The sequence below is a fragment of the Emydura macquarii genome, unplaced genomic scaffold (genome assembly GCF_026122565.2).
Source record: "Emydura macquarii macquarii isolate MOO-44397 ecotype Brisbane River unplaced genomic scaffold, CSIRO-AGI_Emac_v2 contig_2372, whole genome shotgun sequence".
Lineage (NCBI taxonomy): Eukaryota > Metazoa > Chordata > Testudines > Chelidae > Emydura > Emydura macquarii.
In genome coordinates this window covers 4096287-4240465 of record NW_027132509.1, presented here as the reverse complement: position 1 = coordinate 4240465, position 144179 = coordinate 4096287, and the positions used below count along the sequence as shown (strand labels likewise).

At 40.6% G+C, this 144179-nt stretch overlaps 2 protein-coding genes across 7 annotated transcripts; both read right to left on the bottom strand.

Annotated features, from left to right (window-relative positions):
• Positions 1-3673: 3673 nt before the first annotated feature.
• On the bottom strand, positions 3674-45887 carry HTRA1 (HtrA serine peptidase 1). The gene is made up of 9 exons (XM_067561359.1): positions 45163-45887; positions 23540-23639; positions 22967-23171; positions 9679-9873; positions 8909-8941; positions 7398-7512; positions 7198-7255; positions 6656-6751; positions 3674-4348 (listed from the first exon to the last, which is right to left on the bottom strand). The coding sequence occupies exons 1-9, from the start codon at positions 45650-45652 to the stop codon at positions 4180-4182; spliced, it is 1461 nt and encodes a 486-aa protein (XP_067417460.1). The 5' UTR covers positions 45653-45887; the 3' UTR covers positions 3674-4179.
• Positions 45888-65757: 19870 nt separating this feature from the next.
• Positions 65758-138009, bottom strand: PLEKHA1 (pleckstrin homology domain containing A1). 6 transcript variants are annotated; one of them, XM_067561356.1, is made up of 13 exons: positions 137695-138009; positions 119429-119589; positions 110660-110716; positions 108727-108772; positions 107887-107984; positions 94996-95127; positions 93902-94045; positions 88795-88863; positions 84897-84961; positions 74234-74297; positions 71773-71862; positions 70504-70574; positions 65758-68317 (listed from the first exon to the last, which is right to left on the bottom strand). In XM_067561356.1, exons 2-13 carry the CDS (start codon positions 119567-119569, stop codon positions 68095-68097), a joined length of 1200 nt encoding a protein of 399 aa, XP_067417457.1. In that variant the 5' UTR covers positions 119570-119589; positions 137695-138009; the 3' UTR covers positions 65758-68094. The 6 variants fall into 6 exon arrangements, 4 of the variants coding, with proteins under 4 accessions (XP_067417457.1, XP_067417458.1, XP_067417456.1 ...); XM_067561357.1 differs by having other exon boundaries at positions 70534-70574; XM_067561355.1 differs by lacking the exon at positions 70504-70574.
• Positions 138010-144179: the final 6170 nt, after the last annotated feature.

The following is a 144179-nucleotide window of genomic DNA, read 5'->3' as shown; positions in this document are numbered from 1 at the left end:
AAATCCCTACCAGCTCTGTAAATTATGCAGCGATTTGAGTGGTTTCAGTTATGTTATATATGGAGCCCTCTGACCCGGATGGTTGCTAACTCTTTTGGTATTATTCAGGGTCTCGCCATTCTGGGGTTTTTTTTGTTTTGTTTTTTTTAATATTTACTAATGCTGTAACAATAGGCCTTTTTGTGGGAAAAGGGAGTTATCTCACTATTTTTCCTCATTGAGATTGAAACTACAGGCTACTCTCACAGTCAAAATGGCTACCTTTATAGATGGAAGTGAGCTTGTCTCTAGTAAAAATGGCCACCATCTCCCATTATTCTCAGTGGGATAGAAACGAGTCGGCCCCCACTTTAGATACTTAACCTCTTCATCATATATCAGTCAAGTGTGTGTGGAGGGCCAGAAAAGGAGTCTGAAGAGGGAAGTGGTAATAGGTATACATGGAGACATAAGCAGGAATATTGTAGGGACAGGGGTATGTATATATTTTGAAGGTTTGAGGGGGTTGAAGACTTGGGGATAAAAAAAAAGAACATGAAGAGCAGGAGACTATATGGGAACAGAGAAGGAGATAGGGCAAGATACTAAAGGGAGAAGCTGGATGATGGCAAGGGAGGCAGGAAAGTGATCGGATAGATGGAAATGAATTTAAGCTTCTCCACCCTAAACGCTAGGCAATGGTAAGTGAAATCCTCCTCTAAGCAGCCAGACGTTTTGAGGTAGCCTGCATTCTTGATTGTAACTTTTCAGCCTGAAATAATCACACAAATTGGGATCAGGAAAAAATGTCCTTAAAGGAAAAAATAAATATCAGGAGACAAACCAAAACCTATTCTTTTTTAATCTCCTGATTTTTCAAATCATCTCATGATTGTGTAGGTCTGAATCACGATTTTTTTTTTCCAAACTTTTCTTATATGGCAGTACTTCTTATAACAGACCTCGCCCACCACAACCAATTTATACCCAAGAGAGGAAGTGACAGTGGTTGGGGCAATTACACTCTACAAATGCTTAGTAGTTTCACGGTACACACATAAATCTCAGCGATTGCGCGGACTATTCAGCACTGCTTTGGAGGAATGGGCATTTTTGGGGTGAGGGAAGAAGGCAGGATTTGCTAAATAGCTTTCACCTTTGCTGGGTCCCCATCTGATCACACTTCACTCTTCACAGGACATATACTGCCTGCCTATCCCTCATGTACGACTTCAACAGGACTTCAGTGCATGGATCAATGTCAGTATCATCATCCATTATCAATACAAATAGACTTAGAGCAAAATGCAACCCAGCAGGGGTTACTGCCATTTGAAATTCCTTCCAGGCTGTTGCAAAGCTACAGCATGGACTTGGCATGGTTAATGATTAAGGCAGATTCCTACCAAATTAGTCATTTGTGATCCACCCCAGTGACTGACAAGCTGAAGAGGGATATAATTAGGTGTTGAGTCATGTTAAGGAGCAGGCTTTTGACACAGACAAAAACATGATCTCTGCACCTGTGTTATCATTATATCATGTAAGAAGATCCAAGGTAAAAAGTGCTGATGCCATTTTGGGATATAAGGATTCATGCAGCAATGGGATATTCCTTACAGTTGTTTTGTCATGTGCTGGCTGAAACGGAAAAGAAAGACACCCACTTAGAGAAGTAACACATCAGGATTGGGGGTTTCTGAGTTTCTCTTGTTACAGTTGCAAGGGGTGGAATTTTTCCATCTGTTTGAATATCGTAAGTTGCTGGACTATACAGATAAATCACCTTTTGATCATGGTCCCTCAAATACAGCTCTTTGAGTTCACTAAGGCAGAATACATCTAGGGGCACTGGTCATTGAATATCTATACGGTTAGACCATGAATTTAGTGTCCACATTTGACCACACCAAAAAAAAAAAAAAAAATCACAATCCACAGCTTGAATCCACTGTTTGCCTGTGAATAGCACATGGTCATCCATGGTTAGGACTAAGTAACACCTTGATCATCAACTGATTCCTAACCAATGTCCGTACACCTTGAATTGTAAGTGCACAATTACGTTTTTTACAGTGTTGTAAAGCCCAGACGCCCCAATTAGAATTGGGGCCTCCGTTGTGCTAGGCATTGTACTCAATGAAAAGATGGCTGGTCCCTGCCATAAAGAGCTTACAAACCATTTATATAACGAGAGACGGGAGCTGCATACAGGAACAGACGGAGGGAGCACCAGGTAAGAATTAGTGATATGACTATTATCTAACTGTCTATAAGTACCTACATGGTGAACAATTATTTAATAATGGGCTCCTCAATCTAGGAGAGACAAGCTTAACATAATCCAATGCCTAGAAGTTGAAGCTAGAAAAATTCAGACCGGAAATAAGGTGTAAGTTTTTCACAGCAAGAATAATTAACCATTGGAACAATTTTTAAGGAGTGTTGGTGAATTCTCCATCACTGACAATTTTTAAATCAAGAGTGGATGTTTTTCTAAAAGAGATGGTGTAGGAGTTATTTTGGGGGAAGTTCTATGCCCTGGGTTATAAAAAGGTCATACTAGATGGTCACAATGGTCCCTTCTGGCCTTGAAATCAATAATGTCTTTGGCCAGCCATGGAGCATTATGGTCAACAGGGATGGATGATTCATGATCAAAACCTATTGCCTAAACATGGGTGAACACAGACTAACCATATTTTGCACCTAGTCATGTGGCACAGAGAAGCTCTTTAAAGTGAGGATGGCAAATTACTGCAAGGGCAAAATGATCTCTCCATTGAATGTCGAGGAGAGAACAGTCTTCCACACTGTTCACACAAGCCAGTGGTTCCAACGTTTTCCTAGCTTTTTCAAGATCCATCTTCAGACTGTGATGAACTCCCACAGGAACTACAAACCAGCACAAACCTTGCCACCTTCCACTCCAAATGCAAGTGCATTTCTTTGATCTTTCTTTCTCTAACATACATACAACAACATGTGTGTATATATATAAAAAAAATCCAAAAAACAGTCCATTGCGCACACAGGAGAGAGGAGAAAGTAAAAATGTGACAGAGATCACAGTGATGCGCAAGGTATAAGAACTTGTATAGAATAGACCACAATTTAATAATGTCTCAAACCACCTCCCATTCACAATCACAAAAAGCAGAAATTGCATACCTGAAAGATCAACATTATGAAAGTTTTCAATGCATTATAGTGGCCTTTTCTTGTTCCGGGTGCTAAATTTGAATAAGAGATAGCAAAATGAGACCACATAGCTATACCTTGACCATCACTGGTCCATGAATCACTGTTTAGGAACTTCTGCTGGAGGTAAAATGTTTCAGCTACTGTTTGCATTATAATTTAATTTAAAGAGGAGAAAATGTGGTGAAAGAAAGAATTATAGATGGAAGACTGCCCTCCTAAGATAGCTGAAATACTACAGCTAAAGACTAAGGTAATAAACCATATCCACAGAGTGCAAACACCAGGCTTTGTTTCCTTCAAATGTTTACCTTAGACTCCTGTGATAGTATATAGGAAATGAAGAATACATTGAAAAGTAAAAAAGTGTTTTGGCCTACTGACAGATGAAGTAAGTACATTGAGAAATCGTTCCAGGTAGATACTTGGTACATTTCAAAAGTAAAACATCCAACAACTTACATGAGGCAAAATGAATGACACCAGAAAAAGATACTGTAGAATTATTTTAATAACACTAGGAAAAGATTGAAGTAGTAAAAACTCTGCATGGATTCTGAAAAGGTTATTTTGGGGGGGTTTTTGTTTATAAACCAACATTTTTCCAACCATGTTTTTTATCCCACAATCCTATGACAATGGTGTTTTCCAGTTAAAGGAACAGCTATCCTATTAATACCTGAATACCACAACACACATTGTGTGCATGAGTTTTGTTTAAGTCTTAGTTGAAATAGTGACAGAGAAAAAAAAATGTTGACTGTTTAAGCAGCAACAGTTGTGTTAGCTAGTGAAGAATACATTGCATACATAAAATACAGAAGGAAAAAATTATCATCTGGCGTATCTGTGACATTACATTGGTTTTGTTGGCCAGTACTATTCCTTTGAACAAGCAGAATGTTGGTCAAAAGTCTACTGTTTCCTGTACCAGCACAGAGATAATGTAAGCAGTCCACGGTTGCTAAGAGAAAACATGAAATCCAGCTCATGTTTCTGTTAAGGATCAATTTCTTCAGGAATCACTGTTATCATAATGTCTTCATTGCCCCTGCGTACAACCATATTCAGAATATTGTCCTTTTTAATAAGGTCACTGACATCACTGGCTGAGATTATTGCCTGTCCATTGATGCTTATAATCACATCATTTTCTTTCAGGCCACCACTAAAATACAAAAAAGGGATACATTATTGCAACAGCCATTTTATCCTCCTCATTATGCTCTCACAAAGAGAACTGAACGCTCACAATTCATTAGGAGTGACATTAAAAGGACCGGACTCTAATCTGAGATGCATAGAAACAACATGCACACAGCAGCAGGTTGGACAAGTTATGTGGTGGTGTGTATTAGACAGTTAAGACAAGGGAGTTTTATTTCAGCAGTGAAACCTTCAAACCTTTCACTCAACTATAGACTGTAAGAACAATTCCATCTGAGCAACACTGTGCACAGGGGCAGGTACACAGGCATTTCAATCCACATCTCAGTCCACTCCAGTAATGGATCTGGACCATTCAGTATATCTGTATATTTAGCATCCCACACTGTTCTCTTCACAGAGCTGTGTTGGCCCAATTACATCTCAGATGCAGTCCCATTACGATTCAAAACTAAAGTGGAAAAAACCGTAAACCTATAACACAGACTGAGAAGGATGCAGTTTTATTCCACCCATTATTATTATTATTTGTACTGCAATAATTCCCAGGTGCACCAATCATAGACCAGGAATCCAGAATCCTAGGTACTGTACAAATGCACAACAACAACAAAATGGTCCCTGCCCCAAAGAGCTTACAATGTAAAGAGAGAAAAGGTAGATACACATAGATGGGGATTAGATAAGTCAGACTGAGGCTCTTTCTATTTCAGATCCTCCACACTCTGTCCTAAGTCCCTTTCATACTTTATACGCAAGAGCTGGCTGAGACTGCAGCTGGGACTGAGGAACAGGAGTGGGGAAGGGAAATATTGTACATTCCAAATTGGCTTGCCCTGTCATGCACAAAACTCTGGCTCCAAATCAAGGAAATACTAACCCAAGTAACCAGATCAGACATGATTCAACCCCCGAGCATAATCTTTACACAACCACATAGTGTTCATATGCCTCTTCCAGTCACAGGGAAATGTCTTATCCAAGAGCTTCTCTCAAGCTACGTGTCTTGGTCAAGCTTTTCCAGTGATTAGTGATTTCTGGTGCCCTATTCAAGACACCTTATTTTCAGAGGCCAGGTGGCTCAGCACTTTCTGAAAACAGACTCCTTTATGGTGTCTCATGTTGGGCAACCAATATCTTGATCCTTATGTGTGGGTGGTGCAACAGGACCCTTCTCTCAATTAAAGACTAAATTTTGTTTGCAAGTTGAGTTGATATCACACACAATACAAAATATCGGTGAAAACCCAGCCCCAATCAAAGTATGTACAGATTTCTTCAGTTAATATCAATGTGATTCTCAACTCCTGAAGTGTTCAGATTCTGAGCAAGGCTTCATATATCTTAAGTACTGTATTACAATACTTGTCTTCTATCTCTCTTCTACCTTCAGTCTCTTTGCTAACTGTTGTCACTCCTACACCACAGAATATCTTTTTTTGCATGGTCTCAAGATGCAGGCTCGTATCAGTGCTTTGAATGAGCATGATCTTTCAAAAATGTTAGTTACAAAACAAAAAGTACCAACAACCGATGTTAGAAATCTAAGCATGATTGGTTACGATTACACCTCTGCTACAGAGCACTCAAACTGCCTTCACTCTGCTAACAAAGATGCCAGCCAGCTCTCTTCCCTTCTTTGAACAGAGTATTAAAAATGTGTGCCATGAAATGTTAATTTTCTAATCTGTTTCTTGTATATATGCCTCTGACCCTAAGTGTGCTGTGTTGCCACCACAAACTTTGCTCTCTTCCTATAAGATCTGTAATTTCATGTTCTGGATAAACTCTCCTCTCTCATCTGAATTACCAAGTAGTTTCTTATTTATGTATTTTAAATTAAGCAAGTGAATCATGAGAGTTAAATGCCCATGTAAGGTGCTAGATTGACAAATCCTGATGACCAAAGTCCTCTGATCACAAAATACATAATAGCACAGATAGCAGAAGCACAAGTTTCCCCAAAGCGTCCTACCACTGTGTCCCCCAATTGTGACCTGGTGCGACCATCCCTAGAAGTGAAAGGATGATTAAGCCATCATGTCCACTCAATGCTTAACCTCTCTTCTGGGATTTGTGACAAGGGTTCCATTGTGATAGTTCTTTTTGTGATATGGAGAGCTGCCCACAAAGGATTGGAATGAAACCAACAACTCCTTTCATGTAAACAGCCAAACTGTTGTCAGATGGCAATAGATTGGTTGATTTTAGCACAGTCAAACTTGTAGGGATGAAAACATCTCATTACTAATTCATTAAGCTGATTGTTGCTGTTAAAAAAAAAAAAAGAAAAAGTCCTTTCACTTACGCTTCAGCTGGGGTATCTGGAATTACTTCAATAATGTAGGCCCCAGAAACAACATCAGGAAAGTCTTTATGGTATTCCTTCAGCTCTTTAGCTTTGCTGAAAAAAGTGACACCAATTTAAAATTATTTTGACAGAAGATCATTTCACTTATAAGGAGATTAAACTGCAAGGATCAAAAAACCTCAGTCATTTTTACCTTTATTTGCTAGATGTGTTATACATACAGAAGCTCACACATGGTACAAATCAGTTCATATTCATAAAGACCTGACAATATTTTAAAACTTTGCACTTATTTTACAGCATACAGATTTCTTAAAACTGACAAGTACCTTCTACTGGCAGTGTTTTCTATAAATACAGGAAAACAGAAGTACCAAAAAAGAAAAAAAAAATCAGGCCATTATTTGTAGATCTTCAGGTGTAGCTCTTTGCAAAGCATATTACAATAATCCACTTTCAAGGTGACAGAAGCAAAATGTGTGGGAATGGCCACATCCAAGTAAAACTATAGGAAAAGGAAATAATTAATCTTTACTTACCTCGGAGTGAGTGACATCATTCGAATGCCAATGTATTTTTTTTTAGTTATTGCTTTGCCTGTTAGAAAGGAAAAAGAAAATCATGACATATTGCTCTTACCAGAAGTGTTCATGATCTTAAACATAGAGAGCACCAAACATTTTTATATTGATTCCCTACTGTGCGACCTGCACATTTTTAAAATAGCACAGTACAATACCTTTAGCTTGTCTGTCATATGATTCAGTTAAGAACTTTTTAATTTTATCGGATGGAATTGCAAATGAGATTCCAGCTGTAACTTTCAAAGTGTTAATTCCAATCACTTCACCATCCTGGTGGAATAAGAAAAAGCATGTTAGTAAACATGAAATGACATGATGAAGAAAATGCAAGGGAAGATTTTCTGCAAGAAATCACAAAGAAAATTAATAAGGGTCTGTAAAATATTTTTAAGCTAATTTTCTATATTAGTCACTAAACTTGGCTTAACCTTGTTTTTTCAAGGTTTTTTTAAAGTTAATTTTTTTTTAAGTTTAAACATAGATTTTTCCATAATTAGAAAAGTTAGTGGATGACATTCTGACACAAGTTTCACTGCTGTAAATTTAGAGCAACTACATTAAAATCCAATATAGCTACTCCGGGTTTACACCAGCATAGGCAAGATCAGAATCTGATCTCTTACTCACAACAAACAGCACATTACTGCACAACTGGTCCTGCTATTTTCCATTTGCTTATTTCAGTAGCACCACTTGCGGAGTAAGATACTATATTCAGCATGAGTAACTTTATCAGACACTGGGCCCTTAAATGGAAATTTTAAAATGCCATTCTATCATTGCTGGACTTGTACAGTGGGTTAGGCCAAGAGTAACTTAATATTCTGTCAGCGTTTTGGAGGAGTAAGGAGGGTTGTATATTTTTCGAGGCACAATTGTCCCTGATGCAGACTAAGTAGCTTCTCCAGAGTGAGGACCTCTGAGCGCACATTGTCTGGTTATGCTGGAAGGAAGACTGGAGACACTGAATGTGGTTGAATTAGACCACAACTTTATTCCTAAATGTCTGGAAGTACCTGGCAGACAAAATTGTACTTGAGTTTGCTGGCAGTTTTTGGGTTGGATCAGCTTCAGCATCTGCCATTAACCCCTTCCTGCCCTGATCCAGAGTGGCTATTTTCTGCCCAATCACAGTGACAAATGCACGATGAAAGGACAATACATGCTGATACCATTGAACTTAACTTCAGTTTGCAAAGAGTTTACATACTTTATGACAAGTGCAATTATTTCTTAAACTTTAAATATATATTTTTAATATTGCCTTTTGCATGACATGAGCAAACATACTGGGCATTACACTCGTTTTCAACTATGCAAATGGCAAACAGTTGGAATACTGAACTCCGAGTACATCATGTAACTGGCCAATATAAACACAAATGAGCGATTAGTAAGAGCCCTGTCATGTTTGTACAGTCAGCCAGTTATCAGAACTGAATCACTTTCCTGGGCAAATTTCTTTTTAAATTTCTTTCGGAACATTACATTTTGTTATTTATATACTATTTGCATCTTGTGCATGTATCTACATATGTTTTGTTTTGTTATGTGTTTATATTCTCTATAAAAGAAATAAAAATACAGTTAAATTTCTCTCTTTCTAAAAAAATGGTGAGGTTAATATTAAACACATAAAAAGTTTTGTTTTAAAAGAAACCCTTACCAGGTTTACTAAAGGTCCTCCGGAGTTTCCATACTGAAAATAAATTTACAGACAGATTATATTTTAATATCCATTTCCGCAAAGTTACTAGAAGCACAAATTTAAGTATTTAAAAAGATATGTTGACGTATTTCTAGAGTTATTTCCCAATTTCTATAAAATACCTGCACAATGGCCCCCCTTCAGAAATCAGAAAATGCTTCCCTGCTATCCTTTCCCCTTTATAGTTCAACTTTTCCAAACACTGATTTTTTTTAAATTCTTTTGCCAATGAAACTTAAAAAAAAAAGCATAGCTTTTAACAATACTACACTAGCAACGCAGAAGATGTTAACAAGCCTGATTCCTAGAGCCGTGATAATAGCTCTTAAGGCCAAACATCAGAGCACAGAAACCAACATATTGCTTTGCCTTGATCTTACATCAACACAAGTGTGGCTATTTTTAAAAAAGTTCTTGGTGACAGTGTGATGGATTTTTAAACGCTATTTAGCATCCAGAGAATGCTCACTATAGGTTATAACAATTCCAAGTTAGGTCAAATATTTTATGATTAATTGCTTGATATTGCCCCGTTAGGTACTTAAAAAAACCAAACCATACTGAAGCACGGCAGTTTGTCCATGTTGATAAAAATCCTTTTTAAAAATAAAATGGAGCAATACTGACATTTCTTTAGAAAAGCTGTTGACAAACTTCTAGCTGCAGCTAGAGTCAGAAGTCTAAATTCAATGGAACAAGGATTATTCAGCTGTGTAGAAATGACCTACGTTGATAATTGCATCCGTCTGAATGTAGTCCATATCAGAGTTCCGAAGTCCTAATTCTTTCCCTCCACGCTGGGTAGTACTAACAATCCCAGTAGTCACTGTGTTTTGGAGTGAAAATGGACTTCCAATTGCAACCACGAATTCTCCAGGTCTAAGGTCTGCAGATCGACCAAGGAGGAGGACTGGCAGTTTACCCTATGGAGAAATGATGGCCAAAAAATCACAGTTAAGACGTTCCTTTAAAATTAAATGAATACCATTGAAAACACACACAAACTGATTTAACAGAGAAAATCAGTCTGCTATTGCTAGAGATTTTGTGTGACTATGTAAACAATATTCTTATGAACTTTTAAATCTAAGGGGTATGCTCTTCAGATGATAACATTTATTTTTCCACAGAATATACACATTAAATCAAAAGCAACGGCAAAATAAGTGAATATTTGTGCTCTGCTCTTCAAGGCAAATATCTGAAGGCACCAGGTTTGGACTTGTGTCTGACAGCTTCTTGAAATAGTTAGCAAAACAGCTGCAGATGTAAAATATAAATAAACAAATGCATTGCTTAAAATACTGAAAAGTGAAATAATACAAAGTAGAGTTAAGGTACATAACCAAACTTACACATGGCTAAAAGCAATTTATATTCTATTCTGATGAGGCGATCAAGTAAGATGCAGCTACTTACTCTATCATATACATTTTTCTTTGGGAAATCTGGAGCATAATTAATCCTATGCCTTCCCTCACATGTGATCTCTTCTTCTGAGGGGACACTGGTAATAAAAGTTTTACCATAACGCAAATTATAATATTATATCATCTAGAAGTCTCGGTGATACACCAGCACCTCTTCGTGCTGGGTGCTATACAAACACAGAACAAAAATATGGTCTCTGTCCAAAGAGTTTACAATCTAAATTACTCCCAACATGCTTCCTAACTTCTAGGCTTGTAACCCTATGCTGATAAAGCTGCTATCGTTTTGGCACCTTCTCGCTAACCAAGATTAGGATATTTGCACTGAGCCAAGGAACACCCCTTTAACATTCATGAGATCTAGGCATTGCCATGATGATTCCACTTCTGAAGAGTTGATTTCATTCTTCAGAGCTTTCAGTGAACCAAAGCCAGGCCCAAGCAGTGTCCCTGGTAAACAATCAGCAGCAAATTGGCATGGCTGATCTTCTACAGTTTCCATATGGGAATCTTCAGCCTGACAGGGCCCATCTGTGTTCCTTCTATAGCAGAGGCAGCCAATTCAGTCTCTCCCCAGATGTTCCTCACCCTGGAAGGAACCTAGCCTTATCTCTCTATTCAATACATTAGCAAAGCACTGTATGTGCATTCATTCTCCACAGCCTACCTGCCATAGTTGTCAGATGAGTGGGTAGAGCCCTTGTCTCCACCTACCGGGAGGTGTATACCCACTCAACAGACACATATGGCAGGTAGGCTGTGGAGAATGAAGGCACCTGCAGCGCTTTTCCAATGTATTGGATAGAGAGATTAAAGCTGGGTTCCTTCCAGGCTGAGGAACATCTGGGGAGAGACTGAATTGGCTGGCTCTACTATGGAAGGAACACAGATGGGCCCTGTCAGGCTGAAGATTCCCATATGGCAACTGGAGAAAATTGGTCCCTTAACCACCCTCACATTTATTTATTTTTTAAAAAGGAAATATATAGGTCCCTTCTTGCTCCACCTCTTCTCTCCCTCCAACAGGAGCCATATTTGGGTGAGTGTTATTGCAATTCTAAGGCAGCAGTAACTTGCAAGAGACCCCTATACAAGAGCTCATTTTGACATGGTCTCTCAACTTCCATATTCTTTATTCTACAGCATCTGCCTATAAAGAACAATTGGTGGGTGGGATTTTTCCCCCCGAGTTATACCTATTATAAAAATACTTTTAATCAAACCAATATTAAGAAAGGGCTAGGCTCAGTAATTACTTTTATCTCAATTTTGTTGCTCTCTCGATAATATACTAGTTCTTTGTTTCTTGGAAGAGGTTTAACGGTTTGTAAGGATGGCCCTGATCCTGAGTATTTAATTTAATCATCCGATAGGTCCCATGAAAGTCAATAGACTTTAGGGTTGCCACCTATCCCGATTTTCCCAGGTTCATCCCTTTTTTTAAGGCGAGTGTCCCAGGAAATCTAGAGTGCTCCTGGGATATTAAGATTCTCAGGTTAGCCGCACCCCTGCTGGCTCGTAGCCCTGAGTGGCTGTAGAAGAGGGACCCACAAGGTAATGGTGCCTGCGCAGAGGGATTTCTGGATCCATAGTGTCTGGGAACCACAGGGACAGGATGGCTTGGAAGCAGCAAATGAACAGAGGGAGTGCGAGGCTGGCAGGCCCCAGGCCCCACTGCACAGTACCACCTATGGGGGTCACAGCCAGGCAGGAACAGGGTGAATCCAGCCAGTGCCACAGCCTGCTTGGTGAGATCAGTGCCTATGGAAGCGCTAGGAGCAAGAGTCCATGAGGGCTGCTGATGCCTTCTCCTGGGAGTAGGATGGGGAGACAGTGTCCAGGGTGGTGGGCAGGCAGTACCCAGGGCTTTATGTGAGGTCAGGCAGATGTCCTGGTTTTTTGCACCCCAGAAGTGGCAACCCTATGTCAAGCACATAAAGCTGAGCACATACATAAAACATTCACAGGCCAAGGGCCAAGGTTTCTGAAATCGAGTTTAAGCTGCACTGATTCTGTTACAAGAGTGTGATGCAGGAGTTATACTGTTGATTGGTAGGATGAGAAAAAGGAAAATCAGATTCCCTACTCCAAGTATAGGAAAAGTCTCACCTACCCAGACAGGCAGGGGCATACACAGGAATAAAAATCTGGCTGCTTTTGGAGGGGCATGTTCTCTCCCTCAGGCAGCTAGAGGAACTGTCATCTCCCTCCCCTGCCCCAGAAGGGTTCAGTGCCCCTTCCGTGCCCCTGCTTGCTCCTCTCACCCCCCTTGTGCACACCCTTGCAGACAAGAAGAGAAAAGTAACCTGCTTGCTAGGCATAAATTTAAAATAGGCTTCCTCCTGCCTCACTCCATTTTAAGAGTCACATCCTTGTTCTCAGGCAGCAGCCATGAAACACACAAGCCTAAATTTTCAAAACAAGCCAGTGATTCTGCACGTCCTAGTTTGGGAAGCCCCATTTGAGATACCTTAAAGAACCTGATTTTCAGGGCTCAGCACTTTCTGAAAAACAGCCCCCTGCAAGATATCTTTGCGTTGAGCACCCAGAAAACGAGGCACACAAAAATCACTAGTCACTTTTGGAAATTCGGCTCCAGCAAGTTTCTGGAGCCAGATCCTTAATAGTTTTCATTCCCCAATAATTTCATGGTTTGGGACTGAGAAAAAAATCCCTAGTGCAAGACAACAAAATATACAAAGCTCAAAAGAATATTTTGCTCAGAATATTTCAGTGAGGGTTTATTTCATCAAGTATATTCTGGAAAATATGAAGTATTTGTAACAAGAAAATAAAAACGGTTCCATTACTACAGCAATCAGGTCCATATATGCTACAATGAAAACAGAAGTCACAGCTTTCACGGCTTACTATATCCTTTTATCTAATCGCATTTCAGTTCCACCAAAAAAGTTTTACTGAGATGAGCATATTGTTTTAATAAAACAGCGTGGCAAACCCTTAAAACTGGATAAGATACTTCATGGAAAAGTCATCTGCAGTTTTAAGACAGCAAAAAAATAATTAACCAGCTGCTGACTGAACAGAAGCAACGCAACAGGCAACGCAACAAGAGAGAAAGTTTGCTTTCTAATCCTGTTTTGAGGAAGTACTTTCAGAAGTTACGATATAGTATAATTAAACAAGCACTATCTGTGGGATAAATAACGGCCATGAATACAGATTAATGTGATATTCACAGAGAACCTCACCAATACAATTCAACACACAGGGGGCAGACATAATATGACGGGCCACACTGAGAAGCACAAAGGGTGTGTAATGTCAGCTCTGCTAGCGGCCCCAGTGGGCTACTGTCTCCACCGAGGGTGATAGGATCATAGTCCTACCTCCTCTTTTTCTATTGGTGCTGGAAGTGCCACTGATGAGCACACTCCCCCAAATGCCTTATGGCCTTTACAGCATAAGTTCAAGACGCTGTTGCTCTCATAGTTTAACGCCTCCCTCTCTACATAATTCCTCCTTTGTAAAAGCACAAAACTTTCCTCTGTGTTTGTATTTCAACCTACTGTGGATTTAACCAATCATTAGAGCATGCACTTTTACTGGAATCTTGTAGGATACTTTTAGAGAAGAGGGGATATTTTAAAAACAGATAAATGAAAGAAACTTATACAAAAAAAGCTCAAGAGACAATAGTTTCTTCAGTTAATAATGTAAAAAAAAAAAAAAAAAAAAGATTTATCTGTTGATACTTCAGAGATTTATATAATGTTCCTGTATAAACATTTTTGTAGCCAAAGTTAAATTTGGCAGCAGAAAGAGAAAAGACAACATAAACAATCACTAACTAGTGCAATTATTTTTAATTGTGCTGACTTTTCAAGCCTGGACCTATACTGGTTAAACTTCAATTCAAAGTCTAACACTGTATGGATTGGCTGAGGATCATCTGTGTGATTCAACATTCCTTCTGGAAAGAGTTAGGCTAACGTTTCATTTGCTTAGAACAAAAAAATAAACTAAAAAAAATTGCTTCCCTCTGCACATATTATGAAACATGGTTTTGAAAAGCATGTGCTCCCTATACAGGATGTTTTTAGGAGAGACTATTGTGTTCTTTAAGAGAAAGCATTTTGAGCTAACCGTCTGTAAATTACAAATTTGATTCATTATTATTATTGGTTAAACTAATTGAAGTTGCCTCTGCTTCCACAGTTAATTTTTATACTTTATGAAGCTCTGTGGATGGAGGGGACCATGTATTCAGAAATCATTGCAAGATCAGGACCCAAGACTGTAAAGGATCCTAAGAAAATTCTCAAAAGCACTTAAGTACCAACTGAAAATCTGTGCCACTTTTCAGAATGTTACTCCCTACCTTTAATTTCTCAGTATAATAACAAGCACACCTACAGCATTATGCAAATATTAAATTTTTAAAAAATGAGATGGTCATTGTTAAAGGTACATGTAAATGCATGCATTATAGTCAATCGATTTTGTAAGCTGGCTATGGTACGCCATCTCTATGTTACTGTGCATTTTAAAAAAATCTTTAAAAAACAGCAGTCACGCTCACAACTAGCAGTATTTCACTTCTCAAAAACAAACAAGAATTTAATCAAAGTGGTAAAAATTATCAACTGAAACTAGGGGAAATTGTGATTAAAATTATTAGACTAGTTAGAAATGAATAAGATGCGGACAGTACACCTGGTCCAGATAAAGTATCTTGTTCCAGCCTGCAAGAGGAGTATTATAAAATATAAGGGATCTTATCATTCAGTAGTTGAAACAAAACTATAAAAAGGTGCCATCCACAAGCTCCAATTAACAAGCATTTTTCATGATGGCTGGAGTATGAAGACAGCACTTTGTAATTCAAGTTTACGTATTTGTGCCCAGGGGCCTCACGAAACAGTTAATTAGTAAATTGATTGATTTTTCTTTTTACTTAACACCAGCTAGCCATAGACAGCTTACTGTAACAAAACAATCTATTGGAGACAATCACTTCAAATTAACTACAGATATGCCATGAGGATTAATTAAAATCCTGGGCAAACTTATCTGCCTTGCAGCATAATGTAGTGAATAAAGGACATGGCTGAAAGCCAAACACTCCACTTCTAATCCCAGCAACTCACTGCATGGCCTTGGCCAACTCGTGTTCACACAATAACCTAAAGATGCAAGTACACAGTCTACAGACTAATGTATGACTAACCATCTAAACCCATAAGTAGCACATTATTCAGGATTACGCCTTGTCATTGGATAAGGCGTCAGTTAGCAATAATACCTTAGCACTTTTCATCCCAATACTTTGCACATTTTACAGGCTATAGGTTCAACCCTACAAACTCATGATGCACAGAACTCCCGCTGAGTACAATGTGAGTCTCGCACTAGATTTACAGGACTGGGTTTACATCCCGCTACTTTCACCCACCGATGAGTCTGTTCACCCACCCCTGAAATGCAACTCGCTCTTCAGTGGAATTCAGCAGCTGTTTAGCTATGCACAGTAACACTACACAATGGTAACTTTATGACAAGGATGACAAGCTCTGTACCCTACTGAGAGCCGGATCCTCAGCTAATGTAAATCGGCAATGGAGCTACACCAACTGAAGTCAATGGAGTTTTGCCAAATTATACCCGCGAAAGAACTCATCCTGAAACAAAAGAGAGGGAATCTAGACAAGCAGACTGCAATAACCATGGTCAGAATTTGTCTAATACATTGTGATTAAAAACATAAGAGATAACAGTCCAGCCAGAAACATACTAGGATATTTCAGTTAGAACTTCAACCATGAGACGTGTAAGTGCATCTGTGTGAGGAAAAGCGTGTTGACTTCTATCCTTTCTGGTCTATAATCTGCTAATTTTATGGAAGGAATGTGATGAATCTGAACACAATGGTCTTGGAGCTCCATAAATCAGTGAAGACGGAACAACATTCTGATTCATGCTGGCAAGTGACATATAGTCCCTTACTTAGTTTTTAAGTGGAAAAAAAACCAGATGTTCATATACTTGCATCTACAAATTCAGCTGTCACTTTAACTTTTACAAAGTATATAACTCTGATAGTCTTGGGAACTGCCTTTCTATTTTAAATATGGAATTCAATTAAGCTTTCAGAACAAACTACACCAAAAAACATACAGGTCTGACCATTTTAAGACAAAAAATGTCCTTTAAAATCTATGAATTCCTTGACAAAATGCCAAAGAAAACAAAAGTGATAATAGCAAAAACAACAAGAGTCCTGTAGCACTTTAAAGACTAACAAATTTAATTTCTGCAGGCATAAGCTTTCGTGGGTTGTACCCCACTTCGTCAGCTGTAAGGAATAGAAATCAGATAGCAGGCATATATATACATACCCAAGGGTAAGGAACAACAATGGGGAAGTAGTTGAGGCCTATTCATAACCATTGATTAGGAAGTGAGAATGTGTGAACAGTGACAATTACTTCTTGTAATTCCAAGTCCCTATTTAGACCCAGTTTGATTGTGTCAAGTTTGCAGATCAGTGATAATGATAATGATCAAAAATGATAATTCATGATGTCATTGGGATTCATGTCATCTAACAAAATATCAACATTAACCCTAAAACATAATAGAATCAATACTGTAACAGGAGCATAACTGCATCCAGTATACTAATCCACTATGCTACGATAACTGATGATGTTGATAGTAAAATGAGAAAAAGGTGAAAAGGAAAGATCAAGACTTGAGATCTGGAAGGAGAAAAAGGAGGTGGAAAAAGTTGGAAAGTAGTAAGCAAGGGGCAACTTGATAAAGCAAAAATTAAATAGGTAAAAAAGAGAAATCACTGTCGTTTGGCAAAATTTGCATTTATATTTCAGTTGTTTCCTTTTAAAGAAAGATGTTACAAGAGCTGTCAAACATAAAACCAGTCCACTGGAATTTATCATTGGTCTCTCAAAAGAGACAGCTTAATACACTTTATGTAATTATTTTGAACCTGTAATTGGAGGCATCTTGCTTAGCTATGTTTTATTAAATAGTTGTCCTTAGAAAGAGAGTAGCCCATGCTATATTGTTCTATTTTCATACACAATTTTTCACTTCTGTATTCAATATATTTTCAAAAAACCCTAACTTCTACTGATGCATGAATATGAGCAAAACATTTTCCCGTTTTTAGTTTATAGTAGAGGCTAAGAAATTAAAATGCACAGAGGGATTTTATTTATTTCATACAGTCTTATAATGAGAAACAATGAGCAGTGTCAACTCCCATTAAACTGAATGGGAACAGCATGTGCTCAATATATCTCAAGATCAGGGCCTTAATGACAAAGGAACTAACAAAAACAGATCCTCAGATCCATCCCCAGTGAGCATACTCCTGAATTTTCATACAAACATTGCAGGAAGACTGTCTTCCTCTGTTTGAAAAAACTTAGCACATGGTGGGATTACTGCACTCTAAAAACAATAAATCATCAACACCGCCATCTGAAAGTGCTTCATGTATTGCCTTTTGCCCCGCCCCCCACCTTTCATTTGTCTGCGTCATTTAAAATGTCCTGGAACTACCATGTGGGATTACTGGTGGACTTCTGCAAGGAAGATTTATAATATTCAGTTATGTACTTGAAAGTAAAATAGGGATTGATTCCACATGTGTTTTCAAAAGTCACTTATATCTGAAGCTCAACAAGTTTGTTTTCAAAGACGCTGGCTATTAAAATATTTATATATAAACTGAGAAGTATGCTTTTCTGCTTCCTCCAGTTTGTGTACACAGAGATGGCCAAATGCCCTCTGACCACAGACACAAATTGTGGTGCTCCAAGGAAAAAGTTCAACCTGATTGAAAGGCCAAGCAAAAAGGAAAGAGAAATGAGGGCAAGCGTTCTTATTTACTTTAAAATGCCACAATGAGTAGGAAGTTAATGAGAGAAAATACAGATAAAAGAGACCTTTAATGTAATCTACACATTTCCCATTGCCAAGGCAGCATTGCCTCCTGGGATTGTGGGCTAAATCTTGCCAATGAAGCAAGGCCTAACTGACTGAGATGATGCTGAGGAACAAGACCACTGAGCTCTCAACGAGCCATTTTTTTCCATGTAGCTGGATCATAGCTGCAATTACAGGGGATGGCATGAGGGACCCAGTACTGGGATCCTATGTGGGAGTTTTGGGTCTCAGAGCGTACACCCTATGGCCCACCCACATTGCTTTCTTTTGTAGTGAGCTTATAAACCTGCCACAGAATTCACTTCTATGGCATGCAGCCACTAGGAGCTTCCCTCAGTTTTCACACCCAGCAGCAAAAATGCTCTTTGCTTCCACTGCTTTTGGCTTTCATGTACCCACTGAGTGAGCACAGCATTAGTCCAACATTCACAAGTGTTTTGCCTAGTTTGGTTTTGCTGGGAAGACAATCTAACAAACCCCATCATTAGGAAGCATTTCTTGTTATGCAACCTTACTTTTCCTGTGCTCTGCTAGTCCTGGTTACCACCCACTAGACCACCCTAGAAGCTTTTCCTCCCTTGGCATTTACAACTTTCAAATATTTGAAGGCAGCTATATCCGACTTAGTTTTCATTTAACCAAACCATAAATATTTGTCTGAAAATGCTCCACGTAACTCAGCTCATCTAGTTCATAAATCATTTTGGTGCTGTTTTCGGAATAGCCTCCAATTTGGCAACATTTTCTCCAATTTTGCGGTGTTGCATTCTAGCTGCAATTTCACCAGTGCCACAGAAAATACACTATTGCTTCTCCAGTCTGTGACATGATTTCTGCCTGTGCAGGCTTAGAAGTGCAGTGCTGGTGGGTTGTTTTTTTTTTTTTTTTGGCCCCATCACATCACAAGCTCACATCCAGTAAGCAGTCTATCATCACTCTAAGCCCTTTTTCAGCATTACTGCTTTCCAGATCTCTCTCTTCCATTGACTATCATGTGGTTGGACTTATTTTCCTTAATATTATGTATTGTTCTGGGGCCTTTCTGGGATTGGCTCTGATTTATTTTCCTATCTTTAATGCTTTAGTAATTAAACTGTATTTGACCATGGACATTCTTATTCATTCAAGGTTTTTTCTAGACCATAACATAATTAATGATCAGAAGAAGAAAACCCTCAAAGAGATTTCTGTTTCTCATTGACTTCAAGTTCTTTTCAGCAGAAAAATGAGACAGTGGAAACCAGGTCCATTCTACTGGTGCCTACAGCTTAATATCCTATGTAATTTCCTATTCCACTCAGAAAAGCCACATTACTTCAAGCAACCTGTCTTCAGCCGGAAGTGCACAGTTCAAAGGAAAATAAAGTGCACACCACTGCCAAAGAACTTAACTATTTTGGGAATGCTGACTGGTAGCCTGGACTCAGAGTTCAAGTCTTTTTCTGTTCCTGCACACATTTTTTTGCCTTTCAGATCCTGCCTTAACGTGCTAGGGCAGAAAACAATTTATTCTTCATCTCTGATGTCATCTTCAAATGAGGAAGGAATGTTACCTCCCACTTCAGAAATGGGATGGGTGTTTTGATGTCACATCAGGATTTTAAAGGGTCATTATAACATAATCTTTAATCAAGAAATCAGTTAAAAACTGAATAAATTAGACTAAGCCAATTTGAAACTTTAAACTGATTTTACTGATCTAAAGGTTGTGTGACATTTAAAAAGCCAAAGGACACGAACACTAGAGTTGTGTACACAAATGAAAGCGTTCAGTGAATATTCAGATTGAAAGTGAGTTTTAAGTTGACTGCATCTGTGACCTTTTTATTTCCACTTTCCATGAACATTCAAGCTTCTAAGCATGATCACTCATGAAAAATAAATTTTTAGCTTGATAGTCACCAAATACTACAAATGTACTGTAGAAATAGTAGTATCTACAGGCCTCAGCCAGGATTGGGTTCCCTGTTCTACTATGTGTTTGTGCAGCTCATAGCGCAGACAGCTCCTGCCCTGCAGACCTTACAACTGAATATATAAATAAGACTGCAAACTGTCAGTGTTACTATCTGTGCTGTACTGGTTAGCTTCACAAGTCATCTAACCAGAAAACAGAAAATACCGTGTGCCTTATGTAACTAACCAACACAGAACAACGTGTGTGTATAAAATTCAAATATAAAATTCAAAATTCACAATATACTGATGAATTACATAAGATATTGTTTCTGTTCCCTGATTGTAACATACCATGAACTTGCAATGGCTAATTGCAAATTACCAACTGATCAACAATTATTTGTTGAAGAAAGTTGCAAATAATGAATAAAATGGAACAAACTGTTTGTGGACAATGTGCAAACATTTTTTAAAAACTGAAACTGATGAAATAAGCTACTAGCTATGAATTGTAACTAAGGTATAATAAAAAATATGGATAACCTCTGTCAGGATAGCCAAACAAGTTAATATCCTACTGCATATAACTAGAAATATCGTGCTTCATGGTTTAGGAAGATACTGTAAAAGATGCATATCTTTTTACTCTTTCCAAAAACAATGTATAAAACCCAGTGAAACCCAGGCACTTAGTTAGCGTATATGCTCATCTGCCATTTCCTTATTTATCTACTCCAAAGGACCATAAACTCAAGTTCTTATATAGCAGCAGCAGGGGCAGTGAGACTGTCTCCCACTCCCCTTGTTTCCAGCTGTTTCTACAGCCTCCAGGCTCTTCCTTCCCAACTGAAGCAGCTGGAAATGAGGACAGACAGACAGCTAACTTTCTGTGGACTACCACCAAATGTTTGTGCATGTTCCAAAATGTCCTGCAGAACAAGTCCTTTTAATGTGTGCGGCTCTTCAGAACAGAGCAATTTTCTTTTAAAAACAACTCTCATCTGACTCCCTAGATCCGCAAGTGCTAATGAAATCCCGGTGTAATATCGATTGTGGGTGGTTGGTAGTATCAGTGGAAAGATCCTGATGTAGAATACTCAGTCTGCCCCACCCTGCCACTCCTCTCCATGGTCTTCTCTTTCCTTTCTTCTTCCTCTTCCACATTGTACCGACTTTCAACTACCTCATTATCTTCACCACACCTTTTCCTCACCATCGTATCTTCCTTCTCTTACTCTTGACCTGCCACCTTTCCCACTATTTTGTAGCCTATGTCCTGCCTTTCCACTACGTTGTAATTCCATTCTCTCACACTTCCTCTCCTCTGGATCCCTGTTTTCCTGCTCTTTCCCCAGCCTCCTATCCCACTCAACTTTACAGTGTCTGTTTTGACCCCTGGTATCTTCTTGCCTCCTTCTCACTGCCCTGTCATTATTTTCAAAGAACAGGTCTGCATTTACTTATCTTAGCTCATGTATGTACAAATAAAAATGTAAGACTTCTCAGAGAGAGTTGGTGGATATGCAAATAAAGGTGAACCCGCCAGGACGGAGTGAAACAAGGTCTGTATTTCTATTACACAGTCATTTGCTCCAGAGAATCAGAAAGACACATGAAAAACTGTTTGGGATACAGTAAAGATTTTGCAATCATGCCACTGGTAAGAGAAAAGGAGCCTTTAAATGACAGATAGTGAAAGCTTGGTGTAGCATTTTATAGGATGAGTTTGACATGAATTGTCTGATTTTGTAATGAGCTCTGGACTGAAAGCCTCTTACTTTGATGGGGAATAGACTAGAACTAAAAACACTGGAGGACCTACACATTTTTGAGTCATTTGTTCAGATGATGCCTACCTCTCTGCTGTATTTATGTTAATACTTTTCCTAAATATGGCTTGTTTTCTTATATTGGGTCTATGAAGATCATTCAAAAAGGAAGCCCAAATAAGTAAAATCAATGCCTGAAATGCTTATCATTATTGTCTGAATCCAGCTACATTTAAGTTATACAATAAAGTTCAACAAGATGTACCATTTTTGCAGATAAATAATACTGTTTATAATCAATATGGTTTACAATAGCCTTGAAGGTGCTCAAATATGATGGAGGGGACCAGATACAGAAGATACATCAATTATGACAGCCGTGTGGTTTACAGCGTTTTTGATTCTGGATATATGACTTGCATGCCTTTGCTTTATTCACAAGTCCACATTCAATGGAAGAGTGACTCAGTATTCCTCCCAAAGAATGCTTTTGATTTGGGTATTTTTAAGCAAAATTTTATAAAACATGATATCAAGTATAAATATTGTCCATTTTAACATTTGGTGTTAAAGTAGCATGTTCCAGCTGAGGATGTCAACATATTTTATAAACGCTACTGACAACTTCACAAAAGGTAGGTACTGATATATCCCTGTACCAGCCACAAGACAAAACTTCCTCTCGTGGCTCTAATGATTACACTAGCTTGGGCATATGTTAACCATTTAGTAAACTATACTTTTCTTTTGGGGAGATCCACAGACGCTTCAAATATCCTTGCTCTTATAATGTATAGTTTTTTTGTACAGAAAAATATTTGTGACTTGGCTTTTAAAAATATATTCCTGTTGTCAGATCACATGCAGATTCTTTATGGTCATGCCATTAAGATGTACTTTCTCTAAGCATTAAAATTAACAATAGCTTTTAGAAATAATATAGTATAGCAAGAGAAAAAGAAATGTACAATGCCTTGACTTACATGATAGTCTATTTTAATTAGTGCAATATCTGCTTTTTCATCTACGTCTTTAATTTTGGCTTCATATGTTGCACCATTCTTCAGTTCGACTTTTACCCTATGTTTATTGGTAACCACGTGGGCATTTGTCACTATTAGTCCATCTTCTGAGACAATGAAACCTGAACCACTAGCAACAGAAACCTCCCTCTTTGTAAAAGGCAGCCTAGAAGATATGGGAAATAAACATTTAAGTTTGAAATTCACATTGTTCAGTGATGACAAATGATTTGTGATTATTGTTTTCATTCCTAGACTACCAACAAGTATTTGGCATTTTAAAAATATTTTAGAAAATTTAATTCATTAAGTGTATCAGTTAACATATTATTGTACATGCATTAGTCTACTAAATTCAAAATTTGTGCAGGAATTCTTAAAAAGTGAAACGTACTACATTACTTAAGTGTGAGAAAGATTTATCATCTTGAAAAGAGCTTCATTATTTTATATATATAAAATCAGTACATTAACCAATTCTGGAAAGTTTAATCTTTGTGATCTACAGAAATATAAATCAAATATCTTGTTTACTTGCGAAACAATTCAATATGAACCACAGCTGGGGCTATCTTCTCAACCACATCTGCAATAAAGTTGTATTTGTGCCGTAGGCTGTTAGGATCTTCCTGGCCTGAGAATGGAAACAGAAAACACATGTTATAATTCTTCAGATGGCAGGAGAAGGATTGTTGCAAAACACTTTCATTAAAAAGCACTAGGCAGAGATTACTTTTTAAGAGGAACAAAATAGCCTTGTAGTTTTGAGTTTGACCCCTATCCTAACTTTTGGAGAAAGTTTTAGTCAGAAACAGCAATGTGGCCAATTCATAAGGCAAAGCGGTCCATGGAAAATTATGAATGGATTTGGAACCGCTTTCTTTATCCAGTGCACTTGCACTGAGAGGAAGAGAGAGCCATTGGATAGAATACTAGGCTGGTGGTCAGGAAAGCTGGGTTGTGCCAGTGACCTTCTGGGTCTCCAAGCAAGTCATTTCATATTTCTGTGCCTTCGTTTTCCCTCTGACCCCTCTCTGTGCTGTCTATTTAAATTGTCAACCTTTGAGGCAGGGACTGTTCATGCATTGCCCAGCACGACGGCATGCCAATCTCAGCTGAGGCTGCCGCAATATAAATATTAATTCAGATTTGAGATTAAAATAAATAGTTATCTAATTTAGCCTCCACCCTCCTGATCCCACCACTTCATGCGCCTGAGTCCCCCTTGCGAACGTAGCCTATAGCAAGATTTTCAAAAGCACCGAGGTGCCGAACTTCTGTTGGTTTCAATGAGGAATTGACACCAAGGCACTTTGACCTTTGATCCTAGTAGGTGCCTATTTGTATATTTAGGGGCCTTTTGTGCCTCATATGTCAAGAGCTTAGCCACCCCTGCTTTAACCTCAGTCTCTCAATCTCGGATTGCTGCAGTTATAGGGCAATGCCTTATTTCTTGGTACGCGAGTGTTTGGAACACCACGTGTTCTCTGCACATGCCTAGAGGGAAATACAATTGCTTTGTATTCATTCATGTGACTGTTTTGATCTCATACATCGATTTCACGTTAAAAAGGCACAAAAAAACCCCCGTAGAACAGAAAAAGTAAGGGGCTTTTATAATCTTACACTGTAGTATTTTCCCCTCCTCTCTCTTTGTCCTTACTCTAAGCATTTTCACCATGTACATTGCATATTTTACTTAAAAGTCATGAATAATATTTCTGCACTGAAAAAAAGTGGTCCTTGTAAATGTAGTGCAAGGTTCCATAAACAATATTTTTGGGTTCTTCTGACCTATTTCCCCAAGACTGTTTGAAGGCCAGGAACACAATGTCCCAGGGTCTGAAATAGTGGCTGTGGAGGATACCTAATGAAATGCTCTGCTTGTGTGATATGGAGCCCCTCCTTATAGGAACCGCACAACACTCTGTTATTTAGGCTTTGCCCATAGGCTGAGTTTTTTTCCCTAATAGAATTAAGCATGTTAATTTCAAACTTTTTTTTAAACACAGATTTTTATACAAATTTACTTGTAAGTTTCCAGTCAACTTTCCTTCTTGTTGCAATCCTTTGATTTGTCAAAAGAGCTGAGAATAAAATGTGGTTTTAGAACACTATGAACTGTGATAGTGTATCAGGCTCTAGAACCCTGGTGAGAGATGCAGAACTATTCTGATGACTCTTCCCAGCACCATCTCTGAAGGGGTCTCATTAATTACAATTCAGAAAGACAAAAAGTAGATAATTTTTAAGGCAAGAGAGGGAAGCATTGCAGAGAAGACTTCTAGAAGCAGTCAGTTCAGGAGGGAGCTCAGGCACAGGTTGATTCCTGTTCTTAAACTAGGAATAAAGAAAAGCCCCAGGAAGCATAGTGAGTTTTAGAGTATGTCTTATATTGCACCAAAGCTGTTACGGCAGCTCGAGTGGGAATACTCGTGCTAGCTTTAATCTAGCTATCATGGCTATAATAGCAGTGATGATGCAGCTACATGGCCACTGGCACAGACTATCCACACCAGTAGGTATCAAAGATTCCAGGGGCGCTTGTAGGCAAGATACTCTATCGACTACCACTGCATTATCAGAGGGGTGGAAACTCATCCCTCATCAATTTCTCATATGTTCCCTCTTCTCCACATCACCATAATATTTGAAGCCTCCAAAGTGCTTTATATAGCAATTTGTTCACCAGACAATAGCAAACAGCAGTCAGTTATTATATACTGAACTATAGTGACAACCCACAGTTTGGACATAAAAATCTGTATTTTTCCCCAGAGAATGTTAGCCATGATACCAGAGTTATCACCACCTAGTCGCTTCCTCAAAGTGCACCAGGCTCTTGAACTTCAGTTGAGGTAGTTATCAGAACTGGGTATAAAGGATGGCTGCTTTATGCCTCATCCAAAGAAGATATTTATTGCGTCTTAGATAAATTCATCGCCCACTGAATCACAGTACCATCAACTGTAAAGCTCTCTTACTGAGCTGTTTTGGAAACTGGGTAAAGGATAAAAATGATAGTTTGGAAGTATTCATTTCTATTTAATAGAATCTTGACAGATTGTCAGCTTGGATGAATATTTTGTTTGGCTAAAAAAAGCCATGGAAACTACCACTTAAATCAGTTTACTTTTTATACACCACTTATAAAATGACTTGATATTAATAACAATGTTGTAGGCACTTATATCCTGCCCTGAGACATATTTAGAACTCCCATTGTTATTGACAGTACACAGCAGTACTGTATTGCTTTCAATCTTTTTTCATTATAACAAATGCATACATTGTAAGGATATTAAAAATTAAATCTGATGAGTCAAATATGAATCTACAATTGCAAGGAATTTAAACGCTAAGACTGTCACCATCTATAATTTGGCCTATTGTTCAATCTCCAGTCAAACTGCTCATGTAACTGAAAGGCCAAAATTAAATTCACATTGTGTCTGAAAACATTAGGTAATAAAAAACTGAGTCACGGCATATTGACCTAAATAACTCAGACCACTAATGTGCCCCTCCTTATGTATTAGAGATTCTTGTGTTGTATAATATGGTTTTGCAACAACCGTTAAACAGTGAAATGAAAGACATACTTGTTTTTTTTAAAACATGTAAACAAAAAACAGAGTACTAGCCAGTGAAAGATTTCATTCATTAATGTTGATAGAAGATTCTTAACAATGGGACTTAGTACTCAGTTAGAAAAAACATTTTAAAACAGTGAAAGTAACAGTAATGTTAGGAGAGAGACAAATGAGTTATGCTTGCTTACACTGAAAGAAAAATTAAAAATATATCAGAAAAAGTGGGCCAATAAAAGGCATATACTTGTGTATGCATTTAATGTCCATTAATGCCAATCATCTTTTGGTGAGTATATCACAAATTTGCAGGAGTTATTTCTGTCCAACAAATCTTCACCCTCTCTATCTTCTATGATCCTACCCCAAAAATTGCTTTTCCCTTAAAATGCTGCTTACATAGCTATCTGGAATGTGTATGTAAATACATATTTACTATTTCCTATAGCAGTGGCCAGGATCACAAAGCATATTTTTTGTTTTATCTTTTGTACCAACAAACATTGTTTTCCTCTTGGTTTAGCCTATCACTAGAAGAATCCACACAGAAGCCTAAATTATCATGTAATCTCTAATCACACAGCTTTATATGAACAATAGTTGCTCATGATTGAATGACTGCAAGGTAATTGCGGCAACAACTAGAGCGGGCTGGAAAACAAGGTGAAAAAAATCACAACTTTGAACAATTTAGTTTGTTTCATTGCTGTCCAAATTTTCCAATCAGCTCGGGTGAGAGCAATGAATTTGAAGGATAAAAGTGAGTGCAATGAATAATTTACAGGTTCTATACATTCTCATTTTGCAAGCACAAATATTGCCTGATTTCAAATAATGAAAAGTACCCCTTTAACTGCAGAATTTTAAAACATTGCATTTTACTATGCCATGACTACCAAAGCAAAAAATATAACAGATGGGCTAACCATTATGATCAAAGACAACATCTCTGAGTTTAGAGGAAGAGACGTCATATGAGTATTTTACCTAGTTACCCTCACCACTTTTCACCTACTAATATAGAAAACATCATACAGAAGACTTTAGAGGTGTAGGTTCTGACTATTTTTAACTCCTCCTTGCATCTCATGCTGATATGTATCTAAGAACACACCTTTACCCTTCCTTTTAGGGATCCTCACAATTAGTTAAGGCTTGTAATTAGCTTCCCCTTGATTTCCATTTCCGTGGATCTCTCCCCAATTTTAAACTTCAACTAAAATTTAGATTTCTAAACCTACATTTGGTATGGACACTGTTGGCTCCATATTTATAATCTTTGCCATTACTTTTTCTTATTTCTGTGTCAGACCCTTATAATGTTTCCCTCTCACTTGGTATTTCCTTGACAATGTCTTACACTGAGAGATAAGCCTGAACAAAACTCTGGCGCTGAATACTTCTGAACTTGGGGAAGTTCAGCTCTTTGCAGATTGGGCCCATCTCTATTTATAACACACTGTGTTTATTGGGTTTTGTAATTCTTGTATTGAACTATTATACAATGCCCCAGTGCCTGTGGGGATGGCTAGGGGTGATTTATTAATGAAGTTACAAGGATGATCATCAAGTTAGTGATGATTGATTGGTAGATAATGACCGATCGGCTAAAACACTAATAGTTACAACATGAAAATTTCCTGAGGCAACCTAAGCAAAAGGAAAATCTGTTAGCTGTCAGTACTGGGGCTATTTTCAGTGGACTAGCCATTACAGGGCAATGCACTCACATATACAGTAGAACCTCAGAGTTACAAACAACTCGGGAATGGAGGTGTTAGTAACTCAAATATTCGTAACTCTGAACAAAACGTTATGGTTGTTCTTTCAAAAGTTTACAACTGAACCTTGACTTAATACAGCTTTGAAACTTTACTAAGCAGAAAAAAATGCTGCTTTTAACTGTCTTAATTTAAATGAAATAAGAACTGAAACAATTTTCTTACCTTGTTACATGTTTTTAACCTTCCCCCCCTTTTTTTTAGTACTTTACATTTAACACAGTATTGTACTCTATTTGCGTTTTTCTGTGCGTGTGTGTCTGCTGCTGCCTGACTGCGTACTTCTGATTCCAAATGAGGTGTGTGGTTGACTGGTCAGTTCGTATCTCTGGTATTCGTAACTCTGAGGTTCTACTGTACTACACCATGGGAAAGTCAAGTACTTGAAATCATTGTCCACAGTAACTCTCCAATGGCAAGTTATCTTTATAAAAGAACAGCATATTTGTGTCTAGATTTAGGTTAGTGCTGAACCATGGTTCAAGGCTATAGTGTTTAGTATAACAATTGCCTTGTCAACTGTTTTTATACGATTTTGGCCCAATCTGGAAGGGAATTTTGAAGATCATTTACTCCTATATGAGATTTCCATCATCTCACATGGTGCTTAAAGACTGGGGCTTAAAGTGCTTCCTCTGCATGGAGGGCATAGGTAGCCCCAAGGATTTCAGGGTCGCTCTAGAGTCCTTGAGGCTGTGGAGCTTGGAGTCTGTTTGCTCCAAAAATAGCCCCGCTCCTTCGAAGGGAAGGTCCTGGATGGCAGACTGGACCTCAGGAGGGAGGCCTGACTCCTGCAGTCAAGAATGTCTTCTCATGACCAGTCCTGAAGCCATAGTCCTTGCTGTAGAGTCTGCAGCGTCTAGCGCAGCCTGTAATGTCCTGGATACAGCTTTTCCCTCCTCCACCATGGCTCCAAACTCTGTTTTGGACTCGGCCGGAAGGTGGTCTTTAAACTTCGCCATCGTATCCCACGAGTTGAAGTTATATCTGCTGAGGATTGCCTGTTGGTTGGCGATTCTCAGCTGCAGGCCCCCAGTGGAGACGACCTTCCTCCCGAACAGGTCTAGTCTCTTAGGCTCCTTCGCCTTCGGTGTCAGGCCCTGCTGCCCCTGTCACTCTTTTTTGTTCGCCACAGATGCAATGAGTGAACCAGGCTGAGGGTGGGTAAAGAGATACTCATATCCCTTGGAAGGGGCGATATATTTCCTCTCTATCCTTTTTGCTGTAGGTGGGATAGAGGCCGACATCTGCTACAGTGTCTTCGTCATGGACTGCACCATTTTAATCAGCGACAGGACGACTCTCAAGGGGCCCTCCGGAGCCAAAATGTCCACCATAGGGTCTACGGACTCTCGGACCTCCTCCACCTGTAGACCCAGGTTTTGGGCCACCCTTTTCAAAAGCTCCTGTTGAGCCTTATTGTCCATGCGTAGCAGGGTTGTTGATGTCCCCACTACCACTTCATCAGGGGAGGAAGACAACGAGGCCCTGGGTCCCCCTTCTGCTTTGGGAACGTCCTGGCCCATTGGGTCCTCCATACCCAGGACTTCCCTACAGGCGTCGGGTGCCACCTCAGTACCCGGATCCACCTCCTCTTTGGCACCACGTTCCGCACAAACTGTCCCCTGGTGGCACTGCACAAACTGTCCCTGCGCCCACTGGCTTTAGCGCTGCGTGGCATAGAGCTGCATTCCAGGGTGCCAGCCGTGTGGCTTTCTGAGGCGACTGAATAAGAGCCCCAGGCTGGGATCCTTGGGCTTGGTAGTATGCCCACGGGATCTAGAAGGACCATTGCTGAGGCGTCTGCCACTGCATAGGTCAAGGTCCAGCGGGGGCTGTTGCTGTCTACCTGCCTTATAATATCGTCCCTCCCCGGTGTCTCTTCGAGGCACCAGAGGTCTACCTCTGAGTCTGATGATCTGGACTCGGATTGTGGGGACCACGGTGGTGCTGACGTAGCTGTAACCTTTGAGTAGTGCTGCGGTGCCGGCGATCGGTGCAGAAATGCAGCTGACCGGCGCCAGTGCCATGGAGAAGCCAAATGGTGCCGCAGGGGCGATTGGTGCCGGGGCGACGGTGACCGATGCTTAGGTGAAAGCGACCTGCACCACAACATGGGAGGCTTGCCTCTAGACAATGCCGCAGCTAGCGGTGCCGGAGGTCTTCGATCTGGCATCTTCACTCCTGAGACGGGGGACTGCTGTGCCGTCATGGCGATCAGGTTCTGCGCCGCCTCAAATGTATCTGGCGTGGAGGGGAGGTCCAGCTCTTCCACCTCGCTCTCCCTCACCGGGGAACTCGCGCTCACCAGGCTCATAGGCGCTTGCTGCAGAGCCGGTGCCACCGGTCCCAGGGACCCTTGCGCCAAAGACCCCTGTGGGCGTGATGGGCCAGCGTCCCTGTCCATAGGTCACATGGAAGGCGAGTGGCCCTTGTCTGTCCTGTGCTTCTTGCAGGGCACCGGTGCTGAACAGTCTTTGCCACCGGTGAGTGGCGGTGCTGAGGCTCCCTCTGCACCGAGGACTTCTTCAGCGCCAGGCCGCTTGCTGATGCCAGGGCACTGCACGTCGGGGGGTTGTGACCGAAGAGCTGCCTCCATGAGGATCTGCTTTATGCGTGCATGCCTCTCCTTACGGCAAGCACTCGAAGAACCATTGTTAACACCACAGATCTGCGTGCTCAATAGCAGATCCACGGTATGCTAAAACCCGACGGGTGCCTGGTGGCCCCTCAGAAAGTTGGGCTCAGATCCAAAGATCTATGGTTAATCTATTTTTTCCTGTTATCACACTCTTTCCAGGAGATCCTTGCAAAACATAAAGAATAGCATAGCATAGCATCCTACAAGAGTGTGTCTATTGATAAACTACAAATGTTATCAATTTCGCACTAGCAGCCTTGCTGCCAATCGACTCTTACTTCATTTACCTGCTACTTGTTTAACACTACACACACACACTATGGTTATAGGCCCCAATTCAGCAAAGTAGTCGAGCACATGCTTAACTTTAGACACATGCTTAAATCCATTGAATTTACAATACACCCAGCATAAATGAAGTCAATAGGACCTGAGCACATGGTTATGTGCTTTGTTTGAGTAAGGATGGATTGTTGATTCAGGGCCATAGAACCTTAAAACGTATCTATTCTGTAGGTGATTTCCAGCCCTGTGGGGAAGATTCCATTGAACAATGAGTTGCTATCTAAAGCTTTTGTCCATCCAGGACAGCTGCATTTTACAACTCTGGAACTGTAGATTTTATTTTATTTTAAGTTCAGCATATTTATTTAGCTCACAGTGAAAGGTACTTAATGCTCAATTGGAAAGTAAAGAAAAAATTCCAGAGGGGTAGCCGTGTTAGTCTGTATACAGCAAAAACGAGAGTCCTGTAGCACTTTAAAGACTAACAAATTTAATTTAATTTAAATTTGTTAGTCTTTAAAGTGCTACAGGACTCTTTTTTTTTTTTTTTAAAGAAAAAATGAGATTTGAAAATTTTCTCCCCCACCTTACATTTAATCATAAAAATACATCAAACTGTAAACCGTAATATCCTTCCATAGTTAACGGAATAAATTTTGTAATCCACTATCAAGGAAAAGGCAATGATGGCAGTAAGAAAACAAGGAGCAGCAATGTACATGTTGTAGACCACCCACTTATCCAAAATCAGGAAAAAAGATCAAGGGAGGGGAGTCAAACTGCCAGCATTATTATGCTAACAAACTAGCGAGATTTCATTGACAATTCCTTAGGAGGAGGAAATATCTATACCAATCACATAACATCCCTAGCAAAGAATATACCTGCATGACAAAGAATACTACACAGACATTGGATAGTGTCCTATTTAAGTGAATAATAAATTGAGCAAAATCTAATATTCTCTTAATGAAACATTTCCTGAAGTTAGAAACTCTACAGGATTAGCTGAGAATTTAAAGTAAAGTTTCTTGTTTGGTTTGAACACAATCTTCAGCAGAATGTATTAATTCTATTCTCATCCTCATAATATTTACATGAGGATCAATTTTTCTTGGCTTGCTCTCAGGATCCTTCTTGCAAGTAATGTGTCACATGGCTTGATTGTGCTCCTGTGAATGCCAGACTCAAAACTCTTGCTTCCCTTGTGGATAAAATATGCTGGAGTCTAACTATAATCTGCTTAATTGTTTCATGGTTAAACAAACAGAAGAATCTATACCAAAGGCTATAGAACTAAATAGCTCCCACAACTTCTGAATACACACAGCACAGTGGCAGAGGCAGGGTTTAGATCTCCACAAAGAAAATACAGTGATACATGATAAAAATATTTTAGTGTAAAACTAGAACCCTTGAGATCAAGAATAAAAGTGATTTAATTATATCAATTCAATTAATACTTTTAAGAACCACTCTTAATTTGCTTAGGAGACCGGAAGCAGAATGGACTGAAGGGTTGAGTTGAGGGTTGGCAGGAAAGAAGTTCTGACTTCTATCATGAATTCTATCACAGACTTGCTGTGGGGTGCTGGATAGCTCATTTTACCACTCTGTGCTTCAGTTTCTCCTCTCCTTATAAACATGGATAGTAATTTTCACTCATCTCAGAGGAGTCTAAAGACAATTAGTGCTTTGAAGACAAATTATTAAGGGACAAGCATAGGTACTGGATATTTTATTAATAATCATGCTATGCAAACAACACATGGGCAATGCTCTCGCATATCCATAAAATTGGGAGTCAAAATGTGCAAACAGCTTTAGAGAATTTAAATATCAACCACAGAAGTCCGAAAAATGTATGGTTTCAGTCCCATGAATTATTCTAGGTTCCTAGTGAGGATGAAATAGTTCTCTGTGGACACATGCCGACTATTGACACCCATCCCAAGCAAATATTATATCTCCTTATCACTGGAGAGAAATGATAAATGTTCAGCCTTTGGATAAAGTGTCTATGGCTTTCTTACTGAATATTATAAAAATAATCACTTGCCCTATTTGGCTAGGATTTTAATAATGTATTTTAAGCAGGAGATCTTCCTACCACTAATCTGAAAGCCACAGTTAGTGGTGTATGAATCAGACAAACATCCTTCCGACTATGACTCTTGCTGCCAATTAACGTCAGGATTGCTAGATAAATGTCAAACAGAACTTATTTTGATAAAGGAAGTGTATCTAGTGGTTATGGCTGGGATTCAGGACTCCTGGGTCCTATTCTCAGCCATGCTACTGACTCACTGTGCAATCGTGGAAGCGTCATTTTTCCTCTCAAGATTACAAGTTTAGCCTTAAAATGAAATATGCTCAGACTTAACCAATGCTTGGAGCACTTCAGATGAAGCTGCTATATAAATGCTCAAGGCCTCCAGAAATTTTTCTTTAAACTGTGCAGCATTATTAGTGTGCCATCAAAACTGTCTAAAAGTGGAAAGATCCAAGTCAAACTAATTGATTTGCAAATCAATGAGGGAGACAAGATGGTCTGATGAAATGGAAAGAAATTGCAGAGCACCAGTGACAAACAACTAAAGTAAATCAGGAGTGAAAGATCCTCACTGTAAACGTAAGTGAAGAAAGGGAGAACTGGATTTCCATAGAAAAAAACAACAGAATTGGCGCTTAAATGTCCAATGGTTGCCCCGGTTCCTTGCCTTTTATGTACCCCCAGAAATGTTCAGATGCAACATCTGTAGCAGAGCTAGAAAAAAGCTAAAAAGGTAGAAGAGAGATATTCAGGACAAGAACAAAACATATTGAACTGGAAAACATCACTGAGGGAAACCTGCCTGAATTAGAAATATTAAGACGTGGACGTCTGGTAGATATGGAAAAGGATCTGCAATACACCCTGTAGACAGAAGCAATGAGCACTTTGGCTGGCAGGATTCAAAGCAGACGTGTTATTTTCTTTTCTGAGGAATTCTGAAAACACAATGGATGAGCCAATCTCCTTCCTTTTCCCCACTCTGCTCAGCTTACACTGTTTAAAGTTTCCAGTTCAGGTCATCAGCCTGTTCTCCTTCCCAGTTCCATGCACCTCAGAGAGAGAATGAATAAAACGTCCATTTAAATGGCATTACGTAACAATCGTGTGGCACTTTTACATATTATGCATGTAACCAACAATAGTGCAACCTGAAACATTTCTTTTAACAATTAAAAAAAAAAATTAAGTTCACGTTTGGAAGGCGTGAGACTTTTGCTTTTAATATTTTAACAGATGTCCCCATTTTGTGGAGACAGATTTTTTCATTTTTAGGAATATTTGGCTATGAAGGGCAAGAAAGCAGGGGAAGAGACAAATGGGAGGAAGTAAGTTTTCCACAGAATCTATCATGTAGGTACAGAACGTGAAACCTGAATGAGCCATTTATGGACGTGCATCTTCTGCAGCCAGCAGGGATGAACAGCAGACACCTATTTTATGATTGGCTGAAAAGGCTTGGGGAGCAGGGGGAGGAAGAGAGTGCTGATCAGCTTTAGAGAAAGTTTACAGGAGTCCCCAGTCAATTAAGGGCAAAAAAGTACAAAAAAACATGAACACCTCTTTCTGGGGTTTTGGGTTTATTTTGTACAAGAATCTTGTGCGATTAAACCATCACAAAAGAACCTCAACCTCCCTACACAATAGTGTCTGGCCATATTTTCTTCATGTGGCTAAAGGATCTATTTTACTTGCCCCATATGGATTTCAGGTAGGGGCCTGCTCATTTAAATGGTAAGTAGTGGGTTTGGGAAGTAAAAAATAGATTACAACAGACTGCAACTGGCTGGTTGAAATTTTTGCTGGTCACTTCTGAGGATTAAAGTAGATGGAAAAGATTATATGAGGTGCTTGTCATCACTGAGACATAGTCACCTTCATGTAGTGGCCACAGACCTCCACTTTTGCATAGCTTCTCCTAATGGCAGATGTTAAAGCAGCTTATATAAATTATGTTAAAGAGCTTGATATCACATAAGATAGGACGTTAGTCTTATCTGAAGATTTTATAGCTATTGTGTAACAGCCACAATATATTTATTATTAGGACAATTATGATTATTAATAATAATAATACCCAGTTCTTATATAGCGCTTCTCATCCAATGATATATGCTCATTTACTACCTTCAGGGGAGGGCTCAAATTCCATCCTTTCCCCACGTTATTTTCAAACTGAAATAGTCTCTTTGCCTGCCTCTAATTACTAAATCCAAGAAAACCAGCAACTGATAAGTACAGCTGACCTTTATTGCAATGAAAAGGTCAACGATATGCATCAAATTGAAAGAAGTGAGGTGTACAGAAAAGCTTGCACACCTAAACCTATTTTGCATAAATTTCAAAAATTGTATGTTCTAAATCATATTTTCCAAAGTACTCATTTCTTTAAAAACACAAATATCCAAGCAAGGTATTATGCCTGGATGCCTTCAAAATTAAAGTGTATTTACTAATTCCAACTACCATGTAAACCCTTCCTAAATTTATTTGGCATCATCCATGTTTCTGGTAACATCTTACAAACAGCTCATTGTGGAGAAGTTATGCAAGTCTGTAGAACTGCAGTTCAGACTCTGGTGACGCAAGTGAATATATTTTCAGGAATCATACCTGAACTTTGAAAAGATGAAAATATAGCATAAAATGAGACCAATTAAGTACATTATAAGCAGTCGTGAAAATCTGTTCATGAGGAAAAATTACCCCCCCTCCCAAAAAAAAATATATACTAAACATGCACTTAACCTTACCACAAACAGGCCCATGAATAGGTATAAATACTTTACTTAATTATACCCGTTTGGAACTATTTGTGGCAAAGTTAAGCATGTGCATGGTTTACAGGATCGAGGCCTAAATTCAGAAGTCTGACTTTCCTATTTCATGTTTATTTATAGAGCCATGGTAGATGAGGTAATATGTTTTATTGGGCCAACTTTTGTTGATGAGAGACAAGCTTTCGAACTTTCACACAACTCTTCTTCTCCAGACCTGAAGAAGAGTTCCGTGTAAGTTCAAAAAAGTTTCTCTCTCTCACTAACAGAAGTGGGTCCACTAAAACATATTACATCACCCACTTCGTCAGGACCGACACAGCTACAACACCACTGCATATTTCTGTTGATAGATATTTATTTCATTAATTTTAATTTATAAAATGACTTTCTCCAAAAATAGAACACTTTCTTGGCAGAGCATTCCTAAGGAGTTACACAACCCAAGTAGTTTAAGAGAGTCTATTGGTGATGCCTTTTACCAGTCAAGGTGTGCTAAAATAATCCAGAAATGCAAGGTCTATCATGTCTGACTGCCTAATTCATCTTCAGTGTTTGTGAGACTGTAGCTATTGGCACAAAAAAAATCTTCTCACTTCACGGATTCCAAAAACAGCATCAGTAATGAACTGTGCCATTTATTACAATGTAGATTTTCCTTTTTCTGTAGATAAGATGGGCCAAATCTTCAGCTGGTGTAAATCAAGGCAATACACTGTAGTGCTCCTCCAGTACAGAGAAAGTCAAATTAAAAAAAAAGAAAAAAAAAAAAAAAGGTTAAACTCCTCTTCCTATACTAAGAAACATAAGCCATGTCAGGAAACACATGCACTTGCAACCCTGTAAAGAAGCCGGTTTTCTCTTGCCACATTCAGAACCCAACCACAATAGTGCAATGAATTCACTTTCTGACTGGACACAATTATATACACCCTGATACTTGTATTACCACCCAGGCAGACCAGGGATCCCAGAGGCCCAGTCAGCTTGGGGGCAAGGAGGGAGAGGAAGGAGGGGAAGAGTGGCTCAAACTTTATTTCAACAAAATCTCAAAGAGATTTTGCATGCTATTCACAGATTCTATTTCCAACATTACCCTCCAAGCGCACACCACCTCTTATTTGCAAAAATTATTTTCCAGGTCTCCAATTTCTTGGATAGCAAAACATTTTCCATGAACAATGAGACTATAACGTGCCCCACCACATTCAAATTCAACCTTTTAAAATTCTTGCTGTTCACTCATGGTTTTTATATATTCCTATAAGTGTTCACAGGTGCTTTAAAATTTCAAATCCCAGGACAGAAGAGGATTAAATCCAACCCTCCAAAGCTTCATTTGCTGATAGGAACCTTACTGTCTGAAGGAAATCCTACAGAGACTCCAAAACTGCTCACTCCCAAGAAGGAAGACTAGACTGGGGAGGGGCTGAGGTAGGGTGCGTTTCGGACAATCCACTTCACACAGCTCCCTCTCCTCTTAATTTGAATACTTGGCTTCAGAGAAGTTTCAATAGCCAGCCACAGTTTGGGAGTACCTTCTGTTTTTCAGGAAATATTTTATTGTTATATTTTCACTACACAAAACAACTGCTCACTGAGATAAGACAGACCCTGATGAGAGAGGGAAAAAAAATCAATTTCAGACCACCCAGATAGAGTAAGATGTAGCCACAATGGTGACGAGAGGAGGATAAGAAAACTAAGCCAATTATTCTGTTGGATCTAGAGTTCTATTTTGTGCACCTATTGTCTTCAAACCCCTAGCCTAACATAGATCATTTTTGTGGATTTAGTGTGTCCTAAGTAATCTACAGAGCTCTCTTAAAATCTTTCCAGAATGCTAACCATGACATGTCTATTATTATCTTCAGGAAAACAGCTGAAAGCTTAGTTCACAAAAAACAATATCAGCTTTCCCCTTGATAAATATCTGGCTAAGTTCTTGACCTTCCCAGGTTTCTCAGCTGAGTTTCTCTTCCTGCCCTGACTATTCATTTCTGCAATGCTTTCCACTGCCAAAACCATTCAGCCACGTCAGTCCTGTAAGCTAAAGAATCTAAGTAGTTCCATTTACAGTTTTTTCCCATCATTTGCTGCATAGTTCTCATTTCACTATTGTTTTCAAAGTACTCATAATTAATGACAAATGGTTATTGACTTTCCATTTAAATCATTCTGTCAGATAATTATAGTGTATTATTTGGACAAGATGTATGTCTCTAGTGCACTTCAAAATATCAAGTCAATTTGCACAACCCCAGATTTAGCCATGAATAAACTTTTTCTATTTCTAAAACAATGAAAGGAAGTTTATAAAACTTAGTAAACATATGGGTAAAGCTGGTCAGTATAGGGGACAAGGCTGTCTCATGGGCAGGTCTGAGACAAAATCCAAGAAAAACTAAGGAACATCTCAACCCTCACACTACATTCTGCTCTGAGTGGTGCTCTTCTTCAAACTGACTTCTCTAATATAAACACAGAGCAGCACATGTATTTTAAAAAGCCACCAAGCAAAACCCTACCAAAACATAACCTTCCACTGCACGCACAATTCTCCGCCTGGGGACAGAATGAAGGAACCAGATATGGCACTCTTAGTCACACTGATTAAAACGCTATTGAAAGGCGCTCACGGAGATGATAGCAATATAACCACCTATATAGAACAGAATGTGGAGTCCTACCATTTCAGAACAAGGGGTATTAGAGGATGGTCAACATTTTACAACATTCACAAGAAAGTTTCTATCCTTTCTATAGACGTAAATGTTAAAAACAAACCCCAATTTGTCCAAACTTCATGATGTAGCCCGTGAGAATGTCAAGCAAGAATATGAAATTGTGTGGGACGCTGTCCTAGAATGCCTGCAACTGTATAATGGGAGAAGCAACAGCTAAAAGAAAAATTATATTTAGTAAGTTATTTACAAAGGTCTAGGATTTTCTTCCCTTTGACCTACTATCCCACTATGTAGACCACGGGGAGGAAGTTCGAGCCACTGAAACAACTTTGTGGCGGAAAGAGCAACAGCAAGTTTGTTTCCTAGTAATTCAGGGTGATCTGTTTTAGGTATTTCTAATGCCCTCATCACTGTAGTACCTAGATACCAAGTACTGGTACTCTGATTCACTGCCCTCATTATTGACATATGTATTTATAGATAAGCTTCCCTTTAACAAGGGCAAGGGACATTAACACTATCTTTGTATGCTCTTGAACACTACGAAGCACAACGGGGTCCCAAAGCCTGACTGAAACCTCCAAACACTACCATAGAAAAAAGATCTTTCATAATGACCCTCTACATATGATGATTAAAATAAATAATCTATTTCCTGGCGCACATAACTTTCTGAATTCTCTAGGCTGACATATCTCATGCTTTTCCAAAGATGTAGAATTTCTTCTGTTTTGTTGAAGTAATTTGCAACACACTGGCATGAAAACGGCACGTAAGCACACAAATTAAAATTTTGTAGATGCATTTGTGTGTGGGTGCTTGGATATGAAAAAACTCAAGTAGCCTTCGTGTCCATGGAATTCTGCATGTAACTTTGCTCAGCTGATCCATCACATCGGGATGCATCTGGATGTAAACAGGCAGCATTCTCATCCTGCTCCTATCAAAGTAGGTACACTGGACATGATCCAATCTCACCTATTTCCTGCGGTTTCATTTAATGGTAAGTTCAACAACAAAATTCAGCTTGAGGTCTCTCACCTCTGCTTTGCTGTTCCTAGGACTTCTCTCTGCAGGCCGTCTTTTGTCCTTGACCCTAGTTCCTTCTGTCTTTAAGAATGTGACACTGGCTGGATTGGGTAGACCATTTAGGATATTATTTATCATCAATGTCAAAATTACAATAATTCATATGAGATATGCCATGTCAGGTACCGTTAGAAAGGTTATAATTTGCTAAGTATGATAATTTTGTTTATGTCTATGTGTCATATTTGTATAGAAAGTTATGGATATGTTTGATGTATCTATATTTCAACTTGTGCTGTTTCTGGGTGACACCCCAGACAGGATGGCTGCAGCACTAGCCTGCTTAATGACCCATTAAGGAAACTCAAAGATACAATAAGCCCAGGGAAAGAACCTAGGGGTTACACCTTATAAGTCACCAGGACTTACTCATTTGGCCCTGAATTCCATCTTATTGCTGTAAATTTCCACAAGCAGCATGGCGAAGGCCAAGGGAGATACTGTCTTCAGTCTTCACCTACCTCTGGACCAACTCCTCATCTGCAACTGCAGTGTGAATCAAAGGACAGACTCAACTAGGGATTGGACGTATACCAGAGGAACTGTACCAGTCTGCAAACGCCACAACTCTAGAGAACCTGATATAGATGGCATTTTGAATCATTTGTATGTATCTGATCGCTTTGACCAATTTAACATTACTCTTATAGTTTCTTTCCTTTTATAATAAACCTTTAGTTTTAAATACTAAAGGATTGGCTGACAGCATGGTATTTCGGGTAAGATCCAAACTTATATTTATCTGGTACTGTGGCTGGCCCTTTGGGGATCAGGAGAACCTCTTTGGTAAAGAGCATAGAGTTTTAAATAACTTATCTCTTTACGGGACTCTCTTTACTCTGACTCTCCCAAGCTAGTCTGGCTTCCAGGACAAGTATGCAGAATGACCCTGCATCCCCAGGCAGGGTCCTAGTTCTTGCCAATCTGTCAGAGAGGCATCATGCCCTGAAATGAATGCCTCTTCCCCAGAGTTCACAAAATTTGTAACTGAAGACCAGGGGAAGGGAGAGGATGAGGAAACACATGAAAGTGTTCTAGACTTACATGGGCTTCTGCAACTTTTCACTGAGGACTCAAATTCCCATTGTTGCATTCTTTGTAGAAAACACAACACACAGACACACAGTTAAAAAAGTATATTTGGACGTTTGATTTCTAGAGGAGAAACAGATATCCCACATCAGCAATCAGATAGAAAGCCAACAAAAGGGTTCAGCATAGACTGAAACAGATTAAACAATGAGCAAAATGTGTAATACCTAGGATAGAGTACTGAATAATTGATGCCTAAAGAATGAGACGTATTTGACTCTTGGGACAAGTAAAGAATATTTACAAAAGCCTCGGAACCAAAAGATAGTAGGTACAAAATTAAGTACATTTCATTTTTTCCGGATGGTGATCCATGTACTGAGACCATGAGGCAAGCATGATTTCTGACCTGAGGACCTTTTGTGGTGAATAAGGCACAGGTAGTAATTCCATAGCCTACAAAACTAAAGATGGGATAGAATTTCCTACATGCTTTTCTGGGAAAGAATTGGTGGAGAAGCTGTTCAGTAGCGTCAACAGCTGTTCATCAAGAAAAACAGGATTTTGAACAACATAGTACTTGACTGTTTTATGGATTGTTTTATGTCAGTTGTTGAAATGACCCGACATTATGTAAATTTTTTTTTGTATTTTCTGAATTTGAAAGAAATTTCTACACACCTACTGCCCTGTTTCTTTCTTATTCAATTCAAGATATACTCAGTTTTTGCCCTACTGTATAATTAGGAAACTCAATTTCATTTTGTATGAATAAAAAATCTGCTTTTTAGAAATGGGATTGAAATAAAATACAAAGCAACACCTAAAGGTTTACACATCATGCATTAGATAAAGCTTGCTTTATCAGACATGGCTCAAGCCTCCGTCCCTTCTAGCCTGCCTACAGGCTAGACTCTGTATCCCTGTTTTGGGGTTTTTTATCTGAAACATTTTTGCTTGCAACAACATTTGCTCTGTACCAGGGATGAAATGTCACACGACTGGTCTGCTTTTCCAGCACCTCCCTTTTGTTCTCATTGATACAGACATCAAACAAAGCACAGAGGTGCTACAGGAGCATAATGCTTATCCAAACATGTTTCACTTCTGGGCGTTTGATATTTTTTATTGCAAATTTACTTAGAAGTTAATTTTTAGGTTTTCTATGGAAAATGTAAGACTATGAACTGAATGAATCAATTCAGGTTTATACTTTATTTGCATAACCAACAGGAGAGTTGTATTTCTCTGCTGCTCAAACACAACCCAAATTCTATGGCCATTCTGCAAAAAGACTATTAGACAATATTGTTATCATGGACTGAGATCTAAAATCAAAGGCTTATATTCTACTGAGGATCAGGAAAATGAGGTAATGAAAGCTTGAATTGTTTGCTGACATGAACTGGTTTGAGACTGTTCTAACAGAATACAGTATAGCTTTTAAATTTAGAGGTACAAAACTTAGATATCACTTTTCATTTTGTTTACCAAATGTGATGCTCCTGGACCATTAAAGTAAGGTTTGCACAAGTACTACACTTTTATAACTCACTTCTGAAACCCAACACCTATTTGTATCGCTCGCTCCTGAAACTCAACATCTAGTCCACAAAAGAGTTTTTCACTCATAGCTGGAATACATATGCACTGAGCCACACAAATATTATTTTACTGGACAGGAAAGAGTAAAATGTTCAAAAAGTTGCAGATGTTTCGATGATGAAAAGTTTCTGCATGCTTTTTATCAGAACGATTGACCTCAAGGGGAACAGCATCTGAATCACTAAACATGACTAATATTTTAGAAACTGAGCCACATTCTATCCTTTTTTTTTTTTTTTTTTGCATAAAACTCCCAAAAGCAGTGGATAGTTTGCAGTGGATATAAATCCTTATGATCCAGAGTTTAACCAATCTCATCCTGTATGGTATTAAAATGAAACCTGCCAGGGGAAGGAGGGCAGATTATACCACACCTGCCTAAGGGTGGGTGGTGGGGAGGTGATGCATATTCCTCAGAAGCATTTGGTACTGGCCACTGTTAAGAGACTTGATACTGTATTACATGGACTATGGGTCTGATCCACTATGGCAATTCCATGTACAACAGCATAATACAGTCCTGTAACTTAACTATGTGTTTCTTACTGCTGTTTATATGAGACCACAATGCTATTACCTTTTTTGTCCTGATATTATATGTGAGGAGAGTTTATTTTAGAATGCATGACGAATGAACCGCTCAAATTTACACAACTCTACCTTGGAATACAGTTAGACTTAATTTATATACCTAACAATATGATGGGTTTTTAAATAATTTGTTTAGGGAAAAATAATGTTGTTAAACTATAAATACATATTCACTTCCCTTAATTTGTCAGATGCAATTAGCATAGCAGTAAAGACTTATAACGCCAAAGAGAAAAGATTATGCCTCTTCATTATTATCTGCATCGTTACTTGTACTGTGCTAATCCTATGTTCCTTTTGAAGAGAATTTAGAAAGTTGACCTACTGTGCTTTTAGGTTTATGTTTTTCCCACTTCCACATAAATGTATTATTACTGAACAGAACAAGAGAAAATATCTGATGAGATGGGTGACAGCCACTCACTGCCTGCTCTGTTATTATGGATATAGTGCATTCATTTAGTAATACCTGGTTTTACATCAGAGGCTGCCAACTTCATATTTTTTATTACATTTTCCATGACATCGCTCCATGAAAAGAGTACCCAGTTAAAAATGTCCTCACCAGGACTCCTCAGAAATCAGGCAATACAATTTCATTCAGATTAAATTTATTTGTTTGTATCTAGTTTTAAAGGATGGGGGGAGGGGTTTATTTACTTTAAGTGGAACATAAAAACATTTTTCCCTGTTATTTTGCTTACTAAATACATTACATTCTTGTTCTAGTTTCTAACCCTACTTGAAAGCCAAATATTAGTCAAGGACAACCCTTCCCTCTGGTCCTCTTCTAATACTGCACATATAATAAAATTAACTCATTTTACCACCAAGGTGGCTGCATTTCAGTGATACAATCCTCTGTAGACACTATATACCAGTTTATAAAGCACTTTGGGAGTCCTCAGAATGAAAGTTATTACTCAACATTGACTGTTCCCTGCATGATCATGATGACAGTTGATGATAAACTGGCAAAATCTCAGTCTCTCAGAGATTTCCTAACCTAATTGAGTAGGTGGCCACGTGGCTGAAACATCTACACTCCCACTCACCCAGGTATGTAAACTACAACTGGAAGAGGAAGCCACTTCAAGAACAGAGGACTTCCTTCTCTCCACCCAAAAAAGTTAAAGAATGTTATATAAAATTGTTTTACTTTCCAAAAGGATGAGACTTATAGTTTACTTGCTAATTCTCGTTTAGTTACAAAACCTACAGAAATGCATAAGTGAACAACAGTCTGCATGTTCATGTTTAAAGTCAGCTGCGTTGAGCAAGCCACTTGTCATAACATCAGGTTTCGAGTCTCCAGTAGGACCAGCACCACAATGCTGTGTCGGGCTGAATGGCCACTGAGTGGTTTGAAATAGAGATTCCTCAACACCACAGATTAAAAAAAAATCCTGCATTAACACTCAACTCTTTGTGGAGAAATACAATGAACGCCTTGCAATTTACCGCTTTGGGTGGAACCTTAAATCTCGAGCTCTACAAGGACATTCATGAGCCAAAGGGCTTGCTCTGGAATCCTTGGTCAAGTCTTGGGAGCCCTCTCTGCCACTTAAGAGCCTGATTTCTCTCCTTTAAATGGGCCAGTTTACTGGGCACCCCAGCATGATTTATATCAGCGACGATATTACGAAGAAAGCAGCTAGCAGACACCAGCTCATTAACAGCAGCAGCTGAGTGATGTAGGTCCTCTCAGGCTAAGAGGAGCAGGGAGGGGAGCTGGTGTAGCCCAGATGCCGAACACAGCAACCTACCCATCGAGCCTTAGAGAGTAACCAAGCGGCTCGGCTGACCTGATTCCAGGTCGGGGGCTCCTCTGAAAACACGGGCGAGTGGAGGGAGGATGTGACCCGCCATCCGTCCAGGGACGGAGAGTTCTGCGTGCCCGTGGCAATGGTTTTGCTTCACGCCCGAGGGAATCTCGCCCGAGTCCCCTTCCCCAGCCCGCCGCCCTCGCTCCCCGCTGCCGGCAGGGCAGCGTCCCCCAACTGGGTAGGCGCCAGCCGGCTCTTACCCTGGCCGCAGGCGCCCCGCTGGATGACGATGACCGGCGGCTGCTGCAGGCGCTCGGAGCGGCGGCTGGCCGCCCGCAGCTGGCACAGGTTGCCGTAGGTCCGGGCGTCGCTGCCGCACACAGGCTCGCTGCTGCTGCAGACGCAGAGTCCGGCTCGGGCTCGCTTCCTCACCGTGGCCGACGCCGCCACTCCCCCGCCGGGCGGCAGCCGGCACTGGAGCCCCTCTCCGCAGGGCGGCTCCCCGCCGGCCCCGCCGCAGGGCTCGCCCTCCTGGGCCGCGCACAGCCGGCAGCAGCCGCACGAGTCCAGCGCCTCTCCGCCCGCGCAGTCGGCGGGCACGGCGGGGCAGCGCGCCCGGTCGCAGCGCTCGGGGCAGCCGGCCGCCCGCTCGTCGTAGGGCCGGGCGGGCTCAGCCGCGCCGCCCGGGGGCGGCAGCAGCAGCAGGCAGCAAGCGCCGGCCCAGCTCAGCAAGAGCGGCCACGGCAGCATCCTGGCCAGGGGACGAGCAGAGCGAGCCGAGCCCCCTAGATGCTAAGCCCCTGCAAGCCGAACCCCGCGCGGCTGCGGGGAGGACTGGGCCTCGGCCGGAGCCGCAGGGAGAGCGGGGCAAAGGCGGGGCGGGCTCCCGAGCGCCGCAAGGCGGGGTGGGGGGAGACCGGGCAGAGCTCGCTCAGCCCCAGCCGGCTGCAGGAGCCGCACAGGGCAGCGGAGAAGCAGCGAGCGGCGGCGGCGCTGGGGAAACGGGCGGCCGGGAGGGCAGGAGCGTGTCTGACTGAGCCAGGAGGACAGCGTGCGGCCGGCGAGGGAGGGAGGGCGGGCGGCGCGCCGCCCCCGGGGGCTGCCTTATAAACAGCTGAGCATGGAAAGGGAGCTGCGTGCGTGGAACGCGGCCCATTGGTTTGCGCTGGCCGGGAGGGGGAAGGGCGGGGGGAGGGGATGTTCACTTTAAGGAGGACTACAGCTTTCCCCAGCTGGCGGGCGGTGGAGAAAAAGGGCGGGCTGGACAGAGGCGTGAGCGAGGGGGACAGGGCAACGCCACAAAGGGCTAGTCCTGTCCACTACATCCCCAGGCAGGAGCGGCACATGCTTGAGGCGGCTAGTCTGACCCCCCGCCCTTGGTTACATGCTAGGTTGAGCATGCTTGCACCCTAAGAGGTAGCGGGAGTATGTCTCCCCCCAGCAGGAATCCTAGCCCCAGCTCAGACTATAGCTAGACTCTACGCCCAGAAAGGAGGTGTTAAAGACCGCAACACCAGCACTCGATGGAACCCAGAGCCTAATTTTAATTAAAAAACGAGTCGTGCACTTCCAAATCGGATTTCTGATTATGATTCTCAGCTGCTTTTTCATGAATGTTTCCCTTACCTAGCAAAGATTTTGCAGAGAATAGTGTGCTGGTTTGTTAGTGAAAAATTCCCACATACTAGTCCCAGAACATTAGAGAGAGGGTGGGTGAAGTAATTTTTTTTACTGGACCAACTCCACTAGTGAGAGAGACATACAAGCTTTAGAGCCACACGGAGCTTTTCCTGAGATCTGGAACAGGTACTCCAAGCAGCACAGCTAAATGCAAGGTGGAACAGGTTGTTTAAGGAAAGTAGTTAACACATATTCTAAGGACTATTCAAGGTAGAGGTGCTATTAACTCCTCTGCAGACAGGACAAAAAGAAGGGGTTTTCTGAACCACCCCATTTCTGGCTTTCAAACAACGCCCAGCCTTCGTAAGCTCATCCTCAGAAACAACATCCCCACAGACCAGGACACACCAACTCAAAGCGGCACCATATGCTGCCAGAACAACAGATGCAAAACCTGCAGACATATCTCCACTTTTACAATGCTCAACACTCCCACGTAACACAGCTTTCAAGATCCACTGGTCCTACACATCCCTAGCATATCATGTGGTATCATCCAGTGCACTAAATGCCACAACAACAACTATGGAGATGAAACCAGACAATCCCTAAATTCTCAAAATGAATTCACACAGGAAAATTATAAGACAAAAACATATCACCTGTAGAAGAATACTTTTCACAAAGTGATTGCTCTATATCTGATGTAATCACTCATCTTCAAAGGAAACCTGCACAACACTTTAAAAATACGATTCTGGGTGCTTACATTCATTATTCTACTAGACACTGAAAATCCTGGACTGAGCAGACACTGGATTTATGTTTTATTACAACTATCTGTAACCCACAACCCACTTTTTGTCCTATGACTGCAGAGGCATTAAAAGGTCCCTCACCCTGAATGATCCCTTAATATGTGCTAACTACTTATGCTAAACAACCTGTTCCATGTTGCTGTGATGTTGCTTTTCCAGACCTGTAATCTGATACTATTTTACAAAAATAAAACACACTGGAATTTTCTCTAGCTTTACCATAACTCTAAGATTTCTGTGAAAATAAAGGGGTGTCTTTACCATCCCATATGTATTCCAGGGTACCCGTTTAGTGTACAACCTTAACTCTGTATGACATGAAATAGCCACACAATGACGAACGTTGTTAGTGTTTGTGGTTCAAGATTAGATTAAATTGATTTTTAAACATACCTTTTCTTTCTTCATGGTGTCACTACTGAGCACCATTAACCTAGTATACTTAGGTTTTTGTCTTGGAATTTTGTTTTGTTATTAAAGACGTCACACATGAACACTGAACAAGAAATGCAAAGATTTAATACAAAAAAGAGGAAGTACTTTTCACCCAACACAATTAACCTGTGGAACTCATTGCCAAGGGATATTGTGATGGCCAAAAATATAACTGGGTTCAAAAAAGAACTAGGTAAATTCATGGAGGTTAGGTCCATTAATGGCTATGAACCAAGATGGTCAGGGATGCAAACCCATGCTTAGGGGAACCGTAAACTTTTGATTGCCAGAAGCTAAAGGGAAAGACAGGGTTGGATCACTGGATAATTGCACTGTTCTGTTCATTTCCCTGAAGCAGCTGGTACTGGCCAATGTCAGAGACAGGATATTGGGCTACATGGACCATTGGTCTGACCCATTGTGGCAGTTCTTATCTCCATCATGTACAACCATACCACTCCTGCCACCATGGTCCAGCGCTTAGACAAGATCAGCTCATGAATGAAGCGGTTGAAAACTCAGCTAAGAAAGGTTATGCAGGAGGGCAGAGGAAAGTATTTTGAAGAGTTTGCAGCCACACTCAGTCTCCAATTGGTCAAAGCAGTCCATAGTTTAGGAAACTCCTGGACATTTAGCTCTTGTACAGCCATCCTTGAATAATGCTTTGTACCATCTCCAGCTGGCTAGGAGACTCCATCCCATCCTGGTGGACAGTGACCCGAACTCAGCTATACATGCCCTTATCACTTATCATCTGAACCACAGCAATGAAATATACCTGGGAATGAAGCCTTTGCTGCTTAAGAAACTCCAGCTAGAACAGAACACTGCAGTGCCTCAACAATACAAGCTACCATGAGCATATCACACCTGTTCTCTATTCTCTACACCGGCTTCCCATATATTGATAAAATATCAACTTCAAGCGTTTTGGTATTTATCTTGAAGGGGCTCCATTGCCTAGGTCTAGAAGGTATAAAAAACTTGTTTAAAGCTCTACCGTAAAGATCATAGTCAACTACTTCTCTCTGGCATAATGGAATATTCCACATAAGAGTAAAGCTACTCTGTGCAGGAAGAGAGCTTTCTGGTGGGCTGAAATGAGCTCACACAGAAACTAAGGACCATCACAAATCTCAACACCTTCCACTCCAAGGGCAAAGGGCTCACTACTTATAACACATATAATACACATAGCAAAATATGCAACAAAAGACTGCAACACCCATGTGCACAAAAACCCCAAACCCACCCAAAACAAAACACTCCACTGTTTATGCAGTTCTCTCTCTGGGGAGAGGATGAAAAAGAACCAACCACAAGTGACAAGTGTTAGTCGTATCACTTTATGAAACATTGGAAGGTGCTCAGATACTATGCTGATTAGGGTGGCATCAGGATTGGAATAGAATACACAAGGTGCTAAATTTTGTAAAGGATCAGTTTTTAAATTAATTTTAACATGCTAATTAATGCATTTCCTTACAAATGCTTTAAAATCATTCTGTATTCAGGGTGTTGTAGTTTTGGGGAAGGTATGCTGTATTTTTCATACTTAAAGATGCCTTTTTAAGTGCAAAACTCAGTGCAATGGTAACTATAGAGCCATGATTTGTACCTCCATAATGAAGGACATATTGTGCTATTGTCATAGTATTACATGATACCTTCAACCATCAATACCAGACTGTTTCTGTATCTAGATCCAGAAGAGGTTTAAAATGTCTAAAGAAACTGAGCCAAACATTTAGGTCTCAATCCAGCAAAACAGTGGAGCTCGGACTTAACTTCTAAATATGCGAGTAGTCTCATTGACTTCAAATAGTTTTGTTGTATGAGTAATCCTAACACTTGTTCCAGTGCTTTGCTAGATGGGAGCCTTATGTGTAAATAGTTGGAAATAAATCGTATTATAATACAGATGAGTATTAAGGTATTAAATATAGTTAGAGTCCAGGGATAAACTGTACATAGCACCAAGGGAGACAGCAAGGGATTTTTGGTCCGTTTCTTGGGTTTTGTTTTGTTTTTTTGGGGGGGTGGGAGGAGGGGTGTTTAAATCATTTTCAATTTTAGGAATATTACACAAAAACTTGAGTTTTTCTGGGGAATAGGATTTGCCAAAAATTACAACATACAGAACTATTTGGCTAAGTACTTTGAAAATATCCCCTCCTTCTCCCCCCACCGATTAAGAAGTCCATAGGAGTAAGTCTCTCTTTCTGCCTCTGCTTCTTCTACTGAGAAGATCCATAAAGGAGGAGGGGAAGGGGAAGAAGAGGGGAAGTAGGGCAGGCAGTGGAGCATTCATTGACACACCTCTCAAAGAACTTCAGTTACTGTACGGGGTGAGTAACCTCCCCTTTTTCAGGTAGTGTCCCTATGGATGCTCCTTTTCAGGTGAATATTGAGCACCACCCTCCTCAGGAGAAGGGGACTTCGGAGTAGATTCCAACAGTTTACGAAGCTGAATTATGGATTACTGCACAGTGCTTTGAAAAAGTATGTATAGAAATCCAAGTTGCACCTCTACAGATCTCAATAAAACGTTCTTGAGAAATGGCACTGAGGTGGAAGGAACCCTCGCTGAATGGGCTAATAGTCAAGGAGGCACTTGAATATCATTAGATCAATAAAAAAATATGATGCATCCAGATATCCATCTAGAGAGTTTTTAGTTGGAAAGATATAAACAGATTTCCTAATTGATTTAGTTCTGTCCAAGTAAAAGGCTAATGCCCTCCTGACAGAGTGTATGTAATGCAGCATTCTCCCTAGTCAGATACGGCTTAGGGAAGAAAACTGGGAAATTAATGAGCTGGTTAATAAGAAATTCAGATGACACTTTAGGTAAGAATTTGAGTAGGGCCTGTAGCCAAATCTTCTCTGAAAAATGCTGAGAAGGAAGAGTGTGTCATCTCTCTCTCCAATCCTTTGAGCAGATGTAATGGCTACCAAAAAGGCCATCTTCAGAAATAAGTTACGTAGAGAACAGGTCACCATTGGTTCAAAGGGAAGTCTTATAAGGCATCTGAGCACCAAGGTCCCAAAACCAGGGTAGGATGTTTGATATGAGGGAAGAGTTTCCCCCAAACCTTTGAGGAAGCTCACTGTGGTAGGGTGGGCAAACACTAAGAAACCTTCAACTGGGTAATGAAAAGTTGTGATAGCTGCCAAGTGAACCCTGACAGCACTCAAACTTAACCGCCTTATTCAGTGCCAGGATATCCATTAGTGAAGACACGTGAAATGTGTCATAGAATGCAGCAAAGGTTGAATCTCTTCTACTTCTGCAAGTAGGTATTGCAGGTAGATTACTTCCGGCTGTTTAACGGTACTCTTTGCGCCTCCGCAGAGCACATTGTTTCTGTCCCCGTGAATCATCAGTTAGCTGTGTTTTGAGGTTAAGAACTCTCAGGTTGGGGTGAAGGACTTAACTGACATCCTGGGAGAAATGTGGGACAGTTGGGATTCTGATTGCTTGACAAACTGCCCAGTTACATGAGATAAGGAAATCATGTCCATCTCCACCATGCTGGGACTATCAGTATGACCTTGGTCTTGTCTTGTCTTAGTTGTCCACTACCTTCAATATAGAGGTGTTGGGGGGTGGGAAAGCGTACGACATGGTGTCCAAGGTAGGAGAAAGACATCCCCCAGGGAGTGGCAATCCATACCCACTTTCAAACAGAACTGAATGCACTTTTTGTTCATGGTAGTAGTGAAGAGGTCCACTGGCAGAAAACCCCAAATCTGAAATACCCAATCAAGAATCTAAGGGTCCAGCTCCTATTCATAATCCTGCAAGACATGTCTGCTGAGAGCATCTGCCATGATGTTCTGAAAGCCAGGAAGGTACACTGCAGACATGTGGCTATGACTGTCTAGGTACCAATTCCACAGTCTTATAACTTTGGCTCCAAGGAAAAGTGATCTTGCTCCTCCTTGTCAGTTGATATAAAACATTCAGGTCACCTTGTCAGTCATGATCTTGAGGCACCTGCTTCCAATCAGTAGCATAAAATGGGCATTTCTGACTGCTCTGAGTTCCAGAAAATTGATGTGATCCCATGGGATGACCACCTGTCCTGAGCAATATGAGTATTCTGATGCATTATCCATCCCAATAGAGATGCATCTGTTATTACAACAGTTGTGAATGACTTGGTAAAGCGAACACCTGAGCAGAGATTATGGGAGATCTTTTCACAAATCTAAAGAGTCCTTTACAAAATGGGGAACTGACACTTGTTTGTCTAGACTATTTATTTGGGAAATAGACAGTTCTGTGCCATCCTTTGAGGCAGCAATGATGCAATTTTGCATGGCTTACTATAAAGGTACAGGTTGCCATACATCTACGTGTTGAAGGACGTTGCTGGGTGATGTTTGTGGGTTGCCCTGGATTGTGTTGACAATATTTGATAGGGTCATAAACCTACACCTTTAAAGCAAGGCTTTAGTTGTTACCACATCTAGGGAGGCCCCTATAAATTCGTGTCTTTGCACAGGGGTTAAAGTAGACTTCTGAATATTTAACTGAAGTCCTAGCTAGAGGAACAGTGCTATGGCCGCCTGTGTAGCTAACATTTCGCGGTAAAATGGACCTTTCAGCAGCCTATCATCAAGATATGGAAATACCATTATCACCTCCCAGCAACCACTGCCAGAATTTTTGAGAACTCTCTTGGAGCAGAGCAGAGATGATCCTGTATTGAAAGTGGTATTGGCATAAAGTAAAACGATGAAATCATCTGCAGAAAGGGTGGATCTCTATATGGAATTATGTACATTATAGGTCTAGGGCCAAGAACCAATCCCCTAGATCCAATGAAGAGATTATTGCTGCAAGTTTCTCACTGAATTTGTGTGCCTTTACAAAATTGTTGAGGAGCCTTAGATCTAGGTTGGATCACCACTCTCCATTCTTTTTTTGGACCAGGAAGTATTTGTAATGGAATCCCTTCCTTCTGTGTTGAGCAGGAACTCATTCTACAGCTCCTATGGTCAGAAGGAAGCCACAGCCTGCACCTGCTTCGATTCCTGATGAGGCTAGGAGTAATAAGGATGGAGGTAGAAGCCAGAAACTTGTGTTGTTTATACATATTAATGCTATGTCTGGTGCTCCAATTATTATGGAGACTAGTCAGTTTCCAAAACCACTGATTATTATGAGTATTCCTATAAAGAAAATTATAATGAAAGCATGAGACATGACAATAACAGATTTGGTCAAATTCTAAAAAGAGTTCCAGGTTGACTCAGTTCTGCATGATTAGTACACTGAGGACTGTGCCTACTATTCCTGCTCAGGCCCCAAAGATTAGATATAGGGTGCTAATGTCTTAATGGTTAGTAGAGAAAAATCAGCCATTTAAAATTACAGGTAAGATGGCTGAGTGTTTAGCGTTAGGTTGTAGACCTTTTTACAGGAGTTTGATTCCTCCTCTTATCAAAGCTCTGTCATGAAGTTCATGTCAGACTGCAAATTTGGAGATACGTTTTAAAGAGTGTCAGCTTATTTTTCCCATTTTGGAGTGATAGATGGTAGATAAAAACCTACTGGATTGGATGTTTAGCTGTTAACTAAACTGTTTATGGGCTCGAGACCTAATACTAGGATTAATATTTACATTAATTGGAGGATGAGATGGATTGAATCAAACCCAACTATGAAAAATTATAGCATTCTCTTCTATTGCTCACTTAACCACCACCCTCACTTTATCCACAAAACTCTATACATTGCTCTATATGTTGGTCCAATCTTGTTTTTGAGAAAGACATGAAAGAACAGAGCCACAAACAACCCCCCCCCCACCAAAAGATACTTCAGCCTGACACACTGTAACTTTAATCAAAAGTTAAAACCTCAACTGACTCTTATTGTTTTACCCTTTTAAATGTTCACTTACTTTCTATAAGTCTATCTGTTTTAAGACCATTTTATCTGTTAATTTTACTATTTACCCACTTTCAATATACCTACCTAATTTTAAAAGATACTGGCAAAAATGAAATAATGTTTGCTTTAAAAATAATATGTAAGTTCTTCAGCTAGGAGTTGGCACTGAGTGATTGAAGTGTGAATGGCTGAGCAATTGAGTTGGGTGTAGACAGGGAGAGTGATTGAACAATTGGTCTCAGTAAGGGATAACAAAACAGACATGAAGAAAACACCAGCCTCACCTAAAACGCTTGAGGGAAGAAGGAAGAAGCAAAGATGATCAAATGGCCGAAGAGGAACCCACCCTGATGACTTTAGAGCCAGCCCATTTCAAAGGACAAAATCTGATCAGGCTTGCAAGAATGTGGATGATTGAGGATCACACCAAAAATGCAGTTGCAGCATGACAATGCAAAACCCATAGTTACATGGGGTCCTTTCCCTATACAATGGGACAGAAAGATGAAGGCTGGAGGTTCGAGTCTACATCACCACATCAGCCAGGAGTACCAATGTGCATCGGCAGAACCTTGCTCCTCATCCTCTTGCTCTAGTCACCTGGCCAGTGACTATCATGAGCACCAAGAAGCTGGTAATTATGACATCTGGAAGATCCCTATGTATGTTTGTCTGTCTCCCTGTCTGTGTACGCCTATCAGTGTGTGTGAGTGTGAATGAAAGCATCAATTGAAACATGTCTCTATAATTGTAGTATTGATATAATGTTAATACTGTTTTCCCAGTGTTTACATTATTATGAATGCTATTTCACTAAGTAAAGCACATTAATGTTATTACAGCGTTGATACTTTTCTTTTCTTTAATACTATTTACCAAGTTTCTGTGTTCACAATAAACGTGGCTTGTTGCCTTATCCCCTGAAAAGATCCTGTGATATTTGTTATTTGAGTAACATATACATCGTCATAACCTCAAATGTATTTTTTATAATTAAACATCTGGAAACAAACAAAATATCCACCTTATTATGGACAAAACTCCCTCCTCTAAATACATCAATAATACTAACCCTTATGTCACTAGCAGTAGTGGTTATATGTTGTTTGACTAACTCTTGTAAGATAAGTCATTTTTGTGTAAAGCCTTTCATTGTGTCCTTTCAAAACCTAGCCCAACTAACTAATACAAATTCAACAAACAAAATTCCTACTTACCTCAAACTAAAACATTCTACCATCCAAGTATGAGAGATAGAAAGAACTACTGGAGCGATAAAGACAGTACCACAAGGGAAAGCTGAAAAAGCATGAAATACTCACTAATTCATAAATGCAAAGCTCAACACTTGTACCTTTTGCATCATGATTCAGCCAGCACACTCAAGCAAAGAGAAATAAAGTCTGAACCCCCGAAATCAAGTGAGCTACTTAAGGACATCCAACAACAAAGGTTACCAACAGTCTCTGTGGCAAAAGAATGGAAAAACCAGTAAGTAGGAGTGAAAAGCCTAACAAACCTGGTGATAGCTGGTTGTTCAATAAAAGAACAACAGTTCAACTTTAAATTCTCCCACAGACAAGTCTTAATCAACAGAAACTTAAGAGTTATTCAGTTGTGGTACAGCGCAACTGAAAAAGGACACAGCCTAAAGTGGAGGATAAAACTCAGTATAGCCATAGACCTTAAAGCAGCCACCACTAAAGAAAGCATCAAAGCTCAACCACAATAAATATTAAAAATTTCCCCCCCAATTCAACCACTATAAAAGAATTCATGCTAAAATGAGTAACAAGATAAAACTTCTTCAATGCACTAGCTTAAACTAGAACAGAAACTACTAATTATTAACAGCCAATACTATAAATCCAACAACACTAAACACACCATATAAATCAAATTGTTGACCCAACACAGGAGTGCATGCAGGAAAGATTAAAATTTGTAAAAGGAACAAGGGAAACAAGAACCCGACTGTTTACCAAAAACATAGCCCCTAGCAATTCCAAGTATCAGGGGTAATGCCTGCCCAGTGACACCATTAAACAGCCACAGCATCCTAACCATGCAAAGGTGGCATAATCACTTGTCTTTTAAATAAAGACTAGAATGAATGGCCAAACATGGTTCTATCTGTCTCTTACAAACAATCGGTGAAATTGATCTCCTCATGCAAAAGCGAGAACAGCAGCATAAGATGAGAAGACCCTGTGGAACTTCAAATATAAATGAACTATTACCAACTTCTACCCCTGGGTTCACAGCTTATAATACTTGATTCTTACGTTCGATTGGAACGACCTTGGAGTATAACAAAACCTCCCAAAAAAAAAACAAAAAAACATACTTCTATACTGAGAACCATAGCTCAAAGTGTGCTACTACGTAATAGGTATCATGCAATGTCTAATGATGAATTTGGCTAATACAGTGCCCATTAATCCGCTGATAGTGAAGAAGACTCATAGTATAGCGGTGTCTCACCACTTGATTATTCCTCCGTGAAGAGCGGCTAGTCAGCTGAATACTTTTACTCCTGCTGGGCTAGCGATAATTATTGTTGCGACTGTAAAGTAAGCCTGTGTATCTACATCTATACCTATACTGAATATTTGGTGTGCTCAGACAATAAAGCCTAAAAATCCAATTGATACTATTCCTCAGACTATTCCTATGTAGCCAAATGGTTCTCTTTTACAAGCATAGTAGTGTTGTAGACAGGTAAAGGAATCCCCAGGTTACCAAGCACCACGCAGAGAAAACAGTTTCTTAACTACTTACAAGTTTATTTGGGGCAAAGAGGGTGTGGGGTTTTACAAGGGAAAAGGAACAGCACATATAACAGACTTATCTACTTTCCTAAATAGGGGGACTAAAGCAGATTAGAAGGATAACAAGACACAGGATACACTAATTAACGATTAGATGATTTCCAATAGTATAATTAATTAATGTTAATTATACCTGAAAACTATAACAAGCATGCTATTTAAAATCTTACCACCACGAGGAACAGGGTCATGACGCCTGGCCAATGGGGGGATACGAGAAACGCTCGGATTCAAGACCCGGACCGGTTACACTCGACTCGACTCTCGCCCAGTAGAAGACTCGGGGGCGGGAAGGGAGGCAGCAGCTTCAGGCGTGCAGTCTGGTGGGCCGACAGCTCTCTTCAGTCAGACCCACCGAGATGCAGCAGTGTTTATGCACTCGGGCTATGTGCAATATTCGTAACAGCTGATGGCTGTTGGGCTATGTGCTGTATTCGTAACAGCTAATGGCTGCTGGGCTATGTGCCGTATTCGTAACAGTTGATGGCTGCCGGGCTATGTGCCGTATTCGTAACAGTTGATGGCTGCCCCTGGCTATTTGCAACGTCCCATTGTTTGCCATTGCAGACGTGCTATCTTAGGTGTGTCAGTAAAGGTCCCGATAAGGTCAGGTCTCAGGTCTACTGTAATTGCCGAGCGGGAGGGGCTGAGCGGGGGCGAGTGCCGGTCACTAGATATTATGTTGTCGCCACATCCCCCCTTGGCCGGTACGAGCACCCGCCGGCTACAGAATTCCCCGAAGACCCCCTGGGGACGGGAGGGACGGGAGAGGGTGGAGTGCACCGAGTCACCGGGGGGGGGGGGGGGTGTTTAGACGGTGTCTGCCCGTTCTTGGCGAGGCAAGGGATGATAACTTACTACTTGTGAACATAGAACAGAATGAAGACGGTTACTTAAAACTTTCAATAGACAATGAAACAGACAACATCCTATAATACAAAGTATACCGATACCAAGGATAGAGAGAAACATATACTTCAGCCATTGGAAATTTGGCAACCAGGAGGTTAACCACCCCCATACATCGATTTCGCTATCAGATTGTTGTATATTTTCGGCAATATGGTGGAGGTCGGCTAAACGTTTTTCAATTAAGGTGCCATGATCGGATAGATTAAAGCAACACATTCCTTTGAATTCTTGACACCCATGATTATGTCTAAGCAACAGGTAATCTATGGCCAGTCGGTTTTGTAAGGTGGCCAGACGTACTTGGTGGAGGTCCTCGGCCATAGCCTCGATCAGGGTGGATGTTAGATTAATGGACTTTGCCAAGGCACATGCCACCTTTGACAATTCTATAGATGAATGCATTGCCAATGCGGGAACGCCGACCAGCGATACAGCCAGGGAGACTGCTTCAGTTTTAGAAAGTAATTTGGTAGAGCTGTCGCAATCTGAGTCAAGTGGTTTTAGGGTGCGTCGTCGACGCGAGGAAGAGGGTGAGGTGGGGGGCAGGATGGCCACTGCGGTGGTTACTCTTCCGATTGCACACGGGCCTCCGATGGAATTTGCGGGGACGTAGGTATAAGCCGTGAGGCCGCAGAATAGGAACCATCCTTTGGGCAGATACAAATGGGTTGTAAAATAACTACTGTTTTGCGAGGAGGAACAAGATGACTTTTGTGAACCGGTGACATTAACACAGTTTGTGGTACAATTAACAAAATTGATACACTCATAAGCGGGGGTAATGTTTTGTAACTGTAAGGTGATGCGGTGTGAGTTTGTCCATTGTGGCACCGGGTTGGGGGTGGATCCCCACCAGGGGAGGTCACGCACAGTCATGGACCTATTGATGTCTTTCAGCATAGAAAAGTTGTGGATGCTGGAAAAGTTGGTTGGCAGACCGATAAAACAGGTGGTCAAGGCGGAGCTCACGGTGTTTCCTCCCGTAACGCAGAAGTTGGTGGAATTTAGAGCCGTACGGGCCAATTCTACCCACCAATTGACATTGGAGGGGTGAAGGTGGTCTGGTTCATGATTGAAACATCCTGGGATGAGGACTACTGATGCCTAAAAGGATAAAGAAATGAAAACCAGTTAGCCCCCCCCCCCCCCCAGGTGGAAGGAAGAGGTCCATGGGGGAAGAGGGCGCCTTTAAGAGCGCCGACTTAGCCAGTTATGATGTGTTAGGAGGGAGGACGAGTCCTCCTCGGTTCGGACATGGTAGGTATTAGGGTACTTCCCCGGCTGCATAATGGAGCCGGGGACTGGCTTTCAGATGCCCTCCGCATTGGGTTCCAGTACCCAGACCGTGTCTCCCGCTTGGTATACGGGTTTCCAGGGGTCCTGTGGGAGCGGAGTTAGGTGTGGCCACCGAGAGTATGCCTGATTCATGGAGATTAGGGTCTGGGGGAGATGTCGTTCCCACCCCTTGTAGTCCCCCCCGCCCAGTGCAGATCGAAGGAGGGATTTGAGAGTGCCAATTTTCCGTTCTACTATTCCATTGCTTTCAGGGTGGTACTTGAGGTGGACATGGAGGTTAGCCCCCCAGGAGGCGATGAGCGCTTCAATGACCTTACCAGTGAAGGGGGCCCCCCATCGGTTTGGACCTCTGTGGGGAGACCCCAGGTAGTCGCCAGAAGGGTGAGGGCCGAGGCCACAGATTTTGCGGTGGACACCTTTAACGGCTGGCACCACACTTGTCGTGTTCCCAGATCCACGACCACGATGCCCTTCGGATGGGACTTGGACCCCGGGAGGGGTCCAATAAGATCAACTTGCCATGTGGACCCTGGAGCAAAGTACTCGGCCTTGTAGGCCCCTTTTTCATGTCGTGGCTGGTTCATGCTGCGGGCCTTGTGGCACTTAAGGCAGGTCTGTGCAGCACGGGTGCACTGTGAGAGAGGGACATCGGAGTGGCGTTGGCCATGGCTGGTGAGAACATTGTACATGGCACGGGGGGGCAGATGCCCCCATCCATCGTGCAACCACTGCGTAAAGCAGTCGGTTAGGAGTGCCGGCTTGGCGGGGGCAGCCTGTAAGACCTCGCTTTGGCGGAGGCGTTGGTCTAGCTGTGTATGCAGAGGGTCGGAATCAGACCGGTGGGAGGGGCAGTGGGTAACGAACCACGGGAGTTTTGTGTGTTCAGCCTCGGTTCTGATCTGATGCCAGACATCCGCATGTGTTGTTGGGGTACCCTCCCCAGTTAGGATAGACAGACAATAGGAGGAATCAACCCCGAGCACCACGCGAGATTTGGGGTGGTCTCGCGATAAATGCTGGGCTGCTAAGAAAACCCCGATAGCCTCCGCTAGCTGTGCTGAGGTCTCGGGGGGCAGGATTTCCATATTGAAAGAACTACACTCAGAGCACAACATACCTGCCCTAGGGGACGGAGAGGTGCCCCCATCGGAAACAATCCATGGCGAAAAGGAGCTTTCCTGTGCCTGAGGGGCAGAGGGGGACACTGGCCCTGACCCTGGGGTGGATTTACACGTCCAACCCCGGAACTTCTCCTGGGCTTGGTAGACCAATTTTTCCCAGGTGGGTCCCGTGCCCCCAAACTGAGGGGCGGGCGTGAATGTGAGACAAGGTATAAGGCCCGCGTGGGGGCCGTTTAGAGTGCCAGATGAGGTTTTTGCCCATAGTCCCGCAGCTACGGCGGCAAGGAGCATTTGCCCCACCGGTCCGTAGCGGTGCTCCGGGCCGTGGAGTTTATGAGACCAGTTGGATATGGCCTGGGCCTGTTGGGAAACAGTGTACCCTACATGGGATTCCCAAACAAAGATTTCGATTTGCAGAGAGGCATTGGGGTCCCAGCGTGCTAGGGTTGGGCGGGACTGAAACCAAGTGACAAATTGCTGAAGGGCGCTGGCCGCCTTGGGGGCCAAAGCTCTGTTCCCTTTCGGCGGGTCACGCACTGCTGCAGAATAGCTAGACTGGGCACTAACGTTGCTGGTATAAACTGTCGATGGTAATTAAGGGTGCCCAGAATTTGCTGCACATGTTGCTTGGTCGTAGGTGTTTGGTCCACCCATGCTGAAATGGAGATCGGGACTGCATGGCTTACACCCTCTTTTTGGACTTGAAGTCCCAGGAAGTGATAGGAAGTGGATGGGGCTTGCGAGCTCTTTTCTGTGTTAACTTCCCAGCCGTCCTGGGCCAATAGGCTGAGGGTGGCCTGGGTGGCCTGCTGGACCGCATTAGGGTCTGGTCCACAGACTAAAATGTCATCCACATAATAAATGAGCTGGACCCCTGAGGGCAGACACAGCTTCTCTAATGTACGCTTTAGAGCCCCTGTGGCACATGCGGGGGAGTTTTTGTACCCTTGGGGGCATACTTGCCACTGGAATTGGGCCCCCTCATAAGCAAAATTGAGGATCCCCTCTTTGTCTACCAGTGGGATTTGGTAAAACATATCCTTAAGGTCTAGCGTGCAGCCCCACTGATTGGTGTTATTTAGCAGGGCCCGCTCGATTTGGGGGATTTCCCACTGGGCTGCAAACGCTAATGATTGTACCCGCCGGTTGGCTTGGCGATAATCTATAACCATGCGGTACTTTCCCGGGGCGTGAGGCTTGGGGACCCCCCATGCGCTAGACAAGTAAGTACTGGCGTGGGTGCGTTTAATTTTGCCCTGAGTTAGTAGGGAGGCAATTAATTGGCGAATCGCTTGTTGGCCCTCAGGTGCTGTAGGAATGGATTGGAACTTCCAACGGGAGGTAGATATTAACTGCGGGCGGTGGGGAGGTGATTGAATCGGGGTTATAGGGAGGACGCTACGGACTTGGTCCCCCAGGTCAAACAACCGAATCTCGTCTACTCCAAGCAGATTCTGGTCTCCCAGCAGGGCTTTAAGCGTGGCCAGGGTGTGACCGAAGGTTAAATGAGTTTTAACTACCGGTCGTTTTTCGATGGAGTTTAACCCTTGTACGTACATAGAGGTTTTGGTAGGGACGTGGGGGACATCAGGGGTAATTATGGACACCTGGGCTCCGGTGTCCAGAAGGAATCGAACCGGCTGGCCGGTGGGTGTTTTAAGAGTAGCATAAGGCCGAGTGTCCTTGGTAGAGGCCGGGCCCCCAGTTAGGCACTCGGCCGCCTCTAGTTTTTTGGGTCCGAAGATGGTTTGGGGCAAGAGCACTGGACTCCTGAATTTTCCCCTGAGGTGCCGTAATCGGTCCATCCCAATTTTATGGCTAACTGCTTTTGTTCATTATCTGTCATTTTGCGTAGGGCCTCTTTATTAATCCCTTGGCTGAGGAGGAACCCGAACATGGCCTTTTCGATTTTGGTGCGTTCGGGGAAACGGGGGTTATAAGGTCTTGGTTTACTTATGGGGGTTTGGGCGGCCGCCACTTCAGGGGAGTCTCGGGGATCTGGGTATCCCCGTGAGACCAAGGTGGTTAAGGCTTCCCGAGCATCCTGGGGCCACTTAATGCGGTCGACAGCTTCATATAATCGACTAATGGGGTAACCGTGGAAGGTGCGCAGCCAGATGAGGGCCCCAGTATCTACGTGGGAACAGCCTTCGAGAGCCATGTCAATTGCTCCCTCATTGATAGGAATTTGGGTGGGGTCGGTTAGGAAGAGGAATGGTGAGGGTGAGGCTGCCTGAGCCTGGGTAAGGCCGAGAGGGTGGGTGTGGGGGCTCCATACCGTGAGAGATGCCCCGGCGATAGCGTAGATGAGTTGCTGGGGTGTTTTAATACTGTTGGCGGGGATATGCATCCCTCGGGCTGACCCATGAAGGTGAAGAAGCGCTACGGCCGGGGTCGTGAGATTCCAGATTGTATTGGTGGTGACCGCGTGACCGGGGAACCCCCTGGCCCAACTGGCCGTGCGGGCAATAATGGTCGCCTCTGCAGGGTCTAACCAGTCCTGACCATTTTCTAACGTTAAGCGCCCAAGCCACATTAGTGGGGCTTCAAGCGGTCCTCGGACGGTATCCCGTATAAATTCCTTCATTTCAGGTTTGGTGCGAGTCCTAGACTCGGAGACCTGGGTTCGTTGGCCCTGGCCGTCCACCTTAAGGCGGGTGACGGTTACGGGAAAAGCCTCGACAGGAGCTGAGGGCTCTGGGTTCAATGATTCTGGTAAGGGAGGGTAGCAGCTTTTAGGTTTGGTTGGGAGGAGTTTTGCTTTGGGCTCAGGCTCATATGGGGGAGGGACAGGAAAGCCGGTAGAAGAATCGGGCGGGATAGTGGGGGCGGTGGACATTTGAGATTGTGTACAGGTGACCAATGCCCCCTGGATTACGGTTAGCTTGTCCAGGGTCTTGCCTAGTATGTCGTGAAGACAGGTGGCCACCTTGTCAGCTTTATAAGTGTCGGGTCTGAACCTTTTTGCTTTTTTGATTCCCTCTAGGGCTTCAATAAGTTGGACTAAGAGGCTGTGGCTGGGCCCGCCGGGAAAGATGCGGGGGGCCGGGGTCAATTTGGGCGGGTGGCCCCCTGCAGTCTTGAGGACCCGGGTACAATGAGACCATAGTTCTGCGGGGTCCGTATCGGTCCTCCGGTCCCCCGTGGACGTACACCTGGGTTGGAGGCTGGTGTCACTAGGGGTAGCTCTGAATTGAGGGTGGCATACTGTTAAACATCCTACAGATTCGGGTGTTAAGGGAACAGTATAGGATTTACAATGCGTCCCTTCTCCTATGGAGCAGACCCATTCAAGGGCTGACGGGGACCCTCTATTAACTAGGAGGTGGTGCTGGAGGTGTTCAAATTGGAGTTCCCTGTTAGTGGCACCCAGATTCTGATAGGGGCATTGTGGGTTGGTAATTGGGGATCCTGTTCGTGACGCCATGTTGTAGACAGGTAAAGGAATCCCCAAGTTACCAAGCACCACGCAGAGAAAACAGTTTCTTAACTACTTACAAGTTTATTTGGGGCAAAGAGGGTGTGGGGTTTTACAAGGGAAAAGGAACAGCACATATAACAGACTTATCTACTTTCCTAAATAGGGGGACTAAAGCAGATTAGAAGGATAACAAGACACAGGATACACTAATTAACGATTAGATGATTTCCAATAGTATAATTAATTAATGTTAATTATACCTGAAAACTATAACAAGCATGCTATTTAAAATCTTACCACCACGAGGAACAGGGTCATGACGCCTGGCCAATGGGGGGATACGAGAAACGCTCGGATTCAAGACCCGGACCGGTTACACTCGACTCGACTCTCGCCCAGTAGAAGACTCGGGGGCGGGAAGGGAGGCAGCAGCTTCAGGCGTGCAGTCTGGTGGGCCGACAGCTCTCTTCAGTCAGACCCACCGAGATGCAGCAGTGTTTATGCACTCGGGCTATGTGCAATATTCGTAACAGCTGATGGCTGTTGGGCTATGTGCTGTATTCGTAACAGCTAATGGCTGCTGGGCTATGTGCCGTATTCGTAACAGTTGATGGCTGCCGGGCTATGTGCCGTATTCGTAACAGTTGATGGCTGCCCCTGGCTATTTGCAACGTCCCATTGTTTGCCATTGCAGACGTGCTATCTTAGGTGTGTCAGTAAAGGTCCCGATAAGGTCAGGTCTCAGGTCTACTGTAATTGCCGAGCGGGAGGGGCTGAGCGGGGGCGAGTGCCGGTCACTAGATATTATGTTGTCGCCACAAGTAGGTAACGTGAGATTATCCCAAACCATGGGAGGATAAGGATATATGCCTCAAGATGACCAAAGAATCAGAATAAGTGCTGTACGAGATAAGTGCTATACGAGGTTAGGTCTCCTCCACCTGATGGATTGAAGAAGGTTGTATTTAGGTTTTGGTCAGTAAGTAGTATGTTAATTCCTGCAGCGAGTACAGGTAGTGATATAAGTAATAGGACAGCTGTAATAAGTACGGATCATACAAATAGTGGTGTTTGGTATTGAGAGATTGCTGGGGCTTTTATGTTAATTGCAGAAGCAATAAAATAAATATCCCCTAGAACTGAAGATACTCCAGCTAAGTGGAAAGAAAAGATAGTTAGGTCCACAGGTGCACTGGTGTGGGCTAGATTTACAGCTAATGAGTCAATTTCCTATTTTAAACAGATGCTCATGAGGGGTCCCTGTAGAGGGTGAGGAAGTGAAGTGGGGTGAAGGGAGGGAAGTAAAGTGGATTGGTTATTTTGACATGATTCCCATATGCATTTATTTGTAGTGATTTGCTTTTACACCTGCTGGAAGTTGGAAAGAGAGTTCCCAAAAGGGAGAAACGCATGTGAACTGTTGCAGCTGAGAACTCAAAAGGTGGGGATGATTTGGAACCTTAACCAACCCATAAAAATTGGTGTTTAGATGATGAGGGTTGCATGGTCAATCCAGCTATGGTTCTCATCTCTCCACAGTGGTCTATGGTGGTAGTAGAGTCTCCGCCATGCATGGCATGCAGCTCTTTATAAAAGCGGCAGGTCAGTGGCTCAACCCAGGATTGATGGTTGGCCTCCATAACCTTCTGATATGCCTGATGCAGATTTTTCACTTTAATGTGGCATTGTTGCTGGTCCCTGGCCTGGTCCGTCTCCTGCATTCCCCCATGTAATCTGCTCATATATGTCCACATTTCTACAGGTGGTCCATAGCTGTGCTTGCACAGCCTCTTCTCCCCACAGGCCCAGGACATCCAATATCTTCTGTCTACTTCAAGCTGGAGTGTGTCTGGAGCACACAGTGGGCATGGACTGCTGGGCAGCTCCACACAATGTAGAGTTGCTAGTTGTACTCGCCAACCTGGACAATGAGGAAAAGGCACTTCAAAAATTTGCAGGGCTTTAAAGGGGTGCAGGGCCTTCCAGTCTCTGTGACCCCTGGGCAGAGGAGTTCACAACTGCAACCAGAGCAGTCAAGTGTCAGGCATTGTGGGACAGCTGCTGAAGGACTGTTAGGGTTGACATAAGTAACAGTATCTACACACGCTGCATCAACCTCAGTACATTGATCATGGCTCAACACCACTCGTGGAGGTGATGTTACTGCAGAGACACATGAACAACTAGGTCAATGCAAGGTGACTTATGTCAACCTAACTTTGTAGTGTAGGCCAGACCTGTCACCCACAAACTGATGCGTTGGTTGAGTGATTTAACTGTATCTTGAAGTCAGGACTCCCGCAATTTGTTAAACACATGCTAAAGATTTGGGACCAGTATACCCCATTATATTATGTCAATACAGCGTTCAATCAGTTCAGCATGGAAGAATGAAACAGAAGATGCAATGTACCAACGGAAAAAAAAATCATTTTACTCGTATGCTAAGATTTATCCTGTTCTGGTAAATGGTACAATAAAAAATGTCAACATCTCTTTTAAGTTATCCAAACTGATTTATTGACAATTTAAATGTGACATTTACAGGAAACAGCACTGGTTGTAAAATAATTTAACAATTTTCATAGATTTATAAAAGTATTGATAAATAGGAGACCCTGACAATTATCAACCACAAATATATTTTCCTATGCTACTGAACTACAACAGTAGTTCTATTTTTAAGAAGTCCCATAATGGAGCTGCTTTACCTCCACCCAATATGTAAAACTGCCAAATACCAAAATATAACATGCAGTGCCAAAGCTGTACCAGAGCAAGTGATTTTAAATGTGAGAACTACAGTAAAAATATTTCAATGCAAACTGTCTCCCACAGTGTGTACTTGTGAAAAATAAGCTTTCAAAGAACGGTTGTTTTATTTTGATACAAGTTAAAAATTATACTACTTGTTTAGACAGCTACAATAATTTCCAGTTCTACACCAGCTTTCATTTGACATTGAAGAGTAAAATGAAAAAGTGTAATTTACAAATACTATTCCTTAAAACAGTGATTAGCTTATGGATTAAAAAGCTGAAGATGCTGATGTAATTAATGGTTTTAAAACAAGATAATATTTAATTCTCACATTACATCAATTACTCTCTCCTTGGATCAACAAGTTACTGTGGAAAAAACATCTCTCTCTCTCTCAGGTCAGAAGTCAGTTTGGAAGCTGGAGAGAAGATGGACCTTTCTGATATGTAATCGTTAAGTTCCAGAAGATCAAACAATATTGCAATACTGGGAAATGTGAATCACAATAAGCAGCAGCATATTACATTTGTGGGTTTTTTTTGTTTTTTTTTTTTGGTTACAGCAAACATTTTCAAAACCTAACTATGAAACCAGTACATGCTCAAGCTAATCAAATATTAGAAATGTAAAAGTTCTTAGATCTGTTGTTTGCATCACTGTAGCCCATAACAATGCACACATATAACAAATATTCAGTTTTATAAAAAACATATTGCACAGCTAGTAGATGCAATACCAGCATGCTGGTATCCCTAGCATAAGAATTTCTATTTTAAATAATTGTTTTGAACTGTTACTCAAAATAATTTCACCCCAAGGTTCAAAACCATGTAAATAAGGTGTGTGTACACATCTAATCTCAAAATGTTTAACAAGATGAGAAAAAACACAGGCACTTCAATAGATTATTAGTGCACCAAAAATTACAGGCCACAATTGCATAACTATGAAGAGTTCAGTACCAGTTCTGACATGAAAACTAAATAAATGAGGTCTTTCACTGATCCAAATATAGAAACAAGAGCTCTTCACAAAGCATGGATAAAAAAAAATCTGTCAAAAAAGTAATCCTAAACAGTATGTTTAGACAGTTAATAAAAAGTAATTGCTGCAAAGCTTAACATAATGAAATATAAAACTGGTTTACTTCAGAGGTGTAAGATGTAGTAGTCCGATTTCCCTCCCCCCAAACACCTATTATAGGTGGTCCATTAAAATCCAAATGTGCAAAAAATTACAATTCACCTTTAGGAGAGCATCAAAAATAGGCTTAATGTTCAAAATAGCATCATTATTCTAATGTGAATTTTACAGCACCATATACTTAGAATTCTAAGGGAACTTAGAATTCTTAGTCTGGTAATATTTCAGTTGACAATGTTGATCTGATAGGAACAGAAGACTTTTTGTGCATATCTCAAATATCTGAAAAATAATCATAACATTTTCAGAACAGGAGAGAAATAATTCTCACATATGCATAAAATCTTAATCAGGTTTATAATGAAATTAAATAATCACATTTTTAGGCATTACGTTTTCTATTGTATAGCATTAAAATGTTGAATGTAATTTTAGGTTTGCCAAATTGAGGACAAAGAGTTGCTGATACCTTTACTTACTGGCAGCAGTACACTTCTGAATCATGTAGTTTGGCCTCTACCTATTAGAAAGTGATTTATCATGAGGCTGTGATTAAAAGCAGAAGGTCCATTTCTGATCCTAATTTAAAGGCAGTATATAATCATTTAAATATATATTATATGTGTGTGTACCTGTGTACGTACACACACACACACACACACACACACACACACACACACACACACACACACACACACACACACACACACACAAATCAGTGTTCCATTCTCTTTGTTCTTTCTTCCTATAATCTTCTTTGGCTACAAGTCTGACCAAGGAAATTAGAGGACCAAACAGATGGATCATTCTCCAAACACTTCCATTATTATACATCACTGACTGGAAGGCTTGCATCATCCAGATCCACTGGGCCAGGATCTTGTTCCTGAGTGCCATTTTTACTTTGAGGTTCTAACAGACCTTGTACAGTCACTTTGGAAGCTGGTTCTCTTGGAGGGACAGCCTGGACCTTGAAGTTCCTTGGCTTGGCCTTGGTAAAAGATTCGTGAAATCCTCGCTTCTCCAAGGCAAGGCATTTGGCATTAAGGTTTGAGACCAAAGCGTTGTTGTGAGAGCCTGTGGAATGTGAGGTGACTGCTGTGTTGGCAAAACAGAAAGCATAGCTGGATTCTGAAGAAGAGCTGGAATGCTCCTGTAAAAGGACAAGTGTTTGTCAGATAGTCAGTCATTAATGGCATGTTAGTAACTCAGTTCCAGACTTTATTCTGCAAACCAAGAAAACAGAAAAAACAAAGCAAAGCATCAGCCATGGCAGCAGGAAGGGGGTGCTTTCCTAAGGCAATGAATTTTTAAATGTGAGCTGACAGCCCTACGTGATAACAAACATCCATTTCAAATGAAGAAACTAAGTTACATTCCTGAAGTCAAGCTTGGCAGCTCTTCACTTTTTTTTTTTTTATACAAGGGTCTAGCAAGCCCGAGCTGATTTTTTTTTTACTAATATGTTTTATAACAATTAAATTGTGTTTGTTTCCAATACATGTTAAAGCTCACATCTTCAATGTCATAGATGGAAAGCTAATTGGAAGAGAAGTGCATTCAAACATATTTGGTATATAAATATATATTCATATTCCAAATTCTGAAGCACCATGGAACTCTCACTGCTCCCTCCCCTTAGGATACTCTGCTGAATAAAGTTAAAGCAAGTTACACACTTTTGTTCACTGACAATTGTTGATCTAGTTCCTATTTTTGTTCCATTTTATGCTACTGAGCTACAGGGCAAAATATGATGAATCAACTGCTGTAAGAAGCTAAAGCAGCCTTTTCTGGAATCCTAATCGTTGAAATCTTAGAAAATATTCTTAAAATAATGCTTTAGAATCTAAATAAATGTAGTCTATTTTTTTAAGCTGCAAGAGAAATATTGAAAGAATTCATTTTTCAAAACAAACAACTCAATCTACCAATTGTACAGAAGTCATTTTCAAGTGTTTATGACAGATACCTGCCATTCTGATGGCTCTTTCAAAATTGTCATTCAACTTCATGAAATAAATCTACCAGTGTTTAAATAGCTTCTTGCCAGAGAGGGGGGCAACAAAACTATTCTTGTCTATCACATTAGGATTCAGATAGACTAAGTACAGTTATGCCACTTTTGAATTTGTAACACATTTACTTCGATAAATCACCATAAGAGGTCTGTTAAAGAAAGAGACAGAGATGTCCTACATGAGGTATCTGAAAACATTTTTGTATGAATTAATTTAGCATGGTCCTGGATAGATTTATAGATATAATTAACTTTGCAATGTTGGTTCTGCCAAATAAGAGATATTACCAATATATGAAATTGGTGATATTTGTATTTTCAGAGCTATTATGCATTTGCACATACAATCATAATAGGATGTGTTAATTTAATTTTTTGGCCTTTCACATTGCTTTTAGGAGCAATTCAAGGAAAAATGTTTTTACATTATTCTGTCATGGTTTTTATGGTCAATACCCTATTTGCCACACCACTTATTTCTAACAGTAAAAAAATGCTTATAAAAAGGCAGTTGTGCTAAGTGGTTCAGTGATTTATCTAGCATTCCTATCTATTTTCATCAGTAATTTCATTTAAACAAATGGGAAAGCTGAATCTAAATTTCTGTGATCTAGGCAGCAGATTATTATGCCAAATTTTCTAATAAACTATTTACTAAATCTGGGATGAGCAGATTTTGCTCTCCCCCTCCCCCCCCAACTATAAATTCATAGTTTAAGACATTATGCGGCTTCACTTTTTAAAGCATGTCTTTTTTAAAATCATGTACAAGTTACAAGTAACAACCTCTTCTATATGTTGGCTAATAATTTCATGCATCTGAGTTTTAAAAGCCATGCAAATCAGGTTGCAATATCATCTTTCCAATTATTGCAGTTACAAGGTGCTTGTGTTTGTGCATACACATCTGTATTAGTTGGGGATAGCTTTTATTTGTATTTTTGTTGTTATAAGGTGTCAAAGATGCAAGGTAAAAAAGGAAATATGAACTCTCATGCAAATTAGTCAAAGTTTTAATACTTTTCTCTTCATTGCATTTTATGTATTTCAGGGGAATAAGATTCGTACTTTGAATTTGAGAAATGATTTAGCATCTTGTTTTGCCATTAGTAATTAAAAAATCAAATTTATTTTAGAAATCAATAGTAAATACCTAACTGCAAACCTAATGAATGGCGTGAAGTAGTTTATGAGTTAGTTTTCAAAAATAGTAACTGAAAAAAGTGGTGGGATTAACTCTTAATTTTACATAATGTAAATTAGCATTTTAAAACCTAGCCCTCTGTGAAGAAGGCAAGTTTACATGAGAGCCCACATACGTGCTGCATTCACCAGTTCTTGATGTATACCTCTGTATACAAGGATTCGACAGCCTTCTGGCCTGCCGCATCTGGAACACAGTGCAAAGCTAAGATTAGAGTAACCTATACTTCAGGAAGAGGATGGGGGGAGAAAAAGAGAGAAAGTGCTGCCAATAGTTATAGCTAGGTTGCTTAGCCCCACCACAAAGCATACACACACTAACAAAATACCCATCTCCCTCTTTTCCTCTCCCCCAGAAAACATTTTTAATGGAGTCTATTTTGTGATAGCAGCTTTTACTTAAAACATGAAGCAGCTATAAAACTACTATCTGCAAATACTAGTGTTTAGATCAACTGATAGAAATCACACTAGCACACCATCAATATGACTATTCATTTAATAGCCAGATTTCAAAACTTTGGTTTCCAATGTATTATGGGGGTAGTTATATTCAGTTTATTACAAAACATCCCATATCACAAAAAGTGAAAACCATACCTTGCAGCATCTGAACTGTGAAGTATTCCATTATAAACCTGGACATACTTGATGACACTGTTACACTAAAACAATCTTTAGCATGAAATACAATAATTTGTAAAAAAATATTCTGAGCATGTCTAATCTAGGTTCTAATGAAAAGATATATACAAATGATGCCACCCACATGCTTAATACCTATTATAATTTAGGTCACAGTTGTACACACAGTTCAGTAACGCTAGATGGTGTTCACACTGGATCTCCAACAGCAAAACTTCTAATTCACACGAGTTATTTGCAATCCCCTCCACCCCCAAATGCATTAAATTTGGAACCATACCTGCTAACATGACAAATTGTCAATAGCTGATCCTGAGGACGTAAAGGTTTAATACTCAAAATGATTTTAATCAATCTCTTTTATATCATTTGATTGCAAAATTTAGTAATTAGCAAAAAATCTCGCAAGAATTATCAAGTTCCACTGTAGTTCTTCAGCTAGTAATAACTTAGTGACAAGAGATCATACTGGACTCAGAAAAGTCTTCGTACTCAGCACTTGCATTGTCTTTACATTGAGACAATGCAATGCATACAAAGCTATATACAGATAACACTAAAATGAGCACTCAAGTAAAAAAAAAACTTTTATGCAAATTAAATATGCATGAAAGTTCATGCAAAGGAGATATATTACTACAGGACTGGGAAAAGAGGAGCTGAAAGGAGAACAAAATAGAATTTCTTGTACTAGACTGATAACACACCCAGACAGTATTATCTACATCTCAAACACATACAGAAGCTGCTGATCTTCCAGGTCCCCGTTGTGCCACTATGGCCCCAGAGATTGCTTTTATCCAACTGTGCATGTCCTCTGGGCTGTCTGCCTAAATCAAAAGAAAAAAATTGAAGTTAACATTAGATGGCTATTTAAACTGGGTGAAGATGCTGTTTGCTTATATACGTAGTCTGGGAATACAATGACCAGCCAAGCTTTCTTTTCCATTGATAAGCAGGGGTAGGATTTTTTAAGTGTATGACTTTGGGGCCTAAGTCTCCATGGTTTTCAGTGGGATTTATGCTCCTAAATCGCTTAGGCACTTGTGAAAATCAACCCTAGATGATTTTACCATACTATTTGTATTATGCCTTCAGGTTAATACTGTGGTAACATGTAAGTTGGAATTGGATTTACTTGTACATTTAAAAAGTAATTCTCACAGAAATGTCAATGATGTATATAAAGGAGACTTGTCCAAACCCCAACCTCATATTTCACCTTTACTGCTGCTATTGTTTCCTGTGAAATAGTAACTAAAGTGGTTTGTGGAGGGATCTGGTGAAGTACTGCACAAAGTAACTGATATGGTTTAGTGCTGGTGACATGCTATGCACTGAGTGAAGTTTTTGTTTGTTTGTTTGTTTTTAAAGTTAGGGATCAGTCAAATTTGCAGATAATGAAAATTGAGAACGTAGCGTAGATGAACCAAATACTACGTAGAACTCATGGCAACACACTGTACAAATACATTTGTATTACACACACCTCGGGTAATGCAGAAAAAATAATTATTTAATAAGGAACTAAAAAGGACATCTGAACACAATGTGCTAAACAACTTTTTCTTATCAGAAATGTGTTAATGTGATAAGACATCCAACTTGTGCATTAGCAAAGGACTAAATTACAGTAGAACTTCAGAGTTATGAACACCTCAGGAAATGTTCATCATTCTGAACAAAATGTTTTGGTTGTTCTTTCAAAAGTTTACAACTGAACATTGACTTAATACAGCTTTGAACTTTTCTATGCAGAAGAAAAATGCTGTTTTCCCTTTATTTTTTTTAGTAGTTTACGTTTAACAGTATTGTACTGGATTTGCTTTTTGTTTGTTTGTTTCTGCTGCTACCTAATTGCATAATTCTGATTCCAGATGAGGTGTATGGTTGACTGGTCAGTTCATAATTCTAAGGTTCTACTGTACTATAAAAACAGCAGTTGAGAATACCTCAAATAAGAATAACAGCTTGTGTAAAGGGAACAAATGTTAGCCACACTTTGGTGATTTTAATGTCAAGAACTTACAAGGAAGAATCTCAATAATATCAAGTCACTACCAATGGGTTTAACAAACAAATGATCTGGGGACAAATTTTTGCTAACTCTTTGGTTTCACCTCTATTTCCCAAATGTAACTTTCTCATCCAAACATACGGGAAGAATATTCTAACATATCATCAAAGCTACCTTGCAAAATTCTACTCTCATGCATTTGAAGAGATATTGTAAATTCAGTGAGTTTTATTTGGTTCAATTGATTTTTAAAACAAACAAAATATGCACAGTTTTTAAAATCAGCCTGGTACAGACAGACAGGTGAGCAGACTGTGTATACTGTTTTATGCATGTACTGTTAAGTGTTCAGAAAGATATGGCAAGAATCACTCAAGTTTTTCAGGTTGTGAAAGCACCATATACAGCCAACAAGTTAAAGAACATTCAAAAGTGAAAGTTCATTTTTAGACATATTACAAACAAAGGCTACTGGAGCTGCACTGTAATAGTTCACATTCATCAGTCAGTTACTAGTTTGAATCTTTGACCATTCAGCTCAAAGATGTCTATAGTTTAAATCCACAGTGAGTTGTAAAACTAATTTTCTATAAATAAAAATTTAATTTAATTAAAAATACAACTTTTCTAAGTGTATGGAGCTGACACTATAGAACAGGGATTCTCGAACTGGGGGTCAAGTTTCTGGGGATCACAAGGTTATTATGGGGGAGGGAGCTGTCAGCCCCAATGCATGACCGTAAGGGTGGCTTGTCATGGGGTGGGGTCATCACTTTTAGGGGGAGGGGCTGTTGTAGTCTGAAATATTTTCAGAGGGGGTCCCAGAAAAAAAAAAAGTTTGAGAACCCCTGCTATCGAATTTAAATAATGTTATGCCCAATGTCAATTCAAAAAAGTATTTAAGTTAATAAGGGACTGGTTGTTTAGGACTTTCATAAACTTCAATAGTCATTCATTCTTGCTTGCAAAGAAGAAAACCTACACTAACATGACAAGACAGTATTTCAGACCTTACAATAGCTTCAGCTATCATATTTTATAATAAATGTATGTATAACTGAGAGAAAGACTGCAAACTTCTTTTTCCCCCCCTTCAAGAAAAGAGTATTTGAACAGCTTTAACAGTGCATTTACACTTAAGTTTCTTGCAGTATGATCTGGTTTTACTCAGAGTGAAAGATTACCTGTACATAAAAGGTTCGAGAAGTTGTTACAATTTCAAAGAGATTGTCTCTCATCATTATATCACTGCAAAGACAAAACAAAACACTTAAAGGCCATTTAGATTTTTAATCTGCTCTATTTAAAAAACAATCGATGTTGTACCTAGAAAATCAGAGTATGCAGAACTTTGTATTCCTCACCCTTCAAATTAAATTTTTATCTTTCCTGATGTAGTTGATAGTCATTAACAATGTAATAAAAGTAATTGAACTCAAGCAATTATATGAGGAAAAATTATGAGTGATTGTGATGGGGTGCACTAGCCCAGCAAGAGTTAACCACTCACTGTGGGCTTAGGATGCCACTCTCCCTCACCCTTGTAGGCATGCTCCAGCTGGAACTAGGGTATGAGAGGAAGCAACTCAGCTCAGTCTGGGCTGACTGAGGAGGAGAGTGGATGAACGCTACAGGCTTCTGCCAGGAAACCGCCTGAGCTCCAGACTGCGGAGGCCGAACATGCCGAGTCCACAGAGGGCTCCCATTCGACCACGGAGAGAGAGGGACACAGACGGCGGCTGCCCCTGAAAGAACTGACGGAGCTGGAATCACGGGTAGGAAGCAGTCCAGGGAACACGTTTTGTCGAGGTGGAACCTAAACCTGAAACCAGGACTACAGGTTTCACAGAACCCTGGGTCAGGATTCAGTGGAGTAGATTGGGTCCAGGTCCTCCTACCGCCTGCCACGCCTACTGCAGGGCATGGCAATTGCCCAAGATATTAGGTACCATTGCCCAGAACTGTGAATGTTAGGCATTACTGCCTGAGACCAAGGACACAGGCCGCCAGGTCTCACTGCCCTGATCGCAAGGGACCACATTCACTGAAAGAGGGAGAGTCCTCTCTCCCCACTACTTTTTTCCCTTGACGGCCTGACACCCCATGACAGGGTAAATCAACTCTGCAACTCTGACGGAATGCATTTTACTGGCAATTAAATTACTTTTAATTAAATCTCAAATGTAAAAATGGTTAGTTACCCTACAGTACAGTGTGGTTCTTCAAGATGTTACAATCAAGTTGTATCCCACTGTAGTTGTGCATGTGCCTCATACTGAATAGCAGTGTCCATCAGGGCTGTGCATGCATCCTATGCCTCTTAAGAGCATAAAGGGAGGAATGGCCACAACCTCTCTCAGTTCCCACACAATTCAAAGACTATTTTTTCTGAGACTCCAAAAAGTGGGGATGGAAGGCAGATCATGGGATTCACACCACACAGACTACATCATCTTGAAGAAAAAACAGTTACCTACCTGTAACTGTTGTTTTAGGGGATGTGATGCAGATGTGTATTATACTTAGGTGTGTGCGCACCTAGCACACCACAGCCAGAGAAATTTGCCTAGCAGTACATATGGGGCGGCACTTGCCCTACTGCCCTAGCCCCACACCAGCCATATAAGGGCTGCAATTCCCCCAGTTCCTTTGTACCCAATGTCAAAAGTACAGACTCCTATACAGAGGGGACGTAGGGTGGGTCATGGAACGTACATCTGCATCACATCTCAAAGAAGAGTTACAGGTAGGTAACCATTTTTTCTTCTTTTGAGTGGATGTAGCCATGTATTATACTAAGTTGATTCACAAGTGGTAATTGTAGGAAGTGGGGCACAGAGTGTATTTAAACAAGGACTGCAGGATTGCCTTCCCAAAGTTTGCATCTGATTTGGATGCAGCACTAATGGCGTAGTGATTTGTAAAAGTATGCACAGAGGACCAAGTTGCAGCCCTGCAAATATCCAATATAAGAATGTCACTCAGAAATGCTGTCGACATTTCCTGTCCTTTTATGGAAAGAGCTTGCATACTTTGAGGAGGTGTAGCCTGAGCCACTTCAAACATGGTCATGATACTGGAAGTTCTCCAGACTGGAGATAGTCTAAGATTGCTTGACCATTCGTTCTGCATATGAAACAAATCAATGAGATGAGGAGCAGAAAGCTTTGGTCCTATCTAGATAAAAAAGCCTAAAATCCAATGTAAGACATTGTTCCTCTGGTGTTGAATGTTGCTTAGTGAAGAACTCTGGTAAACATAGAGCTTGGTTCAAGTGAAAAAGGGAAACTGCTTAGGATAAAAACTTAAGGTGCGGCTGCAGGGTTACTTTGTCTTTATAAAACTGTGTGAAAGAGGGCTCCACCAATTAAAGCCTCCTCCCCATCTCACAACCTCCTCCCCCTTGAAGATGTTATTGCGTCAAGGAAGGCAGTTTCCTGACACAGAAGGGAGAAAGACGACATTACCAGAGGCTGGACCAGAGGCCTCTCAAGAGCCGCTAAGAGAGTATTGAAGTCCCACAAAGGAACTGGTTCTTGGACTCCTTTCAAGAACCTCACTGTCACGGGGTTTGAAAACACCAACTTCCCATATATAGACAGGTGAAAAGCTGAAATTGCCGCCAGGGGAATGCTCAATGAACTAAGTGCAAGACCAGAAAACTGAAGGTATAACAGGTACTCCAGGATGTCCTGGATATAAGCCAGCTTTGGATGAACTCCCCAAGCTAACAACCATATCGAAAACTGCTCCCACTTCACTGAATAGGTTGCTCTGGTGGAGAGCTTCCTGCAATTGAGAAAGACTTGCTGGACTGCCTTTAAACACTGTTCCTCCTCCTCATCTAACCCATGGAACATCCAAACTGTGAGATGCAGGAAGCTGAGCGCTGGATGCAAAACCTAACTGATACTGAATTAAGAGGAGGGGATGATAAAGAAAGTATAAAGGAGGTTGAACAGATAACGTGAGGAGGTCAGAGAACCAACATCGTCTTGGCCATGCTGGAGCAATGAGAATGGGCTTGGCAGACTCCAATTTCAGCTTGAGAATGACTTGTGGGATCAGAATTGGACAAAAAGAACACAGGAATGCTAATTCCCAGATTAGGTGAAAAGCATCAGCCAAGGAGTCCAGACTAAGACCCCCCCTCACCATTTCTTATTGTCTCTTGTGGTGAACAGATCAATTGTCAGGATACCCCACACTACAAAAGCGGACCACAAGATGCTGGTCTTCAGGTACCATTCATGATTCTGGGATAAATTTCTGCTGTGGTGATCTTCCAAATGATTTTGGATCCCAAGTAAGTGATCAGCCATGGGGGTAACGTTTTCTCTGATTCAAAACTGCCAGAGCCTTATTGCCTCCTGACACAGCATGCTTGGACTGTGCTCCCCCCATCTGTTCACCTAATACAGTGAAATGGTATTGTCGGTAAGGATGTGCATTGAAGCGATATCAAAGGGTCTGAGACATAGATCGCACAAAACTCCTGGACAGTGATATGCAGAAAAGCTTCCTGTTTTGACCACAGGCCTTGAACTTCCATAACTCCAGATGCACTCCCCAAACTTTTAAGGAATCATCGGTGACAGTAGTCCTAGACAGTGGGAAATGAGGGAAGGGAACACTCGGCACACATTGCCCTGAATCATCAACCACCATAAAGGAGTCCAGGATCAGCAAAGGAAATTAGAATAGCGTGTCAAAAAGATGATTATTCAGATGATAAACCAACTTCAGCCACATCTGAAGAGGATGTAGGCACAGCCTGGCATATTGGATTATCTGTGTGCATGCAGCTATATGGCATAGCAATCTCAGGCATACATGGACTGTGGTTGAGGGTTCATATGGAAGCTCCAAGACATAGGTGGTGAATTTCCTGGAAACAGTCAGTTGGCAAAAACTCTCAAACTCAGAGTCTATCAGGGCCTGAGTCAATTCAATTCTTTGAGGTGGAACCAATACTGACTTTCTGCTGTTTAGGATGAGACCTTGACAACTGAGCAGGCGTAGTGCACATGACTGAGGACTTCAACTCTGGACTTGCCCCTCAGTAATCTATTGTCCAGATATGGGAAGATAGGAACTCCCCTCTTTCTGAGGTATGCTGTTACCACAACCATACACTTGGTGTGCAGAAAAACTAAGGGAGCTGAAGACAGGTCAAAAGACAGCATCGTGTACTCATGCTGCCAGACAGCCACAACAAACCTAAGGAACCTCCTGTGATTCATAAAGATTGCTACCTGAAAAGAAACGTCCTGAAGATCTAGAACAGCAAACCAGTTGTTCTGATTTAAGGCGAGGATGATAGCTGCTAGGGTGACCATATGAAATGTCATGTATCAGATATATTTGTTGAAATTGCAATGGTTGAGGATAGATCTCATCCCTCCCTTGGGCTAGGGAACCAGGGAATATCAGGAGTAGAAACCCTATCCCTGATGCTACAGGAGGAATCTACTCTATAACCCTGAGAGCCAGCGTCTCATGAGAGGGTTCCCTGAAGAGAGATGGGGTGGGGTGAGGAGGCGGTATTGAAAGCAATTGTGTGGAATAACCCAAGCTGACTGTGATTAGGATCTAGCTGTCCACAATAATCACGTCCCAAACACTATAAAAACCAAGTCCCATGAGGGTGAGGAGTCAGCTAGTTAAACCCAGAACTAGAGGACCTTCTCTTCTGGGATCTGTGGCCCTTCCAGGAGCAGTCCTGCTGCCTTAGAAAAGGAGGACTTCCAAAAAATGCTGCAGGCGGTATTGCTTCTGTTGCTGCTAAATGCTACAGTGCTGTGTCTTCATGGCTAGAGCATGAACTCCCAAAGAACATAATGTAGCTCAGGAGTCTTGAAAAGAGTGCTGGGCTTTGTCATGTTTTTCTATAAACAAAATCTAGCTATCAAACAGTAAATCCTCCATGGTCTGCTCCATATCAAGTGCAGTGCGTGAATTCGGCAGCCATGAGGCTCTCCTCATGGTCATAATTCTGCCTGCAGCATCTGCCAGACTGAGAGCTGACTGCAATAAGGTCTGGGCCACAATACAGCCTTCTGCAATCAATGTTCTAAATTCTTCCCTGGAGTGTTCTGGCAACTTGTCCACAAACTTAGACATGGTTGGCCAATTGACAAGGTCATATTTAAAGAGCACTGCCTGCTCGTTTGCAATGCACATTTGCTGGGAAGAGAAACTATAAATCTTCCTCCCCATTAAGTCCATTCTTTTGGACTCTTTGTCCTTTGAGGTGGATGTATACCTTTCCTGCTGTGCCCTGTCATTTGCTGTGGTTACCACCAGAAAGTTAGGGGTCGGGGGGAGGAACCCTCAAAAGTCTGCATGAGATTGAAGTACCCCTTCTCCCAACACTTTGCTGTGGGAGGCAATAAAGATGGAGTATTCCAGAGGCCCTTTGCAGGCTCCAAAAGAGCCTCATTATCAGGAGAGAGCTAATCACCTTGGAGCTGATTGGAGAATATCCAGCAGTTTATGCATATTCTCCTGCAGGAATTCTGCTTAGATACCCAAGATAGCAAGCCATATGCCTCAGGTGCTCCTGATAAGCCTTAACGTCCTCAGACACAGAGAGAGGAAGATTCCAGCAGAGTAGAGTTGAAGAGGGAATTTACTGCACCAACATCAGGTCCTGTTCTTGTACCACATTATCCTGTCAGAATAATCTTAGAAGTCCAGAGACAAGAGACTCAGCCATTGCTTGCAGCTGACGTGGTTTGGGAGTAGAAGCCACCATTGGGACCAGTGATCTCACTCTGGAGCAAGTCAAACAGTAGGACTTTAGGGACTGACGAGCATCCCAAGGATTCCAAGGATGGCACTGGGCATACGGGTAAGGCATTGGTGGCCAGTAGGCACTGGGCCAAGAGCAGCCATCCTGACTGCGGGACAGTTGTCAATATTGGTACTGATGGTGATCCAATATCAATCATTAGTGCCTATCTGTTGACAAGAGGGAAGACACCACCAACCTAGATCTTGAGGTGTTCTGGAGGTTCTCTGGTTACAATGGAGGGAGTCGGCCCCACTGGGACAAAAAACAGACTCATCTGAAAAGCCCAGTACAGGAGCAGTATCAGTGCCAAAGAGGAATGGAGGATTGGCACCAGCAATATTGAATGAGACACACCTCCACCCAGTACCAGGAGAGAGGCCAGTTCTGAGGCTAAGGGCAGTACTGAACTCAGTGACAGAATCTGCCATCAAAAGAATGAGGGTGCCAAAGGATGCACCCACGTAGAGAAGGCCTTCAGTGCCAGGCCTGGTGCCAGCCTCAACTCCACAGTCTGAGGTCCAGGTGATGTGAACTGTAGTGCTGACAAGCTCAGTAGCTCTGCAATGGAGCCAGAAGGTGCAAAGAGCACAATGGAAGATGAGGCAGTTGAAGCCATGACATCAATGAACTCTTGAACCAGAGAAGAGTCAGACACAAGCAAAGCAGGTCAGGTGCCACCTGGTATGCTGCCAGCATGGAGACAGTCAGCGCTGGCGCTGTTGTCATTGGTACTGACTCAACAGATAGCCCATGGCTGGAACCAGAGAAGACAGTATAGACTCTTGCTGCTCTCAGCATGGTACTTGGGCAGTTAGATGAGCCCTGCTCCATCCTGCATGCCAGAGGGAGTACGGTGCAGATCAGCACTCCTCTTACCACAGTAAGAGGCGTCTTCCTGAGCCCCAGAATGGTCCTGATTCACTTTATGGGACCTCTTTCTCACCATACCAGAGGAGGGAGAACCACCCCTCTTCATCTTGTGGGAAATGCCAGTGCCCATGTGCAAAGTGGCATTGCTTATCAGATCCAAAGGCAACCACCAATCAGACAAAGGCCCTGATGCCGAAGAGCAGGTGCTGCTTCAAAGCACAAGTCTTTTACCACCTAAGTCCTCACTGTGAATGACTTGCAGATGGAGCACTGCTCTTTAATGTGTCCTTCCCAGAGACACAACAAGCACTTCATGCAGGGATCACTGTTGGGGACAGTCCCCACATATGATGAACAATGCTTGAACCCTGGTGAAGGTGTCATACAGGGCTTCCAACTTGTCTAAAACTAAGCTTAACCTAAGGTACTACTAAATAAAAGGAAAAAAAAAAAATCTCAGAAATTGAGACTGAAAGCACAAAATGAAAAACACCGCACAGAGCTCCAGCTCTAGCTATGGGCGGCAAGAGGGAACTAAGGGAGTCAGGGTGGCACTGCCCTTATATGGCCAGGGAGGAACTAGGGTAAAGTTCTTCAGCTCTGGTGCACTGGGGCATGCACAAATCTAAGTACAATACATGTCTGCATCTACTCAAATGTGTACCACAGTACTGTAAGGTAAGTAACTGTTTTTCTGCGAGTGTGTATCCCACTGTCAGTGACTGGTAAGCAGCATCCTCGCTAGATGGAGGGCATGAGGAGTTCAGCTACATCAAGCAATTGTTGTTGTATTTGGAACAGAGGTGCATTAGCCAACTGGTAACATGTCAAAATACAATGTGCAATTCACTTGGCTATCCTCTAATTAAAAAGCCTCACCTTTCAAACCCACAGCTAAGCTGTGGCTACTAATAACCAAAGAGATTGTCTAGACCAGTGTTTCTCAATTAAATTTGGCCACGGAACCCTTTTGAACTCCATAAATAATTGCGGAACCCCCCAAATTCTTAACAGTCTTCAAATGTCGAAATAAGCAAAGGTCAGCATTTCTCAATTACATTACACTTACACTCCATACTCTCCGCCGAAAACTCCGGGACATTGTCCCTTTTTCGGCAGCAGCAGAGAGCAGCTGATCGGCGGTGGCGAGCAGCTGGAACACCAATTGAGAAACACTGGTCTAAACAATTTGGTTCTGTAACAATGTAACATGTCCAGAGTGTGAAGCTTCTCTTCTCAGCACCACCTCTTCCTTGTGAAATATAACGTAGGGTGGCTCAGCCAGCAGTGCTTGAAGCTCACTACTCCTTCTAGTTGAGGTGACAGCAACCAGAAAGGGTGAGGGTGACATGGTACAAAGAGCATATTGAAAGAGAAGCAAAGATGGACTCCATAAGATTCAGGATGACAATATTGAGAACCTATGCCAGAACAGGGCCCCTGATGTAGCTGAAGCCTGGCCTGATGAGTTATCAACTTCTAGAGTGAGGCCTCATTTCTTGTAGGATAGAATTAGGAAGGTAAACGGATCACGAGGCTGAAAACAGAACGTTTGTGCTATATATGTGAATAAATCAGTAGACCAGAAAGACAATGTCTGAGCCAGCTAAGGTAAGAGGGAGAACACCCAATGAACCATTTACTAACAATGGACAAGATAAATTAGGAATGTAGAGCTGATATAAAGATCAGAGTCTACATGAACAGAGCATGATGTACATGGATTGTTTCCTGAAAAGTAACCAAGACAATCATGAAGCATGTGATGCAATAATGTGTAAACGTATATAGAGGAAGAGGTTTTCTGTGTAACTTTGGACATGTGTTATACCCTATACTCACCCCTTACGCTTGAGTCTGATCAACTCAGTGTAGTTTTCCTGTATGCCAAATAAAAGAACCTGAATGACAAAATCTGGAATCAAACTGAGTGTTTTGGATCCCAGAGACCTGGATGAAGTCTTCTCCCAGAACTAGACAAGGTGTTCTGGATAAGCTAAGTGGAAAAGGTCTTGGAGGGAATCCCAACACCTGACTGGCAGATAAGCATGTAAAAGGCTCTTGAGGAACCTGGATACAGTTGAGTGAAAGAAGATCAAGCATGATTGTACCAGATAACAAGTCAAGACTGTAGTAATGTGGGCATTCATGGAGCTGAATGACAGGGTACTTTTAAATGCAGCAAGTAATAAAGGATCTTTGGTAACAGAGACTGCATTGGTTCTAGATTGTGTTGGGAACCTCCTTGATTTTGAGGCATAAATCTTTCACAGGTATCTCCGTTCTGTAGAAGACCGTCCTGAACTTTCAAGAAGCAGTTTCTTTCAGTGATACTCTGCCAGTCAGCATCAGAGACTCTGTGGTCTGCTGGATTTGGTCTCTCTGCGGTGGTCAGAAGGAACTGAGGCAGGATTGCATTTATACCCCCAACAAGGGAGCACAAGGAGGTACAGGGCACACATATGACCCTGGTAAACACGGCTTTTCAAAATACTCCAATCTCATGTGCATGAGATGCAAGCACATCTATAGCAGAATCTTCACCAACATGACCTTGAAGCAGAAAATTCAGTTCTAGCCTCAATTTAAAATATACTGATGTTAATGGTTTAATTGTTTCTTTGATTTTCTCACTTGTTTCATTCTGACCTTAATCTACTGCTGGGGGTCACGCAGTGCAAGCCTCAATATCAAGGTACACCATTATACTTCATAAACTACACTGTATAGATACAACAGGGTACTTAAACTCAGCTAACTTTGCATTCTGGCTTTTGTGGTTTTAATGAGACTTTTATGTTAATACAGCAAGATGCATACAGTTTTTCATTAATTTACTAAGGAATGAGTATTTAGTGAAACTGAGACATACACACAGACTTTAAAGCCAGTAGGGACCATCATGATCATCTAGTCTGATCTCCTGCATATTGAAGACCACAGAACCTCACCCACCGACACGTGTATTAGACTCACAACCTCTGGCTGTTACCGAAGCCTTCAAATCATAATTTAAAGAATTCCTGTTACAGAGAATCCACCATTTACTCTAGTTTAAACCTGCAAGTGACCCATGCCCTATGCTTTAGTCCAAGATTTTCAAACTCAGATGCTTAAAGTTAGTTCTCCAACTCCATATTTAGGCATCTAAATTCCCAAAAGTATGGAGCGCTAAGCAATTCCCACTGACTTCAACAGAAGCTACTTGGTGCTCAACACTTTCTGACCTGGTACAAAGGCATTCAGTTTTTAAAATCTTGGTTCCAAATAGTTTACACAGCATGTTCTCATTAATTCATACCATTAAGATTCTTCATGGTCCCTGGTGGCAACAGTCTAAGCACTAACCCCACAAAATGGGCATTTACAGTCCACTGTATCAATTCATACTTCTTGAAGCGTAATGCAATTGCCTGTCTATACAAAACATACCCTGATGACAAAATGTTTGAGGCAGTGCATAAACAGAAGAGTACTATTTTATAAAATATACCACTGAAATAAAAAGTTTGTCTATAGAAAGTTCATAGATTTAATGTTTGAGAATAAATATTTACAATATACTTAAGCAGCCCCTATGTGTGCCACATTGATGCATTAAACCTCAATATTTCAGGCTATTTTTTTGCCTAACAGAACAGCATTAATCTACATGATGGATTTGTGGCATAACTTCAGTGGTTTAACAGTTTTATCTGCTCACGGAAGTGCACTCTGACATATACACTTGGCTATTGATCAAGTAATAGTAGTGAACTCACTACTTTCAAAAATCTTAATTTCAGTTCTAAGTAACCATCTGAACACAGCATCAGTATTTTGGCTCATACTAATGTCAGCTACAAGAGCCAGGAAGCATCTGTTCACTGCCAAAGCCATTTTCCTAAAGATTATTATAGTACTTCCTACTACAGCATTTATCTCCCAATTATCTCAAAGTGCTTTACAAACGTGTTACTTTGTTTTACAAATTAGGAAAATTAGTAATCTAGATCTCCTTACTCACATTTTAACCACAAAGCCATATTTGTCCCTAAATATTCAAAGTATCACACGTATATCTAAATTAACTAACTGGAATTAAGTCACAAATCATTTGGTTGATCCTACAGTCTAACCCTGACAATGCTGTTTACTGTTCTACTTCAGATATTTTGCATGAATGGTTAATTTTTCCTCACCTTTGTTTACATTCCTGAACTTTATGAACCTCTTTAAGTGGTATGATCCGGAGAGGTTCCTTTTCCTGCAAAAAGGAAAGTTTTCAGTGGATTAATTTCTTTTGAGATTCAAATAACCAGGATCTTGTTAGTTCAGACTGATGTGCAGTAACAGAGTGATACAGGGAGACTTCAACGCAGCAACTCATATTATGGCTTGCTCCAGCCAATACTTTGTTTACTCTCATAATCCCTGAGCGTCTCCACAATTCTAAGGTATGAAAGCATTATTAATCATAAGGTATTTTTATTAATTGGAACTTTGTGTAACTACTCATTATACTCAACTGGATATGGTCCAAAAGGATCCCCATGATTTAAGCCACCTCTTTCTTTCCAGAGCATGGCAGTTTCATGTGCCACCACTTGGTTGTTGGAGGGAACAGGAAAGTTTATCTGTGCTTACTTGAAATTTTATTTTCAAATAATAAGGTTACCATAGGTACTTCTGACAGCTTGCAGCTTCAGGGACGAACAAAGTCTGTCAGTCACTGACAGCAGGACAATGCCCCACCTCCTGACGTTCCCTCCAGTGAGATAAATTGCACAGCCAGCAAGATTCAAATCTACTTTCCCTAAATTAGAGATTGTTAAATATACTTTGAGAAAAAAGCACAAAGATTTCTCCTACTATATAGCATAATAAATTCCATTTAACAACAAAACTCCCAAATCCCAAGATGATAGTTTTCATTCCTTCTCTATTCAAGATGATACATTTGTGGGAGGACCAAATCTGCAAATCTTATTACTCAAAGAAAGGAAATTTTCAGGTAGTGCAGACAAATTCTCTTACTCTTCATGCTAAGGCCCACAGATCCATTACAATGGAAATTTCAAAGAAATCTGCCTCCACAGTGGGTAGGAACCAAGATCTTTCTTTAAATATGGACATCCGAAACAGAGGAGATTGCACATAAAATATCTCCTCCACCTTCCCCTAGGCACTAAGGTATGGAGAAGATTTCTGCCAAATAAAAGAAAGTGGCATTGGCTATAACTGGATGACCAATATATGCAAAATTTGGTGAACTTACATATTAACAGCCATGTGGCAGTCTAGTAGACTGCAATATAGTACTACTACGTCCTGAGACCATCAGTGCTCCTAAGTACTGAACTTTGATGCTTAATCAAAAGAAGAATAAGGCAATCTTCACTGACAGGTAATGAGTTCAAATGGTGGCTTAGAAAGTCCCCAAAGCACCAGGTTAAGATCCCAGTGAGGGCTCGGTTTCTTTCCTGGCAGGAAAGGTCTCAGACCCGTCATCTTGACCACTGAATTGTATAACTCCTGCTCATGATTGGTGGTGAAATGCTTGCTGAGGCGGTCCACCAATGAATTCTGGGTGCCAGGGAGGTACACAGCCAATAGTGTGATGTGATTCCAGATATACCAATTCCATAATTCGACCACTTCTATCTAAACACAGGGATGGATTCTCACTCTTCCTTGCTTGTTTGTATAGAAAACAGTTATGGTGTCTGGCATCATCAAGAAATGGTGGGACTGTATGAGTGATAGGAATACTTTGCAAGCTTCTTGCACTGATCTCTGTTCCAGAATATTTACATGCCTTGGAAAGCCAGAATGCATTCAAGTTGATTGTGCTGTAGGATCGTCCATGTGCGCTCCTCAGCCTATGACAGAGGCATCTAACTATAGTCTTGCCAACTGTAAGGGATAGAAAGAGAACTCCCATACGTGTTCAGGATCCCTCCAGCATGTCAGTGAAGCCCTCAGTTTAGTGGGGATTGTCACTATTGCATTCATGCATGCTTGCTCGTGTTTATTCTGTTTTGTGTCAAGTCTGTAGGAAAAAAAAAGAGGTGGATCTGGCAAATGGCATGATGATGCCACTTGCCCCAGAAGAGTGAAGCATATCCAAACCAATGCTTGAGGGCTGCATGTAAGGAGGTCTATCAGAGCGTCATGACATCAAATCTGTCCTTGGGAAGGTAGGCCTTTGCCTTGATCGAATCCAAGGTTGCTCCTATAAATTCTATTGTCTGTCAGAATCAGGGTAGGCTTCTCCATTTTCACAGATTCCCAGGGATGCTAGGAGTTGGAGCAGCGACAAGGTTGATGCTCAAACTTCCAGTCAAGACTTGGATGACTGACTTCTGACTGGCAAGTATGGGAAGACTGTAGAGCCACTCATCTGAACTGAGCTGTTACTACTGAATATATTTTTGTGATGACTCTGGGAGCTGTACCTAAACCGAACAGAAGTAACCTGTATTGATTTACTGTGCTGGGTTATGTAGGGAGGTGGTGGAATCTCCATCCTTAGAGATTTGTTAAATCCCGGCTTGACAAAGCCCTGGCTGGGACGATCTAGTTGGGATTTGTCCTGCTTTGAGCAGGGGGTTGGACTAAATGATCTCCTGAGGTCCCTTCCATCCCTAATCTTCTAGGATTCTATGATAATGGTGGGGGCTCACCACAAACCTGAGGAATCATCTGTGGGAGAGGTAAATATTCACATGCAAGTACACATCTTTCACATAGAAAGTCATGAACCATGTGTCCTTTTTTACGGACAGTATTACTGATGCCAGTGTAACCATGCGGAATTTCAGTTTGAATAAAGGCATGTCAACTCGGGTTGAGAATAGGTCTCCAGTCTTCTTTGGAACTAGGATATATAGAATCATAGAATATATAAAACATATTTCAAATAGAACCCTGTTCCTAGATATTGCTGGGGTTCCTGCTCTACTGCTCCCCATGAAATAGATTCTACCTCTTGAATGAGGAGCCCCTTGCTAGAGTGGGTCCCTGAAAAAGAACAGGGAGAGATTATTATATTAGCTATAGGCAATATGTAAGAATTGTGCTATGTTGAAGGTTCTCCAAATAAATTGATGTAAAGAGTTAGATTCTCTTGCTAACACTGTGTCCCACTGCTTGAAGTAAAAGCTTGACCCTTATCAGATTTCTTCACTAGCAGAGACTTAAAGCTGATTAGCTACTTCTGTTCATTTATTTTTCCCCACAACTTTAATTGAAAGTAAACATTATAAAACCTAAGGTTTTACAATGACTTGGTTAACTGATAGCGAGGCTTAAGAGATGACTGAAGACTGCTTCTGATCAGCAACTCCAAAATTGACTAAAAAGAAGCCAAGTAAGGTTCTAGACAGTACTCTGCTACTAGCACAATTTTAAGACCAGCCAACAGACTCTAAAAAACCTCATATGTTTAGAAATTGTTTGGCCAAGATGTACTATTTTGACTATTATGACTATTTTTTCAATCTTTATTTGGTTAGATGTTTGCATGTGAACAGGATGTTTGTTTCTTAGCTCCATAGCTCTGAATTTGCCATTGAAAAAGAACATGTGAAGATGGGAGAAGAAGCCAGGAGGAACTGTGCAGCATATACAGGAAAGTATAAATACAGAGTTATGCTTCTTTTCTCATTTTCTTGGACTCTATTTCACAATCATCATTTCCTAAGATGATCATTTATAATGAAGTGAGAACCCACCAAGCATGAGAGGAACAGAATACTGATGCAAAATGAGTGACAACTGTGGTACATATTTAGAAGTTCATTCTATTGCTTATTACTCCTTACTGGAAATCAATCCTTCACAATACCCTATCTATCTGTCTCCAGGCAGCAGATTGTGAGATCAGAGAATTAACGTCCAAAGAGAAACCATTAAGAGATGACCTGTTTTCATAAAAAAAATTATTGAAAATCTAGAAAAGAATTACAGAAAGTTACAAAAGCAGCATAGGTCTTTTTCAGAGACCCAAGTAGATCATTAAGAAACAATCAGTGTATGTTTTTCAAAATTTACTTCCAGATAGCTTTTGAAAGCAACATATAACATTTGGAAACATACCTGTTCAGATTTGAAATAGCCTATTGTGTTTTCATCTAACTGAAAGTATCTTCTCTTCCAGTTCTTCATCTATTAAAGAAAAAAGAAAATATCAGAATCCCAAAATAATACAAGATTCCCTTTAATTTTCACTCAGCCTAACTAGGTCTTTTGAAAAATACATTAGCAAACCATTAGCAGTTATGTGGAAACTGAATTTTCCAATGTTAATTTTTGTAATTACTTCCTACTAAAAAGCTGTTGGATATTTCTTGAACTGCCATAATTCTATTCCCAATTATTCCTATTCACAGAATCTTGTTTCCTACATTCATTACTCAGATTACTTTTAGGCACATATGCTGCTATCCAAAGTCTAAGATTTCATTTCAAAAGAATTACACTTGGAAAAATTTGATAATATAGGTTTTCTTAAAGATCACACTGCCACAAAGTCTGTGAAATCAGCAGGATGGTAATCCAATCATTCAGAATTCTGTAGGAAGTGGCAAAAATGTTTAGATGCTTCTATGGAAACCAGAGAGAACAGAAAGAAGGAATTTGGGGAAGATTTAGGGAACTACAATGCTATACAGGACACTTTTCCACTGATTAAATGAGGTCCATATTCTTTAACTTAGAGAGATTCCGTTCAAAAAGTGCTGTGGACAAATCTGAGTAACGTGCACTTTCTATCTGACATTCTACATGTAGGTAGCATGGATCAAACCTGTATTTTATTCACTTTATACACATCAGATGACCTGGAATAACAAATGGGATTAAAGTGATAAGATTACCTGAATGGAAAACTGGGATAAGGGTCAACTGAGAGACAAAAAACAAAGACATGAAAATCTCTGTGTAAGCTTAAAAACTTGTCTCTTTCACCAACAACTCCCTAGAATCACTCTCACACCCTTTTTATGCAAAAGAACTAGGTTCAACTCTTTTGGAACCACTCACTGTGGCTTCTGAAAGCTTAGTTCTACTACCCAGATTTTTACTTGGGGAAGTGTAAAACGTTTTATTTAATTTTTTCTTCTTTTACTCCCATGGGTCAAGGCTTGCAGCCCAATGACATTGGGGCTAAGCCCCATTTGCAAGGAAATGGTAACTACCAGCTCTGAGTAGGATGATTAGTAGCTGATGCAATCTGCCACCTGAGAGGAACTACTGGAAGAAGGGGTTGAGGTGGGGGAAGACATGGGGAACAAAGGGTGCTGAGTGATGTTCTTAAACCAAAAGGCCCCCAATCATTGTATTGGGGAGGAGATTCCTAACCAGCACTGTGACCAGGAGGGGAAGCTGCTGATAGGACTTGGGTTGTGTGAATTGAGCAAAGCCCAGCAAAGACATGAGCAGTAAGTCAAGATAAGGAGCTGAAGCAATAACTGGACAGAGTTGGAGAAGGAAGAAGGGAATGAATTGATTGAAGGAAGTGGGCTGGTAGCAAAAGAATCAAACAAGTCTGTGCGTTCCCATTCCCTTTCTGCTTCCCAATTCAGCCATTGACATCCACCCTGCTTCTCCCCCAGTCCCTAGAGTAAATTGCCAGAAGGAGGGAACACAAGATTAGAAGTTCCCCTCCTCTATATAAAGAAGGGTGGTTATTGGCTTTTGGAGCATTCCCCAGTTCCCCAATCCTTTCAGCCTCTGCAGGGTCTGAAGGAGGGGGCAAACAAGTGGAGGATCCCATCAGATCCTACAGGTCACCTTCAGAGCTGTTAACCGCTACCTTCCCTGCAAATCAGATGTGGTTCCAAGAGGTTAATCCCCCTCTTCCCCAACTATCCATTCCCTCCAAATAAAACAAAAAAAAAGTTATGTTACTTGCTCAGGAGCTTTATATTTTGTAGAACTGTTGAAATTAAAAACCAAGCCATACACACTTTAACATGGGGAGAGTTGCTGGTCACCAAAAGAAAACATTTTCTGTGTAGTGCACCAATATTAAAGCAAAATGGAAGCTAGTTTACAAACTGAGATTGGAACACTATCATTTCACATATGTCTCTTCAGTAGCATTTCCTGCAGCAGACTCAAATGCTTATTTCCTGTGCTATGTATTCTGTCATTCCATACCGAAGTCCAATAGACCACCTCACTCATCACAAGACCTCATACTGGTCACAACATCCTTCCAGAAGCAGTAGAATGTACAATAGTGACTTCAGAGGTCAACATTGTCATTGAGAATTCACTTTTGTAGTGCATCTTTCTCTCTCAGAGAAGTGGAAAACCAGGACTTGAGTAATGGTCTCTTGGGAAACAGTGCTCAAAAGCCATAGACCAGCCTTCAGAAAGTCACTTGAAAAAAAAGTTACTGGAAACAAGAGTAAATGGACACTCAACACTACCCCAGGTTCATATGCATTATACAACCTTAAAGCCATGCAATCTCATAATAGTTCTCAGATTGACATACTTTTTTTCTACAGCCCTAAGTACACATGTAACTTATAACTATTTAAAAAAAAAAATTATCCTTCCACTAATCTCAATGTGATAATGGCTTAGTATATTTTTTCCTTAGACTGCTTAAATGGTGTAATCTCATATCTGAATAATTTTGCCAGTACTCATGTACTACAAAGGCAATTTAGCCATGAATTTGTGCAGCCTATAAATCAACATTTTTTTACTATTACTGTAAGTTGCACACCTAATATGGACTGTGTTGTATAGTTAATTGAACACTTTTCATGTTACATCAGTCTAATGTACACAGTATTCCTGCTTTATGTCAGAGTCCAAGATGCTCACACATCTCAGGTGAGAAAATCAGTTTTCTACATGGCATTTGAGAAACAAGATAATGTAAATGCTAACAATGCTAACAAAAGCAGATTTAAGGTTTTCACGCAACTAAATTGACATTCTGATTTGAGTTTAAGCATGCAACCCAGGCATCATTTTAACTTATTTGTAGGTGGCATTTCTTCAGTGTCCTGAAATAAAAAGTAGGAACATGACATAAGTTCATAAGAACAGCCACACTGGCTCAAACCAATGGTCCATCTAGCTCACTATCCTGTCTCCAACATCAGCCAATACCAGAGTTTCAGAGGGAGTGAACTGAACAGGGCAATTGGAATGATCCAACCCTGTCCTTCCCTCCCAGCTTCTGGCAGTCAGAGATTTAAGGTTGCCCTGGGCATGGGGCTGCATCCATGACCATCTTATTTAATAGACATTGATGGCCCAGTCCTCCATGAACTTATCTAATTCTTTTTTTAACCCAGTTATCCATTTGGCCATCACATCATCCCACTGCAATTGGTTCCTCTTGTTTGTATTAAACCTGTTGCGTATTCATTTCATTGGGTGATCTCTAGTTTTTTATATTGTGGGAAAAAACATTTCTCTATTCACTTTTTCCACTCCATTCATGTTTTATAGACCTCTATCATATTCCCCTTTAGTCATTTCTTTTTTAAGTTGAATAGCTCTAATCTTTTCAGTCTCTCTTTGAACAGAAATCATTCCAGACCCTGGATCCACTTTGTTGCCCTTCTCTGAAACTTTTCCAGTTCCACTATATCCATTTTGCGATGGAACAACTAGAACTGGACATAGTATTCAAGGTATGAATCTTATTTTTTATCCCTTTCCAAATAGTCCCCAACATTGTTATCCTTTTAAGCACTGCTGCACATTGAGCTGAAGTTTTCTGAGAACTATCCACGGTAACTCTAAAATCCCTTACCTGAGTGGTAACAACCAATTTAGAATCCAACATTATATATGTGAAGTTGGGATTATTTTTCCCAACATGCATTACTTTGCACTTATCAACACTAAATTCCATCCGCCATTTTGTTGCCCAGTCTCCCAGTCTTGTCAGATCCCTTTGTAACCCTTTACAATCAATCAGTTTTGAACTCACATGCAGTAGAACCTCAGAGTTATGAACACCTCGGGAATGAAGACTACTTGTAACTCTGAAATGTTTGTAACTCTAAACAAAATATTATGTTACATAACTTCCCCCAACAAATTGAGTTTATGTGTCTGACAATTTTGTTCTTTACCATAGTTTCTACCAATTTGCCTGTTATTGAAGTTAGACTCACAGATCTGTAATCACCATTGTTGATTTTTGCCTTTTTCAAACACCAATGTTTCCTTTTTCAGCATCAGCATCATATTAACTGCCTTACAGTCATCTGGTACAGAGGCTTGTTTCTGCACTAGGTTATATACCACAATTAGTAGATTTACAAGTTCATATTTGAGTTCCATCAGATTTCTTGGGTGAATACCATCTGGTTCTGACGACTTCTTAAGTGTTTGTTTAAATCAATTGGTCTTAAAACATTTTCTATTGACACATCAATTGGGACTGTACTTCAGATTTGTCACCCAAAAAAGGTAGCTCTCACATGGGCATCTCCGCCACATCCTCTGCAGTGAAGACTGACGGAATTAATTAATTTAGTTTTTCCTGCAATGGCCTTGTCTTCTTTGGTTGTCCTACTGCCTTACTGCCTGTTTGGCAGACTTCCTGCTTCTGATAAAGTTTCATACTCCCAGATTTCAATGTAGTGAGTCTTCAGAGCTTTGAAGATAGCACATGTAAATACCTTAATCTTGCACGGTTTCTCCGGTACACCTTTAGAATTGCACAATTTTTGCTCTAAACCACAGAGAATGCCCAAAAACTTTCCCTAACTACTTCACACCTTACAAATTGTGCAGGCAGTAAACCCTTGCTTCAGTCCAGATAACTTCTGTACACCTTTTCACTACAAAAAGATAGCTGCACACATGCTCATGCCAAAGAGCATCCCTTACCTACATACTTTCAGCTTAGCCTAAAACCCATGTGCAGCAATATTTTCCTCTCCAAAAGGTTTCAAATTTTAACTTATACAAAAACATGCAGAAGCACCAAAAACACAAAAGTTCAAAAGAATACCAATACAGAGATAAAACACCTACTACTACTGGAGAATCACCCATTTGATAAAATTCTAAATTACCCTCAATATTTTAACAACATTAATGTCACTTGGTAAAAACCAAAAATCTGTATCAATTGATCTTAGTATAATATGGAAAGCAACTAGTAACTTTTGGGTCTCTATTCTTGTCCAGAGGAATGCATTATTCTCCCATCACTTACCACTGCTCCTTGTTTAACACAGTAGCCAGCTTTGATAATAGCATTGTCTGGTGGAGGTTTAGCAGTGAAGTAAGGAAGGTGACTTTGTGACCGTTTCAAGTAATTTCTGTCACCTCCTTCCCCACATTCATTTAGTTCTTCTTTCTAGAATAAAGCAGAGAAAAGTTCAGGATGTTCAGCATTTGCTACAAAGCCCTGAAAATAAAAAGAGTATTTGGTTCCCTAAATATTTATCCTATGTTCCCAGAAACCCCATCTCTGATTTGTTTAGAAATATCAAAGCATTTGACACTGCAATACAGCAGTAATATCGATGAGACAAATATCTACATAAGGACTGCTGGAGAACTCCAGGCACTCCTCAAAACTACAGTTTGAAAACAGATTATGAACACATTAAAGCAGGACTACTAAAAACAGATAAAGCAATTAAAAATAGTATGTTGAAGACATAAGAAACAAAATGTTTACTTCTTTTTAAAAAAGTAAATCCATGGTGTGACTTAATTTAGGTGCAGTCTAGACAGTTCCAAAACTATGATTTGGACCAGTCAGGCAAGTCTTCAGAACAACCAGTCCCCCAATGTCACCTAAGAGGATAAGATAGTACACAGGGTGTCAAGCTCACTAGAATTTGAGCACACCATTTAAAAAAAATCTTGGCTTGCTGAGCCATTCAGTATCTTTCCTTTCTCCACTAAAAATGCAAAAACAATTATACCAGTTAAATTCAGTAATCAACTAATTGAAAAACTTTGATAGTACCAATGCCAGAAACGCATTTCATGCCAAGAATTTCAAACTCATATAGGAGTCTAATTCTTGGCGGCAGAAGTCAACACTTAAAAGTGTAATCTTTTATACAGTCACAGAAAGTAAAACAGCTGAAGGGACACCTAGATACCATATCAGGTAAATAATTTTAAAAGCAAGCTTATGAGAGAGTATGAGTGTTTTGGATGAGGATGGATGGATTGACAAATTTATTATTGATAAAATAAATGTATGTCACAGTATCATGACAAGATAGACACATAACACAACTCTTCCACTAAAAAAAAAAAAAACTTCCTTATTTGTTATGAAACTATTACCTGAGTAGGTGTAATGATGGGAACACCACCAACAATTTCTGTTCTGTAAGACACTTGTTTCTTTCCACCCGGATTTTCAACTTGGCGATTTAGGTTATCAGATTGACACAGCAGATCAGACTGCTTTGGTACCTGAGAAGTCAGACATGATGAATAATTTGAAAAGTTTTCCTCTATTTTAAGACTAAGAATAAAGCTAGTAATCCCCAATCTTAAGTACCTAAAAAGCTTCAATTATTATTCAAGCACTCACATTCAGTCTCCAGCAGGATTTCTACAACTGATTTTTAATTCTAAACAAATGGAAATATCTCAATAAGTAACTGTTTGCAACAGATATGTGTTAGACATCAGAAGAAAACTGATCTGTGGTTAAGACACTTGTAAGGAAAACTGGGTTCACTTTCCAGCTCTGCCACAAATTCCCTACCTAATCTTCAGCAAGTCAGTTTCTCTGTGCCATAATTTCTCATCTGTAAATAGAAACAGTACTCTCTTCCTCTCACCTTTATTCAGTTTTATATATTTTGACATTAAGCTCTTCGGAGCTAGGATGCTTGGTACATGTCTGAACAGTGTGTAGTACACTGATGCCACAAACTTAGTTGGTGTCTAGGTACTACTATAATGCAAAGAATTACTATTCATACAAAGCCACAGTGTAGATGTTTGACAAATGTCATTGCTGCTTGTTGCAGCCTTCTCACCCAAATTTCAATGCTTAGCACAAAGATATTTAAGTATTATGAAACAATATGAACTACACTGAAACTTTGCTTTAAGTTTAATATCTGAAGCAATGTGAAAAAAATGCTTTATTGAATGACAAGATACAGGTTTATACTTCAATACAAAATTCTCAGGGCTACAAAACACAATGGCAAATAATCATTAACATGGAATTTTGAAGGTGGGAAGTATGCAAATTGCAAAGAGTTGGACAATGGAATCCAAAGATTAGTATTCCACTGCAATTTAAGACACATTGGAGGATCTGTATGCAACTTATGCAAGTTACTCAACTTGATACACTACTATGAAGAAATCTCTGGACATTAGTGCTAATTTTTTGCTTCAGGGTGAGCTATTTCATCAAGGAAGGGGGGAAAAGGATGAAGTGTGCTATAGGAGCTACACAAAAGGAGAAAGGGACTACACTGAGTAATATTACTTACCTTTTCATTTGCTATGAGTGCTGGTGGGGTAGATCACTGTACCACAGCAGCACCAAAGAAAGAAAATAGGAGATCTAGTACTTTCCAAAACATAAGCAACGAGTGCTGAGGGAAATAACTTTTAGGAACAACCTGTAATTGTGTCTAAAACTGACACCCAACCTTGGCAAAATAGGATTATCTGGTAAAACAAAATGTTCAGGTAATACCTTTTGAGAAATACGTGAAGTAAAAGCAGTAAAAACATTCCACCTTAGCCATATTTGAAAACGGATATGTTTATCCCAGTTTGTTGAAAGCAAAAATGTTCTAAACTGTCTGCCCCAGCCCCACTTCCCAAAAATCTTTAGAGAGCTTTGTTACCTCACACAAAATCAAGTCATCAATGGTTGCAAAATAAGCATCCATTTATTATTATTATTATTATGATAATTAGAAGAAGCAGCTATTCCCTGTCCTCTATCTTGTTTGACTGTGCTCCTTGTGGCTCAGCAGGAGCTGTAGCCACAATGGCACCTCAGCAATTGAGCTGTTTCCAACAAGCATCTGACAATAAGGCTTCTTGCAAAGTCTCACATCAAGATCCATTATTTCCAAAGGATTTTTAATATTTGAACACCTTGGAATAGGTCAATCCTCTAAAGCTGAGCTAAAGGTGCAGGCTCTTCCGGAGCTTGGTTCTGCCTGTTCTTGAGTTTATGTCACATCTGAAAACCAAGTGGTTTTTTATCTTTGGGAGAAGTACAAATGCATCCTGTTCCAAAAGATAATATCTTTATAACTTGGACAAGCGTGCGTTCAAACAAACCAGAACCGAAAAACAAGGGTCAAGAAGGTCCTATTTAGGAAAGGCAGAGCAGTCTAAAAATATCAGATGCCTGGCTGATCTATTAGTTTGAATATTGTATATCTAGGTCTGGAATATTATCAAGGCAGCAACTTTTTTCTTTTCTTCAGAAGAGGAAGTATCTTGTTTATGAGGTTTACATTTCTTAATCTAATCAAAGTCTCAGTTAGGACAGCTTTTGCTTGTAAACACAAATGCTATGGGAAGAGACAACTACTACTTTTGAGTGGCTCTGATATTTGAGTACTGGAAATAATCTATTGACAAGTGGATGATAAAGTTTCCAAGAGCCATAACAGCATACGTAGGGGAGTTTGATTGCAGAAAGTACATCTGAATTAATCTGGATAAAACAGCACTAATTAGGAATATGCTTACTTCTTTTGCTAGCTGTACTCCTAAAGCACACTATAAAATACACAAAAAACAGAAGAAACTTAGGAGGCACAGACTGTCATTCTAGATTAAAGTTTGTTAGTTTAACAAAAAGGATTTAACTGAGGCACATTAAAGTGCAATAATCTGAGTAATAAGTGTGAAGTCTGAAGGTTTTATATTAAATGACTATGCTATAGAAAAAGGTTAGAGTATAACCTTTGTATCAATCTAGTTGCTACAATTAGACAAGCCTCCTACAAATCTTGATTAATTGGATTATGTTCCATTAAGGGCATTTCTGAACTTAGTTCAGTTAGGGTTCATATTTTCAAGATTTTAACAGACAATTTTAAATAATTTCATGAAGTTCGCAAACGTAATTTACAATCAGAATTAAGGTTAAAATTCATTTCAACTCTGTTCAAGTGACGGGAGGTTTAACATCTGAGTAACAAGAACATACATTCAGTTTTCTTCAATTCTGTATCAGACCTATGTCATTGGACCCCTCATCTGAGGGACGAAATTCCCCTTGACTCCTCTGGTACTAGCTCTAAATTTTGTATTTGGAAATTTTAAGACAACATGGCAATATGTTGTTGATTTTAGAGATGCCTTAGAGAAGATAGACATTTTTCTTCTAAGAAAAATATTTCAATAGAAATATCATTAAAATAGATGGTGCAAAATTGTGGGCCAGATTTGTTTAAGGTCCAGTTTCTTTGTTCTAGTCTGGAGGTTCATGGAGTTGTAATGCCTATGAATCTCTTTTTGGCTGGGGACACTCAAAATAGCCAGGTCCTGTACCACAAAGGGGTCGAGTAAAGTCCTCAAAGTTACCGCACTCTAGGTTTCATGATTGGCATAATGGCCATAGCTGGCCAGAGTAGTTTAGAGCAGTCTTGGAATCAGCCTCAGAGATTGTAACTGGTTCCTCTATAGCACTCCACTACACATTGCACCCAGTCAAAACTGGATACTACAAAAATCTGTCCCCATATATTCAATTCTTTCATTGCTCATAAACCACATGAGCAGAACTCAAGAATTGAGAAAAAAGATTGGAAGTATGCACAAGCAGTATGTTTTATACCCTCCTTTACGTCACATGGTCTTCCTATAAAATGCTAAGTCTGCTCTCTCTCCTTTCTGCATCCTCTCTCACAAGCCAGGATGCATTCTGTGACTGCAGCTGAAGAATTTTCCACAGAATCCTTTGCCACTGAACAATGCTCCAAAACCTAAACTTTCATTTTCGAAAATGTTTCATGTACTTATGCTTGTGCAGAAAAAGATTTCCTGACATGAACTAAATATAAAGTAAACCAATGTAATGTTGCCTTCCCTGAACTTTCAGGTAACCTTAAACATCTTAGAGAGAGGTGGGCTGTCTCCTTTATCCCAATTCCTCCAACAGCTCTTCAGATATGAAGAACTCCAATTATACCCATTGTACTGCCAAAATTCCCAGCTCCACTCTCAATATCAGGGTTATCTCTTAGGATTAATATATCGTTATGGCATATTAGAATCAGAAATTGAAAACAGAGACAGCATAAACATTGATTTAAATAAAAATGGGTTACTGTATAGTTTATATTCATTTTGTCTTGAACTTATTAAAAAGTTTATTTTTTAAAAAACTGAAAACCTGTTGCAGAATTACCAGTGTCACATCAGAAAGTTGCAGAATCCAAGTACGTTGCAGCAAGTTGGACCTAAGTTCTGTATGTGGGGGTCTTAACTACAGTCCACGCTTTAATCTAACAGAAAAAAAAATTGATTCTGCAGCCCAGCTTCCCCTGCAATTCTGGATGCCTGGGCTGCTCCCCTCCACGCTGCACCTCACATAGGTGGATTAGCATTTTGGAGCCATGCATTCTGATAATTGCCCCTCTGCTCCCCCTTGCCAACAGATTTTTTTGCCTACGCAGCAGCAGGCTGTTCAATTGCTCTCGCCATCATTCATTATTTCCTTTTTTTATTTTTTCCTTTTCAACTTGGGCAGTAGTGAGCAGTTTCTTCTTTTCAGCTTACTCCTCCCTCCCTGGGTCAGTTAACACACTGGTGGTTTAACCCACCCCAAGCCTCTGCTGCAGCATCTCCCTGCCTGCTCCTCTGCCCCATTCACGCATGGCAGAGCAGCCAAGAAAGCACCACGTCAAAGCCAAGTGGTGCTCTATTTGTGAGGCTCGATAGATAGTGAGTTGTGCCCCGGCCCACACCTAGACAACTGACCCTAATGCTAGTAGGTCCTGGAGCTACAAGTAGGAAGGACTGGTGGGGTGTCCTTTCCACCAAAGCAGCTGCAACCCCATGGGAAAAATGAACTGAGAACTGCAGTGCCGAGTAGGGAGAGGCTCCAAAAACAAGAAGGACCTCAGTCAGTCAGTTCAGGGAAAGTGCCAGGTGACCCCCTGAGAAAAAAAGAAGAAAGGGCCATAAGTCCAACCAACTCCCCCTCACCTCAAGTCTTAAAGTGGGTCCTGAGAGCCCTGGGGAAAGAACCAGGGCTTCTGCCCTTCCCTCTCAATTTGACCAAGAGGACTCTGATGAGAGAATGGCTCCGAGTGGGGGAAGGATCCAGGCAGATCTCTCGAGAGTGCTTCAGGCTCTAAGGCAGGCAAGCTGCAAAATGCCTCAAAGCAAAAGCAGAGCTTCTATACACTCAACACACCCCAAAATCAGCTAAAAACCTAAAGTAAAAAAAATCCAATAAAAACAAAAGGGAAAGAAAAAACCTACAGAAAATCCAGGAGATACAAGTTCTGACTTCTTCCTGCTCTTCTCCTTCCCATTGAGGAAGGTAAGCCATTGGACTCAAAAAAATACAGCAGAGGTTTTCCCGCCCTGAGAAATTCCAGATTATGTTGAGAAAGGCTGTCTTCAGAATTCAAATTCAACTTGAACAGGCTCCCTAGAGTAAATTCTCCCTTTAAAATTCTCTCGAGGCTGCAAACAACACACACACTCACACAACTTTGAGGTCTCTTCTGCCACCCTCACAGCAGCCCTGGTAGCTATCTGCTTTTCAAGAACATCTCAGAGCCCTCAAGGAGAGAGCACCTCAACTTTGGTTCAATTTTAAAGAAAAATCTCCCTAGCAATAGCATTAGTAGCTGGCGCCTCAATGGATGCAATGAAGTTTTCAGTCTAAGTCATGGCTTCCAGCTCAATAGCCAGGCACCAGCTATGGATCCAATCCTGGAAGGTGGATACCCATTCCAAGCAGGTCCTATGCTTGGCCAACTTTGCATGCTCCCTCCTTTGGAGAAAAGCTGGAAAATATGGTGGCTGATAATGTTGCAAAAGCCACGCAGTTTCCCCCTTCACCACTAGGTGTCCTCAGGAGACAACGTATAACAGCCTTCAGACAGTACTGCTCCTACTGACCTCCATCCTCACAGAGGAATCAGATAAAGGGACCTCAGACTCTCCAAAGGAAAACAGTGGAACTGAGGTGCGGGCAAGGGGAGAGTCCAGAGGGATCTCAGCTCCTCTCACCCAATCCACTTTGTGACAAAGACCACAGATTCATTTCTGGGTGAGACCTAAGAAGCAGAATTTCCCATGTCCTAGAAGAATTGTTCATATCAACTATAGACAAGTGGATCTGGGAGATGGTGAACCAAGGATACTGCCTCAAGCTGTGAGCTTCACCCCATCCATTCTTCATCATGTCACCTATTTCCAATGAACCCATAAAATGCAGTTTGATCCAAAACGAAATTTCATCCTCTGGATAAAGAGAGTTCCCTCAGAAGAAAGGTTTTCTGGCTTCTACTCCATATTCTTCACTGTTCAGAAGTGCACGAGAATGAGAGGTAGTGGTATCCGAGCCATGCTTGACTTCAAAAGATTCAAGTGAAATACGGAAATGTTTCAGATGGAGACTCTATGTCAAGAAAAGTTCCTTGATTCCATCAACCAGGGGGGAAAAAGAAAAAGAAAAAACAAAAAACACTCACCTGGGGCAGAAATAGACATCTTGATAGCAAAGAAATATTCCTGAAAATCCAGGATTCTATTTTCTTGCTCTGGAGCTGCAGAAAGCCTCCTATGGCACTGTGCCTTCAACTGCTGGGCCTCCTGGTGTCGTGAATAGGGATCACCTCATGGGCAGTCACGCATCAGACACCTTTCAAGCCTTCTCATGGCTTGTTCCAATATAAACTAAAGATGCAGGAGGATCATGGAATGCCTATGTGCACAACACATCTTGAAGAATAGTTACTAAAGGTAACTAACCATTTTTTTCTTCAAGTAATTGTGCACATATACATTCCACCTTAGGTGACACGTAGCAATTCTGTTACAGGTGACGGGTTTTCAGGTCAGCTGAACAGAGACTGCAATGTGGACTTGCCAAAGATGGCACTGTCAAAAGAGGCTTGAGTGATAGCATAATGTCAGGAAAAGGAATGTACGGCCCACCATGTTACCACTGTACATATGTACATTATGGAAACATTGCTCAGAAAGGCTGATGAAGTAGACTTGGCCCTCGTGAAATCAGCTGTTACTCTCAGTGGAGGACAGACCTTTTGCAAGATCATAGCAAAGCTGGAAACAGTCAAAGATGCTGTGTGATATACACGGAGTTAACACTGGCTGGCCTTTGCCCTCTTGGCATAAGTTATGCAAGGCCTACTAGAAGTTCTGAACAACTTAGTGGGGTTGAAATAGAATGCCAAACATCTTAAGTATGAAGTCTTCTCTCTACTTTGGAAGAATGAGGTTTAGGAAAAAATACTAGAAACTGAATAGATGGATTCAATTCAAGTAAAGAACTTCAGATGTGGTCTGAGAGGCACATTATCTTTATAAAAACATAGTGGGAGGTCTCAACTAGCAGAGCTTACAGTTGGAAAACTTCCTTGCCAAAGTAACAGCCACTTGAAAACAAACAGTTTTCATGGATAGCAGAGATAGCAACATCATTGCCAGGGGCTCAAATAGCATGCCCTGGAGCAAAACTTTCTGCACATGTTGTTCGGGTTGGTGGTGAACAAATCTATCAGATATTCCCACTGCTGGAAGATCTGGAGGAAGATGTCCTTTCTGACAGACCACTCATGATGGTCTACAAAAACCCTGCTGAGAAGTCCACAGTAGTGTTTTTTACTTCCAGGGTATGGAAAGCTTTCAGGGACACTCCATTTCTGATGCACAAGTTCCATAAACAGATGGCTTCCTGACACAACTGAGTGGATCTGGTATCTCCTGATCTGTTGAGATGAAACATAGCAGTGCAACTGTATATAAGCACTTGCACTACCCAATTCTTGATGGTGGCCATAAATGTATTGAAGGCACACTGAATGGCTTACAGCTCCAGCACATTTATGTTGAGAGAGACTTCTTGAGATAACCACAGAGGTTGTACCCTCAAGCATGCTAAGATGAGCACCCCTACTGCTCACTGATGTATCCATTGCTAAAGTCATGGTTGTCTCCGATGGTAGAAGAAAACCATTGAAAGTGTCCCATGGTCCCGACCACCAGTCCAAGGACTGAAGCACTTGGGGAGGTACATAAATCCACATAATGAGGTGAAGTCTGGCATGCAGTCACTTAAGTGCACGATGCCATATGCCCAAGAAACTGTAGGCAGAAATGTTCTGTTGTGACTGGGTTGGATTGTAGGGTTTCAACCAGAGAGAGTAGGTTGAAACCTGCCCATTGGCATTGGTCACTGTGGCTGTAGCAACAAGGTCTGCCCCTAGGAATGTAATGCTCTGTGTCAGCTTCAAGTTTGACTTGTCCAAATTCAGTTTCAGGTCAAGATGACTAAAAAGCTGCCAGATAACGAGGATGTTGTGCTGCACCTGGACTCTTGAGGCACCACAAGATATATTGATGGTGACCAGGATATATTGCCACATAGAAGTATGAATCCTGTAAATCGAGGGCAGCATACAAATCTCCACTCTGAAGGGAAGGGATAACTCAAGCAAGGGTAACCATCTTGAACTTGATTTTTTTTCATAAAACAGTTCAACTTCCTGATGTCCAAAATGGGTAGAAGACCCCTGAACTTTTTGGGGTGGGGAGGAGAGCAGGAAATACTGTGAATAAAATCCTTCCATTTTGTGATGGCAAGGAATCTCCTATTGCTCCCAACTGCACAAGAGACTGTACTTCTTGGAGCAATACAATCTCGTGAGATGGATCCCTAAAAAAAGGGATGGTGAGGATGGTGAATTGGATAATGTATTTCTTCTTTTCTGTTTGGAGCACCCATTTGTTTGATATTATTTCCTTCCAAATGCTGTAAAAATGTAACAGGTGTCTTCCAAAGGATGGGGTAGGTGGTGAAATCAGTATGCTGTCCTCTAGTAAGCAGTCAAAATGAATGCTTAGTGGTGGTAGATATCTGCTGAGAAGGACCGTTTGCAGATGACAATGACTGGCAGCGACTGGTCCTATCTCTTGGAGAAGTCTTAAGATCTCTGCTGAAAATGCAGTCTAACAGAGTTGAACCCTGGACTGTTTCCTCTTCGTAACTGAAGGATAGATTCCTACCAATCAAAAAGTCACCCAACAATTCTTCCAAGTACGCATGGTTGCATCACTCTTAAAACAGAAAAGTTTAGACCCCATCAAACAGCAAGCCCTTGATTGTTCTCTGCAGCTCATTTGGTATTCTGGACATCTAGTGCCAAGAGAAACTTCTCATAGCAATGGCCATGGACCGAGAAACAGTATCTGCTGCATTGATAGCTGCCTTGAGTGAAGTTCTTGCCATGAGATGACCTTCAGAGACTAGAGCCATAATTTGTTCCCTATACCCTTCTGGCAGTTTGTCCGCAAACTCAATGATCGCAGAAAAATAAATGAAGTTAAACTTGTCCAATGGAGCTTGATAATTGGCAACCCTTATTTGGAGAACTTCTGTGGAGTAAGCCTTTCTCCTACAGACAGAGTTTTATGCTCCTTGTCTTTAGGAGTGGCTGTAGGATGTGACTGGTGGGAGCATACTCATGAGCTGCCATAACCACCAGAGTCAGGATTGGTAGGAGTTAAAAAACAAATCAGTGTCCTTCTCAGGGACTTAATATCCTCTGTCCATTCTTTTGGCACTTGGTAGTATGGAAGCCAGGGTCTGTTAGTGGGTTTTTGCTGGTTCCAGCAATGACTTGTTAATTAAAAGGGCAACTCTTCCCAGAGCTGGGGTCTTTAAAACATAAATGAGGGTATGTAGATTTTCTTGAAAGAGCTCCATCTGCATTCCCAGCAAAGTGGCCAACTTGTCTCATCAGGTCCTGAAAGACCCTGGCATCCTCTGGGGGCAAAGAGGTAGACTAAAGTATGACAGTGTCATCCGGAGATAAGAAGATATGTGGAAGGACATCCAGGGGTTCCTCCATGATTCCTCCTCCCTCAATAGGGTCCAATCCTGTGATGGGGTAGATAGGCTGATAAGCTTGCTCAGCTGGTTCTTGAACTGGAGGAGGGCCATCTTCTCGTGAGAGAGACTGATGGGATCCTAAGCTCCCTTGGGACAGACAACAACCAGCAAGGCTCAGGAGGGTATTCTGCAGTGGGTTGTTTGAACAGGAGGGCACTATATGGGGGCTTCCTTATAAAAGGACCATTCCTTAGAACCCGTGTCCCTGCTCTGTGGCCAGTTCAGTGATCTAAAGGACTGTGAAGGCGATACCTGTCCCTCAGGCTCGGAGTCCAATGAAGAGACGTAGGACTCCTCAGGCAATGGAGAGACTGTCCTCATTGGAATCCAAGGGCTATCAGTAAGGGACACACCCTGGATCAAGAGATGGTGTACGACAAGATGATCAGAAAGCAGAAAATGCAATCTGTGCTGGAGAATCTGCCATTGCTGGCAGAACAGCCTGAAAGAGAGAAGAGACAACATTAAAGGTTCCACTGACTGCATCAGCAGTACTGGCGGGTGCTAAATGCATCGACAGTGCTGATCACATCAATGGGACTTCTGACTGGTGGCACTAAGTGTGTTGAGTGCACTGAAGAAACCAGCAGTGAATACTGAGCTGGGTGCAGTAGTGGAGAGTCCAATACTGGGGGACACATCAAGTTTCTTGCAGACCGAAAGGCCAGTGGATTTGAAGGTATAGAGGCAGATAAGTGATCAGGAATTTAGTGCCTGCTGCAACAGTGGTGCCAAGATAACCGAAATGCTGACTAACCATTAACAAAGCTACAAGGAGCTCTGACTCTTGACAAAAGCAGTGAAAAGAAATCAAGAAAGTGACAGTTGACGCCCTTTTTATGCCCTGAGCTGGGTATGTAGACAGAAGCACCACCTACTAGGACTGCCAGCAAAAGTCTCCAACTACTAAACACAACACACTGAAGTGTATGTGCACGATCTCTCTAAAGAGAGCAAAAGCCTGTCAGAGAGCACTTTTCCACTGACTTCAATGGGGTTTGGTTGAGGCCCTGTGTTGTGACCTTGATACAAAATAATTACTCCCCACTCCCTCCATAAAAGGACAATAGGAGCCCTATGTTACAGAGTATTCAAACTCAGTGAAGTCTGCCTAGCCGGCAAAGTTTTACCCTACATTTGGTAAGCTGCACTGGTACTTGATATCCTGAACTGAAACAAAAACAAGGAGAGTTCTGTAGCACTTTAAAGACTAACAAATTTAATTTCAGCAGGCATAAGCTTTCATGGGCATCTGAGGAAGCGGGCTGAAGCCCACGAAAGTTTATGCCTGCTGAAATTAAATTTGTTAGTTTTTAAAGTGCTACAGAACTCTCCTTGTTTTTGCTGTATACGGACTAAAACGGCTACCCCTCTGAACTGAAACAGTAAACCCACTAAAATTTGTTGTCAGGAATGCTGATTCCCTGTGCCAAAGGAATTTCTAATCTGTAATGATAACTACAGAATGCACAAAACCATACAGAATATATGTCCAGAGGTTACATTTTGAAAAAATTAGCAATCAAAATGCAATAAAATTCAACACTGCCTAGAATGTTAGCAGTACCATAAGTAACGCCACTACCTATGTACATATGAAAAACTATGCCAATTTATGCCTTCATATTATATTTGGAATCTTCTCCTTAGGCTAAGTGTTATCTCATAATTCTGCTCATGAAATAACTTTAAAACAAACTAAAACAAACAATAGATGGTCAGTATTTAAACAATCAGATTTGCTTCTTTGGTAGGCAAATGAAGTTTATCAATCATATTCAGCCCTTTTGAAATGCAAATTTGACATGTTATAATCTCCCGTGACAAAGTCAATTCCTTGATTTTGAACTACAATGAGGTATTCAACGATTAGTAAAAGCCATTTAGTGAACATGCAGCTTTTAACAGAAAAAAAATCTTACTAAGTTTTAAGTGAACATAATTTACTCCATTCTTAAAATGCTAACACTGTAGAGTACTTCTTTGTGTGATCACTAAATGTTTCTGTTCAGGTTTTTTTTTAAATACAAGGATCAAAAATTCCATCTAATAAATTGCTTTGATATAGTTTATTCCTTAAATAGAAAGCAACAGTAACAAATCTGAAGCAGAAACAAAGTATTTTTACAAATATATTTGTAATTCCACTGAAAAAATTAGCAATATCAAGTAGCCACGTCAACACTTAGAAATCCCACTTCCCTAGATACCCTATAGAGGCGCCAGTTACTGAAAACTGGAGCTGGAGAACAAATACTTGCACTGTGCTCAGTCTGAGTCTTATGCGTTGATTTGGAGGCACACTTATGAAGTTTCTTCTCTGAAACTGCACAAAGGAAAATAGATAAAGTAACCTCTGCTTCATGAAGAGATCACATGTATATGTGAGTGTTTTCTGTCATGTGGTAACAAGCTGTTCCAGTGCAAGACAAATATGCAACAACCTCTATGAGAACAACTTAAAATTAAATTAACACTTCACAGTCAGGACAATGCCATGATATACAAGCAGCTTGCATTAGATACAATTGAAGATCAAAGCCCCCTATTACGTAATAAAGCTTATTTTCTCAGAATATTACTGAATTAATTACCAGAAGGGACCAGAAAAAAAACTGCATTGGTTAAAGGTACAATATGGTCTTACCAACCTCTTTCAAAATAGAGGAGGAAAAAAAAAAAAGAAAGAAAAAAGACATACCAAATACTTTAAAAACTAATCATCAACTAAAAAGTACACTTCAGTAATATTTTTACAATACCGTAAAAAGCAACACCTACTACTATTGAAAAATTAAATTAAAATCTATTTTTGTCAAATTTTCAAAGTAAAAACAAAAAATCTTCAGTTAGTTTTCCTCTTTCCCTTGTAGAGTCAGTTTCTTCTTGTATGGGGCTTAGCAATAAGGGTAGAGAACAATTTTTAAAGAAAGAAAAAAATTTAAAACCACCAAAAAAAAATCAGCAATGAGCCTTCACAGCAGATGTAAAATTTGAGATTGACTAGATTTCAATTTGACAGTGTCTCCTTAAAGATTATTAGTACTCTCAAATGTGGAAAAATTAATAAAACTACTTACTGTGATTTTGGTAGCTTTGTTCAGAACATTTACCCATTCTACTAGGTCTTGCTGATCATTGGCTTGTAGAAAATATTTTCTCATCCCCGCATTCATAACTGTTAAGATATTAGAAAGTAATTAAATTGCACTGAAAGAATAATTGAAATCAGACAATTTAAATACTCAACTTGGATTATTCCATCTTCCTCCTCTATGCAACACTGTCACAGAAATTATCTCATGAAGTTACAGCTACTTCAGGTTTATATCATTTTACACAAAGCTAGATAATTTCTCAGATGTGAATTGGATTTTTCAAAAGCTTTCCAGTTAATACTTTACTATCCAACACAGGAATTGCCATAAGAATGAAACAAGAATGAAGCATAGCATTAACTATTAGTCAAAAGTTTAAAAAACACCAGTGAACATTTGGCTGGCACCATTAACAATGGTGTATCTACAATATAATATCTATATAATTTTTGTCTATAATATGATTAAAATAGTTCAGCTACTTGACTTCAGAGCTGAATTATCTGTGCCAGGTACCCTGAAAACACCCATCTTCTTTAAATTAGCTTATCTATTGTTTAAAAAACCTAAAATATCCCCAGCAACAGCTGCCAGCTAATTACTTTTAGCTCAGTAAGTTGTAATTTTAAGAAGCCACTGAACACTTATAAAAGAAATTAATATTCTCCATTTCTATTAGGAAGGAAATCAGGAATATAAACAAACTATTTAGAAAAAGCAGCCACTACTGGTAGTACCTAATAACAGAACTGCAGAATATATGCTGGTTTCAATTTATTTTTTAAAAGTGATTTGACAGATGTGTAATACACTAGAACTTACCAAAACAGAATTCTGCCTTTGGCCTTAGCTTAGTCGCATCGCTAACCTATTAAGAAAATTAACATGTATAATAAATACTAAGTGATATTACATGTAATATAATATACACACTGGCTATTGTTCAATAAAAAAAATCAGTTTAAGATTAACTCTCAACATTAGAAGGAAACAAAACATATGCTTCTATTCCTTAAGTTTAAGGACCCATCTCATTCCTGGAAAGTGAAAGCCACTCCTGACCATTTGTTAAATTTGAGAACTTCACTACTTCTGCCAAGCATCTGAAGCTCTACAAGTGAAGGAAGCTATTCTGATATCTTTATTTTAGGATTTGAAACTGCTACCCATTAGTATTTCAGTACAATGAATGTGAAATCAACAGCAGAGTCCCTTTTGGACTTCATGGAGTCTCCAAAACCCTTTAGATTTTATTAACTTCTCCCTCTTCCTCTATGCTTTTCTAATGTCCTCATAGTATTCTCACCCCAAACCTGATTTGTGCACCTTTTCAGATTTAGGACTTGAAATGTCTAGAAGAGCTGGGTAATTTAAGGCAAATTAAGCTATTAAGAGGTGAATTAACATAGTTGTAAGCAAATCTGTGGTAGTGCCCCTGGACATCTACCTAACCTTATGACCCAACCAATGTGATCCACAGTTAACAAGAATAAAACAAGCCTGGAGAATGGACTGTACATGGTAATAAACAAAGAATGTAAAGGGGTCAAGAAAAATTGGAGAGAGGAAGGACAGGAATGAGAAGTATGGACAAGAAAAGGCAATTTCATTTTCCCTTTCTTCTCCCACTTTTATTATTTCTTACAGGACAATGTAACACTTCCATCAATCTAACCTCAAAATTTGCTCCCTTCTACTCCATTTTCTATGAATTTGTTAGAGTACTTTGCACCCCTACGTGTTTAGTTTCTATTAAGTTGTTTCTAGAAGTTTCCTGTGTTGCTGTTTAAGAGACTATATGATCTGCAAACTCTCTCATTAAATGAGTATTCTTTCCTTTGTAAATGGCTTCAATTTTCCCAGGGGCAAAATGGAATGGAGATTAATAGGTAAAAATTCAAATTAGAGTTCAACCTGAATCTGCAGTTTAGAATACTAATTCTATTACATACAAAGGCAAACAGTTGGAATTACATTTTTTGAAGCAAATCTAGACATGTATCACTAAGAACCTGGTAAAAACAAAGCCTAGAAAGATTTCTGCATTGCATACTACTTGGACTAACTCTAGTGCTTTAAATGTTTCTTGAAATTTGAGGAACAGTAACCACATTAAAAATTTTCTTCAAATATAATATCAGATGTACTCCCAAAAGTACCACCTGTAATTTCAGAGATAAGGCCAAAAAGGATCACTGTGATCATCTAGTCTGACCTCCTGAACAACACAAGGCAAGGATAGCCCTGAATTAATTCCTATTTGAACTACAGCACAGCTTTCAGAAAAAATCCACTTGATTTAAAAGTTGCCAGTGACAAAGAATCAACCACAGTTCTTGATAAATTGATTAGTGGTTAATTACCCTCATTGTTAAAAATGTATGCCTTATTTCCAGTCCAAATTTGTCTTGCTTCAACATTCAGTCACTGGTTCTTGTTATATCTTTATCTGCTAACTCGAAGGGTCCATCTTCAAATTTTCATTCCCCATGTAGATACTTATAGACTAATCAAGTCACCTCCCTTAACTTTCTCCCTTTTAATCTAAATTGATTGAGTTCCTTTAGTCTATAAGATATGTTTTCTAATCTTTTAATCATTCTCTTGGCTTGTCTCTGAACTCTCATCAGTTAAATAATTCATTAAGGAGTTCTGGCAGCTTCATAAAATCACAGCTGCTAAAATCACCAAAACCTATGGTTTACAATCTTAGACATAGACAAGAAGTATATCACTTATATTTCAACTGACATACCTTTGAAATGTAGGTAAGTTTAATGGATCCAACAGGTGGAGATCCAGATGGAAGGTTCTAAAAACCAAGCACAATAATACAGTATGAAACTAAGTTATCCTCCTACCACATAACATGTTCAACATATATGCATCAAATACAAGGAAGCTAATCAAAGCTTCATGAACAAAAAAGTTCTATATACTTTAATTCATAATACAACATTCAATACAATGTATGCTTTAACAGGATTTAAACTACTTGGTTTCATTTATTAAACAAACAGCTGGTAATTAATTAAAACTGAATTGTTGTTGGAAACAATGCTAGTGTTAATTGTTTTTAACTGTTAATTGCATCTTATGCATTTTGATAGAAAAGAGACATTAATCCACTTCTCAGCTACCTCCAAGGATGCCTCCGTTATGCAATAGTACTTTCTAAAATACATTAAAAATCCAATCTCTTGCAACAATACTAAGTGAACTGGAGGAAAACGGGAGGTGTACAAGTTCCTTACCAGCAATGGTAAGCATATGAGCCTGATTGTCTCAATCCAAACTGCAGTCTCTTGAAACTAGAACAGCAACAAGTTCCATACACTGGCCTATTAGCATATTAACATGTATTTGTGTTATTTTTCATAACAAGTTTATAGTTTGTAATTTAAAGGAGCAAAACAACTGTGTAAACAATTCAGTGACAAAATATGGTCAACTTTCTATTTAATTTGTTTCCAGTAAAACTTACTCTGCATCTTTGTTTTGTTATATCTTCTACCTTCAGTTTCACTCCACTTCCGTTCCATAATAGGGTAAGGAATACTTTTATATTTTACATTAAAAACATAGGCACGGAAGAGGAGAAAGAAACACTGACTAACAAGAAAAGCTAGTTCATGATCCGTTTTGGGGGAAAAAGTGCAATTAAACCAAGTTTGTCATATACGTATTTCCCTACATTTACTTTCTCCTCTTACCATGAATTCTTCCTCAAGTTGGTCCTTCCTTACACTATCACTCCCTCTCCTACCCTTGCACATCCACACACAGTTTCAATGTTTTACCATACACCTAGTAACCAGAAGAATAAATCTACGAGTCAGATTCTGATAACAAATGAGGACTGCCCAATGCAACACCCATATACTAGAGACCCCTCCCTTCCAACAACTCCTGGGAAAAGGGACAGTGCTGGAATCCTTACCGTTCACTGTTCCTAGACCCTATCTGGTTGCTGGAATGGAGCAGTACTCTGTTTCCCTTTCCCATTCCAGAGCCACCTGGATGCTGCAAGGCAGGTGATGTCTCCTGGCGGTTACCTTTTCCTTCAGCCTCTTGGATACTGCAAGGAGTATTCTCCACTACTCTGCTTTCCACCCTGGTCCCCTCTCCAACTACTCCTTCCTAGTGGAGGAGTCTTCAGTGTGTGCTCTCCCGCAGCTTTATTAAGCAGCAGTGTAAAGTTAATTTTTTTGTGGTAAGTCCGAACCGTTTTTACTCTGCTGCTGCTCAAATAGCTCTAAGCAGCAGCAAGGACACAAAAGAGGTTTTGCAGACTGAGAAAGATGACATAATAGTTTACATTTATTCACATTTGAAAGAGTCTTTGCAACCATAAAGGCTAGAAACTTTACATTCTGCAGAAATTAACAGTGAACCAGGAAAGCTTCCCTCTCTGCCTAGTTGAATTAAGTGTAAAATGGGCCTTCATCTGGCAGAACAGTTTTCATACTAATGTATTCTGCTTTCATACAGTCTGTATTTTGGAATAATGAACACTGTATATAGATGTGCTGCTAAACGTGGTCTTATGATCGTCCATTTCCTAGACTTTGAGTACATTTACACAACAGCAAATACAAGCCTCTTCCTTTGCCCCCCCCCCCACACCTTTCAGTAGATGCAAAAGACTCCTGTGCAGGAGTAATTATGCTACAAAAGGGAGAGCCACACAGACAGTGCATCTTATGCCACTGCCTGCTCCTTGAAGTGGCCATGATGCTGTGTATAAGGTGACCATTTATATCACTGTTGTTACTACTGTTACACTTTGTATAAGATTTATGGAAATTGTGTATCATGTAAGGTGTCAATGGAAAAGTTATGATTTCCTAAGTATGATTATCCTGTTTATATGTCTGTATCATGTCTGTATCCGAATTTATAAATACTGGCTATGTGCTTGTATCTTAAACCTGTATTGTATTCCTGGGTAACACCTCACAGACAGATTTACATCAGGGCTAGACAGCTATATACTGATGGCCCATCAAGGACACTCAGCTCCCACAAAGGGCCATAGAAGAAACTCATCCCGCCCACATAGCTCTTCCTGAGGTTGCATCAGACAGCAAGGATCCAATGGCTACCCCCTGTGATTCAACAACCATGTAAGGACATGTGATATGTATGCTCAGTGATCCTGGACTCCATCTTGGTCCAGTAACTTTCCACAAACGAGGGCTTTGTCTAGGACAGTAAGATTCCATGCACATGGCAGAGGACACGCAAGACTCCTGATAGATCTCCATTTTGCCTCTTTCCCGCACTAATTCTTTGGACTGTGATTTACAATTAAAAGGAGTATTTCAAACTATGGACTGAGGCCTTCAAATCTTTTGGAAGCTACCAAAGAGACTTTTGCAAGCTAGCCATCTATTCCATCACTGTTTCAAACCTGATATAAGGACTTTGTAATCACTTATATGTAAATGAATCTTTAACCATTCAATAACTCTTTTTTAATAGTATTAAACCTTTAGTTTTTAGTTACTGAAGGATTGGTATCAGCGTGATTATTGGGTAAGATCTGAGGTATATACTGACCTGAGTAGAGGGCTGATCCCTTTGAATTGGAAGGACCCTAATATCTGACCCAACTGTGATGAGTGGTTACTGAAAACCAAAGTCCAAGTGTCTGGATGGTGAGGTGAGCCAAGAATGCCTGAGGAGAGTGTGTTTTGGCTTCTTGTTAACCAGTGTACTGATACAGAAGGTCTTTTAAGATACTGGTCTGGTAAACTCTAATGTTAGAATAACCACCAGTTTGCGATGTGTCTGCCTTATTTCTCAGCAATCCTGAATTTCATATTCTCAGCTGTGACCCACTGAGGCATGGTGACAATAGCCCCCACAGAGCAGCTCTGCAGCCATTCTACAGCTCAAGATGACCAAATGAGTAGATTTTTTACTTCGGTCAAGACCCTTTCATTTGTGTGTGAGCATTAACATTAAAAGAACATAGAAACACCTGGATCAAACACTAAAATATACAGAGTGTTTGTATATCTTTAAAAGACAAAGTTTGAAGAACTGCACTTTTCACAACATTTCTATTCATGTGACAGAGACATAAGCACAGAAAGTTAAGAGGAAAGGAACAGCTCTACTCCCTACATTAATGGAAAACATCTGAAAGAGCTCTATTTAATTTCTTCTTTTTCACCTACAATTTCTGACTGCCTCAGCCTTAAATCACTTTGATCTACACTGCACTCTCCTTATTTCATCTGTGTTCTTTGATATAGTAAGATTCTACAACATTTCAAATGTAGTCTTACTAATACTTGGCTGCATGGCCTAAGAATATTTGCATGGCACAGTTTAGTTCAGCCGATTTATACTCCATGCCTTAAATGTCTCAATATCATGTTTTGCTTTTTTTTTTTTTTTTTTTTTTTTTTTTTTTTAAAACTGTTTTCCCCACTGTAGAAAACACATTGGTACCACCTACTGGGTAAGTAGCTTATACTCTCTAGATTTTATTTAAATTTAAAGACCTTTTCTAGATCCATATAGCATGGGTGCTACCTTTCCAAGCTAAAGGTACGAGCTACAATTTTGCTTTTCAAGTGGCTGATTCTGCTAAAGAGAAATTACTGCTGAACTGTGCAAAAGCACAAGTAGTGGCAGTAAAATAACTGCACAAAAGTTAAGTAACAGCCCTACGTAGTGAAACCAGAATGAGTATTGACAATTTTAGCTCACAAAAAGTAGAACCACCATCAAAGCTTGGATTCTACCACCATCACTTTGGTTATTGTAATAAAACAAGATTAAGTTTTGCTATTAACATTCACAAGTAATAATGAAAACTAAAGAGAATTAAACCTGCTGGGACTTAACTCAAGCTATCAATCAGATTTACGACCAAATGCTCATAGATGCAAGTAGTTCTAGTGACTTCAATCAAGTTTTTGGTGAATGTCAAGCAGAAGTAAAAAAGTTTCATTTTAAAACATGCCTAAAAATCTTTCATCTGTATTAACCTTCCAAAGGCCAAGTTTAAGCTCTCATGCTTCTCAATAAGAGTTAACAAACTGTCACCAAAATATTTAACTAGAGAGCTTTAAAATACTTATATAATTATTTCTTGCCCAACACCACAGATCTCAGGATTCTTGGTATTGGCACAAAAATGAAGCAAAATTTTACAGTACGTTTTCACAGGTTTTTTTAAAAACTTACAGAAATCCCATTACTGATTTAGATCTATTTTAAAGAAACAAATGAGGTTGTTGGTTTTGTTTTTTTAAGCTAAAATGTTTGTAATTAACCTTCTACAGATAAGATAGGCACAAACATTTGGTACTAAGACTGCTACAAATTTCAAATATCTGAATACTTCAAGATGAACACACATCTTGATAATATGGAAGCAGAGCTAAGAATTTAATAACTATTTTGCAATTGCAGAACACTTTCATCTGAGAACTACAAGTGGTTTTCAAATAAACATCAACACCTCATTAAGAAAGGCAAGTATTAAAAAGAAAAAATGCACTAACATACAGACCTAGTATTTCAATTATAATAAGTCCTAAATCTGCAACAAAGCTAAATCTGAGAGATCAAGTTTTAAGGTCCAGCGAGAACACTGATGGCATTAGTTGAGAATTATCCATTGCCAGAAGGAGAACATAAAGTATCCATCGCAACATTACTGCCTTTGATAACACTGACCATTAAAGTATCACATTTGCAAACTAAAGCAGGGGTAACAGGCCTGGTTTCTGGTGCTTCTGTGCACTTCTTGCTTGACACACTCAAATGGAGATCATAGAATCATAGAATCATAGAATATTAGAGTTGGAAGGGACCTCAGGAGGTCATCTAGTCCAACCCCTGCTCAAAGCAGGACTAACCTCTGCTATATCATCCCAACCAGGGCTTTGTCAAGCCGCAGCTTAAAAACCTCTAAGGATGGAGATTCCACCACCTCCCTAGGTAACCCATTCCAGTGCTTCACCACCCTCCTAGTAAAAAACTTTTTCCTAATGTCCAACTTAGACCTCCCTCCCTGCAACTTGAGACCGTTGCTCCTTGTTCTGTCATCTGCCACCACCGAGAACAGCCTAGCCCCATCCTCCCTAGAACCCCCTTTCAGGTAGTTAAAGGCCGCTATCAAATTCCCCCTCACTCTTCTCTTTTGCAGACTAAACAAGCCCAGTTCCCTCAGCCTCTCCTCATAAGTCCTGTGCTCCAGCCCCCTAATCATTTTGGTTGCCCTCCGCTGCACTCTCTCCAACTTGTCCACATCCTTTTTGTATTGGGGGGCCCAAAACTGGACACAATATTCTAAATGCGGCCTCACCAATGCCGAATAGAGGGGAATAATCACTTCCCGTGACCTGCTAGCAATGCCCCTCCTAATGCAGCCCAATATGCCATTGGCCTTCTTGACAACCAGGGCACACTGCTGACTCATATCCAGCTTTTTATCCACCGTTACCCCCAGGTCCTTTTCTGCAGAGCTGCTGCCCAGCTCGTCGGTCCCCAGTCTATAGCTGTGCATGGGATTCTTTCTTCCTAAGTGGAGGACTCTGCACTTTTCTTTGTTGAACCTCATTAGATTTCTTTTGGCCCAATCCTCCAGTTTGTTTAGGTCACTCTGTATCCTATCCCTACCTTGCAGGGTATCTACCACTCCCCCCAGCTTAGTGTCGTCCGCAAACTTGCTGAGGGTGCAATCTACCCCATCCTCCAGATCATTAATAAAGATGTTGAACAAAACCGGCCCCAGGACCGACCCCTGGGGAACTCCGCTTGTGACCGGCTGCCAGCTAGACATGGAGCCATTGATCACTACTCGTTGAGCCCTATGCTCTAGCCAGTTCACTATCCATTTTATAGTCCATTCATCCAACCCATACTTCTTTAACTTGCTGATAAGAATACTGTGAGAAACCGTATCAAAAGCTTTGCTAAAGTCAAGGTATATCACATCCACCGCCTTCCCCACATCCACAGAGCCAGTCACCTCATCATAGAAAGCAATCAGGTTGGTCAGGCATGACTTTCCCTTGGTGAATCCGTGTTGACTGTTCCTGATCACCTTCCTCTCTTCCAAGTGCCTTAAAATGGATTCCTTAAGGACCTGCTCCATGATCTTTCCAGGGATTGAGGTGAGGCTGACCGGTCTGTAGTTCCCCGGATCCTCTTTCCTCCCTTTTTTGAAGATGGGCACTATATTTGCTTTTTTCCAGTCCTCAGGGACCTCCCCCTGTTGCCACGAGCTTTCAAAGATAATAGCCAATGGCTCTGAAATCACCTCAGCCAACTCCCTCAGCACCCTCGGGTGCATTGCATCCGGCCCCATGGACTTGTGAATGTCCAATCCTTCTAAATAGCCTTGAACCTGTTCCTTCAGCACTGCGGGATGTTTGCCTCCTTCCCATTCTGTGCCACCCAGTACAGCAGTCTGGGAGCTGATCTTGTCTGTGAAGACAGAGGCAAAAAAGGCATTGAGTACCTCAGCCTTCTCCACATCCTCCGTCACTAGGTCGCCTCCCTCTTTCTTGTTGGTAACTAATTTTCTTCCTTGAACATATTCTCCTGTGGGTTCTGCCCATCTTGTCACCTCTCTCAATCAGAGTGTAAAGTTGTTCAGAAATTCAGTAAGGGAGACTTGAGCTGAAACATCTTTAATATGTTAATTATACATAGCTTTGTATATCTGTCACATGATCCACCTGGAGTGGTTGATTGCATTTCTCAGCATCTGGCAGAGATTCGGGGTATGGATGACAGCAAGCTGTCTGTATTGCGTCCAAGTCAAGACTACTTTACTACTGCTGCTGGCTGGTTGTGGATAAAAATAAAGAATACAGCAGAAAAAACATCAGTTGCTTCAAGTGAAGGTATGTGTCTGCCATTTATGTATTGGGTTTGCAGTCTGGGGGTCTGGTTAAACTTCAAGAAATTAGAAAATCAGGTAGAAGCTATGGCAAGGTCAGTTTCATCTCCACATAGCCAGGTCACCTCATTTATTTCAGACGCTCCTCTTGCAATCCTAATTCATGTCTTTGTCATTTTGATACTAGACTACTGCAATACACTCTCCATGGGAATACATTTTAGATCAATCTAGAAAATGCAGCTTGTACAGAATCTGGTAGACTGCTTGTGAAGCAGTGAGTCATTTTGTGAGCAAACTGAATGCATCTCATCTGTACTAGCTGCCTACTGTTTCCTGGATTGATTTTGACTGATGAAGATATAAATGGTTTTGGACCTACCTATTTAAGAGACTACCTCTTTCTTCTGGAGACTCTGCCACAGTTGCAGTCAGCAAAAGTGCATGAGTTAGAATTTCACTAGCATAATAGAAAGGGCCACGGATAGGGCATTTCACTGGTTTTTTTGCTATACTCACATTACTGTCAGGGTATCTCTATCTCTCACACACTCACACACAGTTTTTGAAAGTGTGTCACATATGAATTGTACATTTAAGAGTTTGTCAAGCATGCCCAGAATTTGGAATGGTGGTTCTTATATAATAATTCAGATCTCAAACAAAATATTTCTAATTATGAGCATTAGTTCTGAAAGCTACGTACTACCACAAAAAAATGAGGAAACAGTGTGTCATTTATTTCTAGACCTATAGATCTGCAAAACAGGCCTTAAAAATATCATTCAATTAGTTCAAATTAGCAACTTGCTCTTCCTAACACACACCAATTTTAACTTGATTGTAGGGGCCGCTGTTTCAGACAATTATAGGTAGAAACCAGAGAACTAGTGTAACTGCATAAAGCACTTATCTACAATTCCAGCATGAGATATTTTATTTTAAAATCATAGCAGAATTTCAGTTGAGAAAAGCAAGAGGGTAGTCAGGAATATAATTCACAAACCTATGGTATCATTAAAAATACTGAAAATTATTTTAGTTACTAGATCTTAATTATGTAAAATCTGAACAGTTCTGTGAAACTGAAATTTTAAGAGTTTTAATATCTGAGCTTTAAAGTTTCCCCAAGTCTTAGTCCTGGATCATAGACAAAAAAGAGAAAAAGCTTTTTCAACATAGAGAAAAGGCACCATGTTTAATAACAGATAACAATGGTTGTGCACATGAGCATACTGTATTATCCAATACAAGTTGAATTTGATTTCAGGAGTTTTCTGAACGTATACCTATATTTCAAATCCCAAATGACCATAAGTTAATCAATACCACTACAGTGGATGTTACACTGAACTCAAGATCTGCTTGAATTTTCCAAGTGTGATTGTGAATTCCAAATGCTAACAAAATTATTTAAGCTGTGAAATATACAGTTTTCCCTTACAAAGAAAGGGTTTCGCACAGTGGCATAATCAATGAATTGGGATACAAGTGATTTAGATACATAATAATTTACTTAAAAGCTTTCCTTAGAGCTTCAAGTTTGATGAAATTCATTCTGAAACCCTCTTCCATGTATACAATAGATTTGCTTTAGGTAAAAAATATTGCCCTCTAATAATGTCCAAAATTGTATCCCAGAAGATGTCTTACCTGTGGATTATCCATGTACCATACCAGATTGTCTTCCCTTTTGTCCAGTATGAAGTACCTCCGCAGAAATTTCCCACTATTCTCATTTTCTTCAATGTCTAAGAAACCACAAATGCGATTCTGACGATCCACATAAGGCATTTCTGAGCCTGAACATTACACTGCAAAACAAATACTATTATTAAACAAAAATTTGCTTTCACTGATTATAAGACAGGTCTGTACATTTTGAGCAGAGCTTCAACTTCTAGAAGATATTCAAGAAAGTAGCTTCCACATAGCAACAAGTCAAATTAAAATTAAGTGTTTTTTCTACAGCAGGAGTAATTTTTTATACATTTATTTGAAATATAACTATTTAGTACTTAAGTGTTTATCTACCATGAATCGAGTACCATGGTATTTGGGTGTTAAATACTGGTAGAACAGCATGCCTATTATTTTACACAAGATGAGCATAGGATAATCAACGATTCTTTCACGTATTTGCACAAAGGGTTAGAGAACATTAGATTTACATTTCTTCTCATTTTTAACAATAGGTCTTTTACAGTTAAAAAAAGATATTTGTCAGCAGCCCTACTATCTGAGATGACTTATCATACTCTGCTTAGGGAAAGGAAATTAAAATGAGGGGCTTCTGGGCAACTATCTGTATATATGAAAATCTTGCACAAAGCACACCAAGTTCAGTTGAAAATCAGAAATCTCTCACTCTTGAATGTTACTAAATAGTGAGGGAGAGTAAGTATCCATGTATAAGCTGCAGGTACTTATGCACACACTATGTAAACCCAAAACTAAAATCTTTGGCACTGATTTGTGATGCCATCATGTATTTTTCGGAAAATCAGTTCTGACCACGTGTTCCCATTTTTTCTGCTTAACCTTTTGTTGCTATATTTCTCTTACAGACCATTGCATCATCCTCTTCTGCTTTTATACTCAGAAGCCAGGCATATCACTAGCTTTTAAATATAAGACTGTAAGCAAACAATTTTCCATCCTTTTGGAATTGTGATCTAAAAATCCAAGTAAACCCAACATTAAAAATTTACATATGAAAGCTTGCCCGAGGTCAATATATTTTAAAGAAGGATGGGAACAATTCATAGTCTTGCATTAAGCTTCTATACTTTGTCAGAGGCAGTACAGAATAAAAATACCAATTTTAATTAGCTTCTCAACTCTGTACAATTAAATTTAGGTATGTAAGCTATTTGTCTTCCATGGAAACTTTCAGACTACTCTACTAAGCAACATGGTGACATTTTCTTTAAAAAGTTTATTGGAATGTTGTCATCCATTTTTTCCACTGCCTATTTCTTTGCCTAAAAGTCATCAGAAGGTCTCTCTCTCCCTCATATATATAGATGGATGGATGGAAGTGTATGAGGAGGGAGAGAAGAGACCTGATGACTCAGGTGTGGGGGGTGGGGGAGGAGAGCAGGATGTGAGGTATTTGAAGTCACATTTTTTATTACACATTTATATTCAGGATCACCTGCTTGGATGTGATTATCTACAGCTTCCAATTTTTGTATGCCACTAAACCCTTGAGTCACCATGTACATTAGCCCACAATTTTAGTCACTTGGAGAAAGCCAGAGATAAATAAATCTCATTGTGAACACTGCCATCTCACCATTTAAAAAGTGAATGTACTAGGAATACTTAAGAACTGAGAAATATGACAATGAATTTAAAGATGGTCAATTAACTTAAGATCTTAGCTAGTAAAAACCTGAAAGGAAATGAAATACCATGGTGATGGGCCACCTTATTAAAAAAACTAGACAAAAAGCATTTCTCTGCTACTTAAGGAGTTAGACAACAACATTATAGAATAGCGCATCTTACTTGAGAAGTATCTGAGAAGATATTTTCCATAGTTTTTCTGAAGACATTGTAAAGAGTTTAAACCCTTCATCTAGAAGTAAGATGCCTCATGTTTCCAAAAGGAAAATTACCATGTATATATAAGTTAATTGACATTATAGAACTTCAAAGGCTTAAATTAAATAGTCAAGAAAATAATAAAATTTACCATGAGAATCTAGTATTTGCTCATGCAGTGTATAACATACATATCAACATCTCAGGTCAAAGACATACTATATATAAATGTTGCTGATATGACTAACTGTGGAAACAGATGTATGGTAATTCTTAAGACAGCCTCACCTAGAAATTGTACTATTAATAGTTCACACAGAAGCTCTTGGGACCATTTGAGAGTGGGGAGATGTGATGTGGCTATAAAAAAAAAAAGCTAATGCGGTCCTAGGATGCATCAGGCAAGGTACTTCCACTAGAGATAAGGAGGTGTTAGTACTGTTATACAAGGCACTGGTGTGACATTATCTGGAATACTGTGTGCAGTTCTAGTCTCCAATGTTTAAGAAAGAAGAATTCAAACTGGAACAGGTGAAGAGAAGGGCTACTAGGATGAGCCAAGGAATGGAAAACCTGCCTTATGAGAGGAGACTCAATGAGCTTGGCTTCTTTAGCCTACAGAGAAAGGCTGAGAAGAAATATGATTGCTTTCTATAAATACATCAGAGGGATAAATACCAGGGAGGGAGAAGAATTATTTAAGTTTAGCGTCAATGCGGAAACAAGAACAATTGGATATAAACTGGCCATCAGAAAGTTTAGACTTGAAATCAGATGAAGATTTCTAACCATCAGAGGAGTGCATTTCTGGAACAGTCTTCCAAGGGAAGCACTAGGGGCAAAACACCTAGCTGGGTTCAAGACTGAGCTTGATATAAGCAAGGCAGCCTGAAGTCAGATTCTGTCCCCGGATATAGAGACAAGGAAAGAAGAGGGAGTGTATCCCCCTCTCCTGCTGTGCTGTGGGTAGAGGTACAGGAGATTGGGTTTTAGGTTTTTCCTGCTATGGGCAGAGGACAGCTAGAGGGAATTTTGCTTCTCCCTGGTCTCACTGGAATGGGGAAATCAAACCCTGTGCAGGGCTGACTGAGTGGGGTTGTGTGAGAGCCAATGGTGAGCAACGGGCAGGATCCTCACAACAAGGGCAAGAGGCTAGTGGAGTTGGTTTGATTACCAAAGATTGGCTGCATTTGTTGGTGAGAAAGTCAGCAGAGATTTGATGCAAATTGTCAGGGCGATTGCATCTGAGGTTGTTTCCACAGAATTAAAGGGCATGCAAAGTATAAGGGGTTGCCGGAGCCAGGACGTTTGACTCAAGTGATTGCAAGAGATGGAGATATTGAGGGCAGGGGTGAGTTCAAGCAACAACAGATAGAGGTTCCTGATTGCAGGGGTGGTTGGATCTGCATCGGGAGGAAGTTGCAGGGACAGGTGGGCCCCTACCGCACAATGTGGCAACAGGTGGGGATTGCAAGAGTCTTGATAAGGCATGGGGTCCGGGCACTACTGTTTCCTGAGGCTTTATACGAGGAAAATGGGGATAGACCTGACGGGATACTGAATGGGCTAGGGCAGAGTCTTAATAGCTGTATCAGCTTGTTTGGAGGGCACACCCCTGTAAGGAAGCACATGATATTGCATGGCTGCTACAGGCTAACTTGCAGTTGTTGTAACAGCTTGGGACACCCACGGGAAAGGTGTCTTGCTGGGGTGGTGATGGAGGAGGGCACAAGTTGTGGTGATAGGTAGGTGGGGCAACCCCCCTGTACTGGTGTGCAGCCCTCTGCCAGGGGGAGGGAGGAGAGAGAAAAGAGCACTGGGAAGCTTTCTGCTCTTCCACTATCAAGGGCTGTAACTTCGTAGAGTAGTTGTTCTAGTGGTAGCACGGGGGCGGGCCAACACGGCAATAAGGGTACTACAATGATCAGTCCTGAATACAGATACGCTGTGGTTGGAATAGACGATGCCACGGGGAGCTGGTGCCCGCAGAGATAGTGGCCTATTCATTCCACAGTAAGTCCAGCAGGGGCCTGGACTGCATAATATTTGCTGGGCATCTAATGATAGTTGTTTTTGCAACATCTGTATATTCAGGAGCGCCACTTCCAGTTAAACTGGAGGTGTTAAGGGTGCTCCTGTAGGACTACCCCCAGCAAAGCCAATGGGGCAAATTTGTAGGCAGAATTTAAGGAGGGATTCTGATCCCTTTTATGTTTAACATTAAAAAAAAACCCAACAACAATCAGGGGCGGGGTTTGGCTATATTGGTAAGACAAAGATTCTGCAAGAATGAATTGAGGGTAGAGTGGCAGGGTCATTCAAGCAATTGCCTGTGAATAACTTGTAGGTATTTCCTCCCCCCCCCCGCCCCCCCCCCCCGGCCAAGGCTTGACCCCAAGAAAGCTCTAGGAAATATAAGTTACTTCATCACCTTTCTGGGATTGATAATGGCATAGCAGATGCTTTGTCTCATTTTCAGATGCAGATTTCTGGAGCTTGCACCAGGAGACAGCTAGGAACCCGAGCAGATGCTGCTGGCGCTATGGAACCTCAGCATAGGATGGTTGTCAGTGTGGTGCGGAGATCAGTCGCTCCACGCACATGGCAGAGCTATGAGAGAAGTTTTAATGATTTCATGCAATTTCAGGATTGGGAAGGACAGTCAACAATATGGCCCATTACAGAGGAGCGGGTGCTGCAGTACTTGCTGTCGTTGGCAACCCGTCACCTGGTGTCCTCAACAATCTCGAATTGCCTTTCTGCCATTACATTCATCAGTAGGCTAAATGGTTATCCAGATCCTTGCAGTGATTTTTCAGTTTGAAGGTTATTGCTTGGGTGGTCACGTATCAGTGGCCCCAGGGAGGATTCACGTCGTCCTATCAGTTTACATGCTTAGAGATCTCATGCAGATACTTGGTGTTATATGTCACAGTGGACAGCAGGCGGATTTATTCATGGTGGCATTCTTGATATCATTTTTTGGTGCTTTCAGGATCAGCGAGCTAGTACCTGGGTCCAGTAGGGACTCTTCAGGAAGGGCTTTGGAACTGCATGATGTACAATGGCATGAGCATTCAGTGACATTACACTTACAAAGGTCAAAGACTGATCAAGTAGGCTGGGATGAATCTTTTATACAATGGGAGGGCGGTGAATCTGGGGTCTGCCTCGTGCGGGCTTTGAAGGCCTACATGGTGATATGGCGGGGGGGAAGAGAGGAACTTCCTTTTTATGCATGGTGATGAGACTCTCCTCACAACCGATCAATTCATTACGGTGTTGAGACGGGGATTGGCGAGGCACAGCCCACAAATTTGGTTCCCACTGATTCAGAACCGGAGCAGCCACAGCAGCAGCACAGCTAGGTATGGGAGCAGAAGCAATTCAGGCAATTGGGCATTGGATTCGGAAGTGTACCCAATGTATATGAGACCTCAAGTGGTAAATCAGCACTAATTTGCTGTAATCTCATTCCAGATGTTGGACGACCAGCCATGCAGACGGTTGTGTGATGTGGTCTGCAGGCCCAGTATTGCTTTTTGGGCACATAGGTGTGTGTACAAGTTGCCTGAGGATTCGCAGCTGGGATTCAGTGGTGAAGCAATACTGAGTTGGCGTGGAAAGAGGGGCACGCTGGGATCAGCCAATACCCCCACTATATGCTGTGGGGCCGGTCAACAGCCATCAAATATAATTGTGGTGGCATACCTTGGAAGTGTGTAAAGAGGGTCAAATTAATGCTCAGAGAAAGGAGGGACTTGAGGCTGATTCTTGAACCTCTCTACATTTCCTCAAATCTTTGTTTTCTCATGTGTAACATTAATACACTATTTTCCATTCTTATGATTTTCGTGTTAGCATAATCATCACTTCCACTTCCTGCTCTATTTGAATATGCCAGTATGTTTGAACTTTGAGTTTAACCTTTAACTCTCTCAAAAGTCTTTTCCTGAGAAACAGATGGTAAGAGAACAGGAAGGTACATTATTACCACGAGTCTTTTCTATAAAACGTTGCATTGGCATTAGGAAAGGATTTTATTTTATTTTAAAACATTAACATGATGTATATGAAAATATATTTCAATGATGTACCGTAAAAGTACTGAATATTCTCAAAAGTTTTCACGTCTACTTAGCTTCAAGGACCAAGCTTCAAGGATGTTCTTGCTACATAAAATGTTTGCAGACATTAAAAGTATAACCTGAAAGTGCCCCATCTTCAAATATATAACATGCATGACAATTTAATGCAGAGAAAGCCTAAGTTAAAAGGTAAACTTCACAATAGGAAAAGCTAGAAGGAGAGTTTACAGTTTGTGTATTAGTAAATTCATTATCAGCGGTATCCAACCTGTGGTCTTCAAGGCTCTCAGTTGTGGCCCTTGGGAATTACTATGTTCAAATAACTGTACTAGATTATAAACTGAAAGTATTTTACTTAACCGTACTCTGTGACTTTTAAACCAAATTGTTTGAACCAGCCTCACCACTGTTGGCAGGAGCTAGGCAGTGCCACCTCCCAAGCTGCCTCCCACCATTTCCATAGCAGCCCCAGGAGCAGTTCTAGTTTGAAAGCCAAGAATGCTCAGAGCAGCTGTTGTCCCATACCTGTAGCAGGTGCCCAGGAGCTCCCCTGTTGGTCACTGGTTCCACTGCAGGAAAGGGAAAAGTAGTTTCTGGCTACTCCATTGACTGATTCTTTGTCAATCACTGGGAAGAGCTCAACTGGGTCTTCATGAGCCATGAGGCACTTCTAACAAAAGATAGCTCCCCTTCTCCCACTTTAGTACCTATGGCAACCCAGAAGAGGGAAAAAAAATATAGGGAGACCCAATAATCAGTTATGGCTCACTGATTCTCTGCACCAGCCCAGCTTGATGGCCACTCTGGGGACTGTACACCAGTTAGAAATATTTATAGCACAATGCAGGAAGTAAGAGAATCTGTCCCAGAACATTGGTTGTGGCCCTCTGATATTTTTAAAACAACACGTTGAGCTCTCAGGCTGGAAAGATTAGACGCTGGCTTCTATAGAACTATTCAAGCTCTTAGAATCATAGGGTTAGAAGGGACCGGAAGGGTCATCTCGTCTAAAACCACTTTATCAGCTCAAAATGCCTTCTCTCCACTTTTCCTAACCAACTTTCATCACATGGACCATTCCTCCTATTTTGCTGACAGTCAAGCAAATCAGAAAGGATCTCTTCAGCCTGGAGTTAAACATCCTTGAGATGGAAACAAACTTGCAGACCACAGAGTTTTAAAATTTGGCCCACATCTACAAACCAGGGAAATAGAAACATTAAAGCAGTACGTGCTACCACCTGTATCCTGAGCCCCTGTCCCCTGAAGGGTCAGTACAAAGAGAGAATCTTTGCCCAATACTAACAAAAACAATTATTTCCTGATAGAGGGACTCTGAACACCTTAAAATACATGAGAAATCCAAGTTAAAAAAAAAACAAAAACAAAAAAAACCCACAGCTGACCTCATTCACTAGTGTCCCATCCCAATCCTTTCATTTTTGTGAAAGACTATTGGAAAGGTGGCAGTGAACCACCTTCAAAAATAGCAAGCATCCACTCCAGTGTCAGGCCACATCATAACTCAGAAATGGAATTGTTTGCACTGATGAGTGACCTTCTTGTGAAGTAAAGCCAGATGAAACTATGTTGAAATTATTCACTCCTCACCCCCTATCCAAATATACACGCATCTCCTGTCAGGAGCAGTCAGAACCATGATAAGATAAATGTTCTCTTGCCTTTTCAATATGCTCTAAAGCTAGGGTGGGCAAACTTTTTGGCCTCAGGGCCAAATCTGCATATAGAAATTGTATGGCAGGCCATACAGAGGGGCAGGGGTGAAGGGGCGGGGCTGCGCAGGGGTAGTGGCCCCGACGTGGCGCTGCTTGGGGCCGGGAGCAGCTCCAGTGAGGGCGCCACTGGGCCTACATGGGGGGGGGGGGGGGGGGTGGAAGAGGCAGGGCCCGGAAGAAGGAGTGGCCACTGCACTCCATCCAGGGTGCCACTAGGATCACGTGGTGGGAGAGAGGAGAGGGGCAAGGGGAAGGGGCGGGGCCAGGAGGGGGGGAGCGGCCACCACACTCCGTTCAGGGCACCACTGGGCCCAGATGGTGGGAGAGGAGTGGGGGAAATGGGTGGGGTTGGGAGGGGGAGCGGCCACCACCACGCCACACAGCTTGTTCCGTAACATTTCCACAGACCACTGATTGAGCTTGAAGGCCTGTTGATAAAGCTCAGATGGGCTGTATACAGCTCCCGGGCCATAGTTTGCCCATCCCTGCTCTAAAGAGTCATAAATAGCTGCTACTCTTCCCCTGCATTGCTGATTTTTCAAATCCCATAGTACTTACTCTTGTCTTTGCTAGGGTTACTTGAAAGATGAGACATTTTAGGATACCAACAAAATGGCAGCCATGTTTTGTTTTATGTATCTTCATTCAGTACAGGTAGTCTCCCATATCTCAAAATCATATCTCAGTGAATAACCAAAATTGAAGCATAGATAAACAGCTGTCTCAAATTGTAGCCAGGAGAAATGGAAGTGATACTAGCTCGGAAAAAGATGCATGTTCTACAAAGAACTTGGAAGCACCACCGTCACACACTCAACTGAAGTAATCTGCACAACCTTGAAGCCAGTCTGGACACATTACTGACTCTGGATACAGTCTATTAGCAAGAAAACTCCATTCACTCTGCCTGGATGACTAGGATTGCTCATTTTAGAAAAGAGATGACAAAGGGGGGGTATGATAGAGGTCTATAAAATCATGAATGGTATGGAGAAAGTGAATAGGGAAACGTTATTTACCCCATCACATGACACCAGAATCAGGAGGACACCCAACAAAATTAATAAACAGCAGGTTTAAAACTAACACAAGGAAGTACTTCTTCTCATACCACTCAGTCAATCTGGGGAACTCACTGCCAAGGACAAGCAGGGCACAAAGAGGGACACTTGGGTGGAGCATAAGAAAAGATGGCAAAGAAGGATATAGATAAATGCAGGGTGGAATTACAGGCACTTTCAAAGTAGAGAAAGTATTGGTTAGAGGAGAGAACTTAACAACTGCATTATGAATCAACCTTGGCCACAAAGATCACATGAGGATAGACTAATGTCTTGGAAATTAGGATGTAGAGGAAGGGATGAAGTACTCTGAAGATGTCTTGGAGGCCTGCACTGGTTAGAGAAAGAGGAATGAGTTAGACTGGGAGACAAAAAAAGATACGTTGTAACATTGGTAGTGACAGAATAAGAGGATGGAAGAGTATAGAGTTTTAGGAGGGAAGATCAGAAGTTTACTTTTCATCATGTGGAATCACTGTATTAGGTTTAGTTGCATGTCATTCAAGATCAGCTAGAACAAGTGGAGAACTGGAGTTGGATAGATAAATATGAGGATCAATGAAGAGGTCATAAAAATCAGTGGCAGGCAATAAATGAGATCACTCTGGGAAGAAAAAAGGAAAAGAATGGGGGGAGGGGAAGAAGAGGAACAAACAACAGAGTAGAGAGATTTAAAGCATGACTGAAATAACTTGATTTAAAAAACCTCATTGAGCTAAATCCAGCCAAGACTTGGTAAAAAAACTAAACTGGAAACTCATCTGGATGTTGCAATTTTGAATTAAAATGCCTAGTAAACTAAAACATGAATGCTTTTATCATGACACTACTGTAGGGTAATGTATGAATTTTATAAAACTGCTGTGTGCAAAACCCCAAATACTGAAAATTAAGGCTATGATCCTGCAAACACTTAAATAGATACATAAAACTTTACTTACAGAAATAATCCCATTAAAGTCAATCAGATATTGAATGTGTTTAAAGTTAAGTGTTTGCAGCATCAGGGACTCTGTATTTTTATTAAGAACTTGTCATGTAGTGCATAAAATCTGAGTTACTTCAACAGTGAAACAATTGTGTTTTAGCAATAAAAAGTTATTTAAACTTTCAGTAATTTATAAACAATTTTTTTATATACAGGCATAAATTCTCAAAAATTGAATCCAAAATTAGGCTCTTCAACATGCTTTCAGACATTTAAGGCTGGGATTTTCAAGAGTGCTTAGGTTAGGAGCACAAGTTTCATTGACTTCAAATTGCAAAACCTGAAGCATTTCAGCTCTCTTTACTTGTGGAAGTACAGTATACTGGATGGTGGTGGTGGCCATAAATATCATCATCATCTAGCTCTTATATAGCATTTTTCACTAGTAGATGGATCTCAGAGCGCTTTACGAAGGAGGCACAGAGCATAGACTATTTGCTTTTCAATTTTGGTTTTGTATAGTCTCACAATAAAGGATATTAATGAGGCCTTGGGTTTGTTTTTTTCCAGCACAGATAAGCATTTTAAGTGTGAAACTACTTAGTAGAAAAAAACACAAAGTCTGTAATTCTGTCAACAATTAGGAAACTAAACAAACACGTAGAAAACATCCACTTTGACAATTTAAGATCATAAAATGGGAAGTAAAGAACTAGCAATATGTAAATAAGTAATTTGATTTAAATTTTAAAAAATCTGAATTTAAATCATAATTTAAATTAAAAATTTTAGTCATGATTTTTATCCATGCTAGGAAGCAGAGCTCCAGAAAGCTGCTGCTGAAGATGTGGGCAGGTAGAAGAACCACCCAAACAAAACCAAGAACTGTTATTTGAAAACACAAGGAAAAGGACAACACTCAAGGCAACTGAATTACAGAAGAGAAAATTACACTTACCTTTTGTTGAAAGCAACCTGAGCAGAAAGACATGGGGAAAGAGACGGCAAGGGATTGAGGAGAGTTGGGAAAGTGAAAGATAAAAGCCAACTGGTCCTAATAAACAGTACCTTTGATCCTATATAAAATATTTAAGTTTTCAATTCATGTACATGTGCTTTAATGGAATTACTATAAAGGTAGGGTCTAAAAGCAGGACAATTTAAAACACATTCTAAAATTAGAACTAAACAATTTACAGTTCCAGTAAACCCAACCTGTCTGGTGTTTTTATATATTTTTGTTATCAATATCAATGAGTTATTAATATCTTATACATATTACAAGATACTTGAGTACAGGACTTTGGCACTGACAATATAGCAAACTAAAAAGTTCCTGTCTACACTGACCTTAGAATAGGTATTTAAAAGCTATCTTTATACATAGTGCCCCATATATTTCACAAATGGGGAACACCACAAAATAATGAAACAGAACAAACTACATGAAACAAAAAACTCAACCTGCAGTAGCAGCTCCTGTCCCATGGAGCTGGTCCACGATTCCAGCTCCAGCCTTTGCAATCTGGCACATGGGGTCACAGCACAATTTACTCTAATTTGTCCTGGCTACCTCTCTGCCCTGACTGAGGAATGGCTGGACCAAATCTGAGTGGCGCTGGAACCCTGGGCACCAGGTGGCAAAGCTGGAAGTAGTGAGCTGGGCTCAGATCTAGGAGACAGAAGCAGACACCGTGGGGGGAGTGTGGGGCAGGCTCACTAACCTCATTACCTCCCTCCATCCCCCCAAGGTCTCCCACACCTTCAGGCCAGGATCCCCCCCAGGCCTCCCACCCCACTAAGGAAAGAGAGTTAGAGGGGGGATGGAGAATATTTAAAGGGGCTAGAAGATGGGTTTTTGTGGCTAATGGGAGTTTATGGGGGATAAGGCTCAAAGGATGGGCGAAGGGAGAAATGTGTAAGGGAGGATAATGTCTGGGGTTGGGTCCCTAGGGACATAGAGTGGGGAACTGGAGAATGAAGAAGCCGAAGTTGGGAATATTCACAATGTTCCATGGAGTTTGTATCACTGAATGGGGACAGAGAAGTGAAATTTATCTGACACTACAAGTCCCAGATAATCCCCAAGGGGGGAACTGACCTGTCCAGAGTATTTTGGGATGGCTAACTATGGTAGGGGTTGGTGAGCGTCAAGACATGGAATAATGCATAATGCTTAAGAAAAACTAGTACAGTATTGATAAATTGGAATTTATTCATTTATTTGTATACAGACGGAGGTATTTTATTAATGTAAATGTAACAGGGAAATAAATTATTTTAATGGATAAAGCAAAAAGTTTCCAAAAAATAAAATGAACACTTATCAAAAATAAAGAAGGCTCTACTTATGTACACTTGTAGCCAAAAGGTGGTTCTAACTGTGGGACTTCCTAGTATTAGAGCATGGGCCAGAACCTCCAACTATTCCTAGAAAATACTGGTCTCATCCTAGTTCTGGCTAGCTTGTGAAGTCATGTTACCATCACCTCAAATACTACAGTAATAAAGTTCATAGAAGTAATAATCTGGCCTGACCCACCTCATGCTATTTAGAGCAGTGTTTCTCAACTTTTTTGATGCCAGTGACTGGCTTGCTGCTTTTCTAAACTGTGTCAGGGAGAACTCAGAGACCAGCGACAGTCCATGGACCAGTCGTTGAGAAACACTGATTTAGATCACTCCATAGTTACATTGGCTCATACCTCTTCATTTTTAAGCACATGCTGGGGATGAGGAATCCAAGCTCCCTTCAACCATGATCAGATTTCCTCCCCATTAAATTCACAAGTCAGTTTCCTTCTCTGAGACACCCATAATAAAATAAACATTTGGCATTTGGTGAAAAACAGAAAACCCCACAAAATAATGAACTCATCTAGTCTGAAAGAACTGAAATAGGTACAGAGTTGGTTACACAGTATGAAAATACTGCTGACCGCAAAACCGATTTAACTGTGTATAAACTGAATTAGCTTGAAAATTCTTAAAGAACAGTTAAGGTAACATTTTTTAGCCCCTGCCAAAATGAGAATTCATACACCAAGAAGAATGAGCTAAGGTAATAGTTAGAACAGTGGTTCCCAACCAGTGGGGTCTTTCAAAGTGGCCCACCACTCCCCTCCCAGTGGCTGCAGAAGGGATCCGCTGCCTAGGGATCCAGGCGGAGCGTGTTGCCGCGGGGCTACAAGACCGGTGCAGGCTCCCTACTGCAGCCAGGGGGACACAGGAGATCAGTGCTCCCCTTCCCCTGGCTGTAGCAGGGAGCATAGCAAAGCGCTCCGCCTGGGTCCCTAGGTGTTGGGAACCACTGAGTTAGAACATCCACCAAACAGTTATTTTATATATGAGCATCAAGAATGTCAAAGCAATGCACAAAGGCATATGATTGACTTATGCTGGATAAGAAAAACGGTTTGAAATTTTCCCTATTAGAACAGTTGATTTGACAGTTTATTATATCCCCCTAGAAGAGTTAAATATACTTCAGAGTGTCCTGTAAAGAGTAATATTTTAAGAAGATTGCTCATTTTTATAATAGACAATGACAAGTAACTGTTATAGGACACAGCACTTAGCACTCTGTTACTTGTCTGAGAAAGTTAAGATATTTTATTACCATGTTTTCTTGGGGATGTAAATGTAGACTGTGGGTGTTTGGGAGCAAAGCAGCCAGGAAAATGTGATTATTTTGAAGCATATTCTTTAACATGTGAATGTACGGCATATTTCAGGTCGGTCACAGTTTGCACCTGAGGTAGAATCTTAACAACTGAAGCTCCTATTTGTAAAGTTTGATAACCCTGCTCTCTGCAAGTGTATGCCATACACATTTAGTTTATAGTATTAGTAAGGCTCTTACATTTATATAACACATTTAATCCACAGAGATCCCAAAGCAGTTTATGTACAATATGATATTGCACCCACCTCTAAAACACACTGGTCTTGAAATTCATTTTCGTCTTGAGGGAGGACATTGATCTCTTCCTACACTCTTTCAAATAGAGGGGATTCAACAGATCAGATTTCATTTCAAAGTTTTTTGGCTATCAGTACAACAGAGCTAGCAAATCTGATTGCTTTAGCTAAAATATGAGCTTTAATACCCTAAAATTTAAAGTGCAGTCCAAGTGCAAAAAGGATCCAAGAAACACCACTGCTTTACTCAGATTGTTGTGTATATATTGAGATCTGAATATGTTAATGAGTTTTTAGTGTTTTCTTCTCTTTTTTAAAAGCATCTGTAAAACTGCAGAGCAAACATAACTAAGAGAGAGTGAGCTATAGTCTATTCCTTCTGTGCATCAGATTTGTTTACTAAGTACTAATCAGTTACACCTATTCAACCTCACTGAGGACTCTCAGGGTTGCACAGGTGTCAACTCAAGGCACAAGCCAAAGAAAATGAATGTGTATAGATAGTATCTCTGAGGTCAAAGTTCAGGATACACAACTAGGCAACTCACAAGAACAAGTCTGCAGGACTGGACATTAGAAAAGCATAATTTTTACTTATAAACTGAGCATATTTAATAGTACAAATACACACTGGAACACCACATCTCTCTCTCTTTTTTTTTTTAAATAGAATTGCAGTTCTACCTAGCATAATATTATAAACCGTTTGCTTTTATTTTCTTCCCTCCTACTGTAGATTTTCAGTCCACACCCCCTTGTGTGCCCTTTCCAATTCTACTGTTCCATCAGCCTTAATGGTACCATTTCCTTAGTAGGGCATGTCCCCAAACCTCATTTTTGTGACCTCACGGACTCCTCCCGCCCTGGGGCCCACCCTTCCCACAATCTAAGGTACTAATTTGGCCCCCCCTTATTACAGTTTCTGAGCATCTCAATCTGTAATGTATTTACCCTCATAACACCCTTTTGAGGTAAGTAAGTATGAATATCCCCCTTTTACAGGTGGGGAACTGTGGCACACAGACTAAACAGCTTGCCCCAAGTCACACAGGAAATCTGCAGCAGATCAGTGAATGGAGCCAGTCTCCCAAGTGCACCCAAACCATTGAACCAACCTGCTCTACCTGAATACCTAAAACTAGTCAGATTTTTTCAAGGCAAAGTCAGGCATAAGTTCCAACTTGGAAACTTTTTAAACTGTCAAAGGCCACAAATGTGCACCAGGCCTACCTCTCCCTAGTCACGCAGATAACATTAGGTCAAAACTAAGTGGCTCATGTAATTCTTTCAGTCAGAAAATTTAGTGCAGTTCCTCCAACATTAGAGAAACACCTACACATTCTAGATGCTTCTGCAACTCCTTTGAAGGGGAAAGTACTCCTCAATGTCAAGAAAAGGAACCAAGTTTCCTTCCTTCCTTCATAGTAACAAAATCCAAGTGCTTTACAATCACTAACAGGAAGGTCTTTTTTTTTTTTTTTCAAAATAGTATACCAATTCATATGTAAATGTTTATACAAATAATTAGATTTCATCATATATCAAGAGTTCCTTAACTGAAGTTTTAAAAAAGCTATTTTAAATAGTTCTTCAAAACTCTAATTTCAGAGGTCTCCTTAAAAGTAGAAAATATTATTGGAAATAGTGCCTTGCTCATGCCTCTTATACTCATTCATTTCAATGTCTGTACACACAAAATCTGACTTGCACTTGAAAAACTAAATTTGAATAGTAAACTGTTTATTTCTGACTTCTCCAGTTTGCATATGAAAAATTAAAGTAAACATATTAGTGCAAAGCATAAATTAAGATTAAAAATGTATTGTAATATGAGTATTTTAAAACCAGGGATGTCTGTCCATAGTCACTAGGATACTGATATTTATTGTTAAATGTCTAATCTAACCTAATTCACTTTTGAAAAAGATTGATACCCATCAGTCTCCAATTGTACTTTAATTCTAAAAACTCAAAGCATGGATTATTTCCAGATTGCCAGCATAATTTAGACCTTAGTGACTATATTTTAACTATTTGCTCCATTTTGTACAATAGTTTTTATATTCTAGGCAGCAAATATCTGATCATATTTGACATCAAGGATTGCGAATTAATTATACTGTGTGCTCTCATAGATCTATAAGACAACTGAGCACAAGAATTTATTGTGCTCCCAACTCGACTGAAGCCTTTGTAAAGGCATTTTTATATTATGCTAATTATTCAAACAGTTTTACAGAAAATACACTGTCTTTCATCACAAGCTACTATTAAAGTCAATCGCTGACAGACCATTACTTTGACAGATTTTTGGAATCAAAGAAAGTGCACACTTCCACTCGCTGAAAGTGTGATACTGTAATTTAGTTTTATGACAGTCAGTAAAATCAACCAAGACCAGTATTATCTTCAATCATACAACAAAGATTTGAAGCTACTGAGCAAAGCTTCATCTCAGTTAAGATAGTTTTTTGTGCGCAATATGGTAAAGTGTACCTCAAGTCTATAAAAAGGAAATAGACAAATCCAACAGGTTCACATTGTGACTTAATTGTGCAAAGTTATTGCTTCCACTTGTTCGGTCAAAACTGTGTTCAAATATAGCATATTTTGCTATAGCATATAGCACTTCTAGCATAAAATATGGATCTAGCAGTGTGTAGAACAAGGGAGAGAACAGAAATTTATCTCTTCATTAAAAAGGACTATAAAGTTCATATAATGAGCTCAATCCAATGACAAAGCAGATATGGTGCAACTGACTTCAATACAAATATAACAGCTTACTAACATCTTCAGAAGTGACTATCCTTTTGGGATAAAGTTACTTGTGGACAAAGTCTAAACGAAGAGAAGTTGCCAAAATTAATGCTTTTACCTCAACTTTAGTTTTGGATAAGCAAATGAACAGTCTTCACAATACTATCATCAAATGTTAATAAACACAATAACTATTAAAACCTCATCCACACTTGGAACTGAATAGGATCTAAATCAATTGTTTACACTAAAATGGTGTGTCTGGACAATGAAGATCAAGCTCAACTGTTAAAAAAGCTTGACTTTCACGGCTTGGTTCTCTTGTAGATGGAACCTTGAAAGAAAAAAAATAGTTTGAATGGGATAGCATTTTCTTTCCAGAAATGTAAAAACAGATAAGTATTTCAAATGCTACTACATGCCAATTAGGAAAGCTTTGTACTACATTATTTAGGCTGTCATTTGGTTGCTTATTTGGATTACTTAACAATATTGTAAAACTCCAACAAAATGAAATCTATATGCTTATTAACTTAATTTGTCAATAAAATTAGAACATAGTTTTGCATCATCCATTCAAAGATATTTTGATTAGCTAAATAATCAACCCAGATTCATCATGTCAGAACCACAGGATTCTCTCACCAGTCTACCAGTCATACTAAAGAAAAGTTTTTTGCTACTGTAAGACAGGTTCATGTAAAGCCAAATCCTTCAAAGCTAAAGCAATCTAGAAATTCAATGAGTCATAACCATAATTTTCATCTGATCTTTAAACTGCAGTTTGAGATTTCAGTGTTGAATGCAAATGTAATAATACATATGCAAAATTTTGAAAAGCTACATGAGTTGATCCCAACATCCATACCTCTCTCTCTCACACACACACCCACCCTACACACACCAGTCAGCCTGTGCTTCAAAGTAGATAAGATCAGAGTTCTGCCATGCTCAGAAGACAGAAGTTGCAAAGAAGAAAAAAAAAGCTTACTGGTAATGAGATCAGCCTCTTACTTCTGGGGATGTTACTGAGTCTCAAATGCTTACCAGGTTAATTATACCATAAACACACACAATTTTTCTCCAGGGTAAAGTCACTTTGAAAATGTTCACCAAAGTAGTGACTATAGAGTGAGCGTGAAATGCTTTCCATACCATAAAGCTAAACAGTGCCTTTCTTCACAAGGCTTTATAGTGAAATAAGATATTTTGAGGAGTGGTGAAAATAAATTCCCTCCCTCCACAACCGCAGCCACACACAGGTATCCCCATAACCTGAGTGTCTCCAGCCCACCCATACTCTGCTCCCCTTTCAACCCCCTCCTCAACACACCCTCACATACCCCTCTGCCCCCACACCATACCCTCAAGTACCCCCTCACGCCTCATCCCCAAACCCCCCCGCCCAGGTACTACACCCCCAAAGACCCTTCACTTCTCTGCCCCACCCCCGCACCGTACCCAGAAATACCCTTCACCTGCCCCCGCACCACACCCCCCAAATACCCCTCTGCCCCCGCACCACATCCCCAATGTCCCCGCCCACACACTATGCCCCCTGCCCCTCTACTCCTGTCCCTGCACCATACCCACAAATACCCTTAGCCGCCCGCCCCAGCACCGCACCCCACCCGCGCCCCTGCCCCGGCACCACACCCACAAATACACCTCCCCCCTCTGCCCCACACCCCAACCCCACAGCCCCCCCCCCTCACCCGTCCGGCTCGCCCCACCTCCCACTGCCTTCCACGCACACAGAGCCCCAGCGCCGGGCCCTGCCCACATCCCCGCACACGGGAGCCCCGTCCCCTTCTTCCCGCCCTTAGGGAGCGACTACTAGGAAAGCCCGCTCCCCTCACGGGCGGCCGCTACTCACTGGAGTCCGGGGCAGGTCCGGAGGGAGCCCAGTGACGGCGGGGGTAGGGGGGTAGCTCGGAGAACGGCCGCCGCCTCGCCCACTCCGCGCACAGTGCAGCTCGCAGCGGCCCGGCCCGACCCGGCCCAGCGCAGCACAGCGCCGCCGGCTGACTCGCTGCTGCTGTTGATTTTTTTTTTTTTTTTTTTTTTTTTTTTTTTTTAAAGAAATGAAGAAACTTTATTCGTTTCACCCTCACCAACAAGAGAGCAGAACAGGACCTCGGCCACTGCGCATGCGCTAATGGCCCGCGCCGACCCTGCCGCCCCTCCAATCAGGCCGCCAAGAAGCACAGCGAGGGCAAGCCTCCTAAAGGTTTCGGTTCATGCAGGGCGGGAGGGGATAGGCCGTAGGTCGCAAAGCATCGTGGGACATGTAGTCTCTAGGCGGGCAAGCCTAGAAAGGAAAGTGGAGCAGTGCATTCTGGGACTTGAATTCACTGTGCGTTGAGGAAGGTGCCACAGGGCTAAGCGCTTGCGACGGTGGCGCTGGTAACAGCAGCTAGCAGCGGCCAGTCCCTAGCGTCCAAAAATCACGAGTCAGGCCTCCAAAGTCCTGAACTGGCCGGAAAACCGTGAGAGTCTAAAAATAGCAAATTCTGGGTGCTTTTTATTCGCCTTTAGGTTGCTGAGCTGTTGTAGTTCCCAGTTTCAAGCTTTCCCCCACAGGGAATTGGTGATGTTAAATGAAAACTGACGTTCTTACTTGAGCAAAATTACGCAAGTGGCCACATTTCTGCATTGGATGAGGGCAACACCTTGCATGCTGAGACCCATTGTCTTCCTGCGGCTTCACCTCTGTGCTGGGACTGGAAGGAGTACTGCACCATGCATGAGAATAAGTGACAAATACTCCTTTTTAATGGATGTATAGATGTATAGAGAAAGCTGCACAGGGCCTTTCCTCTAAGGGAAGGGCTTTGCATAATGCCACACAACTTCTCTGTAGGGCCACAGTTCAGATTTCGATGCTGTATAGCCTACCTGACATCTCTGATCTGAGTCTGGTTACCATCCACTGAAGACACATCAACTATATTACTAGTATTGGATGATGGAATCACAGTGCTCAGGTGGTCACTACTACTAGCCCTAGAAGTTCCAAAATCATGAGTTATACCCAAAATCATAAGACTGGCTTAAAAATCATGAGGTTTACAGATCTTTCAGGTTCTTTTTATCGGTCTTCTGGTTTATGGGGATTTGGTAACATTTTCGGGCTTTTTTCTGCAACCATCATGACCATAAACATTCTTTTTTAAAATGAAACCAGAGATAGTCATGTAATTACCTGATTCCAGGAGCCAGGGCTTGAAGAAAAACATATAATATCACAAGACTCATGATAAAATCATAAGAGTTGGCTCAGTTGCCAGATTGGAATGCCAAATTTCATATAATGTATACCATACTCCATATTTTTGCTAGCAAATTTTGTAATGCTGGGGGGGGGGGGAGTAATTTTAGAAATAAATGGTAAATTAATTTGAAAAATGGGATTATTAAATATTACTGGGCTCTGATGGATCTTGAAGACAAAATAAGTTTTAAATAATTTGATTGTGTCAGTCCAGAATGAAAATGGAAGCAGAGCTGCAAAAAAATGGGGCAAGACGTGGTGGTCTAAGCATAGTCCTGAAAGCCCAGAGCTCCTGCATTCTAATGGTGACTCTCATAGGGTCTGACCCAAAGCCCACTGAAGTCAATGGGAGTCAATGAGCTTTGGATCAAACCCGAATTGACTCTATGATCTTGCCTCTGACCCTGGCCCCTAAAAATTCTCTGTCTCATTTCCCATCTAGAAAATGAGGTTAATATGTACTGTAACTGTAACCATTGGTGCCAGTGCTTACATTTCCTGTCATGTAAAGGGGTATATCCTTTTATAACTTTCAGCTTTATCATGTGTCTGTGGCCTGAAAATAAGAAGCATATTTTTATCACCATTCATGTGTCACACCATTAGTGCACATAGATGCTTCACCTGGGTGTCCTGAGGATGAATGGATGTTTATACCATGCAGCACTTTAAGAATAAAAAGTGTTATATTAATATTAAGTACTACAAGTGGAGGTTGCTACCAAACACATTCTGAAAGAACATGTATGATCTTCCCACATGGAGTTATTTCCTAATTTTCAACATCTATATGAATTAATATGGTGAGGCAGGGAGATCTCCAGAAAACCAGCACTTTTGCAGTTTTTTAGATTGTAAAACTTTTGGAGTGGGAAGGGGATTGTCATTTATTATGTATTTGAACAGTGTCTATCATAATGGAGTCTCAACCTTGTTGAGGTCTCTAGGTGATCTGGCAACATAAATGTTAATTGTAATATAACAGGAATGAAAAAGGGTCTTTGCCCATGTATGCCAACTCTGCACTGTGCATATGTGGAACCACTGACTTCAGTTACTTCAAAATTGACTACATATTTACTTTAAAGGGGTCTATCTACATGACATCATTTGCAGGATTGGTGCCCGCATTATGTGCTTTTGTGAAATCTACTCTAATTTTATATCATATTAATATATTGGCTATGCACACTATAAAGCACTAAATAGTACAGGCATCCATACAAATACATCTTATTTCAATAGTCTCACTTCTATTGTTTTCAGTGACAATAAAATTGATTTTTTTTCCAGTGTCAGTGACTGAGGAGTTCTTATTTTTCATGAATATTAATAGGAGGGGCCAAGAATTAAGGAATGAACAGTCTGATTAAGTGCATGTGTCTCTATCTCTCTCTAATACAGAAGGCTTTACATTCAGACATTATCACAAAGCTTTTGGAAGCCAATAGACACCAGTGGTCATAGTGGCCAATAACAATTTCCAATAATTATGTTTTACTACTTTTAAAGATAATCTGTTTCTACTCTGAACACCACCATTTCTGAAATATTTAATGTGATCCAAAGTAATAAGAAAGAAAAGCTTTTCCTAGCTTAAAGCAGTGATATCTCTAAAAATAGAATGCATTTGAACTCAGGCCTTGCATGTAAATACATCTTTGTTCCAGGCTGGCATTTAATAACTGTGCATTATAGTGAAACAAAAGCTGTAATCAGAATACAACAATGAAAGCTGAAGTCAGCTCTGAACAATGCTTTACAATTCCCATGGCAACTTTTTCCTATCAAATCCTTAATAGGCCACACAATCTGCAGCTGTGTGAGCCAGAAGCCTTTCAAACTGAACTCCATTCACAATTATTCATACATTTTTAATGATTTTTAGTTACCAGTGCTTTACTGAAGTTATATAAGGCAATCAACAATACAGTAGCAGAAGAAGAAAAAAACAGACCCCAAATCAGAATTACTTGTGCATACAGAACTGCCTGGAGAATATTGGACATGCAAAGAGTACAGGATGTGGTCCACAGTTGCACTGTGTGCAGAATGAGGCAAGGATCCTGTGGAAAAAATAGTTTGTGGCCACATAATAAAAAATTGTTTCATTATGCTTATATACAAAGGGACAGAATTAAAATTGCACAATCTAAATTCTCACATTTCTTAACTTTCAAGTGCTTAACTTTGCATCCTAAATAACATTCTTTTAACATAGCTCTTTTGTAGATAAGCTGGGGGGTTTTTTGAGGAGAGGAAGGGTTAGGAAAAAAGTAAAAACAAATTCTGAGATGTGAAACTTGAACAATCCCCACCTTGTGAATCACCAGTAGAGTCCGAACCCTGAGCCTTCAGCATTACAGCAGCTGGAGCTAAAGGACTCACATTAGCTGGTAGAAGGATAAAGATGTTAACTCTGAGAATGGAAAAAGGGGGAATGAACTACTAGGGCCATATGCTGGCTCTGTGGGTAGCTTAGCCTCTCTCTTTCTCCACCCTCCCCAGGAGGTAGAAGGAGCTCATTCCATATGTGATGCCCTCAGGGGAAGTGGCAGGCCTCTGTGGCCATGTGCTGAGTCCAACGGAGGTTAGTGAGGGAACCTGGCCCTGTTCTCACTTCCTTCCCCATATAGGCTCTCTTCTCCTGGGATACCCAATGCAATGGCATGGGTCCAGCCTTTTAGAATAGTCCTGGTCAGTTAGTACTTTGGCAGACTGCCAAAATTTTGCTGATAATCCAAATGACAGAAGTGAATCGGCAATTTTCAAAAGTTTATGTCTCAGCCAAATCTGAATAGAATATCATGGAACAAAGAAAAGGCACGTCTTTGCCCATAAGACTTTCTCCAAGCTGAATTTCAAAATCCTGGAGGGTCAGAGCCTCTCCAAAAAAGTTTGCAATAATATTTAATAATGAAAAATTTGGCAATCTAAATATAGGGGTTGCTATCAGCTTCCCTTTAAAATGTCCTCTTTTTCCTTCTTTTCCTCTTTTAAGTCATTTTATATTGTAGTAGTACTTTATCCAAGCTTTTCAAATCTTTCTTCAGATAAATCCTGCAGTATTTCTAAGTTTGCTGTAATCCTCTCAATATCAAATTTAGGAAACACATGTTTATAGTTAGGGTTAGCTAGATTATTTAAATACATTAACTGGCAGCTGTGTCTACAATGTCTGAATATATACTAACCTTTACGTGTTACCAGAAGATCAGGTAACGTTTATCCAACACTAAAATATGGGTTAAAATATATACATATATATATATATATATATATATATTTGGGGCAGAGGCTATGGGTCAGATCCTTAGCTGGTATAAATCAATATAACTCCAGTCAATGGAGCTATGTCCATTTACAACAGCTGAGGATCTGGTCCTGTACTTTATGTATGTTTGTGTAGTGCCTAGCAAATGAGTCTAATTGTAGTCTTCGCAATAATGCAATATACATATTAAATAATAATCCAGACCTCATGTGAGCAGACAAAATTCCTGTTGACATAGGTCTCAATTCTATTTGTGAGGCAATGAAGCCAGCATTTCAAGTGTCTGTTAATTTTGAGAATCTCAAGTTTTGGGTGCCCAAGTTGCAATACTGTAGCCTCATTTTCAGAACTGCTGATTACTCACAGCTTGGATTGACTCCACTCGAAACATGGATGCTTTACACCTTTGAAAATCAGATCCCAGGTGTCTCAAGTTGGGCACACAAAAATAGTGGCCTTTTTTGAAAAGGTGGGCCTGAATGCCCTATGCTCACACTGAAATCCCATGGAAGTAGAATCCTTACAGGACTGGGTCAGAAATGTGAGCTCTAGCTAATTACTCTGGTTTGGAATTTGGCCCATTCAGTGCAGAAACACAATACCTGATCCTAGTAGTACTGGGCCCCAGAAAACTCACAAATTTTAATAGGAGTTGTGAGGTATTGAGCCCAGACTCACAGTATTTAATGACTTCTTTTAACTTCCCTCTCTTTTTTCCCCTGATGGTTGTGAGGAATAAAAAGAGATCAAGAAGAACAAAGGCAAGATTTTCTTCCCCTACAAATTAAACACAGTGGAGTGGGCACAACAGGGTCTCTGCACACTGAACCATTAAAGTACCAATTTTTGCTCTCAAAGACCACCCTCTGTGTATAGAAACTTAAATATAGCCATCCCTAACCCTCTGTTTAAGGCAAGCATTCCCCTTTCAATAACAGAGTGCTAAGTGTTCCAGTTTTCCAGTATTGTACTGTATGCTACTGGTTCACAGATTCAAAGCTGAACTCATTGAAATATTTTGACTTAGACTACAGGCCAGTAGTTTTATCATTATTTCCTATAGAGTGTACAAATTAGCAAACAATATATATATATATATATATATATATATTGGTGGCAAGGCAAACAGGTGGGTTTTTTGTACTGAAAGTGTATTTCATACATGGATGTTTGCTAATCCTTCTGCTCCACCAAGTATATATGCCAAAACTTATTATTTAGGATGGATAGAAACTTTTTTTTCTACTAAATATCTATGATTTTCCCACGGTACCTCCCAGAACTTTTCTGGGCCAAATTCTGCACTGGCTTATGACATTGACTTCAATACAGAAATTGGCTCAGTTCCCTGTGTTCTCCAACGGAATTATAAAACAGGCCCTTATTTTTCTCTCCAGATGTTGCTATTTATAGCTTTCAAAAGCTGATAGGTATTCCCAGTGTAGTCCTTGAGTTCATGACAAAATGCTGACAGACTCCCATTGTAGTCATCCTTTATGCAGAAATTGTTCATGAGTCTCATAATTGTGATGGAAAGGCAGTTTGGACACACAATCTTATCAAGTTTTCTATTACTAAAAATCAAATCTGTACTTATTAATAACAGTGTTTGCATAGTGACTGTCGAGCCAATGGGCATCTGCAGATGACAGCAAATTGTGTGCCTGAGATATAGGTGAATGTGATTGAAGTATGAACATTACAACAGTCCTTCGTTCATCTTTTTCTCTTATTTAGGTTTTTTTTTTTTTTTTTTTAAAGTTCATGTTTCTGACTTCTTTTGAGTGGTTTTTTTATTCCCTTGTATGGTCTT

Bases quoted from the DNA above. Each gene is read 5' to 3' on its own strand.
- HTRA1 (XM_067561359.1), bottom strand. From the start codon at position 45,652: ATGCTGCCGTGGCCGCTCTTGCTGAGCTGGGCCGGCGCTTGCTGCCTG. The intron at 23,172-23,539 runs GTAAACAAGATA...CATATCTTCTAG, and splicing joins CATATTGAATTGTTTCGCAA to GCTGCCTTTTACAAAGAGGG. The intron at 4,349-6,655 runs GTAAGTGAAAGG...TTTGTATTTTAG, and splicing joins CCAGATACCCCAGCTGAAGC to TGGTGGCCTGAAAGAAAATG.
- PLEKHA1 (XM_067561355.1), bottom strand. From the start codon at position 119,569: ATGCCTTATGTGGATCGTCAGAATCGCATTTGTGGTTTCTTAGACATT. The intron at 108,773-110,659 runs GTATGTCAGTTG...TTTTCTTAATAG, and splicing joins AACTTACCTACATTTCAAAG to GTTAGCGATGCGACTAAGCT. The intron at 84,962-88,794 runs GTATGTTTCCAA...TCCTTTTTGCAG, and splicing joins GCTATTTCAAATCTGAACAG to GAAAAGGAACCTCTCCGGAT.